The sequence below is a fragment of the Pezoporus flaviventris genome, unplaced genomic scaffold (assembly GCF_033815535.1).
Source record: "Pezoporus flaviventris isolate CSIRO_AGI_PZ_B2104156 unplaced genomic scaffold, CSIRO_AGI_Pfla_v1 ptg000016l, whole genome shotgun sequence".
Classification (NCBI taxonomy): domain Eukaryota; kingdom Metazoa; phylum Chordata; class Aves; order Psittaciformes; family Psittacidae; genus Pezoporus; species Pezoporus flaviventris.
Genome location: NW_026892564.1, coordinates 563,313 through 707,491, shown reverse-complemented (window position 1 = coordinate 707,491; position 144,179 = coordinate 563,313). Strand labels below are relative to the sequence as shown.

The 144,179-nt window shown below is 37.4% G+C and overlaps 2 long non-coding RNA genes across 2 annotated transcripts; both read left to right on the top strand.

Annotated features, from left to right (window-relative positions):
• Nucleotides 1-29,868: 29,868 nt before the first annotated feature.
• LOC133270001 (uncharacterized) lies at nucleotides 29,869-35,395 on the top strand. Its single transcript, XR_009743636.1, has 4 exons — nucleotides 29,869-30,003; nucleotides 32,028-32,164; nucleotides 33,416-33,545; nucleotides 34,385-35,395. It is a non-coding gene; the product is annotated as an uncharacterized LOC133270001 (long non-coding RNA).
• Nucleotides 35,396-64,493: 29,098 nt separating this feature from the next.
• Nucleotides 64,494-131,369, top strand: LOC133269874 (uncharacterized). The gene is made up of 8 exons (XR_009743582.1): nucleotides 64,494-64,878; nucleotides 82,302-82,438; nucleotides 108,472-108,675; nucleotides 110,940-111,125; nucleotides 126,592-126,688; nucleotides 127,144-127,235; nucleotides 129,956-130,115; nucleotides 130,206-131,369. It is a non-coding gene; the product is annotated as an uncharacterized LOC133269874 (long non-coding RNA).
• The last annotated feature ends 12,810 nt before the right edge of the window (nucleotides 131,370-144,179 follow it).

Genomic DNA, 144,179 nt, shown 5'->3' with positions numbered 1-144,179 from the left:
AGTAACATTAAATCATTTGCAATAAATCTTGTAGATAGCAGTGTAAGTCTGTATGAAGCGTCTTGTAAATCTAGGAGGTGATTTAAACGTCGTACCTGGAACTATTTCATTTTCCTTGTGAGTTTGAAGAAGCTTGTTTTTCTGAGTATAAAATACGCATATGAATTTTTTTAGAAGGTATTTGTTTGATAACTTGCCGTCTTTAACAGCAATACAATGATTGCTCTCTACAGGATTCTAAGAGCAGGAAAGTAATGATCAGAGGCTGAATGTTTTTTAAGGTACTTCAGATGGAGTTTTGTTGCAGATGGTAGATGCAGTGGGGTGTGGGGGGGAGGGGACCATCTTTGTCATTCAAAAAGTAGGGAAATTTTTCTGTGGCTTGCAATGAAATTTGATCTGTTTGCTAAGCTATGACCACTAAGGTGAAAATCTGTTCCTTTCCTGAAACTGCTTTTGCAGGCTGTCAATTTAGGAATATCCAGGTTGCCTTGGAAGTTCAGAAAACTTGTCCATACAATTAATCATATTAGGTGGTATAAGCACATGAGTTGGATCTGTTTCTTCTGAGAGGTTACAGCAGAATTACCCCTTCATGTATTCTAATTTAATCTTTTTTTTTTATTCTAATAGAAAAAGCAGTTCACTGAAACTTCTGTCTGAACATTTTTCCGTATTTAAAATTTCTCTTACATGACTTAGCAATAACTTATATCTTGAACTCATATTTTTAGACACGTAAAAATACTATTCTATGCAATCAAGTTACATGCACTGTTAGTGTGTAGAATGTCTGAAGTAATTTGTCCAAGTGCATTGACTTTGCACTAGAGGCTCAGCAAAGTGCATGTAGGAGCTTATAGTATCTCAGCTGGCTGTTAATAACCCGTTCAGGTATTCTGCATGATAGTGTTTCTTAACTCTTAATTCCTACCAGACTTCAATTACAGTTGAGATCCTATGCGTCTGTGTAATTTTTGTAAAAATAGAAGTTTGGCCTTTCAGTCACTGAAGCATTGTATAATTTTTTAAAGGAATGCTAATTAACCTACAAATCTTGGGGTTTATTCTGTTGCTCAGTGAACAATACATGTCATGGAACCCAGAGAAGGGATCCTAATACCGGTGTCTGCCAAATGGCAAGTTGGGTTGCACTAAGTAACCCTTGCTTAGCCCTTTAGTCCTCTTGACAAAAGTAATTTTCAGGTATGAATTTTGTGTGCCTTATTTATCTTGAGCTTCTGCTTGTACAATGAAACAATGAAAACTGCTGGTTTCGATTCCACTGGGGATCTCTGGGGCCTTTAGAGTCAGTACCAAACAAGAAAAATTGTTCAGAATTTGAAAGGCCTGAGGGAGCTGCAGCACCAGAGCATTGTTGTTGGAGAGACAATTGCTTGGAACAGTTTTGTTTTGATACACAGAAGTGCTCCAGTACTAATGATCTATCACTATCACAGATTGGTATGTGTTCCCCTATCTGTGGAAACTTTCAATATATTTAGTCAGTATGGCCTGTGATACTGAGTCATAAGAACAATAATCTATATTTAATATCCCTGACATTGTACAATATCCAGAAAGGCTTATTATGGTTTATGTTAGGAAAGAGCACTGTGATGCTTCAGTCCCTTCTGTGACCCCTGTGGGGCTCCCAGAGCATGCAGAAGCATCATTGAAATAAAGTTCAGGGCAAATCTGGATGAAATGATTTTTGTTTTTTGACTGACTACCCAAGCTACTGTGCAGATTTTGCTCTGCAAGAGCTCACCATTAAAAACGCATTTAGTAGGCTGGGACATATGGAAGCTATAATACATCTGGTCCCTCAAGCCAAATTGTGTATGAAGCACTATTGGTCTTTTTTTCATTCCTAAATGTTCTCTACTCTGATGGTAGATTAAATGGTTTGTAATGCTTCCCAATATGTTGACATTCATGTAAATCAACACATAATCTATCAGCATTGTATCCTTTTGCCTAGTGGTATTTCTCACTGTCTGAGAAGTGATTACCTTAGTTATACTACTCACGTAGTTTTGAAATGTGAGATCATTTTGATACATTTTATTTCTCGTTTAAAAACTCTGTCCCCCAGACAGCTGACAGTCATCCTAATGAAGAGTTAAGACTGAGGATATGAGTACTTGCAGAAGCATAAAAGGTAGTCAGTGATGTATTATAGTGTTCCCCAAGCAAAGCATTGCAAAGAAGTAAAAGGGAAACATAATGTAAAATATGTTAAAGAGAATCCACAGACTTAATATATGGATACATGCTTCCTTTCACCTGAGGCAATCTACCACATGTAACACCGAATAATTGTACTATTACTGTTCTCAAAAAATAGTAATAATTAGCTTAAATTTCAAAAACATATTTCCACCTCTTGACTAACTATAGAAAGCAGACTTGAGGCTGTTTGAAACTGCCAATGGTACATTCATCCTGCACAAGAGTACATGTCCGTATTTCTCCTTAGCTAACAGTAGCCACTTAGCTCTAGACCTAGAAGGTAGTGTAGCTACAGCAGGCGGAGGTAGTATGCAAGTTTTTATTTCCCATCAGGCATTCTGAGGGCTTCTGTTACAGTGATGTAAAATGTTTCTAAGACCTCACGGCACTGACAGATTCTGACCTTGTTAAGTATTTCTAGTGTTTGCCTACAGTGTCTACTGAAGAGCAGATGTAGCACATTAGGATCTGAGCTTGCCATGAGTCTGGTATCTTACTGACAACATGAGTTTCCATCTCTGAAAGAGTGCTATTTAATTCACTTGTTAATTAAATCAAGATTAATTAATTTAATGAAAAGATTGTGGTTTGATACTGTAAAATGTTCTGGCAGGATCAGATTGATGATGCTCCCTGATGCCCATTCCCACTGTCAACCATTCAGCTGTATTGACAGAAGCACTGGTATGATTAGTGCACTGACCAAATTAAGGGACTGACCCAGCTGAGAAACTGCCCAGTGAAATGAAACAAAGTGTTCTCCGTCTTTTACCATTTACACCCGGCAAGGCCAGCTCTCCAATCTTACGTGTCCACGTGGAAAGCTAAGGAATTATGAGAGTCTGAATAAAGCAGGAGGTGGAAGTCTTAGAGGAGAATTTTGTGATAACAGACCACAACTACAGATGGCAGGGACTGCAGAGCTTTATTCCTGGCCCTTCCATTGAATAGTTGAGTGACTTTGAATTTATCATTTTCCTGCTGTTTGTAATTCTTTTAATATTCCACTGAAAGCTGAAGGAAGTAAATTTTAATTGGAAAATGCTAGCTCAGAGAAGTGCAGATGTTTTAGTTTTAGTAGACTTTTGCTAGAGCATGTGCTTTGCTGTAGTGTATGGTTGACAACCTGTGCACTGTGGTCTCCCTTGACTTTGCTCAGTGCCTGAAGGTTATCGAATCATAGAATGGTTTGGGTTGGAATGGACCTTAGAGATCATCGGCACTTCATCTTACTTATGATCTCCCGATGCTCCCTGTGATGTATCAGGCAGCCTGAGAACCTTAGGAATTCCAGTTTTACCAAGAGGCTTTCAGAAGTTCTGTGACATTCCATCAGGAAGAAGCTATATTCATGGAAGTCAAGGCAGTATGGTTGTCTTGGCAGTCAGAGTAAATTTTTCTCTTAAATCAGAGGTTTCTAGTATTCAGATAACTAGAGAAGATTTTCTCCCCCAACCCGGCTCCTCCTCCCTCTTCCCCAAAATATGTGACTTCTGCTAACAGAAACTCAATGTTTTGATCATCCCAATTTACGCTTTGACTTGAGGCATCTATCTGTTTTAAGCATGCTTTTTGTTTGTTTCTTTATTTGTTTTTGGCACTGTCTCCTGGAGAATGTCATATAAAGATCAGTTCTTTCAGAGTACATTTGAGTAATCACTTTCTTCATCCTGTTAATTACAGTCCTTTCAGGTCATCACTGGAGTCCTTCCTTTACTTTAGCTGATGTTGATGTGCCTTGGGCTCAGTACAGTATATATATTTTGTAAAATTTTTTTTTTTCTTTCAGAATCATTGTAGGTTTCTGTGATATTCCTTCAGCTAAAGCTTTTTTCTTTCATTGGAGGATTATTTCATATTGTAAATAGATAACTGAAACTACATTTGACAGACCACAATTTGACAGAATATTCTGTATGTGGTATTAAAAAAAAATAAAATTGTTTGTTCAACATTTTTTTATTCTTCTCTCTAATTTAGTGCATCCACACACTGATTTAGTAAACTGCATGTGAAAGGAGGGATATGAGCACTGGCTGTGCTTATATGGAGATCTTGGGTCCTGTCATGTCTTGTATTGATTTGGGTGTCCCCAGAACATGCATATCCTGGAGCAGAGCAGTGGGGTGGAGGTAACAGAACAGGGACCTGATCTCATGGCTGAATAGACACTGTATGTCATTTAGGTCTAGTGTCTAGTGCTTGTTTCTTAGCTATGGCATCCCAGCTGAGTTGTAGCATTTGATTGTGAAGTTTCTGTGGTCTTCCTGTTGTGAATGGTTGCAAGGCAACACAAGCCCTAGCTGCAGCTGGGCTGTTAGGATATCTCTTGCAGTTCTCAGTCAGACTACAAATGCTAGTCTGTCCTGAGAGGTGGTTCAAAAAGCTGCTCTTCATCATTTCTCAACTGTTCCTTGACCTTCCAGCTGAGATGGGAGGTGGCATGGACCCGTGGTACACAATAACAGGTCAAGTGTAAACATAATTGATGCGATAGCAGTTTGCCACAGAGAAGGCTGAGTTAAACTATACGTTCCGGTAGACCTACAGAGAAATTTTCATGTTGGTTGGAGCTTGTTTTATTTGTCTAGTAAAGTGTTAATACTTTTCTTACAGGAACATTAGTGATTTTATATTTGAAAAGTCTTGTAGTAGGATTACTGCTTTTTTGTACTAAGGAATGGTAGTAATGACCGAATGCTGCGGTGATCCATACTTTATGTTACAGCTTAAACTTGAGGTTGATTTATTCCACTTGCAAACTGTAGTGTGTGGGAAGTTTCTGCACAGAATGGGCTGTGTGTACTCTATGGAAAGACACAGATTCTTTGTGGAAAATGTGAGGATAACTGCCCAGGCTGTTTTGTGCAGTGATTGAAGCAGTGGTAGTTTATCGCTCTGGGAAGAAAAAAACATAACTCAGAATTGATTTAGTATAAAAATGTCAAACTTTATAATCTTACTCTCATCAACACTACCTTGGCTATCCAGTATTAGACTGACCTTCCAATAATACATTCTGTGGGAGCAGTTGAGCTTGATTGATGATGTGTGGATTTTCAGTAGCAACTGGGACTAGTAGCTACATATAACTGGGCAAGAATTTGTTTAGTGATGAAAACAGTAATAAGAGGTGTATGCACAGTGTATATACACACTTTTCTGTGGACTGCTGATGCTGAATTTATTACTTGCGAGTTTATCACAGTTCCAGTTCAGTTTATGATATTGATATCACAAATAAATTTGATTTACCTTTTTATTATTTAGTATATTATTATTTAAGGTATCTGAATACACTCAGTTTTGTCTGGGTTTATTATTACTACTATAGATTTTGGGTTGAACGGGAAAATTAAGTTAGTAAATTTTCCTTTTCTCCTTGTCCCCATCAGTTGTCTCCACCTTTTCTGCCAGACTGTTCTCAGTATTCCCTTAATATGATTTTTTTTCCTGTTTTTTAATATTCGCTATTTGCCATCATCATGGTATAGCAAAGCTAGTTGCCTTATGTTTCTGCTGAATAGAAGCATGGCTTTCTGGTAGTCACATATATTTACAGAGAATGACATGACTTTGATTTTAAAAGTAATTCTACTTTGATATGCAATCCTGCAAAATACTTTATTCATCATTAAATGTGTTCATTTTGTGAAGTCATGATTGCATCTGGATACTTTAGTTCATTAAAGAAACCAAACCCAACATGCCCCTCCCCCCCAAAAACCCAAACCTCCCACCCAAAAAAATCAACCAACCAACAAAAAACCCCTAACCCAGCCCTACAAAGACAAGCAACAAAGTTTGTCCTACTAAGAATAATGAGGGAAAACTAAAAGCAAGTGAGCTGGATTTTGTTGGGTTTTGTTATGTCATTTATTGATATTATATACACAGCTGCAAGTTATCCCTGTGCAAAAATCTTTGTAGGCTCTTTGTAGAGAATACAGTTTGAAAATGATGAAATTATTAGACAGCTATGGCAGAACATTGTATTTAATGAGATGTGTTACCTTTTATTGCTAATGCTAATTAATGGTGCAAGAAAGAAACTGCCATTCTGCATAAGATCCTGAGATGAGCTGAAGGATCTTTGTGCTTAATTTCTAACAAACAGTGTATTTTCATTAAGAACTTACGGATCCTCAGGAGGCAGTAAACACAGAATCCCACCCCTGGTGCCAGTTTTTCATAATTCATATGCAAAGTGCATTTCAAGACATGGTACCACAAACAAAGTTGCACACCCAGTGAGATCTTTGCTGATATATCTTCCCTGACCTGTTGTTTAAGCCCTGAAAGCTGATCTTTGGCAGGATTCTTAACTCCATGAGATCTTACACTGTGATTGTTCTTGTTTTTAAAAGGTACGATATTTATTTATTTATTTTACTTGAGGCTTTGAGCTAGGTGGCCTGGTGATTCCTCTAAGCAGAACTGCTTCTAATGTAAAGACCATGATATTTGTGAAGCCTGAAACATACATCTTTTGAAGCAAGGTGTACAGCCAGTTTGTTTAGTCCTTTTGCTTTCTAAGCTGCTTTGTGGTTGGACCCCTGGTTTAGCAGACTCAGGGCTTCAAAACTTTCTGCTTCCTTTGGGTGAACAGGCTATATCAGTGGATTGAGGTAAAGTTACTCTTAGCTTTTTGTACAACTAGAATGGACTTCCAAGTTTAGCTTAGATCAGTTGTTTTTTTTTTGGCATCTCACAGACTGCTTTTCCTTTTTTTCTTTAACTTTCAAGCCAAGTTAGTAATATAGTTTCAGATCTTTCTCTGCTTCTGAACCCACTTGCTGCTTCTAAAGTTGTCAAATTAGTGCCTCTACTAAAGTGTCTCTGTAGTGCTTTTAAATTTGAGTGTTAGTCTGTAGCTATAAAAAAGCACTTTTGTGTCTGCTTATGCAAAAGATGGGCAAAATTAATGCTTCACTGTTGCTGTGAAAGTCTGGGTAAAAAGGTTCTATCAATTCTATTCCTTGACATTTCCACCTCTTCTCTGGCCACAGGTAACAACATAATCACTGATCCATTGGGCATAGGCTGAGATTACACAAAGTGACCGAAGTGATCTAATGGCTTGCTGCTGCTGAAAGTGGTTTTTCATCCTAGGTGTCTCACCAGGCATTGTGTCCTTGCTGGCACTGGCTCATCTGATCCTTGATGAATCATCCACTGTTAGAAAGGCTATGGAAAGAAGCCGGGGGGGGGGGGGGGGGGGGGGGGGGGGATGTGGTGAATTGCTTTCTCTTGATTTAACAGCATGAACCAGCTTACTTCAGAGGACTGGGCCAAGGAGAGATCCTAATTGCATTTCTGGGAGCTGAGGAGCACCAAGAAGGGACCAGCCCTGTCAGTGACTATGAGCTATTTGATCAGCATCAAAAGGAACCTGGTTATTCCTCAGCAGATGCTTAAGACAGCTGACATGTCAGTATGGGGCAGGGTGATGATAGCTATCAGGTACTCTGGTTTGGCACAGCACTTAAGAGTCTTTGCTACCTGCCTGATTTCCTGATTGCAGATAACCAGGCATACAGCTGTGATTTGAGCACACAAAATCGGTGTCTTCTCACACAGTGTGCTGGAGCCAAAAACTTTAAGCTATGCCTGTATAGTGAGAATATATTCTTTGGGTGCAAATGTGCTGTCTCTGAGAGAAGCCAATAAAAACTCGCAGTGGTCTGAACTGTACTAGGCAGTTTTTAAATGGTTTTCACCCCCCATGGTAAAAATACAGAGTTCAGTAATATGACAGTAACTATCATTTGCCATCTCACTAAATGAACAGTGGAATACTTCTTCCTACTGGGGAAGAAATTAAACCAGCAGTTGAAATCTTTAAGCCAAAAAAAATTAAGATCAGAAATGGTTTGCTTATTAATATTAGGTACCAATGCCACGATCCAGTCTAGAACTCTCCTTTGTTATTTTGTTCCTCAGAAATACAGATCAAAAGCACTTCCTTATTTTCTAATATTCCAGTGTTATAATCTAGGTTTAAGAATTTTATGTGGTTTTATCTTAACTGGCATCGGCTTTCCTTCTATCCTCCTCCCCTAATAGAGACCAAAGACCAGTTATTTTGTCATCTCTGTGTAATTCTACCTCTAAGTGCTCTGACAGTGTAACCTGCAGGCTGTCAACCAGATGACCATCACTTAAATCTTTAGCTTCTTTTACCACGGGCTCAGTCTAACGTATTTTGACATACTGCTGGTATTTAACTGCTGGAATTGCCCCTGTTCATTCTGTGGGTTGAAGCAGAGGTTTTTAGTTTCCTGTCTGCAGCTCTACAGTTCTGTTGTCTGCTTAGCATATGCTAGCACCATATGTGAAAAAGGGAGGTGTTAGCTTTTCCCTTCTCTCTGTGCATAACCTGGGAAGCTGTAGGTGATGCCTTGAGGAGTACCGACTGCAATCCACATGCGATCAGAGCAGGCTGAAGTTCTGTGCTGCAGTCTCACAGCCGTATAAACGGATAGTTGAGTCCTATCCTTCTGTCTTCTTCCTTGCTGAATGTTGTGTTTTGAAATAAGTCATACATGTAAGGGTGGGTTTTCTGCTTTTTCTTTTTTCCTTTTTTCCTTTTTGTTTTTTTTTAGTTCATTAAACTGTGTTTGGAACTACAGTCTTAATGTTAACTACACAGTGCTCACTTATTAATACAGAAGTGGCTGAAAAATCGATCTGTAATGATTAAAAAAATCATAATTCGGAGGGGTTTTTTGTCTTGTGAAATATCATATATGGATATATGGCAATAAAGGATGTTTAACTGAGATGGCAATGCAGAAGAGGGGGTGGGAAGCAGGGAAAGGATTTTGGAGGGGGATGAAGCTGCTTCAGCTGGCATTGCTGAAAGAACTGTCCCCTGCTCTGAGAGTCACTGAAGTAGATCATCCATTTGTTTAGCAGGTTGCTGGCTCTTAATGAAGAAAGTTCACAAAGGTGTGAAAGGGCCGTTACAGTGTCATTAGCAATGAATGGCTATCACTCACCTACTGGAGAAACCAAGGATTTGGCTTTTGAACTGGGTGTTGAAGTGTTGAAATTCTCCTCCATCCCAGCCTGATGCGACTGCTGGAGGAGCCTGGGGCTTTTTGGTTTTGACTATTTGGTTGTTCAGTTGTCAAACAACTTCAGATAGATTTATTTATTTGCTTGTTTGTTCGTTTATTTTCTTAAATAGAGGACCCTGTTTCTGAGGAGGCGTTCCTTATGCTACTTAGAAGCAGGTGGAAAATGAAAAGTATGGTTTCTGCAGAAGAGATCGAAATCTAGCAGGTCCTCATAGGGTGGAAGAGAACATTTAAGGGATGGGGATGTCATTCCTATGCATGTGTGCTTATTTCTTCCATTTGATTTTTGTGCAGGCTTTGAGATGTAATCATGTGCTACCTGTAAGAGGTTTTTTGCTATAGAGCTCACATTGAAGGCATTGAAGTTAATGATTGATAAACTTTGTTTGTTATACAGCTCTTAATTCCAAGTGCCGCATAGATGCACTGTGGTTACTTTTTGTAAAGTTTCAGTTAACTTGCAGGATCTAATAAGCAGACAGACTATCTCAAGTATTACTGTTTAAATGTTTTTTGTTTCCCTACACTACCAGGCTTAAGTGCAAATAAGGCTTGGAAAAGTATGTAGTAAAGCTTCTTTCAAATAGATCTCACAGATGATTTGACAAGAAAATCTCTCTCTCTGCACCATGGAAACTCTTGACTTCCAACAGGGAAAATTGTAAACTGATTATAATTATTTGGAACTTTTTTGGCTGTGCCAGAAGAGAATGACAGTGTCACCTCACTGGTAATTTTTTTTCAAGCTTATGGTGGGCTTTATAGACAAGAATATATTCTTACCATATGATGAGTGTAATGTAAATATGCATGTGCATGTATCCAACTATCCCTTCTAAATCCTGAAATTTGAAATAATTGAGAGATGCCTGTTTTATGTCTTGGCAAAAATGGCATATCTGTTCTCAAGGTAACTTAGATCCCAGTGAAAAGATTTTTATATTCTTAACAATCCCCTACATTGATAAAAGTAGAAGAAAACCTTAATAGAAATATTTTTGAGGGAGGGAACCATGATAAAAAAAAGACAGTTTTGATAGAAAAGATGATGTATGTCTTTCTATGAGAGCATAGGATTGGGAGAAGCTGTAAAAGTCTAGGAAGAACGCTCAATCACATCACAATGATTTTGTTTTATATATCTATTTTTTTGAGTGTTTTATATTTTTGAGTTTTGAGCAGGACCTAATCATGAAAGGACCTATCCCACAGTATAAATTCTAATAAATTCTTTAAATTACTGGTGTTTCTGAAATTGTTGAAAGTTATGTTTGCAGAGATTCTAACATGTTACACATTGAACTTGTATGTTCTCTGCTTCTCCCATTCAGTCTGAAGCTGGGGTGGGGGGCAGGTAATTATGTTAAACCAAAGCCATTGCTGATCTGTCTGTTATGAGCTATCTAAAAGTCTTTGAAGTTTAATGTATATTGTGGATTGGATGCCTTGTGATTTCTTCCCTTATTGGGTCATTTTATATCTTTTACGTAGTTAGTTTTCTTCAGTAATTTATTTCCTGGTTAATTCTGTTTATTACAGGGCCAATAATATACTGATGGCACTTAATGTATAGTAAAATGATAGGGTTTTTTTTCAGAATAGGTTGTTCTTCTATGCAGGTGTGTTGGAGTTCATAAAGATTTTGAAAATATGGTTTATTATGAGCCTTTGAACTATCAGGAGGGACTTTATGCACTTTTTCTATAATAGATTAAATTATTTATTAATAAATTGTAATACAACTGCAGTCTTTAGGCTATAAAAATGTTTGTCATCTGCTGGTTCTGGAAACTTTTAACTGTTGACTGTTTTCTGTTAGTGTTCTTCTACTGGAAGAAAAGGTTATATCTGTTAGCTAAAACTGTGAGTTACAACCAAAACTCAAAAGGAGAAAAAAAAAAAAAAAAGAAGGAAAACAAAGCTTGGTCAACTCTCTTGCTGGATCCAGGATGATCCCTATGAGAATGTCCCCATGACTCAATTGTAAAAATATTTCGGGCACCTTTTCTGCCTGCCCCCCTTTTCCCCATCACATGTGGGAGATGTGATGTTCATGTGTGGTTCCTATAGTGTATGATCATGATCTGATTATTTCCCTTTCTCATTTCTATTTTTTCCCCTCTACTTTGTGGTTTTTTTTAGTCATTTATCATTGTATCTTTTGGTGGTGTGTTCTTCTTCTCACTTTAGTTATTATTTCATTAATCTTCTGATAAAGAATGAAAAATTTGTCAGTTTGAAAGAATAGAAAGGGAAAAAAAAGTTCAATTTGGGGAGATACCCTGATGATCAAGGAGAGATGGGATCTGTGAACCATGGAAGATGAGAGCTCAGAAACCAGAAATTCATAACCCTGCTGTATGTAGAATGAGTAAGGTATCATTAGACACATCTACTTTCCAATTATAAACTAAAAGTACATCTTAGCAAATCATTATTCTGTAAGTAAAGGACAATTTAAAAAGGAATAATCTATTTGGTGATAAAGAGTTGAAAATATTTCTAAAACTAATACATTTTATGCATTATGAGTGGGTTCAAGTGTCACATTTGTGATTGCAGTAGTGAACATCAACGGTGTATCATCATTCATATAGCTTTAGTTATCAAATGAATTTCTTGCAGTTTAAAGCGTGTACCTCATGATTTGTATTTCTTTGCAAGCAACATGAAAAGCATCCTTTTGTAGATGTCAGTCTTCAACAAAGTGTTGTTTACACCACGGATCAAATATGCAACATTAAAATGCATTATAGCCGTATTACCGACTCTCATTATATGACAGAAGTGTGTCAGTGAAATTAACAGCAGCAAAAAAGGCAAAGATTTTCTTACCTCTTAGTTGGAAGGTAGCAGCTGTTTGAGTAATTCCACAGAGGGGTAACAATGACCGACTTCTACGTTTTAAAAGAAAAAATGATATCAGATCGTTTGAGGATGCCATATGTTCTGTGCTTTGAGGCAGGCTGCGTACGGTATCATAGCAATTAGGCAGACTGGAGAGTCTGCTAAAATTTTATCAAAAATGCCAGCAGAGAAGATTTTCTTGGGGCTTTTTAATGGTGAACATAAACATACCTGTGCTCCCATTATTTATTACAAAATAAGTCAAAGTGCAGTTCCCCCCCCCCCCCCCCAACCCTTTCCTATATATAAGCTATATATAAGTAAACTGGTTTGGTGGCTTGGTGTGTTGTTTTTGTTGTCGACCCTATCCCTCCCCCCTTTTATTTTTCTTTGAATTATGGCTGAATTTTTTGTTATTATTATGATTATTATCCTTTTGCTTACAGAGAGACTGCGAAATAATGTTGCTTAGAATAATGTTAACTCCTTTTGTCATTTGTGAAGGAGGTATGAAGGATGCTAAGTATGCTGTAACAGCCTTGGTAATTGCACTTTTGGACCATTGGTAATTGGACCATTCAGGTGATTACTGGATCCAGCTATTTGTTCTGTAGTTTGGTATTGAACTTCTGTAGTTTGATGTAACTTCTCCCGAGATCTATTCTGATTTGAGGAAGCCTGTATTGACTGCTGTCCTGTAATGGGCACATACAAATAATCTATGCTGATGTTTTGAAGATAAGTCACTTGCCAAGCTTCGGTTATCTAAAAGCAAGAGGCTTGTATCACAAAAGACATATTTGGGTCCATTAGGAAGCAGAAAGGCCTATTAGCTGAAACTGCTACAAAGATGTTTTCAGTCTGTGCAATACAGTCTCACGAGACTTGCCAGGACACATAACCCTCTGTTAACAAGCTGAGAGATGGTTTGTCTACGGACACACATATATACTCAGAACTACTATATCCATTCTGAAGCAAGGCCTTTTCTGCAGTGCAGGTCATATTATTTCTTTACGTAATAACTGACAGCGAGATCCACAGTGGCACTTGACTGTTTTTCCAGTGTCTTGGTTCTGTCTGGAAGTTCACAAAGAGCCTGTCTGACCCTCTAGGCATTTTGGCATTCAGCTTTTCTTTTATTTAAAGCACGTTCCTTGTACACGTGCAAAAAGGGTCCCCAGAGCTTTGTAATTCCTGCTTGTGGTGCTTTCTGATGTGGTATTGCTGTAGTAAGTACTGTGGTTCCCAGGTTCCCTTGTACCCCTTTCCTTCCTCCCACTGTCCCCCCTCGGGCCCTCATCCAAAAATGCATTGAATCCCCAAATTGATTGCTCAAGTCAATAGAATTATTTAGATTTACTGTCTTTTGATGAAGTTAAGGACTAGGAGAGCTGTATAACCGAAGGCTTGCTTAAGAGGCAGTGCAAAACTATACATGTGCAGTGTTGAAGGGTTTAAGGTCTGGGATTATGCGATCTGTTAGATCTAGTATCAGTAAGAGCAGAGAAAGGAGCGAAAGATCTTGTGCTTGTCTGTTATACAATGAAATACATAAAACCTTGAATCGATATTGACTATCCAAGCCTACAGGCAGTACAAAATGAAAAGTTATCTATTTATTAGAGAATAAAAAGAAAAAAGTCTTTCTGAAGGTTTTAGGGTTTGTTTTTATTTTGGGGGTGGGGTGGGGTGTGAGTGTCTTTTTTCCCCCAAAGTTGGAAGTTTTGAATCTTGCCATCACAAAACTAGTATCAATCAATATAAATTAGCATGTTAATCATAAGTAAAGAAGTCAGAGGTGAATACAGTTTTAAACATACTTAGGTTGTTTATTGTGCTTGCTTTGGTAAGTTGAGGTATATGTACCTCTTTACATACAGTTCAGAAGTTGAGTAAATAATGGTGTATTTATAAGAAGATATATACACAAATTCTGGTTTGTTATGAGGTTGTTTTTTTTAAGCATCAAGTAATGTTCATAATGTATGGTATGATAGTGTAATTTTCTACATGACCTCAGTGTTATATGCCTAGGCAATTACCTGATGTAGAGGGAGTTAAGGAAAGCTCCTTCCCTTTTTTATACTCTTCCAGCTTCAACATTTCTTTCCTGCTTCTCAGATGTTGTGATCATTGACATTTCTGGAAAAGCCACAGACTGAGAGAGTGGGGACACGTGATGCTCTCTGGATCTGTCTCCATGGTTGTGGTATCAATTCTTCAGGGCTCCTAACAGCCAGTCAGGGTGAATCAAGAAATCTGCTATTAATGGCTGTCCTTTGAAATGCCTTTGCTGCTGCTGCAGAAAAAAAGACAGTCCTCAAGCACTGGCATTGCTATTGCCTGCTTTAATGAGCCATGGCAACCACAAGGAGAGGATCCTTGGGCATCTCAGCTCTGAGGGTGCCATCTGCCACATCTCAGACAAAAAAGCCATTGTCTCCCCATGTCCAGAGGGAAGGTGGCATCAGGAGGTGTTTGCTTTTGAGGAAAAATGCAATTGTAGAGGGAAGGGGGGGCGGGGGTAATAAAGATCCTCACTAGGGTGAGGGCATTGCAAAATGAGGGGGTTGCTTAGCAAAGGGATTTCTTTCTCTTTAAGGAACGAGCATGGCTGTTTGCCTCAATAATGCTATGGTGGACTGTCTTTTTTACTTTTTACTTAAGGTGTTAAATGCTTTTGCATCCCCTGAAAATTTCATGCAGTCACTTCTTACTCCATGTCATAGACCCAGAGCATTGTAGGGCAATCTGGTAAAAAGGATTAAGTGTAGGTATTGTAATATCTTCTTTGTTACACTTGAGAGGTCTTTCCTGCTGAAATTAAATTTAATTGAAGTTGCTGCCTGGATACCTCACAAGCACTATGTGTCAGGCTGGGAGAAGCAAACTGCAGCACTCCTTTTAAAGGTGTTTTGACAGTGGGGTCAGTTCGGAGCCAGGATCTGGGAGTCATGATATTCTGGGAAAGAGATTTGTAAAGGGCTACTGGCTAACTCTGAAACCGGTATGTTCCTTGGCTTCAGCATTGTCTACAGTCATGCTTAGCTGTTGATTTGGAAAGCAAAAAATCACCCAGTGTCTTTAAAAGGTGACTGGTTGGCTGATCTTTGAGAAACTAAGCAAGTAAGCATGTAAAACAGAACACTTTCTCCCATTTTACCAGGCAATCTACACAGAAACAGGATTGTCTTATGATGTAGCTGGAAGGGACCCTCCATGACATGTCTAATAAACCTAAGGGAGAAGTAGATGGTTGCTGGTACAACAGGAGTTGTAGGAGTAGGGGACCGCATGCAACTGGGCATGTGCGCCGTGAAGTGTCATCTTGCTCAGCATGACACTTCAAACACAACTTTAAGGATTTTGGCCCTTTGTCAATAAAGTAAAATAAACCCTATAATGAATGAAATACAAAATTAATGTAAGTATGCAGAAAAAGCAGCAAATGAGTATGAGCTATAATTGTCAGTATGGAGAGTGCTGTACCTGTATGAATCTAGGTGGAGGTGAAAAGGAATAGGCATAGTGTATGTGTAATATTATTTAAAAAGTTGTGGTTTTCATAACAGGGTTAAGATGTGTAGATACATACAAGAAGATTGGAATTCAACACAGTAGATCTTGTGCATCTCTAAGATTCTTTGTTTCTTAGGATTTTCAACACCTTGCACTGTTTTACTGTTGCTGCTCTGTGCATCTGCTACTTTAATTTCTGCTGCAGTTTGTACTATATATAAATGCACTGTTTTTGCTGTTGACTTGCTATTGCAGTGTGTTTGCTACTGACTTCATATGTGCTTCTCCATGTAAAAAATATTTAGATTTCATAATGTATCAGTAGGAAACTCAGTTCAAAAACCAGACTGATTAATAAATGGCCCAGTGTTTCAGCATTTATAGATACAATTTCATTTTCTCACTGTGAATTGACAGGTTATGTCAAGCAATTGAGAACAGAATGCAGTTCAAGTTCTTTTGTCCTACTGAAATGTCTTTTAAGAGGAAAAATACTTTAATTAAAAAGACAGCTGATATTGTAGCTCTAATTTTCCTTGCTATAGCTCATTTTTAAGTTGCAGTCTTAACCATAACTATTCTTGTATTTATACTAGGTGTCTGTTTTACAAACCTGGGGTTTTTTTTTTGTTTGTTGGTTTGTGGTTTTTTGTTTTTGTTTTTCATAAAAGATATTATTTTGTTAATTTCCTTCTGGAGATTGTTTAGTTTACTGATCTTGGGAAGAAAAATATGTCAATACTAATTCCCTGACTGTCTGTTTCTTGTTTAAAATTTAAAATAGCTTAAATTAGGCTTAAAGCAAAAGCCTACCTCCAGACAGTCTGATCATAGATTAAGCATTACATTATTTGGGTATTGTAGCTGGACATGCCTGGTGTAAGAATTGAGCAACATTTTCTTAAAATTTTCATATAAGGTAGAAGGTTCATTAGGAGCTTGCTTTTTTGTTTTTTATTTTTCTTTTTTTGTTTTTAATAGGTAAAACTAATGAGTTTTTATCAGATAACCTGTACTTGAATTATTTCATGCATATTTGTGCTTCGCTGTCGTATGTGTATTTCCCTCAGAATAATTATTGTTGAACTGTTCTTCTGTTGCAGGACAGGTAGTCAGGGCACTTAGCACCTATAGATCATCCTATATATACATCACCCTATTTGTGTAATCTACAGACAACCATGTCGGGCCTCTTTTCTCTCAGTGTCTAGATTGATCCTTTCCTCAGGTCACCTGTCATCTCTCTCTCTATTTTTATGTCAGAGAAACAAAAGGAAGGCGGGTGGAAGGGATAACCAAACAAAAGAGGAGTAAAAGGCCAAAACTGAAGTGAGGGAGAAGGTGGAAGGGCAGAGTGGGTTTCTGACAAAGTCTGTCAAATGGGACTGTGAAAATGAGCTGGAATAATCAGTCAGGACACTTGAGTGCCAAAAAAGCAGAATCCAGGTTTTAGGGAGTCTGGTTTTCCAAAACACATTGTCTCCTTCCAAGCAGTGGGCTTCTTATCCTTGCAAGAGACCTGGACCGTGTGCTTAAGCTGCCCCCCTTATCTGGGCTTATGTCTGTCAGCAAATAAACAGTAATGACTGTTGGTTTCTAGTGTACATTTTTCCTTTAACAAGGATTGCTACTGGGTTTGTGGATGAAAGCCCAGCTACCCGCATTCTGTCTTTCGGCCAGCTCTTTGTGTTTATGGAGAGAACTGGTTCTGAAGAAGGCAGCTTAGACATCAGAAAAAAAATGACACTGGTGATAGAATTGCTTCAGCTGCATTGGAAAAGATCATTCTACCTTGTTTTGAAAGCTACAAGAACAAAGCACTGTTTCCCTCTAATAAGGCCTGTGGCTCCTGCATTCCTCTGCACATCATCACAGAAGGTCAGGCAAGAAAACGCAGTGGTTACTTCTCTGGGTCTTTGATAGTTCTGTCACCTTGATTTCTAGAAATTGATGAGTCTGGCAGCTCATTAATTTCTGGACACTTTAAAAGGCACTGAACATTTGTTTCAGTGCCCTGTACTTCAAAATCTGTGGTGACTTTTGAAGGTGATTACAAGGAAGATGAGTAGAGATGCTTCACACAGCAGAGTTTTTCAGCTGTTGCTTGCTTTAATAGCAAGAAGACAGTGTCTTTGTACATGAATTCTTTCCTTTTGCAATGAGAAGACAGTATAAAACTGCCAGCATCCAGTTTCTTGAATATTTGGAACTTCTATTTGGAGCTGATAAAAGTCTGTATGCCCAAGATACCCTCCCTGCTAGTAGTGCTGCAATTGAAAATAAGAGAGGTTAACATCTCAAAGCTTGCAGGGCTCTGCTTTTCATCCTGGAATTGCAGTGTGGGAGCTGTTTTGGTTTCAAATTCCCAAGGAACTCTCCATTGAGAATGGCCTGCAACTTTGTAAAGTAGCATAACTCCTCCCATTTTCTTGTAGTAAGGGACAGAGAAACTTCAGAGCTACGCTATTTTCCCTTTTCCCTGAGTGGTTGTTGTTGTTTGTATGTTTGCTTTTTTCAACCATTTTGGTAAAAATTTGCTCTGAACTAATACCCATCTTGTACCCTCCATTCTGTGCAGGTAACTTCTGCAACTGCTGCCAATGGGACTTCTGAAAGCTTTAGCTCTTGCTTGGCTCCCTGGAAGCATTTTTGGTTAATGGCCACAGTAAAATTGACGCAATCTAGAGGTTACTATTGCTGGATAGTTATGTGTGCAAAGGGAGGGTGTGAAGATGTTGTTACTGGACATCCTTTAATAAAAGGTTAGATAGCCTTTGGCTGCATAAAGGGCTGGTGTAAGTAACCCTGCCCTGGGGCAAGGGAAGGAACCTGTGTGCTCACAGGATGACTCCTTGTCATTAACATGATGTTCTGTGGTTTTGCTGTGTGATGTTTGGGATCAGGCAAGGGTTTCCTGGGCTGTTGGCTCTTCTGACAGCATAATTCAGTGTTATAGTAATGACCATTAAGGCTACATCTCTAACTTGTAAACTAAATGCTCTGAGGGCTCTTTATCAGTTTAAAGAGGGTAAAACTGTGGTGTGGACAGAAAAGGTGTGTATGTGAGAGAGAGGGAGGGGAAGACTAAGGGTGTATGTGTGTTAGAAAAAATGACTTCACAACTGTTCTGCTTCTGTGCTTCCTGATAGATGGCACCGTGTTGCTAACTCTCTGAACTGCTTGTCATGGGGAGGGAAGAGAGCAGACTATGACAAACAACTAGTGGAAAGTAATTTTTCTTTTTGTCAGTAAAACTGAATAATAAAGCAGCATACAGAAGCATAGCAGAAGCTCCTTTTGTAAGTGGTCAGTTTCTAATGCCTATTTGTCATTTTAATTGAGTAACACTTTTTTTCAGCATTAACGAAACCCCAAAGATTCTGACTGTGTCCAGGAGAGGCACAGGGAGAGACAAACTGATTAACCTTAATCTTGTCCAGTGTGAAAGATATTATAAGTAGTCACTATGATCTCTACTCTGACTTTTTAATCTGGACTGTTGGGAGCTGAATAGCAATTCTGACTGTGCCAGAATGCTTCTGCAAATCCACATTGGGGTATGTTTTGTAAAGGTTACCTTTGAGCCCCTTCCTGCCAGACCTTTGTAAATCTCTGACCTGCACAGTATCATCTCTGAGCTACATGCAGCAGATGCCAGCATTGTCTGCTTTTGTAATTGTGTAGTAAAAATGTAAGGAATGAGATTACGGATTCCCCTGATGGTGGAGGGCATATGTTCTGTTTCCCTGAGTTTTGTAGACCAGGTTAGGTCATTGTGGCTTTGTTGAGTTTTGGACTTTTTTTTGTTTGTTTGATTTGTTTTTTGTTTAGGTTTGGAAGAGGGAGGTTTGGCTTCCTGTGTGTTGATGTGTGAGTTGGTTTGGTTTTGGTGTTTGTTTTTTTTTGTGGTTTTTTTTTTTGTTTGCTTGTTTGTTTTGTTTTTGTTTTATTTGTTTTTTTGTTTTTGTTTTTGTTTTTAGTAATGAAGACTTGAATAGCAGCATGGAAATGGCTTCCTAGGACCTACGTGGTATCCTTATAAATAGTGTATAATTTATGTTGGTACATGTCAGAGATCTGTTTCATGTACACTCATTATCACCTGTTACATTAATGTTTAAGAAGCTTTACCAGATAGGATGGAAAGAGGAAAGAAAATATGTAATGTGTTTCTTGGTCTATTTTGCTGTCTATAGGGGCAACAGGGTCTTGGCTTTCATTTCATTTCCTCTGAATGGTAAAACCCATGTCTTGGTTTGATAGAGATAGTTAAGTTACATTAGTTTAGCTCTCCAGCTGAGTGCAGGGATACTTCTTCTCATAAAATACAGGAAAACAGTTTTGTTCTTTTCTGAACTCTACCCTAGCCAAAACTAGCACAGACAGAAAAGGGAGATACAAACATTAGAAAGCCTGTGAAACAGATGGTGATTTAACTTGTAAAGTTATTACAGATAGGATGGCAGTCATTCAGACAGAAGATGTGCAAATCATTATAGCTATTCAGGTGCACATGCATGATACGAGCTGTGTTACAGAGCAGGTCAAGCAATCAGTTCTACATTCATATCCTGAGCCTCAGTCATTTTTGTTAGATCACTCTCCTGTGAGCAGCTTATTTCGTCAAGGCGTGGAAATTTATTCTCAAATAAAGAACGTTTGTTTGGCAAAAGGGGCAGGAAATTCGAACTGGTTTGACCTATTTCTAGATGGCCAAGAAAAAATTAATTTTAGTCTGGTTGGGATATGGTGGTGACTTATTCTTTAAAATACAAATGTCATTTTTAACTTTAGGAAGGTAACAAAAATATTACAGGTATTTTGATGTGGAAAAGAATATCCCTTATATTTTCCCACTGTTTGTCCATGTTTATAAAGTTCTTTTCATTAGAAATATCCTAGTTCACTTTATAAGCTTTCATATATAGGTATGGACCTGCCCAATTTGTGTTTCTTTGTAGAATCTATTCATTAGCACAGAGTCCTGTAGATGAGTCTTAAAGTTCTTTGAATAAAGAAAGAAAAAGAACATTTCTAAATACTGAACCAGGTATAAATTGATGTACCATCATCTCCTTGAAAGTGCAGAAAGCCTGCGACAGGAACTTTGATCTTTTGCACCATTATTATTATCTCTTTGGAGTGTCAACACTCAAACTGTGTGATGAAAATGTCAGTGGCAATGTTACCCATTTTTGCGTTGATCACTTTCACAGAGGTATTCAGCAACTGAGCTTATTTCTCAATCCCAGGTCATTTTTGAAGCACTAAATCCTTCATCCCTTTTTTCTGTGCAACTGCCAAAATTTCCTCCTACTAAAATGACATTGATCATGCACTCTTAAAACAGAACGTACTTATTTAATACAAAATGTAAAGCAGGTGTGATTATGAATTTTAATATAAAGTTCTGCCTCATTTTAAAAACAGGAAGATTAGCAGTGCTGTCTGTGATGGAAGAAAAGTAAATTGAATTTAATATCAGGGAGTACTTTACTGACAATCTTAACAACTCACATATGGTTCAATAAAATTTGTCAGTGGCTCTGGAAGTACTTGCAATCTGGTGAAGTACCACAATAACAGAAGACTTTGACAAAAAACTACAGAACTGGCTGCACATTTTGGAGTAGGAACTATTTTGCCAAGTTTACGGTCAGAACTGATAGGTGGGAGCACTCTAGTTCCAATCTGTTTTTAAGTAGATGATGATCTGAAAAACCTTAGTAAGACTTAGGTGTGCGGGATGTTTGTGCATGCCTGTAACATGAATATATGCCTTTTCAAAAGCCAGTCTGTGTTACCGTTTGGTTAGTGCTTCTATATTTAACATATTGCAGATATGTGGAATAACATAACGAAGAATACCTTCTTGGTGTGTCTCCCGTTGAGTCACTTTTCCCATGCTATTTTGTCTTCTTATAGACTGTCTATTAAATTGTCAGCTCAGTCGCAGAGGAGCAACTTTGTGAACAGTTGTTATGTGAAGTGCCTTTGTCATTTTTCAGGGGGCTGAAAGAACTGAGCATTCAGGAGATATGGGAGTCTTGCTTGTGCCAAGAGTGTTTGTCTTGTGACTTGCTACACCAGTCATGAGCAGCAGCTTGAAGCAGTCACCAACCAGCAAATGTTCATCAGCCTAGGAGATGCTCTCTGTCTTTTAAAAGTCATCCATCTCAGCCTGGCCACCTCAGGGACATCTAACCTTACAGGGTCTCCAGGGTTGCCTGGGACTAAGCTTGCATGGCCAGAGCCCATGCCTGTAATATTCTGCTCCTCTTGACTTGTGATGACCACTGGTCCTTCTGGCAAGGAGAAGGGAAGCAGAGATAACCAAGTTTCTAGTGTTTTGTGTTGTTTTACGCATTACTGATTGCTCTTTCACAAGGCCAATAAGCATCCACAATATTCAATATCTACACAGCTATTTTGTAATAATTAATATATTTAGTTTGTCATGACCCTAACTGCAATAGCTAGGCTTGGTGTTGTAACAGATCCTTTCCTTTTGCCAATATGAACCTAACAGTTATGCACTGAGATACCTTAACTACTTTGCTTTACATGGAAATAAACCCAGTAGTGCAGAAATATGAGGAAAAAAGGGTAGGGAAAGTCTTTTGGGAGACTACCCTGTGTGTCTGTTGGTAGGAAGGAAGAATTACTCTGCAAATTAAGCTGGCTGCCATTAGATTTGACACAGTGCTAGATGGTTTGCAATGCAGGTTTGCACACCTCTGCAGCGCAAGCAGAACATTTTACCCATAGAATCAATTTGCAAGAGCAGATCCGAGAGAATTGGAGAGAAATGGTACAAAGGGGAAGCCGAGGGAAGGGTGGTGCAGATAAGGAGAGAGAAGGAATCAGAATATCAAAAAGACAGAAGGAAGAAAAGGATAAAGATAAGCAGGGATAAGAGATATGCAAAGAGGAGCTGAAAAAAAAGAGAAGAGGAAGGACAGGCAGACGGAGGTTGTGCTTGAATGCCTGTAGGAGTTACTGAGAAAAGACTCGTGCACAGCAGAAGCAGAGGAAGATGCACGATGGATGCATGTGCTGGGGGAAGGGGAGAGGCAGTGAATACACACAGCAGGAGGGGGAGAGAGATAGATGGCAAACATGCATATAGGAGTGGTGGGGAGGAATAGTGGATGTACACAGCAGGGAGAGAGCAAGTGAGAGAGACACAGCAGATGCACACAGCGGGGGAGAGAAATGCATAGAACAGGGAGGGGGGAGCAGCGCAGGGGAAGTATCAAGAAGCCTCAACAAAATTAAACAATAAAATAATAAAAAATCATAAAATTCATGATTTGAACATTTATCATTATTTAACACAGGAAATCAAGAGACTTTGAAGAGAATTTACATTAGTTAAAATTTTAAGCACTTCAAATGTTAATAATGTTTGGTTTGGAATAAGACTATGCTTGATTTAATGAATTCCTCTTTGCATTTGCAGTGAAGCAGATGTCTGCTTTCTGTGTCTGACGGGGACCCAATCCATTGCTTTTTGACATCAGTAGGACTGTGGCGTTTTCAAGGGCGTGTGTTTATCTTGTCAATGTGGTCTAACCACCCTGCCTCACTTCCCTGCTCTGGTCTTGCACAGGTGAGGAAAGTGGGTGGGAAGTGTCAACACCTAAGCTTAGTGAAATCTAACAGCTATCAGATGCTTCTCAAGCCTCTTACGCATGTTTGGGCACCAATCCCCATTAATCAGTGCAGCACACAGTTGAGGGGAGGTTGCTGTGATGTGCCTCTGTGTGTCACTTGTACAGGTATCTGGCACCAGCTCAATGGCACAGACAGGGTTAGACCACCTTGATGAGGAGTATAAAGCAGCATAAATAACAGCAGTCAAACCATAAGGGGTAGGAAACAGTTTATGAAGGGTTTTTGTTTTGTTTTTTTTTTTAAATTGGATTAGATGATATGTATCTTCCCAGTTTCTGTGGAAAATATACAAGAAAGCTCCAACAATTTTTATGAGCATAAATAAACCCCACTGGTATGCATATGGAGGGAACACTGCTATTGGAGAGATTTTGTTATTACAACTGTTCACAAAGTTGCTCCTCTGTGACAGCTGACAATTTAATAGACAGTCTGTAAGGGAGCAAAATATCATGAGAAAAGTGACTCAGTGGGAGACACTTCTCACAAGAGACAGTGTTGGTACAGCAAAGACATGAGAAACTGAAGGTTGCAGAAACTGAAGGTTGCAGGAGCTGTTTCTCAAAAAAGCAATGTTTCCTCAACAGGCCGGGGGGGGTGGGGGGGTGGGTGGGTGCTTCTACATGGAAGAAACAAGGTATTGTTGGAAAACTTGGCCTTTCATTCCTGCTTTTCTGCATGGAATCACAGGAATGTACTTAAGATGGACAGCAGTGTGGGCTGTTAGGGAAGTCTCTTCTGAAATTCATTATACCCCCTAAAAATTTTATTCCCATTGATGTGAGAAAGGCTCTACAGAGCACTGATTTCAGGCTTTTGAAAGGAAAGTTACCAGTATCCAAAATCATGGGACAAAGTAAGTACAGCCGATATACAGCTTTTGCAGCTTAAGTGAAAAGTACAATGACTGGATTGCTCTAAGCTGGAAACATGGTAGAACACATGCTCAAAAAGCACTAAGTGCTCTTATTCATATCACCATTTTCCTCCCTTCTGAATTCTTACTTCTTTTAAAAGATCAGAGAGAAAAGATTTATTTTCCTCAAGTTTCATTTAATCTCTGCAATATGTTCTGTGATTGCTGCTGTCCGCCTACAGTGTAAGGGGCTTCATGAAGAGCTGTGCTCTCTGGCCAAGCAGACTTAGCAAAAAGGAGAGAATGTGGGTGGAATATGTGGGTTTCAAGAGAGAAGACATATACGTCAAGGACTTCTGTTAAAATGGCAATACTATGGACCATCCTGAGAAAATAGGGAGTCACAGAAGATTCTGTTTGTCTCTTGTCCAGATTTGGAAGGACCTCACTGCCCATTACCTTTTGCCATAGTGAAGCCTGTGTGTGATTTGACAGGCAATATGGAAAAGTGGGGAGGCAGAGATTCCTGCCATGAGAACATAGCTTTTTGTATAAGTGGAACCAGAAATAAATACAGACAAAAGTGTTGTGACTAATGTATTCAATTAGATTTAATGCATCTGGAAGGGTAGTTCAGAGACGAGCTGGCCCTTCTACTTCTGTCTGCACTGGTACCTATTCTGGGGGTCCATTAGTGCTCTTACTGTAAGTGCCGTACGCGCTTATTGTCTATAAACATACTTTCCTCAGTCTCCTCCTATCTCACTGTCGTGAGTTTCCTCTCCTTTTTCTGAACTGAGTGGGTAGGAGGATTTTGCTTAGACACTGCTGAAGGTGGCAAGAGGTTTAGTTTGAACTGCTCTCATGGCCATCTCCATCCTCAGAGGCTCTGTTCACTGGTAACATCAGCCCAGGCTTTTCTCTTTCTGTGCCCTCATGATATTTTGAATGCAGCAGGACATTGCTGAGTCATTTGAGTGAACAAAACAAATGCTGATGGATGGGAGTACTCTTGCACATATGTGCAACTGTATTTTTGGAATGCTGCTGTGGTCAAGGCAGAAGAATGACCCTTTGCATCACTCCCATTGGCCCTGTGCAAAGCTGCCTGAAACTGATGGGGGGGATGTGTCCTCAAGCTTTTCAATTCTAAAAATAGTTAAGATACTCATATTGTCTCTTTCCATGTTGCTGTAATAAGTTTTGTCTCCCTTCTTAGATGCTTTAAATTCCTGCATGATGTTCAAAAGGAAAAATCCTTAGTCCAGGTGTTTGAATAGTACTTGGAAAAAATCTTCCTTGGCATTTCAATAATTCTGTTTTGCAACCAGTGTTGGCCTGGGAAAGCAGGGATTATCACGGGCAATTCAAGTGTGACAAGATGAACTGAATCTTATTATCAGAAAAAAACCCTAAACCTAAATTACAAGGGAATCAATAAATGTTGGTGATTTAAAAATCCAGTAGATGCAGCTTCAGAGGTCTGGTTGTAAAAGCAAAAGCTGAGCTGAGAGTTTCAGATGGGTAAGAAGTGCTAACTGTGTAAGGCAAACATTGCTGCTAAACAGAACCAGTGTATGACCGTTGTGGTGCCAGGAGCACCATTTGGTTTAGGTACCATGATTGATCTGTAATTCTCTGATGAAATCTTTGCTTTTCATTGTGTTGTTTTAATTTTTTTCTTAAGATATGCTTATATGTTAATAGCACAACCAGGTGTATTGTGAAATACATTCTACTGCGTATGTAAGTTACACCTCATTAAAAAAACATCTTGCTTATGAAGTGGCTGCTATGAAGATTTAATTCTGGAGGGACAAACTTTAGAAATACCTATAAAATAGTAAAACCTTTCTGGGTTTTATCAGCCACTCTATTGAAATTAATTTTATAGAATATAAAATTAGGTGCTGTTTGTTTAACTACTTGAACTATAGGGGTTACATGCCAGATAAAGAAAAGTGTTTTGAATATAAAATAGTTCAAAATTAAGTCATTTTAAAATGAGAATGAATAGTGTGAGAAAAGCTCAGTCTCCTTCAGCTCTGATTAGTGGCTGTGTGATACTTAAAGGGAAAGACTTGAATATTAATATGGTTGATGTGTCCTATCTTAAATCTATTCTATAAAAATTAGAGCATAAATTCTTTCATTTCATCACATATTCTGTTTCATTGTGGGGCTTTTCTTGTCATTTTTTGGTTTTGTTTTGAGGGTTGTGTGTTTTAGTGTAGGGTTTTTTTTTTCTTTTTTTTTTTTAACTTCAGCGTTAGCAGTGTTGTGATTTAAACTATACTTCATATTCAGAATGAAATTAGAGGACCTTATGTGGATGTTGATTGCAATTTTGCTGATTTTCGTTCAGGACCATGCAGTCTGCAGACACTATAGCCTCCTTTTCCTATCAACAAGCAGAAGTAATACTGAATTCTCAATGAAAGACTGGAGGGAAGAGACAGAATGGAAGAGAACAGAAAGTAAAATGGCAGGTAGGTGAAGAGAACAGTGAAATGCAGCTGAATTTCTGTGCATTTATGCAGCACAAACTGGGACTTACGCAGCAACGTGACAAAAATGTCAATTATGACCACATCACTGCAATGTAACTAAAAGGAAAGGCCTGTTTGGCTCCTATGTTTGTTGATATATAAGCTGAATTTAGGTAATGTTATAATTGCAAATATATTACAATGACAAAAAGAAAAAATCTATGTATGCTTTCAGACCTATCTCACTGTCCACATCTCACTTGACAATTGAAAGCAGTTAGAACAGACCATGCAATTTTTAGAGTTTTATAATATTAAATTCTTAGTAGGTTTTTTGGGTGTATATTCATATCAGTTAATGATGAAATATGCATAAAATATATCTTAGTGACCTTATTTTAAAATATTGCTTTGGATCTGTTCATTTTTTTCTCTCCCAGCCCCCTCCCCCCATATTAATATTGATTACAGGTTCTGGGACTTTTTCTCTATTCTGTTTTATTTTCTTCTCTATATATTCATTGTATTAAATCAGTAAGAACCATCCTTTTTGCCATCTTTGTGTCTAGAGGCTTGGCATAAGAGGACATGATGGCAGAATTCTTTCTTGCTTGCCCCCACCAACTTCTATCACTCCTCCCTCCCCCCCCCCCCCCCCCCCGGTTTATTTTAGAAAATTATTACAATGTTGACTTCCTGAAATACACTAAACATATTAAAAAAAAAAAAAATTAAGCTCTAAGAATTGCATGGTGTCTAGGTGATCCTCATTGTACTGCAGTATGATGATAGCAATCGACTGTAGTTAATATTCCTCATTTTATTACTTACACTATTAACGTATCAGATTCAGTTCTGATAAACTCAACTTTCCTTGTTTCCTAAATGTATTTCACTTTCTTAAATTAGTTGAAAATAAATATGACAGTTACAGATGAGATAAAATCTGACACTGGCATTCTTGAAAAACCACATTATAGTCTTCCAGAAGCCTTAGTTCATGATTATGTTGAACACCATGTTGACCACATTTCTAACTTCTCAGAGACAACATTCAAGTTAGAAATTTTGAGGAGCATTATGTAATAGGTTTTCTGAACAACCCTTTCTTTAAATTTTCTCCACACAGAAATCCATTTAAAATTGTAACCTTCCTTCTACAAATTGAGCCATATGAAACTGTAGTTGATCATAATATTGCTTCATTATTGATAAATTTATTTTCTCTGAGGAGACAAAATATGTTGGGTTTTTTTTTGCAGGTGAAGTATATTCATCTGCTAGAAGCTGCAAAATGGGTCAGCCCAACTGGAAAGAAGTAATGTACTGCTTTTTATCTTAAATTCCTTTTAATTATTAGGTTAAAAAAATGAAGTAACAGACATCGACCTTGAGCATACAGTGGCCAGTTAAAACCTATTTAAGAAACAACCCCCCACTCCCCAAAACCTCGTAATATAATCCAATTGCTTCATTCCCCCTTGGAAAGTCAAGGGCCTTGCTGTGTGACGTATTTCATAATCCATCAAGCCACTGCTTTGTCTTCAGTGTCCTGCTTTGGCTGTACTATGTTATTAATAGGAAAATAAAAGAAATATTTTATTGGATTACATTAATCTGTTGAAAGAAATTCTTCCTACCTGGTTAATGGATACCTACTTGGGTCCTCTCTTGAAAGATACTCTTGATAATCTGGGCCAAAAAGAACAGTCCCACTGAAGTTCATGGCTCCTATGGTATCCTGTGACATTCAGCTCTTTAAACTAGATTTTTGTAATAAAAGCAAGTGTTTCTTTTCAGGAGGCTAAAAATTCATTACTACATTAAAAAAAAAAAAAAGCTTTTTGTGTGTGTGGTGAGAAAAAATAGCCACTCGGAATTACTCTTTACTGTGTCTATTTGTTGATTTATTTACATTATTTTTACATAAGGAAACCCTAACTTAAGAGGCTCCTTATGAGCTGTGAGGTCTTGGGTAGAAAGAGGTAAAGCTGTAATGTCCTGTGTTCTGTGCAGTTTGCTTTTTGCCATTCTATATGCCTTCTGGTCAGGGCAGGTCAGTTTTCTAATTGTAGGGTGAGAAGTCATGAATGCAGCATAAGACATAAGGAGTGGGAATAAAGAAGTCAAAACCTGTTAGTATGCCTTTCTAAATCAGTGATTTCAAATTGGATTTGAAATGCTCAGTACATTATTTTATCAACTGGTCTCACACAAAAGTGTCGGAGAGAATACAGAAAAATCTGAGCATGAAAACATTTTTAGAAGGATAAATCAAAAAAGGCTGAAATTTCTTGTCTTCAAGAAAATGATTTTGATAGTTTTTGTAAGCCTTTTTTTTTCATAATAACAAAATACTTAATAAAACAGTAAGGTCATAAACAGAAAATACTTGAAAAAGTTCTTCCAGAGGGCTGCTGTGGTGTAGTATTGAAAAGAAATCAAATGAATAAAATGTGATGTAGTGGGGGATAGTTAACAGCTTTTCAACTTTTGAAGAGGGAAACATAGTTCTAATTTACTCTGAATTTCAGACTATTTTTTTGTCAAGTTCTTTATCAAATGGTCTTAAGAAAAAAGCAGAAAGTGTACCTAGATGACTTTATATACAAGGCTGAACAGAATGAAACTTTAAAGCATAGAAGAAGTACATATGTGGGAAGTGTTGTGGTAGAGGTGAATACAAAGATGATTGCTGCAGAGGGGATAAGTAGGGACTAGCTCTTCATCATCTTCCAAAGAACCAGGGGAATCTAGTGTAATTATGAGCCAGTAGGCTTAGATGGGGGAAGGAGAAGGGAGGAAACTTAAGTATTTTTGTTTTTCCCCTCAACTACAGAATTTAACTTGTGAAAGGCATCTCTACCAATTTCAGAAGGTCAAAAGTGCAAACTTATTTAAATAGAGACTCGGAAATCAACAACTGGCTAATGAGTAGCTCTCAGTGACAACGGTGTGGACGCAACCTGTGACTTGGGAGATATTATCATCATGTATTAACGGTGGGTATTTTGCACATTCTTCGATGCTAGCAGCTATTGAGATGGGCTACACATTAGATGCACTAATGTTCTGATCTGTGGTTGCATTTTCTCAATTTCTGATTTGTATATGGCTGTATCTACAGAAATCCTCACTTCAATCTGCTTTGCAGAGCTTAAGAAAAATCAAAATATCACTTGCTGTATCCCCAACAAGATACTCTGCATAAATTATAGGTTGATGTGTGGTTCATTGATACCTGTTTTCTACTTGATAAAGGTGCATTGCAACACCAAGACCAAAAGTTGGGTGGGTATAATAATATTAACAATCGTTCTTGCTCTGAAAAATACTTTAGGGTGATGAGGAGGAATGTTTTGGAAAGTTAGCTTTCTGTATCTTAAAGGGCACTTACATTAAAGTTTCTAGTGGTGATTACACTCCCATTACATTCTGCCTGACTAGTGTTGATTGCATTATTAAGTGATGATTGAACTTCTGGAATTGTTATAATGTATGTACTGTTGGTGCATGACGTGGTGGAAAGCAGTGTCCTTCTACCTCCCAGTTCAGGACTGAGCAAATAAATGCACTGTGCAGTTTTGAGTGAATACTTGCATTCTGTTCATGAATCTATGTCTCTGCAATTTATTTAAAGATAAACAACTCCGGTTGCTTCCAACACTTCGCCTCTTCTCTTCAAAATTATTTGGCAAAAGAATGCTTTCTCTTCTCTGGCAAGTGGTGCTCACCAACCTATACAACCTGTCATTTTCTGAGAGCCCAGCTGGGGAGCAGATAGGATGGAAGCCTGTCATTTAGGGGCCTCCTGGACATTTGGGCTACAAATGAAAGAAAGGTCCAGTTTCTTCACATTGTATTTTATTTTAAACTAACAATTTGTTGCCTTATTTAAATAAAATACTTATTAAATTATTTTAAAATGTATTTATTTAAATGTAAAATGTAAAAATGTTACTAAGGCAGTTCATACATAGATTCAAGTACAACAGTCTGAAAAAGTACATGTTATAAAGCGAAAGTATTATCTAGTGTAGAAACAGTAAATAAAAAATAATTCTTTGCATATGGATCTGACCCTTCAGTAAAATATACCCTATTGTAAAATGTTGTTGAATTTATACTTTTGAAGAATCTAAAAGCTTAAGGAGTCACCTTTTGGGTACACATAGCAAATAATACAGTTGTCTGCCACATATTACTTCAGTTTGGCAGCAAAGCCAAAGATTATGGGCTTGTCTACTTGTATCAGCAGAACACTAAGGCTAACACTGAATTTTAAGCCCATTCTTATATTTCATTGGCTTCTGAACTGAAAGTTTCACTTGAAACATATGCCTGTGTGGTTTGCTGAGTAGTGGTGAACCCAAGGATGCTTGAATGCTTTTGTGCTTTTAGGCCTAAATTGAGAAGTGTATCTGGAATGTAGGATGTTTCAAGCAGAGTCAAATATGTTGCTGGTTTGACAGATCTGAAATTCAACTTGTTTTTTAGCATAGCAGTGTGGTTTTGTTGGGGCGGTCTACTTTGACTTATAGAGTTTTATGCTTGCGTAAAGACTCTCTTTTATGCTTCTCCTTTTAAAAAGAAAAGCAAACAGATTTAAAGAAAACCCACACCCCAAAACTGAAAAAAGAAAGAACAGCTCTTGCATAACTCTTAATGGAAGCGCTGTGCTTTGTTCCAAGGTTTAAAAGGAAGATTGAAACAAAAGAAAGACCAGTTAATAGAATGTAGGATGTTTAGGTAAGATGAAGTCAATTTTCATCTATGATGAAAATACGCACTGTCTAGCAAGCATAGTCTGAAGAAGACATAATAACTAATAACTTATCTGCACCTGGGTTATTAGGATAAATCTGCAGATAGATACGTGTATAATGGAAGCTTCAAAAGCTGCAAATATGATGTGATAAATGATTCAAAGTACAACACATTAGCTTAGATTTTAATGTTTCTAGAATGAATGAAACAATACATCTATATGCCACAGCCATATTATCATAAATGTATTTGCCAAAATATAAGACGTAAATTGTACTTAAATTTAGTAACTTGTGATGGTATGCTTGAATGTATCTTTGTGATTAAATGTGAGCAATTGGTCCTTTAAGGTAAAGGTCTGTGTATGTCTGATTAATCAGATTGAAATGACAGGGCGGACAGCTCATGCCATGCCTAGTTATCAGAATGATTGATTTTAGTCGATGCTGCTGGATGAAAAAATATCTGTTAATAACTACAGCTGCAAAACTCCTGATGTCACTGATAGCACAAATCACTTCTCACGTTCTGTATTATCTGGCTCATTTGCAGATACGGAGCATACAAACTGATCCATTGGAATGCAAAATTATAACATACAGATTTATGCAAGAGGGATGACTGCAAAGTGCGTTGCGTGAGTAGTGTAAGAAGCTGAAAATTGCTGCTGTTGTAGCTGTCATAGACATGTTATTCTTTGGTATGTGTGGAGTTTTTGCTGTCAGGCTTTTATCCTGTAGATTGTTTGTGCTGTACTTCTCTTCCTGCTAAAAATAGAAAATCAGTCACTGAACCTGGATGCTATTAAGTATTCTTAGAATAGTTCTTAACTAACTTGGTTGATTTGCTCTTTCTGATGAGAGAACATTTAGTTGTTTACTACAGGCTCTGGACAAACATGTTGTTCCAAAATCAACAAATGAGATTATAAATTGCATTGCATCAACAGAATTGTTTACTGTAGGTATATTCCTTGCCATATAATATTTATCTGTTTAGGTGGTATATCTTTATTTTGAGAGATCTGGAGCTTATCTTCATCAAACATTGTGTCTTATCTGCATTTTGCAGTTATTAACAGGGAATGTGGGTGTCTTATGGACCTCAGAGGAGGAGGGGGACAACAAATAATCTTACGTGTTTGGTAGGATGTGCTTTTCTTGCATTCTGTCTGTTTACTACTGTGTGTAAGAGTCTGCCCTTCCCATTTGTATGGCTTTCTTTTCTCCCCCTTCCCATTTGTTCAAGGTGCTTAGCACCCAAAGGTAGAATAAGCCATTTTTTTATTATTATTAATTTTTTTCCTAGCCTCTCATATCCATAAATGGCAGAATAAACACAGGTCTGAGAGAAGTGCAAATCCTTTTACATCAGTGTTAACTGGTTCTTCCCCTTCCCCACTAATTCACCCTTTGTTGTTCTAAATCCAGCCTCTTACCCGGCCTTTCTCTCCTAGCCTTTTATCTGCCATTCCCCACTGGCCTAAACCAACATATTTCATATACCTCCAAACACAAAAATGCAGGTTCTTATAGTCCCCTGCCACTGCAAAATTCACAAATGCATCCATTTTCAGGAAGCACATACAGTGGTGATCTGAAATGCTGGGGTTCTTGCTTTCTTGGAATGATAAAATTGCCCTTTCCTCTTTCAAGCTTCTCCCTTCTGCTTTGTAGGCAAGTTCTTCAACTCAAAAATGTTTATCTAAAGAACCCCAGACTTGTTGAATACATATGTTAGTTCTTCATGCTGCTGTTTAGTTATGGCTGGTATTCTGCAGAAGACCCTAGTGTGGTCACAATGTGGTCACATAAGTCTCAACATCTTATGGATATAAATGATAAGGAAAAAAACATTAACTTACAAGAAAGCAGAAATGATTCTTGCTTAGTAGGTTATTAAAGCATTACTGTCATTATTATTTGTTCTTATTTCTCCAGAGGACCTCGGACTTGATTATGATTCCATTGTGGTAAGCGCCTCTATCAATCACAGGGAGATCAAGTCCTTGCCTAAAGATGTGCATATAAAGATACCCCATACAGCAGCATGCCCTGAAGGAGCTTAATGGTAATTTCATAGGTGCTAAATATATTGAGTTCAGGTAGACTGGTATGTTTCTGAAGTCTGATGTATTTCAAGATTAAAACTTCTATTTACTTATTTTACTTATTCCTGTTATTCTTCCAGGAATAGCTGTGATGTAGAAACGAGAGACTTGCCTGTCTTTCAGAGCTGCAACCTTCTGAACTTCAGATATTGCCCTTCTATATGTTGAGAAGGCATGTGTGAGAATTCTGTGTTAGATGCCTTCATACAAGAAATGGAAAACTGGGGATGAATCCTTGCCACTACTTTACTTTACTTAGGAATTTACAGATGAATCATCCCTTACTCTAAAAGTAATGACATAGTTAGATAATAAACTTTTGCTATTCAGAATGGACCCAGTTACCCTCTAAATGGGTAATTAGTTTGAAATGCTGCTGGCCACAGATACCTACAATTTACATTCCCTTGCTTTCCTTTCTTACAAATAATGAACATTTCACTAAACTGCAAACACGCTTTTGTCTTCTGTTCAAGCAAAAGAATAAGAGCTGAATTTAAGCATGCTCGTGTGTGAGGGGTGCTCCTGAGTTCAGCGTTTGATTTGTTTGCAGTGAGAACTAAGAAGATATGTTTAAAATACTGCTGGTTGTACTTATGTGTGAGAAGAATCCCAGCCATGAAAGAATCTGAAGGAGGAGGAGACAGGAGTTTTTTGCTTCACTCTTTTACTAACATCAGTAAGCTATTGATTTGGCCATAAGATTGAGTGAAGATGCACCACCTAAGGAATTTTAGATAGAAGGTCACAGTTTAACACTCAGTGCGGGGCATACTTATGCATCTGTTCCATTTCACAGGGCATCCGCTCCATTTCCAGGCAGAGCTGCAGGACTCTTCATGTATAAATAAATAACCTGGTGTAAGACAGATTATGTTCCTCGGATATCAATCACTGGTAAATATTGTGTTTCTACTCATGAAGTAAGAATAGTAAATGGAAACTCATGAAGATTTCAGGTTGCCATTATATTTACAGTCCTGGGCTCACTGCTGAGAATTATTGGATGTCTTTGCCTCTGAATATGGGCTGAAAGCTTCAGTGGGATACTCATTCCTTGCTTGCCTCTCAGACTTTCAAATCAACATTAATCTTGGTTCTTATAACCCTACTTCTGAATCACTGTAAATAATGCAAAAAGCTGCCAGATCTTTGCCAGTTAGGCTCAGTAAGAAACAAACCCCCAAACACAACCTTTCCTGATTCTTTATCTGGCAAATGGTTTGGGCCAAAGTGAGTATTGTGTGAGTATTGTGTGATTACAGGGACTGATTGCACTGGGGGAAAAAGGGAGAAAATATGACAAGAAAAGCTTTGGAGTGCCTTCTAGTAGATGCATGATGGAAGGACAATCGTTTCATTCCCCTTCCTTCTAGCTGGCCATTACCTCTTTTTCTGTCAGCAGTCAGACATCCCCTATTTTCAGCCGCAAGTAACACATCCCTGTATGTGCTGATATCAAGAGACAAGGTTGGTTCAACCCGGGATTATTGACATCTTTCTGTGGCAGTGACTCCAGTTTCTTCACAGTCTGTTTGTGTGCTTCCCTCACCAGCCCCTCTTTTCCACTGACTGAAACAGAGGTGAGAGATTGTTTACAACATTCAGGAACTCTGTATTGGAGACTGTTGGTATTTTGAAAGAAACCGCAGTTGGGTGTTCTGAGCCTAAACTCTGATATTTTCCAATATAGATACAGCTGCTGTTTCATTGCTTATGAATTTTGGCATATTAAAAAAAAATTCCAGTCATGTTTCAATCTTTTTTCTTATTATATTCCATTCTGTTTATTTTTAGAGGAGAAAAATATAGTCGGAATATATACATTCTTTGTTTTTCCTTGTTCAGTGTATCAACAGCTTAGACTGTGATCGTTTTTAATAAACGGTCAGAATAAGGAGGAACTCAAAGCTTGCTAAGTACTTGTTTATTTTTAATCATTGTGGTAATAGGGACGCATTTAGGTAGATAGGTGTGGATATTTGTTAACCTTTTCCTTCTTGACATAACTGCTCTTATTTTAGGGTTAGATCTTTTTGTTCTGTAGCATCCTCATTTAATAATGAAAAGACGCTCACAAACAAAAGTAGCCCAGCCATGGAATGGTATCAGCAGAGCCAAAACCATCTCAGCCAAAATGGCAGCCAAGGGGTATGCAGCACTTCATTAATCTGGTTTGGTCCAGGTACCCTGGAAGTAGGCCTAAGGAAAATCATTGCAACTTGGCATAGCTAGCTTTATCCTTCATGAGCTTTAATGTGGAACAGATGTATGTTAAGGGATGATTATTTTCGACTTGAGTACAAGGAATATGATATTTTTTAAGTCCTCCTTTTAATTCCATTTTGACTTACAGCCACCAAAAATTTGATTTCAGTTTGTCTCTTCCTGACAAGAATTTGTGTTTTCTGCAGTAATGTTCTACTCCATACAGCATCACAGTTAGCACACCACGGGCTTCATGATGGTAGGCCTCCTGAATATTCTGACAAGATTGCTTCAGGTGACACTATTAGTTCCTATTACAGAGTAAATTTCCAGATAAGGAGAGATTTGTCTTACCACAAAAATGTACAACATTTTCAAATGTAGAAATTGGAAGCTTATTTTTGCTACTTGTATGAAACAGTCACCTAGGAGAAAGCCATTTATGAACTGAGAAAGGGAGGTAGAGACTTTTTAGAGGTATTTTCAGCCAATTTTGATTCTCTTTAATTATCTTAGGTATTCTCAAGCATTTTTTTTCCAGTGGATTCATATTTCAGCCAGTATTTCTGACAATCTATTTTATGCTTCATTGACCACTAGGTTTGAAATTCTAGCCCATATTGGCACAGTAGTGCCAAGTTTGTAGTGATAAATGGATAACTTTTTTATTTTAAATAGGTATCTGTTATTTAATTTGTGGTCTCTAATTTTTTTTTTTTTTTCAGTTCATTAGTTCTGCTATTTTTCTGTCTAGGAAAAAGTGATCAAAAGAGACAGAGGGATCAAGGTGGAATATTGCTTTAGACTTGTTCATACAAAATAAAATCAGAAGAAATGGATTCTCCAAGGAAGTGTAAATGTAATCATATCATGTGTTCATTTTTCTCTAACAATGAATTTGCTGAATTTATTTATTTTTTTTTTATACTGAGAAATGAAAGATCATATTTTTCATGCTGATAGTTTTTTCTCTACCAAGATTGCTACTCTTCAGAACCTATTTAAAATGTGCAACCCGTAATTCATAATTGGGTAGTATGCTTGCTAATGCCATTTTCATAAATTTCTTGAATTTCAACAGAATGTTAGTTTTGCTAAATTATAACCTCCTCTACTAAAAGCGGTAACACCTCCTATCATTGTTTAAATGTGCTGTACTATGCAATTATAAAGAGGAGGAAGCTGAAGAGGAGATTAAACACTGAGGAAATGCTTCTATTTTAGTATATTCTCTGTTGTTCTTTATCCATTTTACAGTAAACCGCATTTTCTCATAAACAGGCCTTGAATCCAAAGAGTTAGTCAGACTTCTACAGAAGTTTACTTTTTATATTGCTCATGTAAGGTTTTCCTGTTCTTGGTTTTTAAAATCTTACAGAACCTTTTTTTTTTTTTTTTTTTTTTCATTTTCCTCACCCTAAACCTCTCCTCATATCCTCATTTCAAAACTGAAATATTTGAATAAATTCTAACAAACAAGCAAACAGAATCTTCTTACACTTTCCTGCAAAAAAAAAAGTCTTTCAGGCAGCAACTGAGTAACATCAATTCACTGTGTAAAATCTGTCTGGCTGATCAGTAGATACTTCAGGTGTATACTAAATCTTAGATAAGGAAATCTATATAGTCTATGCATACAAAGTGATGTCACTTCCTTGAATAGGAGTTTGAAGTCTTCCAAGGACAATTTTTAAAGAAAAAAAAATTAAAAAATGATGAGAAACTTGTTAGCTGACTGTCTTGTCATGTGGCTGCTTTAGCTACTATAGCCTGGATTTTTAAAATCTTCATATTACTGTAATTATATTTTATACCTAAATTATGATTCATATTATTATCTTTCTTCAGATTTTTTTGAAATATTCTTATGTTTTCCTATGCTGTAATAGCTGTGAGAGACTGCCTTCTATATAGGCTGCAATTAAATAAAGAGGACAGAATGAGATTACAGTATGTCAAGAGGACAAAGAAGGGAATTGCCTACCTGAGGCCAATGAATAGCTTGAGAACGCCGAACAGTATTATGTTATATCTAAAGGCAATGCAGAAAATTAGCCAATCCTTAAAGTAGCAATAAAGCGCTTTCTTCTGAAACTGATAAGTGACATTTTAAAGGCATAATGTGATGAGGAATAGGATTAATTTTGCTTTCTCTTATTTACTTGGGTCTGTGACTTGTATGCACTTGTGTGTCACATTCCCCTGTGTATATTTTGTGTTGTAAACTATTCAAGTTTTTGTGTGTATCAAGCCTACTTGTGTTTATTTTCACAAGGAAAAGCCATTTGGCTTGTGTTTTATTTTCAATTTTTCCAGGAGCCCATGGTAGTGAGTCACAGAATCATAGAATATCCTGAGTTGGAAGGGACTCAAGGATCATAGAGTCCAACTCCTCACACCTAAAACCTAAAAGTTAAAGTTTAACCATATATACATATTTAGATATAAAATATACTCTTTTATACATAAGAATATTTTAAATATAAGAATATTGTCCAAACACTTCTTGAACACTGATAGACCGGGGGCCATGACCACTTTCCTGGGGAGGTTGTTCAAGTGCTTGACCACCCTTTTAGTAAATAACATTTTCCTAATCAATCATAGAATCCCAGTTTGGAAGGGATCTCAAGGATCATGGTAGAAGCATGATCTAGATAAGATGTCACAGCATACTGTCCAGCTGAATCTTAGAAGTGTTAAGTACTGAGAATCCACCACTTACCAGGGGAGATTATTTCAGTGGGTGATTGTTCTTATTGTGAAAAACTTTCCTCTTGTGTCCAGTCTGAATCTCTCCAAGACTAAGTTTACCCCTTGTCTTTTCTGTGTGACTCCTTTAAAAAAAGTGCTCTTATTTTTTGGTTATATTTAAGATTCTTTTCACAGTGGTTTAAAAAATCTGATTATTTTTAGAAATGCTAAATTGTTACATATTGTAGTACAAACACATCTTTTGGTTAAGGAAAGATGAAATGTTTCAACTGGCACGTATTTATGCGCATATGTGCTTGTGTATACAATATGTATATATACGCATATTCATGTGTGCATGTATACAATATATGTATGCATTTAATATATAGCATGTATATATACATTCATATATGTAAAATGCAGCTTTATGCATATACTTACATAATGAATAAATTGTAATACTGTCATAATGACCTGTGATAATAAAAATATGCAAAAATTTGATTGAAGATTCCAGAATGCCCAGGTGAATTTTTGTCTGTAAAATTCTGGTGGGAAAGCTACCATTTTACTATTTTCTTTATTGTTACAATTTCAGTAAGGCAGTTTTCCATTAAAAGGAAAAGTAAGTGAAAAATAAAAGTAATTTAACACAAAACCTTCTCTTCAGGATTTTTTGATAGGGTTTACTGTTGGATTTCAGCAAGCCTGTGCATTTTAGGAGATGTTGGTTTGTATTGCGAGGTGGGCTCATTGTGCTTTCTAACGTAAGCTCTTGAAATCATAAAATACTTCTAATACTGTTTAGACTTATCATTATCCCACTCCTACTTTTGACTGAATTTGGCCAACAAATTAAAAATCCACTACACCTAGATAAAAAGTGTGATCTCAATAAGCCTAATTTCTTCAGAAATCAGGCCAAAGCAGTGTTAAAAGAAGACAAAAAGATAAAGTGCTCATAAATAAGGAAATGCAGAAATGTATTTAGTAATCAAATCAGTGGTTTTTAAAGAGAACTAAGGATTTTTCTTGGGCTGGGAGCAGGGATTGATTACTGGCTGATCTCATCTCTAATTTGTCAGTCTTAATTTATTTTGATACCTGTGATTTTGTAACATAAGCAATGACACTTTGAGACAAAATTCTCCTCCTCTTCCTCTTTTTCTTGCAGATGTTGTTTAAAGTGTGTTGAAAGAAAGGAGTTGGAAGGAAGGGAGATTGGCCAAATTTGTATCTGTTGTAAGAAAAGTCAGATTTGGGAGAGGAAGGGCAAGAAAGAACTTCCAATGTTTTAGCATGCACTAGAATATTAATAGACAATTATCACAATTAAATAACCTGGTTTCTGAGTAATGTGCTAGTTTTCAAAACCAAAGTATTCCTTGTTGTTTCTTACTTGAGAGATATAAACCAAATTACTAAAACAGGGAAATGCCAAAGCACATCTTTATTTATCATGCCATATCCATCCATTTCTCTTTTCTCTATTGAAAATGTAGTCTGGTTTGAGATTTTAAATTGTTAATTTTGTACTCTTTTTATTTGAATGTCCTTTATTTTCATGTGCAGTCAAAGAAGCAGGAGTATAAGCTTCCATGCTGTGCGTATAAATAACTCCTCTAGCAACTGGCAAGAATTAAAACATGACATTAGCTGCAATAGCTGCATTAGCTGGAATGGTTTACCCATGATACATTAGCTAATAAACTTGTATCTATTTAAGAAAGACCTAATTATGATACTTTTGTTACATAGACTAAACCCCATTGTTTGTTACAAGAATGCCTACATAAAAAATGAATAGAACATAATTTTTTATCATTTCATTCAAATGAGATGACTTAAAGGTAATTTCTACATTTTAGACATTTAGTTTCATGGCATTCCCGAGCAATTCCCTGACTATAATTGCTTGAATGTTTGCCATTATTAAGATTAGATCAGTTATAAATATTTTATTAGGAGAAAAGATATTCTTTCAGGTGCTTTTCAGTGTCTTTATGCCTGTAATTCTGTGCATCTGCATACAAATAAAAATGATGCTCAATTAGCATATTGCTCGCCTACCGCATCCTTCTGTTTTGGGTGAGTCTTAAAACACCCTGAAGATTGTTTCAATTTTGCTTCCAAAGTCAGCTAGGTAAATTTTAGAAGGACTCCCTTCCATCTCCCTGCCACTGCCATCTCAGCAGCCTTTGAAGCCAACTTACGGCTGTTCTTAGGCATCTGAAGGTCTGTCCTCTACCATTTGTATATGGTTTGTGTCTGGCAATGGGAGGGACAGGTCCTGCAACCCCTTTGTTTTATCAGGCAGCGACCTGGAGACCACTTTGATATACGTGCTGTGTTGGTTTCTTTTGTAATGAATACCTGGAGTGTTATGATGCCAAAATGATACTGTGGAATTTTGAGGGGCTGTGAGTTGGAGATGCTTTTGCTCAGCACCCTGAATCACCTTTAGAACTGTATCACTGTTGATAGCTTTGGTTTTCCTTCCTAAGGAGGACAAGGTTTGTACCATGTTAGTCCCATAGGAGAAAGGCAGATGAGTCTGCCTAGATCAAGCCAGTGAAGGGGAAAGCAGACAGAAAAAACCCAACCCAATTTCATTTTTTACAGACAGGTATGGCAGGATTGCTACAAACAAAAGTATTGTAATTTTTAGACACAGTTTAAGTTAGTTTAAGAAAAAGAAAATTGAACCTCCTGAAGAAATGAGACATATTCTGCGTGGGTTTTTTCCCCCTTCATCTTCTTTGCCTTGTGTAGTCAAGGAACTGTGTATCACCTGCTGCTGACGCATTAGATCCACATATGTGACTACTGCTATCATTTTTATGACTGGAGCAGAAGTTCCCAAAGTTTCCTTTTCAGGGGGCCATGACATGTATCTGGGCTGTGATTCACCTGCGGTTTGACTACCCAGTAGGTTAGTGACCCCATTTGTAAGTACACTCTGTCTTTCAGCACACGGACCTGAACTGAGGAACTGCTGATGTGAACCATGCACAGGAGATGGACATGAGTAGCAGCAGCCTGGTGTGAAGGTTCCTGGAGAATGGTTGCAGTTTTACAAAGAAATAGCACACCTCAAAAGTTATGCTTGGTGAGATTACTCTGCTGTGTGCTTTAGGGCTATTCTTCACTGTAGAAGTTTAATAAGCTCGAAGAAAGCATGATGTCTGCTCTGTAGCCTGCCTGCTCCATTTATTCTCTTGCTCCATATATTCTCTGTGTATAGATTCTGTTGTGATCATACATTAAGCAAATTTCTTTCAATGACTTAAAACAGAAATAACACTAGTAGCTAAAGAGAGGAGAATAGTATTTAACAGAACCATTTAAAACTGTTCAACAAAATGGAAATAAACATTTTTTTTAGAATATTGTTAGGTCTATCCTCTGTTTTCCACAAAGTTTTGTGAATCTATATATTCTTTCAAGTCTGTTTTTGTTGACAGGCAATATTGTTCTTCATTTGGAAGTTCGATTTGCTTTCTGTGAGAGTTTTTGATATATAGTGGAAATGCAGCTATAACTTAAGCTTGAAAAATCCCACCCTCTAAGCGCATGTAGGTGAAGATGCTGTAAATCACGGGGATATTCCTTTATATAAAGCTCTTTTCTTGCTTTGGAGAGAACCCATGCTGGTGGAAAAAGGAAAAACAAACAAACGTGAGAAGCTTTTTATTAGGTTGGATCGCTGAAATCTGCCTTGGAATTTGCAATTTTTCAATGACCACAAAACTGAGGCATAGAGATGTTAGCGTCCCTGAATGTTTCATTACCTCTGTGATAACCTTAAAAGCTGTGTGATGCACACACTACCCCATGGGTACTGGGGCAGCAGCATTTCTGTTAACAACTGAAATAATAAAGCCTAAAAATACTCCTTATGTAAAACATGGGATTCTTATGCTGTTGAAGTAGCTTTAGCTGTATATTTTGCAACAACCTGTTAAATTTTACTATCATGTGGAGTCCCTTTAGTCATCTATATTAAGGCAAGCAGTGGTCCCCATTCAATACATAGAAGGCTATTATTAAGTTGTATATGTACGAAGGGTGCCTTTGCTTTTTTCATTCTGGGTGTTTTATGGAAAGCAAGAATTGGAAGGAAAGAATAGGCTGGCAATCCTTTCTTGCTGTTTAATGAAAAACCATTGCAAAGTCAACAGTATGACAGAATTTATTTCCTTTCAGCATATACAAAAGAAATACGAAGTGGTTTACAATACCATAATTTTACTATTTACTTCCTTTTTTTTTCTCTGCATGATAAACACAGTATTTCTTAGGTAAGAAGACCATTTCTCTTCTTTGGGCACCCTGTAAAAATTATAAAAGCAATTAGTTCCTTGGGCACTGGTACTAATTAAATCTCTTCTACTGATTTGGTCTTGTGGTTAATTTTACTTTGCAGCCTTGGAAAGATGCAAACACTGATTGAAAGTTTTCATAGGCTTTGTGCCTGAGCTGTTTCCTGTGGTGTCTTCTCTGGTGCATGTGGTTGTGCCACAGCCTGTCCCTCTTTACACTGTGTGTTGGAGGTCTCTCCCTTTCACCAGAAGTCTCTTTTGACAATGGCTGTGGGAAGAGTGTGTTTAACCTCTCCACCCTCGAGTTAAATTTCAGCAAAACTAACAGTTCAGAAAGTGATTAATGAGGGTGGTGAGCAGGTTGACAGAGCAGATAGTATTGACTGCATAAACCTGGTTAGCTATGTTAAAAAATCCCATAAAAATTAAATGTAACCTCTAATGTTTCCTTATCATGTGGTATAGGAAGTGAAAATCACTTAAAGTAAGTTATAGTTCCAAGGAAAATGTTTGCCATTATAAGTGTGATATAAATACGTAGGTAGGCTGGCTTTACTGCTGCCTATTTCTAAGTCATTGTAGTGCCCTGGATTGTCTGTACTGTAATGATTCATAGACGATTTCTTGTAATAAATGAGCAAAATCCTGGTGGAAATTTAAATTGATAGTATAGATTGTTTTAAAAGGATTTATTTCTTTTAGTGGTACAGTGAAACTAAAGCAAAAACAGAAGTCTCCCCCTTTTCTCCTTCTAATTCTTTTGGAAAGAGCACTGTATTCAACTTTCTCATTTTAAATGGCATGATGATGCAGGTGTTTTCTCTCTGGTTGCAATCCCCATCTTAATTTTTAGAAAAACTGGGGAAATGTCTGGGTTTATATGTTGTTTGAGCTGGAAGTTGGAGGTTGGCAGTCTCATCTATGGTGTTGCTTTTCTGCATCATGGAAGAGAAACAAGTAAAATTGGGAGAGCTCATGACTTTTGAGATGGATTTACTAATAAAAATAATTATTTTTTTTACACTCTGAAGTCAGGAAATTAAAAGATGCATGTTCTTATGGCAACACTAGCTCAGTTGCTTAACAATAATAGATTATTTTTATTTTATATATATATATTATTTTTTTTTAGATTTCTAATGCTTATTGTATTACCATTTGGCTTTCTCTGCATGAAAGAAATTCCCTTTCTTGCAAGGTGTACTTTGCCTTCTGTACACTGTTGATAGCTAAATGGTACTAATGATTAAAGGATGGGATGTACAGCTTGGCTAAGTTCAATTAGTAGAAGTAGGCTATAATTTCCTGAGTCTTGATTGTTGATGATATTGATGTTACCTTAATTTTAACTGTGTATATATTTTGAAATGTAAATATAAACCAGTGTATCTGAAAAGACAATCAAGTGTGAGGGAAATGTGCTAGACTTTGTATCCCTCCAACACAAAATACAAAAAGCAGGGGAAGAAGCAGCTAAGTGATTTGATGTCCTGTGCTTCACTCAGGTCTGTATCTCAGTCTTACCTGCCTCCCTTCTGTCACACACAACTCACCTATCTTTAACCCTCTATGCAAGTCTTATCACTCAGAATTATTATTTGCCAACATAATCGAAATTGTAGAACTGAAGTTTGTAAGTTAGAACTGGCACATAGTTTAACTGTGTGTATTTCTGCTCATGAGCTGTGCTGGCTAGTGGAAGCCAGACAGTGAGATCTTTTAGCCAGGCTTTTTAAGGCGCTTCTCTGAATTTTTCTGCACTTCCGAGGACTGAAGAGGGATCCTCAGCATTGAGTGTGCTGCCCTCTGCTGCTGCGTCTCCTTCTCGTTGTAGCCTCTGTTCACGGCGAACATCCCTCGCCCGGGCCAGGAGCCCCTTTGCAAGGCCAGGGCTGGTGGAGATGAGGTCAAGCCAGGACCAGTGGCTGAGGATCTGCAAGGCACAGGTGTACCTACAGCACAGCACGGGAAAGGGCCAAGGGCTGGAGCTTAAACAGCTCCTGAGCTGAGGGGCAGAGGCAGGTTACTGGCAGCTCTTCTCCCAGCAGCTGATCCAAGGTTGGCAAGAAGCACCTTAGCTGGAGCTGGCCTTGAGCACAGGCAGCTAAAGCCCAGGACAGGTGGGGGGAAAGGCTGCAAAGTGCCCCTGGGTCTCCCTCAGGGCTCTGATATAATCTATCTCAATAGAGAAAGTGTATCTGTGTAAGTAGAGTTTAATGGCAGTCTTTGCCTTCCCTGCGGAGAAATGGTGTGAGAATGGGACCAGGATACATGGAATTGCCACAAGTGGGAAAAAGGTCCCAGAGCATTTGGACTCTATTGGCCACCTTTGAAATGTATACGGTGAGACTTTCTATCATCAGCAGAGCAAGCCTGGATGTAAGCATTGCAGATCTGATGGCAATTCTGATCTTAGTGACCAAGGCTGTCAGGGGAGAGGGAGGAGGTGATGCCTTGTGTGGGATACTAGAAGCTAGAGGTGAAAGAAAAACTGAGTTGGAGAAAAGTCAACTTCTGAGAATGCCTTAAGATTCTCATGTCTTGTAATAGACTTGTAACTCTAAAACTTCTGCTTGGATTTCAGAAGAAAGCCTTCCATCCAAGTTTTTGACCTTTTTGCTGCTCCCTGAAATAGTAAATTTTCCCTTCTTGTCATAGCTGTGAAGGCTAACAATAGCTAATCAATGAGGAAGAGATCTGCACTTGATGATTTTTGTTAAACGGTGCAAGAAAAAAAGGAACTGAAAGTCAGTTTCTCCTGTGTTTTCATTGGAAAAAGAATAGCAAATAGACTGTGATGTAACATTATTAATATTGCTTATGGAAGAGGATATATTTCAACAAAGTAATTCCAGAGAATCAAAGAATATCGGCTAATTGAAGGTCAAGCAGATAAAAAATGTACCCTCGGGACTCTTTTTGTCCCTTATGTTCATCAGGTGGATGGTTACTTTTGGTTTTTCTCAATACTATGAGGTGATGCCTTTTATTTCCTACAACTTAGTTAAAGACGGTGAATTTCCCTTTTTAGAGCTACTTTTTTCAGCAAGGAAACAGACAAATATTAGAAAAGGACAGGTCTTAGAACTGTTATTTGAGTATCTTTCAGGCTCTGAGGAGGACCCCTGCAGTGTTGTATTCAGAGACATTTATTCACTGTCTTTTTATTCTTTTCTCAGACCTAAATTTCAGTTGTCAAAACTTTCTCCTTTCAGATATAGCAATGGAAAATTTTAAAGCCAAGGGAATAACCTTTGGCTTAAATTTAAGTGCATGTCTCTAGGGATTATAAACTCAAATCGACTACTTTCTGACCCAACAGATTCTGCAGGTTATACAATATAATTTAGAAATTCTTTTCAGAGGCAGCCTTGTCCGATCTGCCACCACACACATGCTAAGTAAGGGGAAAGAAGAAACCTCAGTACTTCAGACAGAAAGTTGCAGCTCTGTGTGTTGACATTCCCTTGCATTAATACCTCTCTTTCACCCTACGTCAGTTTGCATGTCTGTTGCAACAGGTGCTCGTTTTCATCTTTCTTGTACGCTGAGTTACTTATAAATATCTTGGCTTCATGGTAAACACTTTAGCTACAATTTTCCTTCCTTTGCTTTGGCTGGTGTGCTTTAGATTTCTTAGTTTTCCATGTGAAAAGAGGAGGTCATGGTAAAAACAGAGACAAGTCATCCCAAACTGATGTTACATGACTATTTTGTTGGCTGTGAGTACTCTGAGGAGCTGTGATATTAGGGGTGTATGTTGTTTATATATCTTTGTACAATATAGGTATATGTATATAGTCCTGGTTGTGTCCTGCATGCACACACACACGCACCCATGATCTTATCTGGGGGGAGGCCTTCTTAATTCATTTGATGCAACTTTTCTCCCGCACAAGAGGTTTCTGAAACCATGGCCATTCATGAAGATCATTAAATACTAAGGAATGCAGAGACCAATGTCCTTCTAGGTATTTATCATAATTTTAGTTTTAACAATGTTGTGTATACATTGTATTCACCTCAGGAGAAGGACTTCTGTAGCATTGGCTGGTGTTGAATACCAGATGGAATGTGGCCTTCAGAGGTGGTGTGCTCCTGTTCCTCAGAAAGCTAGTGTTCTGGAAGAAGCTTTTCCCAGCCTTCAAGCTGCAGTGAGACAGCAGTCATGCAATACTTCCAAGGACTGGAATACTGTGAGGAGCACATGTTAAAATGCTTATGGGAATAACACATAAATGTCATTTGCTGAAAGCAGTTAATCAGTTCTTTTAACATATGCTGGAAAGGAGCAGGTAAAATAGCAGTTCAGCCCATCATGGACAACACAACAATGATTTACTATTTTAACAAACAAGAGAACTAATCCTATCCAAGTCTTCCCCTGCATCACACTGTGCAGTGTTGTTTGTTTTTGTTTTATTTTTATCCAGCATACACATTAAAAAGTAACAGAAACAAAAAAAAACCCAACACAAACCCTCAAGGTCAGTCAGTCCAAACAATGGCAAGCAATACAAGCACATTTTTATACCTAAACAGAAAAGGAGTGGGCAAGCTCTTTCTCATTGTGCCAAGTAGCAGTCTGGCTATAATTTAATGCATTTGAAATTAAGTCTGTCTCTTCAGCTGAACATTTTTACTAGATCTGCAGAACAGACTGACAGACAGTGTGAGCAGATGCTTCTGGTTGGGTTGGGCATAGGAGATAAGTTTCTTTTCACTGGCTTTTCAGTCCAAGATCAACCTTTTAATCTTTGCACAGGACAGCAGCAGCAGCAAGCTTTAGGTGATTTCTGAGTGAGGTGTTGGACCAAATGAATCTACTGGTGTATCCTTGTAGGGAGCCTGTAAAGGCAGCTTCTGTTTAAAGATCTCTGCTTACTGCAGAATTGAAGAACAATTACGACTCTATATGACTTTAATCCCTCTCTCTTTCTATCCATCTCTTCATAGCCCCTTAAAAATGTTTCAAGGATTCTTTTAAATTTTTCACCCAGTAAGACACATGGTCCTTTTGGGATTTACAGCATATGAAATCAATACCTTGTTTCATATGTAGTACAAAGGAAAAGAGATTGTGGTTTAATTTTGTTTGTTTGTTTGTTTCTTTGTTGTTTTTGGGGGGGGGGGGGGTTGGTTGGTTGGGGTTTTTTGGTTTTTTGGTTTTTTTTTCAGTAAAAGAAGTGGTAGTAGCCTTTTTTTGCCTCCTACAGCCTCATGTGTGGGTGTTTCCTGGACAGTTCTAGTGGTAGGAAGCTTAGTCAATAGTCAAGTCATAAAGTCCCAGATCCCTGTTCTGATCACACAAGCAAGCCCTGACTGTGACAATCTTTTCCTGAAGAATATGGAAAATATATCTTGCAACCAGCCATTTATGAACTGGCATCAATCTTACTTCAATATATACCAATAAACAAGCACCTCCAGAATCACGAGACACAGTACAACCAAAAATATGTTTGGAATTATAGCTAAGTGTCGTTGACTGAAAATATTAGAGATGTGATTTATTATTGTTGATGTGTATAGCTTACACTTAAATTTTCCTTTAAAACAGGAAATAATCTACAATCTCTGAAAAGTGATTATGCATACTTAAAATAAATTGAATTTGATGGAAAGGACCAAGGAGTTAAAGAAGAAACAAAAGTGTAGTTTAAAAATGTCCTTCTTGGTAGTTATCTATGTGAATGATTTTAATTTGTTCCTCTTTTTTTTTCCCTTTTTTTTTCTTCTTTTTTTTCTAGAAGTTTTGTCATCTGGATTTTTAGTTCTTCCTGCTTCTTTCATATCTCAGCTGCTTTTTCAGCAAGAGTTTATGGCCTGAGAGCCAATTGCCTTTTTCTGCAATTATGGAAGCTGAAGGCAACTTTGCTCTAAGTACTTAACTGAAGAAGGACCATGCATGCTTTTTTGTTCCTGCCTAGCCTGCCAAGAGTATGGTGCACTGCATAGAAGGGACAGCAGCTTCTTTGGTGATTTCATTTAACTAGCATCCTGGAGCAAGGGGGGAGCCAATAAGGAGATTATAGTACTCTGTCCCTTATTTAGGAAGGATTGTGATGGCCTAGTTTAGATTAAGAGGAGCACTCTTCAGTTTTCCTTTTACATTGACAAAAAAGATGGAGAGGTTTTGGTTGGTTTTGTTTCTTTTGTTTTGAGGTTTTGTTTTGTTTTGGTTTGTTGTTTTTTTTGTTTGTTTGTTTGTTTTTTTAAGAAGGATATTTAACATCTTCTGTATCACTTTTTCTGTTCCTTACAAAAAGGGGAAAGGATTTTTATTCACAAAGAAATCCCCTGTTTTCTACTCTTTCATCACTAAACGGTATTTTTCTCATTAATTTATTTTGAAAGAAATATATGTATGGTCACTGCAAGCTGATTGCTTGGCCTTTTGTATGCCATCTCTGTGAATCAGACAAAACATAGGTTTGAACAACAGTTACCGCTATTCAAATTCTAGTCTTTGTTTGTCCTTGTTTAATGTATTTGCCCAATGTGATATCTGAGTTACTGTTTTATAGAAGTTGTGTCTATAAATAAAATGATTAACTATGGTGATAAAATTTTTAAGCAGGGAAGTATGTTTGAATTGCTCTTACAGTATTTGTGCTAAAAAGACAATCAGACGCTGAAGTTCTACCCTGAGATACTTGCTAAAGTGGTAGTGGGATTGAGTCTGGCTCTGACTTTTCAGAACATGCAGATCTTATGATTGAGTCGTGAAGGGTGAACTGTCATCTATCAAAGCTTAATTATTGTATAAGTTTATCTTTCAACTGTTCTCCTCTGATCTTCCCATACCAAAAGTCAGATATGTCTTGTGATGCATTTTATTGTCCCAGGAACAAATCCAGTGACGCCAAAGGAAGCTGTTGTTGCAGTTTAGTGATAGAATACAAAAAAGGAATGTGGTGATTATGTTATGAATATTGGTTATAAATTATGTTGTCTCATGTAAGCACTTGGGGCTTGTGTTGTCTTTTTCTTCCTATTGCATCATTTTTTCACAATACTGGAAGCTTGGCCATGTGCAGAAATTTTCTTATCTAAGGATACCAGCTGTTTACTGGAGGTTGAAACTACTTATTCCTTTCTCAATCAATGTCTGTCACAAGGAGACGAAAATGTGTGTATGACTTGATTTGTTTTCGTAATGATGAATGTACTTTAGTTAGGAAATTGATTATAAAAATAGAAACAAGGCTTTGAAAAGCAATTTGAGGATACGGTGTAGATCTGTTATGATCATTTTAAGGCTAATGAGTATATTTCACATAGTTAATCTTTTCAGTGTTTAGCAACAATGTTAATGTGGGAAGCCAGTGTTGAGAGTAGGATGCATGCTTTGCTGATATACACCCAAATTATATGCTAACTCTTTAATGCATTATTTCCATGGAATGAGTACATAGAATGCAAATGTAAAGCCGAGACATTAATCTTTTTCAAAATACACAAATATCAGCATAGACGTGCGCTAATCTCATGCTGTCTTTGAACAACGTTGAGAGAAGATTTTGAATCGTTACTGGCTTAGAGGCATGAGCAACACTTTCAGAGTTGGGTTCTGTCAGGTTCAGGCTACCCTTGAACCATGTTTCAAATCCCAGCCTTGAAAGATCACAAAGTCTAAGCCAAAAGAAATGTTCCTTGTACCAAGGGAATGCTGCCTTAGACTGACTAAAATGGGGAATGGACTCTGTGTCATGCTATTCCTTCCAGTGGTCAGTGTTGCTCTGCATGAACTCTGGCCAAAATAAGGGGTTGTCCTCTGTGTAACTGTGAAAGAGCCTTCTACCTCCTGATAGCAATTATCTATTTGATGTTTGTTTTACAAACTCTATGAATATTGCCTAGGCAGGCCAGTTACTTCAAATTCCTTCAAGCCTTTGATTATGTTTTCAGTACCCTGCTGCCTTCTTTGATAGTCCTTCCACCAAATGAGGTAACAGAGCAGGTGTCATTAAAAAAAAAAAAAAAAAGTATATGGGAAAGTAAAATTATCTTGGTCTTAAGTGATGTTAATTTGCCTTTTAGCATGCTAGAATTTTAAACTTTTAAGTTCTCTTGGTTCAGTCTGGCTTTTATGCAATCTCATCTGTGGTTATTTTGCTCTCCTGATAAAATGTAAGAGGGAGGCAAGGGAGACAGTGACAGCAGCCCTGAGGAGGTGGCAAGTAAATCTTAGCATGATTCTTGCTTTCTGTGATTTGATTTAATCAAAATCAGTATGGAAATGCCTATATTTTCACTTTGAGCTTTATTACTAGCCCATGGAAAACTTTGCCATTTCATCTCTTTAGTTCACCTGGCATTTAATAAATGTGGCAACAACTCAACAAAGAAGGCATAATAAATGTGCCTTTCCATATCTTTAGTAGAAGATAGTGTAGATTATTAAAAGTTCAAATTTTCTTTAGAAGAAAACCCAGACAGCTGCTTCTTTATTCTAAATTCTAAGTATGTGCAAATATATACCACTTTACTTGGCTGAGAAGAACAATGAAATGTTGCTAGATTCTTTGCAGGTTAAGTCTATTTCCTTTCAAGAAGACCCCAGTGTAATCTCAACTTTCAGGGCACTGTTCTGAGATACTTGGATACATGCTGTGCAGCTTGGGCATGTAAGACCTGAGATGCCTTGAGGGTTTTTTTTGTTATATTGTTTGTTTCCAATTCTAGCAGGCCTGTTTTGACAGGCTGAGCGTAAGACTTCCTTGGTTGATGGGAAATGGGGGTGGCTGAAGATAATGTCAGGGGTGATGTGTTCATATTTTCTTACAAGTCTTATGTGTGATGTTGCCTCCAAAACATGTTGGAGAATTTAGATAATCTCACTATGTTTGCTTTTGCATGCAACTAGGGATCTGGTTATGTGTAAAAGAACTTAAACAGAGTTGTCATACTAACATGTAAATCATTTCTTTCCGGCGCAGCACCACTGTGGGTGTGTTTGTTATATAAATTGCCACAATGGAGTATATTTCAAATCCTTCAGCCCAAAGGCCATCTGTCATTGAAAGTGGCACATTCACCTGCTCATTTCTTCTGCATCAGTTTGTGCGCTGGACAGGGTACATCCAGATGAAGTTAACAACAGTAGCAACTCTTCATACAGCTGAGTTTGGAAAGACTTCGTAAATAAGTCACTCTTCAGTTGGGAGCAAGCACCACAAATAGATCGCTCTTTCTATCCAAGAGAGCACCAAGCACTTTCTTTTTTCTTCAGAAAAGAGCAAACTACTTCCCTAAGGGATATTTTTCTACTCGGTGGAATACAGCATCACCTCCATGGTCACTTCTCTACTGTGTCTGATCTGCAGGTAACCACAGAACTCTAATAATCAAATTGTCATCAAGTCCTTGGACAGATCTAGACAGAATTCAGTGTTTTTATAATTATCAATATTTATGTCTCCCGGTTTCCCTTCCACCTTTGTATTTCCTTGAACTCTAAGGAAGTGGAAGTAAGCAGGGCATGTCATTGACTTCTCTCAATGTTATTTGTCTGGAGTGGTTTTTGGCTTGAGAATATGTTCACATTTCTGTATTTGTCTAATTTTTCCTTGTTCTGTGTTTAATACAAACTGTTTAAGTTGTTGAAGGAGGAACTTGACAGTGTGGACGTGTGCTGACAGTTTGCTCAAAGAATTCCAGCTGTGGGTCAGAGATTTTTCTTTCTAATCAATGACAATGTACATAACCTTTCTGTCTACTCTAAATGTTCTTGTATGTAAAATGAGGTTTTACTTGCCTGCCTCACAGGCACGTTGAAGCTTAATTAGTGTGGGTAATAAATGCTAAGTATTATTTTAAAAGATCTAGTGTATCCTAAAATTATCAAGTTTTATCTTAATTCACAGCGTATGGGGTAAGGCTCAGTATTGATTGCCTTAGATTTTCACAAAGCTTCTCCTGAATGTAATAAGGGATTTAACAAAATAAAAACACTTATGATTTATCTTAAGAAAAAGCTAACTTGTACTTGGATAAAACTAGTAGAGCTTTACACATTATCAGTGTTCCTGATTAACATAGTCTTTGAAATGCAGATGTTGTACAGGTCTTCTCCTTCTGAAGAATATATGCTTGTTATTCTATTAACATATGTAAAATGTTTTTCTTCAGATATTTTCTTCAGTTATTTTTTTCAGGCTCCAGTATGAAGGCAAAATATCATTTAAAAACACACTCATTTGGCTTGCTTGCAACATTTCATAAGTAAAGACAAATTACACAGTAAAAATGCATTACATTTTTCTAGGGTGGGAGGACAGAGTAAAATGTTGGGGTTTTGGGGTGCCTGGTTTTATGCCTCATCATATTTAATCAGATGGGTATCAATCATGAAAGGCTCTATGTCTGAGATCCCTTTCTCAGCATTCCTTGGAAGGTGAGCACTGCATTTCTTTGTTTTGTCTTCTTTTTTCAGACCCATGGCAAATAGATCACATTTTTTAAAAATCAGAGGTACTGTTGGAAAATTCCATCAATAAAATGAAAAGATGCAGCATAGAAACAATGAGCAATGTGTTCTGCAAAGTTTACAGAACTCTATGAGGAGCTTTCTTGGCACCAGAAACTACAGATACTTCATCTATACTTACTGTAAAGTTAGCTCTGTGTGTATATGTGTTGAATGTGATTTTCCTTTTTTAAATGCTATTGTTCTTGTACTTCTTCTTGAGGCCACTTCTTGCTATTATGGTATATAATTAAAATTTACTTTAGTCAGGGATTCCAAGCAAGTTCCTCCCATGGATTCTTCCGATCTAAAGGTTGGTCCTAAGCTCCAAGATGATGTGGTTGAAAGTGTCATTCTTTTGCTGCAGTGTAAGCTTCTTTGGTAGTGTTAAAAATCTTTGTAGGTATCTTGTCAAGACTGTGATTTTCCCAGGAGCTAAGAATCGTCTTAAATCATAAATAAGCTCTGCTTTCACTGGTAAGAACATTTTTGCCCTTGTCTGTGTAAATACACAGCAATATATAAAAAAACAATAAAATAAAAGAAACCCCATTTTTCTTTATCTTAATCCTCCAGACATTCTTCTCAGCCATGAAAAAGGGCAGAGGACCAAATAACATCATAGGTGTGGATCATATTGCTGGATGACCTTTCAGAAAATTCTCAGGTATTAAGGCAAGGGTTTAATGTGTGTGTTCTTGCTGATGTGCCAAAGTTGGTTGTTGTTGGTTTTAATGTGTATATTGTAGTAACTACAGATAGTTGCATTCACAGCTGTAGCAGATGCATGTATCAAAGTTGTCATGCATAAGCACACTCCCATCTAATGTGCAAATAGATACTGATAACGTGTAGATAATGTGCAAATAGTTGTCTTCTAGCAAAAATTTGCTATGTCTGAAAACAGCCTTTTTACAAAGAATGGATAAAACGTGTTTGAGGATTTTCTGTGTACACAGTTATGTCTCCCCATGTATTTGAAGGGAAAAATCTCTGTGCAAATTTTCTACTGGGCTGGCATAGGCAGTTAGTTATCTCCTCAGTTAAGAGCTGGCACTCTTCTGGATGCATCTGATGCTTTCATTCATTAAGGAAGATTCCCAGCAAACAGTTTCATATCTGCATATTTTAGCAAGTTGGGATGTCACTGAAAACAAATCATCGAGGAACTTCTGTATTCTCTAACACTGGCCCAAGTAAAATTAGTGTTCAGCTGTCCTTTAGGAGCTTAGAACTAGCTCCCAGTGCACCTTCTGTTTTGGTAATTTCTTTTCTTGTTAGGAAGCAAGTGACTTCTTATATTCCACGTACTGTATAAGAGAAATATCTTTGTGATGTTAGAGATAGTCTAAAAAGCTGCCTTTTTTTTCCCCAAATACGTATATCAAGATCTCAGTGGAGACGTTTGTTTTTTCTGTCTCAGGAAATGCCTGATACCCTATATAGGGAAATCCTAATGCTGCATAAGTGCCTATCTTTGATACTGGCTGGTAGAAAATAGACTTCTGAATTCTAGCTCTGGTGGGTAAGTAAGTCAAGAGTTCATGACACAATGAAATGGGAGGAAGATGCATTGGGGGAAGTTCAGATTGCACATTAGGAAAAGGTTCTTCAATGAGAGGGTGGTTGATCACTGGAACAGCCTCCCCAGAGAAGTGGTCACAGCACTAAGCCTTAGTATTGTTAGAGTTCAAGGAGCATCTGCATGACACTGTTAGTCATATGGTTTAGTTACAGGTAGTCTAGTGAATTGGACTTGATGATCCTTATGGGTCCCTTCCAATCTGAGATATGCTGTCATGCAGTGATTTAAGAGAGCAGAGGTTTTGGCTGATGGAACTATGACTGTAATTTTTAAAACATTTTGTATGTCACATCTCAGGGTAGGTTGCAGATTTTCAGTCTTTGAAAAAGCACACTTGGTGTGGAGGACAGGACAGTCTTGGACAGTCTGAGAAAGTAGCAGGTTTTTTCCCAGGAAGCAAAAATTAAGAAAACATTAGGTGAAAGAAATAAAGGATGTTTCTTTTGTTTCTTAAAGTAGAATATGGTCCCTCACTATGTGTCCAGGAATGACACTGACAAAGTACTTTTCATTTCTTTTTGTGGGGTAGTTTGCAAGGTGATACAGGGAAACTCAGAATGATATATTCTGTTTCTTTGGTACCTAATCTGTTCCCCCCTTTCCTTACCTGCTAGTCTGGAGGATGAAGAGAAACAGTCTCCTTGCTGAAGAATTGTTGAGGAAGGAGAATTCTCTTTGGATTTTTTTTTTTTAAACTATTTATTTTAATGAATAACTGTGAGATCTAAAAGTATTAGCCTCTCTGCCTAAGCCGAAAGACAAACAGTGTCTGCGTGAGGTCTGCCTGCACAGTGTGTGTGTGGGAAGGACTGGCACACTCTGAGCTTGACCTGTTTTTCTTATTTGATGAAGAGAATGAGCGAATGTCCTGGATGCCCATCAGCTGCATGACTGAAGAATCATTTATACTGAAAGAGATTTAACTAAAAGCATATAGCAACAAATATTCACTTCCTTTAGTTAGCACATTCCTGCTGTATTGAAGAGTTTTCTCCAAGGAGAGTCTATGCAGAGCTGTGTGTAAAGGAGCATGAAGTTCTTTTTTAACTTAGACTGTTAGTCAACTCTTCATTTCAAATGCCCTGTTTAGTCTCTAATGGTAAAAAAAAAATACTTTGTTTGTGTTTTCTTTCTAGAAAAATAATTTCCCGAGGGTTCCTTGCTTAGAGAAAGGCAGTGGATAAATTCAACAGTTTTATGCAATCCCCAGAAAGTCAGTTGCCTTGTGAATCTCGCAGAAACCGTTAGAACATCTTGTATATGTAAAGTTTGGAAAGAAAGTCCTATGAGAACATCATTTAGTGTTTCTAGGTAGGATGAAACTGGCTTCAATGATTTTTGTATTGTAAAGGATTTCTCATCCTTACTCTTCTAAGACAAAACCTTTTCATATGTTTTTATTGATGAGTTATTTTTAGACAACCACAATGTTTTCTCCTTGTGGTGTAGAAATTCTTTTAAAGTAATTGAGGTTTTGTATGTGTGCATGCAGGTTTGTAAAATAACTATAATGTTTAAAAAAGGGAATGTGAAAAGTCATAACTCTATTGGAAAGTCAGGGTTCTAATCACTCATGTTTAGCATGGGTTATTATTTTTATTACCAGCGCATGAAAAATCTGCACAAAGAAAATATTTATCGTCATAAGTCAAATGACATTGACTACTTGAATGTAGTGCTTAACTGGCTGATTAAATGACCCTTGAGATTGTTGTGGTGGAAAACAGGTATGAAGAATAGGTCCAGATTCTGTCAGGTTTGCTACGACTGGTAGTTTGGTGGCTGCTTACCAAGGGGTAACAGGACCTTCAGGACCTTTGCTAGCCCACCCTCTTGTCCCAGGGAAGCATCAGCTGTACCTGCATCTTTCCCAAAACTGCGGCATCTGTCCTTATTTTGGCCAGGACCACTTGCGGAATATGTCAGCAATCAACGTAATCTTAAGAACTGTCTGCTTTTTATTTTCAATCTCTATTGGTAATTGATTTACATTTAGTTCTTCACTTAAACCATGCTGCAAGCTCTTTCTTTCAATAAACTTTATCAGCGGTAATATTAGCATACTTTATGCTCGCAGGCAGTGCCTGTTTAGTAGATGTGAATGCCTAACAATTGATTTTAATACCCCAACAGCAAAAGTCAGTTATATAATTCCCCTCACAAATAGATGACAATAAAATAGGAAGTTTGATAGTTTCCTGTAGACAATCTGTTTAGAAATAAAAAAAATTCATTGTTCTAAATACATCCAAAAGAATGTTGTCTGATTTTCTCTTTTTTTCTAAATTATCTGTTTAATTGTACTGTATTCTCTAGGTTTTAAAAATACTTGTCCTTGTGAATTTTGCATTAAGTTTGCCAATTTTTTATGAAAATAAGGAATCTTGTTATTTTTATAGTCACCTGGAAAACTTCCAGCTCGAAGATTTTTTTTATTTTATTTTTTTTTTTATACTTTTGTCACTACATGATATCAATTCAGTATTTTTAGTAAGTTAGACCATTTCTGACTTACAAGAATAGAAACTTTCATGAGACTGGAACAACTGGCTAGGGTTAACCATGCACCCACTTTCCCTTAGGCTGGATGAAAGAAGGATAAGGAAATACTGTGCTTGCAAGACTACATTTTTAAAGGCATGATTACTGAATAGAAGTGTTTACTTAGCTGAGTTCTGCTTTGTTAAGGATACAACTGTCTCATTTGTTTAGCAAAGGGTTAAATAGAAACTAATCCTTTAGGCTTACTTTGAAAGGTGGTTATCTTTCCAGCAGGAGAGAGCATTGTTTGTTTTGCCAGACACTGTAATTGTTCCTTAAGCCATCAGGCTCTCTAAAAGAATAAACTTATTAGAAAGAGGAAAAATATCATTGGCATAAGCATTGTCTTTAAAAGGTTCAAAAAAAAAAAAATAGAAGTGCTTTCATTTATGTCTAACTAGCATAGGCATTTTGCATGATGTAAGCTCTATTAAAGCTTTGTGTGTAACGAGTGTTCTAATAGAAGTATCATAGGTTATGGGAAACAGAACAGTAGTATGTTTGCCTCAAGTTAATTACATTTATTCAGATGAAATACTACTGTACTCTTCAGGACAAGCAGAGAGAATACCAAAACCTATTTTAGCCAGCATTTATCTGTTTCAATTATTTTTGACAGTGTGTGTTGCATGTGTGCTTTAGCTACAGTGCCTTTATATCGACAGTTGGTAGCACAAGCCTTTTAAAGCACAAAGGGTAGCAGTACTTCAGCCAATCTGTGATAAAAGGGAAAAAATGAAATCACTATGGAAACTGCAGGAAGAATCTAAAAGCTTTCTTTATAAAGTAAACGTCTGATGTTTGTGACTGCGGGGGCAAAAAATTCATAAATCTGTACGATGCTATCATTTCTGATTTGTTATCGCAGCAAATGCCAAGTCTAAGCAGTCTGACCTTAGCCTTATTAAGTGCTTTCTTTTCAGATACAGTTGTTATTTGACAATAGAGAGACTGTAGTGCTGCAAGGGGGAAAACTAATATATTTAAAATGCGTGTGTGTGTCTGTGCGCGCCTGTGTGTGTGTATATATATAACTATCCATCTTCTTTTCCCTGTGAAGCTTATGGAGTTGGGAGAACTGAATGTGGGAACTCAGGGACTACTATTCTGAGCACAATTGAGAAAACTATGTTTCGTCCCATTGCATGCGTCTGTCTTTGATCTCAAATTGAAAATCTCTGAGCCTCTTCCTCCAATCCAAAAGCAAATAAATACTGAGAGAAAGAAACCTCTCCTCTCAGCACATAGGGCCTCCGCGACTGAAAAATGAAGGTGGCTGTAGGAGCTCTCTGATGAACCTGTTTGGACAACAGACAGCAAAAAATACCTGCCTCAGCGGAGCAGTTTAAGAACACTGCAGAGATCCTCAGACAGTACAGAATATCTTGGCTCACACAGGCCACTCTCTTTATCTCAAAACAATACCAGCCAAGCTCCTCTGTACCTACAACTGAAGAGCTGCAGGAACAGGAAGACAGTAACTAATACAGCTTTTAAATTTCAATCTCCTTGTTTTATTAAAAAAAAACAAAACAAAAACTAAACAGAAAAAAAAAAAAAAACAGAAAAAAAACCTAACAAAACACCAAAAAGAAAAAAGACATGCGTTCTAAGCAAGATAAAGTATCTGGTAAGTATTCTTATTGCATTCGGTTGCTTTAGCTTGAAAATTATTTTTATTCATAACTCTCTGCTGTGAACAAGATTAGGGCTTGAATGAGAGTGTTTTTTTGTGAAGTTTTTTAGTTGTGGAAAAATGCAATACCTATTTTTGCACTTCCAATTTTGATAGCTTTTGGGTTTCTTTGTTTTGTTGTTGTGCTGTAGTTAGTGTATAAGCTTTGCAAGTCTGGTGTTCCAGCATGCTATAAAGAGCACTGTTTTTCTTAGACTTTTTGAATACAAACATGTCTGGTGATAATACATACTATTGTATACAAAATAACAGGCTTTTGTACAGCAGTTTTAAAATATACTGATAATGACCCAAACCAGGCAAGAACTTTCTAAGTGTTTCAAGCTCTCAAAACATTGTGAATATTTTAACTTTTATGGATCAAGTTTATGTATAAAGGTTTAATCTATGACAGTGACAGGATGAAATTATTTGTCTTTAAGTGTGAGAGATGAGAAGAGTTCTTGATTATATTCACATTTCATGGAGAATTCTACTATATTGTGTGCTTATGTTAGTAACAGTAAGGATTTCAGGTTAACTGTAGAAAAATACAGTTCTTGCAAAAGCAGGTCAGTCAGCAATAAATATAAATCCTAAAGAAGGTATAGTTTGACATATTGGCTTCATTGCAGTTATTTATATGTATAATGAAACCCAATTATCTGTGGAGAAAATTTGACTTTGTGGAATGGAATTAAATTGCTTTTTAAAGGCTTTTTCTTAAACAGCCCTAGCTGGAGGGAAGTCCAATAACATTTTTAGCTCTGAATTGTAATGACTTTGCACATTAATAAATCATGTTGTGTTCTGACTTCTATCAAAAGATTCCAAAGAAGAAAACTATCCATGGCAGGTTGAAGCTACAGGGGAAGTCCTGACTGGTTTTTCTTCATCCAGCTACTTACGGCTTTTTGAAACCAGCAATTCCTGTGGATCAGTGCTTAAAGAGGTAGGTCCAAATCCGTATAATCCTATGAAAACAATTGGTAAACATAAATTCATGCTAACAAGTGAATTGTCAAACTGGAATATCTGTAATGTAGTCTAGCTACTTAAACCAATGTTCTTAAAGAACCAAGGGGAAAAATTCTATTAATGTTCATCACATTTAGGGGGGTGGGGGTGTTGTTTTGAGGGGTTGGGATATTTTTGTGGGTTTCCTTTGTTTGCTTTAATAAGGAAATACCTTGTTCTCTTTATCCTATTTAACTCTTGTCTTGATATGGAACTGGGTACAAGATTAATTTAGGAAGTAAACTTTTTCAAAAGAGATGGTTTAATTTCTCAACAATGTGAGAATATGCCTGTTGCTGTAATTCATGTACTACCAGTACTACCAGCTAGCTAGGTAAGTTTCTGGGCTTAGTGTTGAATGGAGGGAGGTTTTGTACAGTATGTATTTGGGATTCAGAATCTGAAGTCTTACAAAAGAAAAGCGTTTATTTGAACACTGGTTTGTCTGCTGATGTTAGCGCTAAAGTAATCAGGGAAGGGGGAGAGTGGGAAAAGATACTGTCAACTTCTAATTTTTCCTAAAAGATCATGTATCAAAAGTATAATCTGTCAGAGGAACATGAACTGGTGAAATGTACCTCTGGTGCTGGTTTCCTATGTTATTATGGAGAGTGTTTGTAATTATCTTGCTGAGTTGTAATCCCTGACATTTGCTTTCACAAAGCATCTAGTGAAGAATGCAATACCCTAATTATCTTTCTGTGAAAGAGTTGTGGGGGAAGACAGGGAGGGGGAGGAATTGTGCTCTTTAGCACAGCTTTTTAAAGAAAAGCTATTTCATTAATAAAAATTTTGGGAAAACTAAGGATACCTTATCAACTGTAATTCCTTATTGGCTTACCTTACAGTGTACAAACGTAGTTGAGCATATGTTAGTTGTAAGTTCTTTTCTAAACTACATGCTGGACTTTCCTACATCCTAATCAAAACAGGCACTGGCTCCAGTCTAAATATTTTTATACCTTTAGCTTTGGTATCTTATGTTTTTCAGTATTTTCTGAGATACAGGAAGTCTAGTTATCACATTTTAAACAAATATATTCTGTTTGAAAGCAACAAAAAAAAAAAGCCCAGTGCTTTCTCATATGATGATTTACAGTAGCTTTTATATTAAGGAAATGAAGATCAAGAATAACAGTGAGTTAAAATTGAATTAGAGCTCATGAAGATCCCCTTATGTTATATTCTTTTATATGGGGAAGTAGCCATAAACAATGTGAAGTTTTAAAACTGATTTTTAATCACAGGAGAGCTCACTTTTTATGGATAGGTTTGTCCAAAAGCTGAGGCAAAAGGTTAATTGAGGTTGCATACTTGAATACATTATGTGCTTTTCACCTCTGTAACACAGTTGCTGGAACGCTGTGCTTTTCTTATATCCGAATAAGTTTTAAATACAAAGGTATTTACTAAGGAATCATTAAAATGGAATCTCCAAAGGAAACTGGATACACGATACCAGTATGTGGCTTTGTTCACCAAAGTGGGGCTGTGTGGGTTAGCTGAAAGAAATGATTCCAGCAGTCTGTTCTCAAGCATATTTCTCAGATGCAGGATTGTTCTACAGGACATACCTGGCTTTCTTTATGCTCTCCTTTTGGTAAATCAATTCAAACTGTTCAAATATCACATGGTACATGAGACTAGTTATCCAATGCTTTGCCCATAATGCCTGCTTTTATTAGATGAGCTGTACAATTTTCATATATTAAAAAAAAAGTAAAAAATCCTTGCTTTTCTTCCCCCTTAAGCAGCTCTGTTTTCCTTCTCTCTCTGTGCTTCTGTGTTTTTGTTGTTAACCCCCCCCAAACCAACCATTAGAACCAATAGACAAACATCACCCTTTACATAAATCCCATCATTTGTACTTTATAACAAGGCATCTTATTACCAGTGACTTGGGGTAGACTTGTCAGGGAAGAATGGCCATCTTCCTGCTCAAAGGTGACCTCCAGAGAGTGCAGAAAGTCTTTGGGCAGAATACTTCCCTCTTGTCTCAAAACTTGAAGAGAGTTGTTTCCCTCACAGACACAGCCTGGGTTTCTTTCTGTAAAAGCAAGGAGGGTGTTTGAGGCAGAGGTCATGCCTTCTTAGCAAGCGTTGACTTCTCTGACTTCCCACAAGCTGCCATGCTCTGACATGAGCTCGCCGCAGAAAGTTTTCCTTCCTTTTCATTCTTGCATAAACTGATGTTTTTTAATGCTGCGTTGTTTTTGAATGACGTGTGTGTTCATGTAGCTACCAAACCGGCAGCTGATGAAGATGTAGCAGGTGTTGGAAGATGTACGGGAGGCTCAGTTCAGGGTGAAATATCCCAGGGTATTACACTGAGGAAGGCCTAACCAGTCATTTTTGAAATCGAATATGACTGTGCTCAGGAACCTGTCACGTGGTCCTTGGTGGGACCTCAGACCATTCTTTTCACAGCACAGTATCCCTGGTCTCCATTTTGCAGTGGTATTTGTGTGCTGGGTAGGGTATACATTACCAGGCAGGAAAACGTGTACTCCACAGCCTTTTGGTGATACGGCTTCATGGCCACATTGTCATTTGCAAGGGGCAGGTACAGCTCTTTTTCACTCTACACTAACTCAGGGGATCTGCCTGGTATGTATTTCCCCAGCAATTTTTTACTCAGTTTAGTGACAACAGTTTGCTCAAAACAGAAGGGAACAGGTGCAGAATGCTTTAGATTTTGTAATAAATTATTTTTTTAATATATGAAAACTATTAATTGTAAATATATTTATGATTGAAAGTTGTTTGGGTTTTTTTCCCTACATGATGCCAGGCATTTACATAAGCTAAAAAGTACAGTCCTATGGATATCTCTGTCTTTAAGAGCTGGTATTCCATTTGACATGAATGAGATACTCTGGAATTAGACAGGACCAGTGCTGAATGCAGTGTCCTGGTTCTTTAAAACGCATTGGGTAGTCTAGAGGTATTCTGCCACACAGGATGAGTTACACTGAATAACCCTTATTTCCTTTCCTGCTTGTCTGCCTGTTTTCTTGTTGGACTGGAAGAATTTTGAAAGGCACTGGATGCTTGGCATTTTTTGTATGAGTGTAATTAAATTGTCAAACATGCAGAAAAGGTTGCTTTGAAACACTATAAAGTGACCATTGGCAAGTTTCAAAATAACTGACATGCGGAGTTTTTAACATGGCGTTTTGAAGTTGCTGATAAAGTGATTATTTATGGAATGGGTAGGGAGGCTTCTCTGAATTGATAGGTTCTGCCCGGTTAAAATACTGGTTTTGATGTTATGTCTCTGATTTAGCAGTCTGAACTGTTTTTAAAAACCCTACGTTTTATAAATCTAATTTTATTGCCATGTGAAATATTTTCTGGTAATCTTCAACCTTTACAGCTTAAAATTCCCTTGGAACAATCCAACCCACCCACCCTAAGGCAAGTATACCCATACACATACGCATCTTTCTGCAACCTGCTTGAGATGAAGTTAAGATTGGCTTAAATAGAAGGAGAAAAGTGTTTTAAAGCTGAAGTCTTACATATAGGCTGAGCTTATACAATACTTATACGAATGCAGAATCATTAGCTTTTCATATAATAATGCATTGCTTCCTGAAAGTCCAACAGAGTGTAAATGTGAGGATATTTTGTCAAACAGCTTCATTGACTGTGTCTTTCTGAATAAATTCTTAAGCTCCATGTCATAGAAAATAAAAACACCCACCTTTTTGTGCAAGTAAAATCTCCTCATTGAAATATAAAACTGCTGCAAGACTGAAATGAGTATCTGCTGCTTCTTATGCCAGATAATTGGCTATCTACTTGCTCTAGCACAATTTTCTGTTGGAGACACTAACTCCATTTCCAGTCACTGCTGAGAACTGATTTCTGATGGAAAAACTGCTGAAGCATTTGCACTAAATTGCTCTGTTTCTTAATACCTAGAATATTTGAGCAAAGATGCATGTTATATATTCAAACTGTTTTGTTTCTCCATGTATTACGAGAATTCAAAGGAAGGCAGAGCAAGAATTATTTACCTTAGAGAATTGGAATCCTGTTTTACTGCTGAAGTCTTATTGCTGTGTTGTCCAACAGCAGACTAGATGAGATTTCAAAATTAAAATCAATACTCCTAAATTTGCATAGGATTACTGCCTATGTATGTGAAACCTAAAACATTTTTCTCTAGCACAACCAGAACAATTTACTGATTTTTTTATTTTTTTTTTTTTCCCTGCCCTCCCTCTCCAGGGTGAAAGAAGATCTGTGTAAAAAGTAAAGTGCTAGCAGATAAAGAGTTAAACTGAAGGCAGGCTCACTGGTTTGTTGAGATCTGTCAGAGTCTGAGTGGCTGACTACATATCTGTCTCAGGAACAATAGCTACCTGTATTCTGCACGGACTGTTGGGCAGGCACTAGCAATATGGAGAAGGTCTGCCTCTCTTAGAGGCTTTTCAGTGGGAATCCCTAATGACAGCCCTACTTCTCATTGGGAGGGGGGAGGACTCTTGTCTACTTCGTTGATGAGGGACAGAGCTTTGATCATTTTCATTCAGCCTTGACTTGGCCTGAGGTTTAGGTTCCCAGTCCTGAAGTCAGCAGGCTCTCTTCTCACACATGCACGCACACACATTCACACACACCCCTTTGCTGGTCTGTGCAGGCAGATTAGTGTCACGGCTGTAACTGAGGCACAGAGCAATAAACATAGCAGAACCAATCTCCATGGTGGCAAGAGGGGGCACTGGAGGTGACAACAATGGAGAAGGATCTTTCTTCTGACAAGTTTTAGGTAAGAGAGAATATTTATACCCTCAGCCAAGTATTTTATAGCCTTCTAAATAAGTTGGAAATTGTTAGGTTGCAAACGTGCCTTGTTATAGAAATATTTGAGTTTACTGCTGTATCCAGGCTGTTACTAGCTTTTACAACCTGTAATTGCTGTGCTTTGTGTTATGAGAATGTTTGCAGAAAGCAGGCAGGGTTTTTCCATGGAAGTACTAGCTACTATAGTTACCTTCTTAAAAATACAATATTTCTAACATTTGCATTTTTAAAATTAACCATGAAGCTTCATTTTTGCCTATGTTAAAATTATGCTTAGGTATAGTAAATATCCATATCTGGTAAAATGTTGTGTAGCTGATAGCATACATGCAATATTAAAACAGTGCTCCCTCAACCCTAATTCGTAATTATTTTTACACCCTTAACTGCATTGGGGTCAGAGAGTTTTAAAAATTAATGAGGTTCCCTGCTGAGTTCAAATAGTATAATCTACATGAGTTGTTTCTGCAGAGGGCTGAAATTACTTCTGCGTATTTTTAATTAGGTTTAGAAATTTTGCTTAAATATATTGCTTTCAAACACTTTCTTTTAAATGTCAGTTTATGCAACCTGCAGTAAGAAAGGAACAACGATCCATTTATAATAATGACGAATTGAGTGAGAGAAATACAGGACATACAGTGACAATACAACACAAACATTTGCTGGATGCGTTTTTTGATTTCTTATGTTAGATCTGTGTTAGATTGCTGAAGCTGTGATCAGCTTCACCTGCTTACAAATAAATACTGCTCTAGGGAAAGGAAAAACAACAATACTTAATGCTTTGTGTAAGATTGGAGTAATAGGTTACCGATGTGTTTGGAACGTTAAGAAGAATTGGTGGAGCACTTGAAAATATATATAAAAAGAGAATAGCAGCAGTGTGAAAAGAGGCAGTAAAAATGAAATAACGTGCTATCCTTTTTCCTGGAAGCGCGAGACAGATAGTATCATCAGTGCTCCTGGAAAGTAGAATTTGCTGAATATCTCAAATGGAAGGACTAGGAAGAAAGGGGGAGGGAGATGTTTACTATGAGATTTCCATATTGAAATGATGACAAAGTTTCATATCAAAAGATTTAAAACATTGTTTATAATTTATTCTAATCTACAGTGCATTATGTTTAAATGGTAAGCGTTTTAAAGCTGAATGTAATGTAATCAGCAATAAGGACGCGCCTACCATTTGCAAGACGGACTCTGAGCTTCCTGTGATATATTGTTATGTAAATATGGTGCAGCAAGGAAAAGCAGCACTATGGAGATTCAATTTACTTTGAAAGTTGTTCATTATGGAAGGGATGAATGTTATTTATTGGATGTGAATCAAAGGCTAGAAATGACTTTTTCACTGTGAAGTCTATTGTGATGGGTGCAGCGTGATCTAATCTTTTTAATTTTGGCTTTCACACCAGTGGAGATGAAAAGAGATCTGAGCTCATTTATTGGTTGCTAAGTCTTACTGGAGGCCTAAGTACCATTCTTGGTTGCTATGGCCAATCTGACCTCAATCTATGAAGTTTTAGAGACTTAAGCAATCCCTTTTTTATTTAGGAGCATGTACCTTGATTTATGTCCAAAATTGTGCCCGAATGTCTTTGTCTACAAGTGATAAATGGTGGTGTACAATTCATCAGTTCTTACAAGTAAACACTGCTGTCCCACTAAAAATATGTTTTGTTCTGAGTTAATGGTATGGAACAAGCCAGTCTCCACAAACAGCTATCTTTTATTGTAGAGAGCCACTGAAACTTGGAGCAAAGTGAAGGAAATTGGCATTCATCTTCACTGCCATTAGCATTTCATTTGTGCTCTCTGGTGATGAGACTGTATGTCAATTGACAATGAAAGGCCAGCATTGTGTTTCCTTGCTTGAATATATAATCGATCAATTATGAATTTATTTATTCTGTAGAGATAGTAAAAAGTCAGGATTTCTTACGCAGTTTGCCTTCATTATTACTAACTGTAAAAGTATTTGCAGCCAAATAAACTGTGGCTTGGCTGTAGGAAATTCCCGGTTTCTCAGGCAAGTTCCTTGTATTCAAGTCATATCACATATTTTTTATTACCAGGCATGTACTACTTGTGTGGTTCTTAATGGTGCTTAGTCTCTCATGTATATTAGAATTTCATTCAGAAGGAGCTGTTCTAAGAGGTAATTGGGAATACAGAATGGTTTTTATAATATGAGCAGTAATAATTTTGTTGCATTGAAATTGCTGGGAGTCACTCAGGCTGTACCTACACCAAGCACATGTAATACTGAATACACAATAGCACAAGCAAAATCTTTTCCTGGTTTCTTTGCTGGTTTTGTTTTATTTTAGTTTTGTTTTGTTTTTAAATAGACTAATAATAAATAAAACTATATGGAGCTGGATGTTAATATGGCTTCTACTAAAGTGGCTAACATAGATTTACCAGTCCATAGAGGCAAAAGTCATCAATTGTTGATCTTAGGACTTGATAGTATAACAAACGTATTGTTTAAAAACCCAAATTCTTGCTTTTAAAAAAGGTAAGGAATAGGTTGCTGTAATAGAGTTCAGTACAGCTAAGCACATGCGGAGCAAAAATAATTCTTCATTGTATGCATGCTTAAGCTAGTGTCCTAGAAATAAAAGCAGTATTTCCTGAAGCCTGTTTTTTTCTTAGCTTATTTTTATTAATAGGCTATGGTGAGATATTTTAATTGAGCCCATTGAGACAATTTTTAGTCTACCTCAGGTGGATCTTTAAAATTTGATTCAATAGTGGTAACAGATTTTCCCAGTATACTCTGTAGATGGTAATTGCTACTGGAATAAATTCTCAAGGAGATGGAATTTACAAAGGTTTCTGGAACCACTGAGCTGCTTTTCAGCATCAGATTGATAGCAAAATTTGCAGAGGCAGTTCTTTGGGGTTACTTCACAATAGTGCGACTGTTTCAGGGCTTTTTATTAGTAGCTTTTGCTAAAACTGGTTTGAAATGCTACTTACAGAACTAACCTGAATGTTCTACTTGTGCAGGTGCTTTGTAATAGTCCATGCTCATCTACTGGCTGCTTTATACAATAAGAAACTGTTAAACCAGTTCTGCACACTTGGAAGCAGATCTTTTGATTTTCTCTCTTTTTTTTTTTTTTTAATTTAAGCACTACCAAAGAAAAATACCTTTTTTTTAAAAAAAAAAAAAAAGTTTATGAAAGAGAAATATCTTAGAAAAACTTGTAAAAATACTAATGAGTAGTAATTTGTTGTGAGTGTGATGGTATTTCAGTGTTAACTATTTGTTTCTACAAATGTAAGGAAAATAATAGCTAACTCTTTAATCTGATGAAAATTTTAATTGGGTAGCACAATGATTAAAGTTTTGTTGAAGGGTGTATTTCTTCTGTAGGTCTTTTTCACACCTGCATTTAAGTTAACTGGTTTCTGCATGCACAGACAGAAACTGCTTTAGGTGTAAGGGTTTATAGGAACAGGACACAAAGTATGCCCTTGTTCTTGTTATATTTTAGTCTTCTATAATGCAAGTGTGATAACTGACATTCCCACTTCAGAGCTCAGAAAGTGTACTTAAGAGAATGCAAATAGACTATCTCTGTAGTTCAGTAGTGCAACAGTGTTGATTAACTGGCAAAAATGTCACCAGCACCTAGGTGGAGTACCAAAGTGAGAAAGAAACATCACTGCATTTTTTGGGAGTCCCTTCAGCTTATTAATCAGGTTTCCTTCACTGATATTGCAATTTTAAGTTTTGTAGCAGACTTTATGAAACTTAATATTAGTGAGATCCATCAAATTGCACATTGTTGCAGCAAAATAGGAAGTATTTATAAGCTTATTTTAATCAGTGGTCATCTGTAAATAAAGTTAATCATTATTCTTTATTGTAAGCCGCTGCCTTATTGGCTAATTTATAGTCCAGGTTTTGAAATAAGGGTATAACAGTGGAGGAACCTGCACAGTTTTGCATGTAATCTTGCCAATAACGTGTACAGATTTTTTAATATATATTCACTGTGGAATCCTCTAACATTATTAACTAATAGTATCTTTTGGAAGAGAAGTGGAAGAATAGATGATATTATAATGTACCAATCAGTGCATAATCATAAATCTTAGAGGATTTTTTTTTTCTCCCCCTTGTGTTTTTCATGAGATGTTTGCATGTTCTCTTACATGTGTCCACCTGTGACATGTAAAACCAATTCCCTTAACTTTTTGAATTTTGGATGAAGCCAAAACTGCGTATGTATTTTTGGAAGGTACATTTAGTTTTGACTAAGGTCTTTGTTACACTGTACCAGGTTACAGCAGGTCATACACCAGTAAAACAGCATGGAGGAATTATAAACCAAAGAATTTGTTATTTGCCTTTGAGTTCTCTCGCAGCTTTGGCACAGATCACATGCTGGGGACACCAGAGATGAGATAGTTCCCAGATGAGATCTGGCTTACCCAGCTTACTCTTCCCTCTGGCTGGAAGTGGCAAGCAAGGTATGAGTGGTTCACTGGGGAAAAAGCCTGTGGCTCTTGTTCCTTTCACCTGGGACAGCTGAGTCACCCACCTGAGCACAGGCTGGGGCAATCTCTCCGTCTCTCACAAGTGAACACCATGTATTTGTCTCTACCAGTGTCACTGTCATCAGACATGCATTTATATTTACCTAAGTGATCTAAGGCTACTAATGTGTTCTTACGCTCAATTTCCTGGTATAATTTGCCATACCTCAGAGTCTGTCTGTGGGACTTTTCTTGTTCTCTCTCTTGAGATATCATTTTGACTAAAGTCTCATGGAGGGTGGAAGCAGGTGGTTTTTATTTTACCTGCAGAGGAAGACTTAAGTTTGATGCTGATCAGTAATAGCACAAACACTTTTAACATCTGATGATTGACCCAGGTATCATCAGTGTGCCATCACTCCTCTCAATTGGATGCCTTTCCATCTTTGATACTGTCTGTATATCACTCTACAGTCTAAAGATGCTTGAGAAAAGAGTAATTTGGATTAAATAACCTGTTACTCAGTAGCAGTCTTCCTGTACACTTAATGAGATAGGGGCCCTATCAAAAAGACAAAAAAGGTAGTTGTATGATTAAATGTAGCATCATGAGGTCCAATTCTGAACTCATCATGCAATTTTGATGCTTCTCCTGCTGTTTATTTGATAATTTTGCACCCTCTATCATAATCTTTAAGATTAATTTCTTTGTGTTTATGTGTATATAATTTGTGCATGGTCAGTTTACAGTTTGTGAGAAATACGGCTTTGAATAGCATCCATTTTGTTGAAGTGGCAACCAGAATACACCCTCAAGATTGTCTGAATTTTTTTCCCTGTATTGTTTTATTTGCTGTAAATCAATAGATTCTGCCAGAGCCCAGCTCAGCAAGAGCAATCTGCTTTGTCTCTCTCTATCAATTTCATCATCTTCAATCATCCTGATGATACTATTGACCAATTATATAAAATATTTTCATTCCCCAAACAGGGGGTGATGCATTGTTCTCTTTGCAAAATGCAAGGAAGAAGTAGTTACCATCCCTTCAGCTGGAGATCTTTTGGGGCAGCTGCTCGGTAACGATCTGCTTGACTCTGCTTGAATTGCGGGGTAAGCTGCCTTACACTAAACTAAATACCTCTCCAAAGGGTGTGTACACAGATGATTATGGTGGATCACTTGATGCATGGTCACCTGCTTAGCAGCATAGCGGTTGAGTGCATGAAGGAGCGAGTAAGAGCCTTTGAAGAGTTCAGGTGACCTGGGGCCCGCAATGCCACTGAAAGCGCCTGTCCTGCCTCCTCTTTGTTGTAGAAATGACTTCTAAAGCTTTACTGATCAACTGAAAACTAATCTTTCTTTTCTTCTCCTGGTAGGGTTAGTTTTCAGACAGATCAATCACCTGATCCAACTGTCTGCATGGCTGATCATGCCCTGGTGTCAGCACCAGACAGTGGCTGTAATGCAGTGTGAGGCTGGCGAGGGCCGGTCAGCCCTTTCAGCAGGGGCAGTCCTGAGGCTCCAGCAGGAGCTAAACCAGTGTTTGTGGAAAAGCAGCTCTGGCACACCATACCACCATCCCTCTCGATTTTTTTGCTTTCTGGAGAAAAGCCATGCACCTCAGTGATTTTGAGTCTCAAATAGCACTGTGATTAGGATGCTTTTCTTTGCTACACTTGATTCTTAAAAGGGATCTGGTACGGTGTTTCTTGCTCCAGACTGTCAGTGTCATTTCTTTCACAAAAACACATTTGAATCCATCTGTAGGTCACTCAATTTGACAAAGGTTTTACTCCCTTAAACCTGAATGAGAATGGAGATCCTCTTGAATTGCAGATACAATTCTCAATGCTCTCAGTGTGCCATCCTCTGATTAAACCGCAAGTGCACTACTAAACCTGAGAAGTTACATTTTCCAGAGGCGTCTCTTACCTCTGCAGGTTTTTCTCTAGCCATCAAGGTATTTCCTTTAGCTTCTTTTGCTTTTATTCAGTCTGTTGTTATTGATTACATGGCTTCTAGCCCTCTCGTTTAAAGAGGTAGGAGAAGTTTGCTCTTTCATTTCTTGCTAGTAATTCCTCGAGCACTTCTACAGCATTATCTTTATCTTCTATAGCAGCTGTCATCTTCCTCTGGCCCTGCGGCATCAGAAAATGGTGGCAGCGTATTCATTGCTGATGGCATTGACTTGAATGTGAAGAAATCCATTTTTGTAGTGTTATTCTCATATTTTGGCATTAAATTGTGATTTTTTTCTACATCAACTATACTATATAGGCAGCAGTATGATCTTTACAAATAACTTGTGTAGCAATCTTATTTTCATTGCTTATATTCTTAAAAATAGTAATTCCTGTTATTATGACAAGGCCTTTGCATCTGGGGATGGAGAACTGAGGCCTCCAAAACTTTTAGTTGCCCATCAGCTGGAAACTAGATTAGAAAAATTGACTCATTGTTGGAAACTGAACCGGTCTTCATTTTGCTGTTTAGCGCTGTAGCACTATCCTTGTTTTCTATCACTGATGAAATATGGCAAATTGAAAGAGAGTGAGTGTGATTGGAGAAATTATAAGTTTCTCTGTCAAGTGAAACGATCAGCTCAGCGTGTCTTAGTAGGGTTGTTGCATTGACCCTACCATCCTATAATAGGAATGTTGATTTGAGCAGACTCTGTTCTTCTTTCTATGATGAGAATCCAAATGCACACTTAACATCCAGTGAAATGCACACGGACATTAAAAAAAAAAAAAAAAATCCATAATACTGACTATTATTGCCCAATAAATTATACCTTTGAAAACTTTTATTGAAAAAGAAATTATTTACTAGTAGGTTAAAGTACACAATTTTAGAAAATTGCTTTCTGGAAAAAGGAACTATTAAGTGGTTTGGACACAAAATTTTGCCAACATAAATAAATGTGTACTGATATTGTAGAAAATAATAGTCTCCCTGAGAAGTAACTTGCGATCACTGCTGTGTTCAGCATGTTGCTTCAAAACTGTTGTTGCAAAAACCTGACATTTTTCCTTTCAGTTCATCGCCTTCTATGTCCATGAAATTCACTTAAAAACTAATAATTGTCCATATACATCCTTTATATTTAGAAATCCTTCATAACTCTAGATGTAATAAAAGCCAATTATGCAAATGTATTCTTGCACCGTGGTACATGTTTGGATTGTTGATTTGCTTTAGCATTTCATTAAAAACAATAAGAGTATAGTCACATATTCACGTGACTTGTATATTCACATATTCATGTGTTATTCATGTTTATAGTGTAATCTGTAGACCTACCAACACCCACCAAAACTCCAAATCTGTTGTGTAATGCGTGGTTTGATTTTTCAGTAAGTTCATGTTTCATGTAGAGGTTGAGGCTTCAATACATTGGAAAAATAATTTCTGTTGCTTCTGGATTGCCAAGATATCTGACACACAGTTGGAACATCTCTTGAACAGAAACTGTCTGCAGGGCCTAATAGGTACAAAGGGGAAAATAGTATTCAGGTATTATTGCAGTAGTTCTCAGACATGTAACGACAGTCCACCTTTCTTTGGATTTCCACAGGAAATAAAAAAGAGATTGACACTAGAAAGAGCATTCTCCTTCCTAAATGAACTAATTGAAGTAGACAAATACCATGGACAAAAGGCTTTCCAAGTGTGTCTTTCTACAGTAAAGTTGTTATTACAACGCACTTCTGAATATTCATACTGTCCGCTATGTTTTTCTAAGAAGCAGGGAAAAGGGAGTAAGAATTGGAAAAGTCCCCTGATTAGCAGCCAGGTAACTTTCATTGTGCTGATTACATAGATTGACATCCCTCCATTTCACTGATTTTCCAGCCCTTGTGGGTTTATGAAGACTGAGGTGTGTTCTTCATCCCTGTCCATGTATGCCTCTGTCCGGGAGTGGTGGAAGAAAGGGAAGCAGCTGGGATTTGGTTCAGCCGTTTGCCCAAGTCTGTGCGATATGGTAGAGATGACTTCTATGTTTCATATTATGTGGTTTGCACACAATGGGAGGCCAGCAACATGGACCTTAGCACTGAAGCAGTGCTGCCATTATCCTCTGCTGGCTTGTCTGGCCAGGTTTGGCATTGACTGAATCTGAAGACTTCAGGATAGTGAGGCAGGCGATGCTGCTGCGAGGTTTCCATGGATACCAAAGTGGGAGATGAGAAGCAACTAATAAGAGCTCAACTCAGCCAGCTCCTGGATGGTGATTTAAAAATACGGACTTTTAAAAATAACCCTTTACCTTATTTCCCCGCACCTAATCTTTGTTTCTGAAGAAAGGGATCAGAAAGGCAGTGTGATGCTAGCAGCAATGAATGAGAGCTCTCACTCACTGCTTTCACCTGTTGGCTGTCATGCAAGAGCTGTAAATAGCAGTTTACTAAAACTGGCTGCAGGCTTATAAAGTGTGTAGTAATTGCAATTTTGGACTAGAAGAAAATGTGAAATACATTTTAAAGGTGTACTTCCACTCTTGTTTTCATCCTTGTGAATGCAGTGACTTCAGGGATGGCACAAAGGCACTTTCCAAACCATAAACTTACACTAGATACTAACTCTAGTAGAATGTATGTGTATTTTACTGCATGCAACATACTGTTTGGTATTATGAAGAAGTTTATTATGTATCAGTGAAAAAGTGAATTCTTTGTCAGTCCTCTGTTAAATTGCTTCGATTTTTTTTTTTTTCCGAAAATTGTTTAGGAGCTAGAAAATGAGAATTGTATCATTTTCTTATATATACATATGTATATATATATATATATACACATATGTGTGTATATATATATACATGTGTGTATATATATATATATATACACATACATATATATATAAAACTGAAAAATGGTACCACAGGCCATTGTTTGTGTTAAGGCTGAATTTAGTGCATTCAGTCTCATGCTGAATTGATTTTTGCAGTTGTTATTTTAATATGACTCTTGGATGCTTGTATTAACCTTTAGAATACAGTCTTAAACTCCTGCACTTCACCCTCACTAAAGGAGTACTTCCAGAATTTTAAAGCAAGACAATCTGCTTGTGTAGATAAGTAGAGGCAAAGTGGCTAGTTAAGTAGAGAGAGAAAAGTTGCTTTGCTGGAAAAGGCCATGTGCACCAAGGAGGGGGGGGGCAGGGGAATGGGGGGAGAAGAAGAGCAGAGGAGGGGGGCATTTAAGCTATTTTCTCTGTGCAATTAGTAAACATTTTTTTCTAAAATTTCCCTTGGAAAATTCAGTTATCTTTAGAAAAAAATTACTAAAACTGAAGCTCCACTATAGTGCAAACCAAAGGAATTTTAATTCACCTCTGAATGCAAATCATTGAGGTTGTGCAAGTTTCTGTTACATAGCCATTTCAATTTTTCTCAGACTTTCTGAGGGAGCAGCGAGAGGAAAGGGAATAGGGAAGGACTATCTAAGGCTTATTTTAATTAATAGCCATTTAAGCATGAGCAATTTTCAGCATCTTAGTATTTTCTCCAGTAAAGAAGAAAGTGGTTACTATCTGCCATGAATTTTATTTTTCCCTTTGATGTGCTCTGCATTCCTCCTGGTGATTATAATATACTTAACAGTTGTGCTTGCAGAGTTGCAGATGTAACGCATGCTGATTTGTCCTCCCAGAGGCATGGTAGCTTTGACATGCAATTTTTGAAAAACTGTATTTGTCACTGTTGAAATGCTTCTAAGACTATAAACATCATTAGCTCTTAAAAAAAAACCCAAACCACATCAATTGCTATAGCTTGCTGTGTCTGTGCATATACACAGGTATATGTGTAGAATATTCGTAAAACATTGAGTGTTGCCGTGGTGTCGATACCATAATTTGTAAAAGCACATTTCAGTAGGTTTTTACTGCTGCAAAATAATCACTTTATTCACAATAGCTGTCTTCCTTAGCACTGTGCTGACAAGGACTTGCCTTTTTGAGTACATTAGAGATGCCAGGATAAAAGTAGGGTTATAGTGCTGGCAGTAATGGGAAGCAGGTCACTTTCCAGGGACAGTCAATGAAATTTAGTCTTGTAAGTATGGGAGATCCCCTTGGAACATGATCAAGGCACTTAAGCACTTATTAATTTTTACAGCAAATCATAAGCTTTCCTGGATTGCCTTTTAAATCTGCTACCAAGTGACAGCAGTGGAAATGCTGCCAGAAGGATTGGTAGACATACTATCCATTTGTGGAAAATAAGTGAGACTGTATGTAAGTCTGGGTGTTTTCAGGGTAGCACCCACCACCACAGGCTCTGAATATGATTTATTAAAATATTATTTTTTCTTCTTGTTAGCTAGCCCCGCTGGCACAATTTAAGCTTAAATATAATATTTAATGATGTTTAATAATATTTAGACTAGTCCAGCTGGCATGAGTCACACTAAGTTAAAAAAACGGTAACAGTTTTCATGTAACTTGCTTAGCTCCTAGTGCGATATGTCCTAACACGTCTGTAGAAATGGAATAGTGTTAACTTATGTTAGTACTATTGCAGGGCACTTTCAGGGTGTGGGGAGCAAATGTTACCATTTTCTCTAAATGTTTCTTTTGGAAGAAAGAGTTAGGAAAAAATTTACAGCCTTGGTTCTACTGCTGTCTAGCGTTGTTTTTTTTTAATCCCTCCTTATGAGGTTTCCCTCTATTGCTCTAACAATTTCATTGTTCTTCAGGAATGTTGCCTTCATGAGAGATAGTGCCCATGGGGGAGAGAAACAGAGAGAAAAGAGGGCTTTTAAGTAACTTGAGTTAATCCCATTCGTCCTTCAAATGATTGCTGTTTCAAAGGGGCTATCTACCCTGTGACTATATGGTAGCCACCTATAACCATCTGCAACTCTGTAGTTTGTTTCAGGCTGAGGTCAGGTTTGTACAGCTTTTATTAAAGAATCACTGGCACTACAGGTGGAACCTGTTAGAAGGTCTGTTTCTTTTTTTTTTTTTTTTACTATACGGAATTATGTCTTTAAATGTTTTTTTATCTTTTAGGTTTAAAACATAACTTGCAGTGACAGGGAGGATGGTTTCTTGCCTTAAGAAATGTCACTAACTGAAGCTGCTTTCTACTATTCAATCAATTTTTTCCCTTCTTAATGTCATCTCATTAAAACCATCGTATCTTCCATGTCTCACTAAGTGATTTACTGAATCTGGTGAAATACAGACAAATATGTTTCTTCGGCCATTGGTTCAGTCAAAGAAGTTTGGCTACCATCAGCTCTCTCTAAAGAAATTATGCCTTCTTTTCATCATCCCCTGTCAATTTCCTTTTCATTCATTTTATTCTTACTGGCAGGGCTCCTGGTAAATGAATTTCACCTTTGAGACGTTTTTTATGACTTCTGATCTAGACCCTGAGCCTCCAGCTTTCTTGGGCCTGTATCTGAAGTGGCAGTTTTGGGCAGATTAAGCATATGCTAAAATAAAGAAATCAGTAAGCAGGTTAGACAGCTTTCCATGGTTGTTTTAATGATCACAAATACTGTAGCTAATTTAGATACAGCCATTACTAGTTATAGCTGCCAGCTCAGGAAGAGAGGTACTGACCAAAATGACAGAGTTGACTGATGGAGCAGTCATGAGTCTCCTGGCAGGAGTGTGCCAGCGGAAGAGAGGGAATTTCTTTGAAGAGGAAATTTACTGCTGTGTTCACAACAGGCTGAACAGGTTGAAGTAAGAATTAAGGGAAGAAAAAAAGAGAAGTCTCTCTCTTATAGTACAACCAGTTCAGAGGTGGCTCTTTCCACCAGGATGTGTGAGGAGAAGGTGACCAGAGAATGGCTAATGAATGTCTCTTCTGGCTGCACAGGAAAAGCAAGTTTTACAACTCCAGTAGTGTGAAGCTGGGTTGTGGAACTCAGTGCCATAAGAAATTAAGGTGAACAAAGTTATAAATGAGTTAAAAATGGAATTAGAGAGGTTCATGGAAGAAGGTGAAGGTTTCCATGGCAGCTATTAAACATAACTGTCCAAGATGCAGTCTGCTCATTCAAATTAACTTTAAATCCGTGATTTAACAGAAAGTGGGAGGAGTGTGCCCTAGTTTTAGACTCTTCTTTAACTGCCTCTGAGCCATGGTCAAGGACAGCATTCAGGATAATGGCAGGACTATTCCTGCAAGTTGGGGACCTTGGATTGTTTTCTCCAGAAATAGGAGATACACATTTCAGTGCATATTTCTATAGTTTTTAAAAGTTGCACTGGATGTTGCTTCTTATATTATATTATTCAGGCTCCTGTCTGTTTTAGGTAAGGAGATAATTCACAGATGTTCATTAGGAACTCACAGTGATCAGGGAGGTTGGATCTTTTACTGGAGTCCTCTAGTCTTCGAGGAGCTGTGCAAGTCTTGGGTAGGAATTATGTATTTATTGTTGCACACTCAACTTACAGAATGGATCCAACTGATGCTTCAGTTTTGTATTTCTGGAAACTTCATGCTGCAGTGTTCTCTACTACTTTTCTGATGTCAAAATGATATCATAAGCAGCTTCATTATGTGTCAGACAAGACAGATTTTTGCGTCACACACATAACTGCGTATCAGACAAGATAGACTGAATAGATTCTTCCTCTCTCTCCTTGATAACGATGATGTTTGGGGGTTTTTTGTTGCATTCTTTTTTTTCTTTTTGATTTCATACTGGTACAGATAGAGGAATTTGGTTGAATACAGTCTTATTTAGATTTTGATTTCAGGTAATTAGGGAAGAAAAAAATACCAGAAACTACTTCTTACACAAATTCTTTTTATCTGTACCTTATTGATAAACGGCAGGCTCAGGCATTTTTTCGGAATCAGTATGTTGGCGTGTACTTGAGGCTTATATTCCAGGTTTATGTCAGTATGTTGATTATTTCTGAAAAAAATTTGGCTGGTACATAGTGAATTATACTGTTGAGTTCTTCAGGATTGAAACAAACATTTACAAATACATCACAGTCCTTTTTCCACTGTTCTTTCATTTTTCTATTCTCTGTTTCTGGAAGGAGTAGTAACATAAGACTGGGGAGCTGGTGTGGATGGGATGGAATTTCTGGGAGAGAGATTAATTTCAGTATTGAAAGCAGATAACTATTTGATTTTACTTTAGATTATTAAAATTCTACTTGGGTTTCAAATCCTAGTGTATTTAGTAAAGAAAAAAAGCTAATGTCATTAGCATTTTCATTTATGGATAATTCTGTTTTGCGTTGTCCTTTCCCATGAGTAGTTTTAATATTGGTGCTATCTATTCCAGGACAAGAGAAAGCAAAGATTGCTTTTGGGTTTAGGGTTGGGAATTTACTTAAGCATGAATCCCCGAAGAGCAGAACCACTTGAGTTCTGTTTAGCACTACCTTAATTGGTTGAAATGTTTCAGGAGATAGATATTGTATAAAATATCTTCCATCATTTAGAAATGCATGTGAGATTATTTTAAGAGTATGAATTGTAAGAATTACCTCAGTTACTAGTTCACAATTTTTGAACTGTGGAAAAAAAATGCATAAGTTTTGGGATGAACGTTAGTTCTCTTTATAACTAACTGCAGTATTTTGAGATATGTACATAATTATTACTATATCTATACAGCATAACAACGTTTCAGTGGAATTACCCTGGCTGTATACCTCTTTAGCAGGATATACGCCTTGATCCTGAACTCTTGGAAAATATTTTCTGGTTATATTAATAAGTACAGCAATACAGATTGTTAAAGCCCAGGGAAGCCTGTGTTTTACCTTTATTGCAAATCTGGTTTGCAAGTGAGTGCATATGATGACATGTACATCCTTTCCCTTCTAGACTTCCAGAAATCACCAAAAACTGTAATTAAATTTTGCTATTATAATCCACATTTTATATCTGTTTGAAGAGCAAAATCTAAATGAGTTAAGTCTACAGATTCATAAGGTATAGGCTTATATTTCAGATTTGGTTCCTGAAAATATGTGCTTTTCCTGGAATAAGTTCCGAGAGGGTGTGCATTGGTCAGAAATAGGCACAAGTTCCCAAGCTCTAAAGATCTTAGTATTTCATAGCTCTTCCCATCTGGATTTCAGCCTAATTTGACACATATATTGTAGTTGACCTCAGACAGAATAATTCAGATGTTTGAACCTCTTAGATGTGTAGCCAAAAGCGAATAGTCTTCTTGCATGTATTTTTAAACATCTGCAAGCTGAGCTGGGAAGTAAAATGCAAATTCTAGGACTTGAAGATACCTGTGAGGTTATGAAAATCCCTTTGGGACTGTGGGGAATCCTGGGGCTTACGAACATGCTTTTTTCAGGCATGCTGTATTTAGAAATTTAGTATTTGCTTTCATTTCTCTTAACTGAAGTACAAATGACAATAGAAGTAGTTCATCAATAATTTAATGGTAAAGATAATATCTTTTGTTGAACCTTTCAATGCATATTCCATGAGGGCTAGAGGAATCATTTCCTGCAGTTTGTATTTCTGCTGTGTTTGGATATAAGAATCATTTATTGTTCATGTATGCCCAAAAAGATTAATATTGTAGCCAGTTAATACCATCGGAACTGTTTCTGTCAGTAGCTCTCTTTTACTCAGGTAAGTGCCAATACATAGACAAATGAGGTTTCCAGTATATGCAGAGGAATTCCCATGCCTTTTAGTTAGGAATAGGAAGGGGCTAACTTCCCAGCTCATAATCATATGATCATGTGGGGTTTAGGTGGGGAGTTTTGAGTTAGCACTTTCAAACTGTTGGCTAATATAATGATGTGTTCATTGTTTTAGCTTGATTACATGTTGCATATATATGTAAATGCCCTACTTCAGTTATTCAGTAACTCTTGCTTGAGATAATACATTCTCTGACCATGTTTCTCTAAAAGCAGTGTGGGAAAGCCTGCATTTCAGTAGGATGCCATACATCCACCAGTTGACCTTTGAGGGAGAATGGTATTTAAGCATTGATTTTTGAAATACTTACATTGTCTGTAACCACGGGTTTGATTCCAAGAAGGGATTGTTTGGTCCTTCACCACTATAAAGCCTATAGCATGGGGTCTCCTGAGGTGGTGGTGTTTTTTTTTCTGTGGAGGTTGTTCTCTCAGCTACAAAAACACCATTGCTTTTTCTGTAATGGTAAGCTCTTTCTTTTAGCCAAACTCCTGTTTAGTCATAGGTTCATAATTTGGACCAACCCTCTTCTACCAGCCATCCTGAACAAAGCTGCTTTTCAGTGGTTGATGAAATGACTTGGTGCAGTGATGCACAAGCTACTCGCAAAGTCTTTGAAAAGTTGCAATCTGTTTTCAGGATCATTGTGAGCATTGACTAGAACAGTAAAAGATCTCTTGTGGTAAGGAAATGGGTGTGAGCCACAATGTTTTAGATGACTTTGCATCATGTGCTGTGATGCAACTAGAGTAGGTTCAAAACTTTCCTTACACTTGCTTAGCTCCAGTCTTGTAAAGTCCTTTGTTGTAAAAGCTGTTGTTTTGTGAAAGTGAACAAACCACACAGGCCCCTGCAAGTTTGTGAGTTGATATGGCATCCCCATACAGGATCTGCTGCCAGTACGAATCTGCAGACAAGACCAAACATCCTATCAGCTCTCCACAGCAGTCCCTTTTCTTCTGAAGATCTTGTTTTGAAAAATAGACAAATATGTTAGTCTGGGATATTAAGTTTTCTTGGCTTTGATTTTTATCAGGAGAGTGAAGTGCATTGCTTGAGGAAGCAGTAGAAATTTCCATGTTTTGTATAATATTGGGGTTGTGTTTGTCTCCTCATCCTCAGCAATGAGGCATGCAGGAACTACTTCTCTGAATAGTCCCCTCATTGATCTTATTTCACTAAACAATATCTCATATCCTGGCAGTGATAACTGAGTGTGGTATCTTTTTCAGTCAATGGATGTGAGGAGCTGTGGTTATGATCTATTTCCCATCTGTGCCATGGGAATTAGCGGTCTTTCTCCCATGTGCCTCAGTAAAATGTTGGCCTTGAGCTTCTCCACCTTGAGGTGGAGAAAAAACAGCGAAATAACTTAGCTCCATTCCATAAAGCAAAATACCCAGCAAAAAGATCCAGATGGGAACCTGAGCATTAAAACCACCGTGTTTAGGAGTGGTGATTTGGTACCTCAGCAACCAGGAGTAGGAAGTGGCCTTAGCTGGTGTAATTTCAACTGAAGATGATAAGACTGTAGTATTTTTCTGAACCAGAAGAAATGTGTTAGAGAACGCCCTCAAATCCTTTTTTTATTAATCTTTTAAAATCCTGGTTTGAAAGGTGCCAGTGACTTTCAGGGATGCATACTGTCTGGGAAAGCAAAGGTCCTCTGAGACTGGCAGTTTTGTGGTGATGAGCTGAGAAACAGCTGCCTGAGCAGTGTTTCAGGAGAATGAAAACAAGGAGGGAGATCTGCTACAGCTTCTTTGCAGAGAACATCAGTGTGCTGTGGTTTTCCGAGGTTTTCTTCCCTTGTAATTGTGACACTTTTGATTAACTCTGAAGTTTTCGGTGGTGTCTCATTGCGAGATAAACTGAAGTGTAGAGCCTGTTAAAGACCTACTTCAGCTATTAAGTGAAGCTTAATTTGTAATGAGCTTGAAAGGAAAACGTTTCTTGGAAAAAAAAAATATAATTAATCAGGGGCTATCAAGTCAAGCTTTTATGTGAGTCTAAGTGTATTTGGCAGTGTGGCTGTTTTTGTGAGTTTATTTCTGTCATGTCTTAAACACCACACTTGTCACAAAGCAGCTCCAACTGTGTCATTTCAAACTAGGATGTCACCTGTATTGTAGAAAACAACCTTTGTACTTCGTGCTTTTCAGGCCTTGCTGACAGAGCAGTAAAGCTACCACAAATCATCTTTCTCTCACCTTGTGCTTTCACTTCACAGATGCTGGGGGCTCGCTGAGCCGTCACTGACCCTCTGCAGCAAGACTGTGCCGAGCAGGAGGGCTGCAGTGAGCCTCTTCCTGCATCCTGCAGGAGCCTGGCACTGAGCGTGGCAAAACTCTCTGGGGGGTAACACAGGTGGGTGAAAAATGGGAGGGACATGTCTCCTTATTGATTTTGCATTAATGTTTGACACATAGAGTAGGGATAATATTCCAATTACCCTCAAGACACTCACCATTATACAAAATAAATGTCAGCGCTTGCCCTCCGTAGTGCACGCAGCCTTCTAACACACGCACTTAATTTGAAGATTTCAGAATTTTAGTTTGTCCATTCCTTTCTCTTGGCAAAGTACAATTAATTAGTATGTCCTGAAATAATAATTAAAATGTAACCTCAGGGCTTTTTTTTCTGCTCCTTGCTGTTTTTGGGAGCGTTAGAGCAAGAATAAATGTCCAGGCTTGTCAACAAGGTTAAATGCTTAGGTCGGATCCATCCTGTTTTCTCCTGTTCTCTGCTGCACTTCTCCTTGCATCTCTTAGCCTTTCTGTTGAGTTCTTAGTAAAGGACCAGTTTCGGAGAGTCAGTACTGGACAATGCTGATGCTGAGCATAGATTAATTATTGATAAATCATGAGTCAGTGATTGGACAAAACATGACTCTCAGGCCTCAGATTTGGAGATACATAGTTCTTATTTGTTTTTTTTTAAAACAATTCCTATATTTTTCTCAAATTTGTTTTCTAAGCTACTAAGATTGCACTTGGGTGCAAGCTTTTGTAATTTTATTGCCTGTGAATGGTGCAGGTTTCATAGCTAGAGACTGAAATCACTTTTTAGTCCAACAAAGGTGCACAAAAAAAAAGAGAGAAAGATACTTTCGCATTCTACTTTGTCAGAGTAGGAAGGTTGTAGTGTGGGAACTCTCTGAGATTTGCAGAGAAAAGTTTTGTTCTTTTTTTCAGTCTTCTGCTGAGAATGGTGACTGTAAATGTCATTGTGGAGAACACCATCCACTGATACATGGGGAGAAATAGCTAATTAACATATTTTTTTGCCTAGAGAAATAATCTGAATAATGTGAAATAATTTGATAGTGGCTATTCTGAACCCAAAGGGCAGGACTGGAAATGACCAGGGTGTGAGCTTTCTATGGTGATTGAAATCACCCAGACAAGCGGGACCTGTGCAACTCATGCATGTAGATAGTATCTTCTGGGATTAGAACTTGATTTTTCATTGTATATTTTCTGGAGCTGTTTCCGCCTTTCAGTGGTCTTTAATTTCTTATAGACTAAAAAAAATAAAAAATAAAAAATAAAGGTATAAATTATCTTAGGAAGAAACTGTAGAGATACCAAATCAGCTGCTTGAAATAAATAAATTCTTTTTAGGAAACACAGAAATACTCACTTGTTTACTTAAACAGCAGCTGCTTTGTGGTCTCTGTGCCTAGTCTTTGGCAGGTAATATATTCAAGGCTTAAAGAACAAAGAGGTATAAGCTTCATCTCTTCTCCTTTTATTCTTTTGAATTACTATACAGTAATGTATGTAAGTGGCTTCTTTTGCTCCCTTAATAACTACCTACTTTCCTTGCTGTGTTTTCTTGCATAGGATCACAGATGAGTACATATCTACTTCAGTGATATCAGAAATGGACTAGATAATGTTAGATTTCTATAATGAGATATCTCCAAAGTATGTAAAAAAAAGGGGGGGGGGGGGGGAGAAGAGAAAGATTACAATTTTTATGCTTGAAGAAATATAATACTGATTACAAACTAGGGCAGTGGAGAGGTATTGCTTAAAACTGTGTTAGTATTTCATATCTTAATTTTAAAATGGTACCACAACACATTGCACAAAAAAAAAAAAAAATAAAGGAAATAAAAATTGACTTTTTGCTGTGTACCATTTTCAGTGTTCTTTGATTCATAAATATTTTAATTTCTTCCCTAGTAATCTGCCAAATCTAGAAACACATTCCATTATTCACAGTAAGTTGCTGAGCTTGATTTTAACTGGATATTACATTTAAAGTATTATTTATTTTTTTACTGACAATATGCTGGTGTGAACTGTAAACCAAGTTAATTGAATTACATTTTTCTATTACTTACTCTGTCAAACACATAAACTTTTTTCAATAGGATAGAAAATGTATTTTAACTTTCAGTAAGAAAGACAGACTCTTGCCCATTTTTTACTTAATGACACTTTTTATTCAAATATTTTTTAAGAAAAGAAAATGAAGATTATTTAATGTTTTGGGGTTTTTTTTCACCAAGGATGACAACACTGAGAAGAGCAGAAACTTCATGAGGAGTACATTTCTCTATTCTTAGGAGATGCAAATACCGTTTGTTTTATCATGTTAACAAAGTTCTCATGTTGTGGAATATAGTCTGTTTATAGGTTCTGGTACAGAAAATTATTCTGAGATGCAGTTAAAGAAGTAAGCCTGTAATAGTTTATTATGTGAATTCCCATTGCTCGTTCCTATTGTGTGGCTAATGACTGGGGCCGAGAGTGAAGTGAAATTCCCCATTGGGTAGATATACACCCATTTATTACTGCTTCTCTGGGTACCGAGTTATAGACTATATAGACTATATATACTATAGATACTGAGAACCTCCATAAGTTCTTAGCCTTTGACTCTGGATGAGTGAGGTAATTACATGACATAAATTGCCTCCAAAGAAAATCTCCTCTTCAGAAAGAGTTGTTGAAAGACTGTGGCCACATTATTAATAAAAAGCAGAGGTAACACAGAATCCCTGATGTCTCAGGATGATGTGGTGAGACTTTGACTTGTCCCACAGGAAGCGGTTTTATTTTACTTATTTTCTTCCAACAAGTTTTGGATTTACTGTGTTACCACAGGCAGCTGCAATGCTTTCAGGTATTGAGTACAAAATGGAAATAGCAACTCTACAGTTGATAAGTTGTTGGAAATGTTTAGTGCCACAGCATGGCAAACCTACTTGGAATGTGTTATCTCTAACATACATTTCTATTTTGTAGTACATCTGCTCAGGCTTCCTGGGCAGCTTTAACTAGTAAGGAATAACGTGCAGGGATGCTCATGCTCTGGTAATGTCACAGTGCTGGCTATACGTTATGGGGAAATACTGAGGGCAAGTGTCAAATGAGGATAATATTGCTTCAGTGAAAAAAGTCACTGTTGCTAATCGCTAGTGACAGACTTTGAATTGGTGAAGGGTATATAGTCAGGGGCTCATTGTTTCATTAATGACCAATGACATAATTCAGTAATGTCATTTAAAATTCATACTTAATAAGAAATCACCTATTCTTAACACATAATAACATCCCTATTATTCCAATGATACAGATTCCATGGTCAGCATCCCAGCCTTGGGGACACTAGCTAGAAAGTTTGGCTGGTAATGTATAACAAGAGCCAGAGGAGCAAAGCCACCTAAACTGTGTGAGATATGAGGAGCAAGGGAATCCCTCTGATCTGTTAGATCCCTATTGCTCACAGTTCACTGTCACTGTCTCTTTCAAAAGGAACCACTAATCTTCATAATACATTGCACTTCTTTATATTTCTTTCTTAACGGACGTAAATTTTTTCAGGTGTATGAAAACATGATGTTTATTTTTGTGACCCCTGGTTTTGAATAGCAACTAAGAATGTTTATGTGAAATGTCCAACAACCTACTAAATACGTAGCTAATGAAACAATAATCTTTACAAACAATATGTATTGGATAGGTGATGAAATGATGTAAAGGTAAGTCACACCACAAAAAGTGCAAAATTTAAGTCAATGAGGCTTGGGGTCTTTTAATTTGTTCAAGCGGCTTTAAGTTAGGCAGATACATATTTTTTATTGCCCATTTGAGAGCTTTATTAGGAAAAACTGCTGAGGCACAGTTGTAGTTTAAAACCAGTAGCACTCAGCAAGTGTTAAGTGCAGCAGGCAAGTATATTTGTGTATTTTGGCAAAGAAGAGGATAACTTCCTTCTTCATTGTTAACTTATGGAAGTTAACAGTGTGTTTACAGTTGCATATCATACTTTAGTTAGTCTGTGGCTTTCATGCAAGTCCAAAGAAAGTCAACCAGGAGGATCAGCATTCCAGAAAAATGGAAAACAAAGACCACAATTTGCAAGAATTATTCTGTTGAAGAAAAGATATAAGGTTTAGAATCAAGTACATGAAAGGTTGCTGCAAAGAGGAAAATAATAAACTGTCCTCTTTGTCTGTGGGGAGCAGCACAAGAATAATAATGCACTTAAATTGTAGTGAGGGAGATTTAAATTAGACATTAGGGAAAACTTTATAAATGTAAGGTTGGTGAAGGACAGCAGGTGATTTATTAGAGATGCTGCAGCATCCCTGGTGTCAATTTTGGGAATGAGTTAGGGAAACATCTGGAAGACCCAGGTTATTGATCCTTGTTGGGAGCAGAGGGGTGGTGAGATGGCTCCTGACATCCCTGCCCTCCCTGCCTTGCCCAGCTTTTTTAATATGCAATGAGGTTAGAAGCTCTGAATTGCTTCTTTACCCTGGACTGTTTTATGATTCTATGACTTATTTTACCCTTGTTAGGGTATAAGATAAAGTTTTAATATACTTTTCACTGGCAAGTTTCCATAGCTTTCTTTTCCCAAGACAGATGTTGAGAGAATAGTCAAATCCAAACAAGATTTGGATGCAGTATGTCTATTTAACACTATTTAAACCCTGGTTTTCTGTAATTTGTCAGTAGTCTTTGTTCATAACTTGTAAACAAAGTATTTTTTTCTAATAATTTGAGACAAAATTCACATATTGTGTAAAATTGAACATCAGAAATTTATGGCTTAAGTTCTGTTTAAGGGAGATTTGCTGAAATTAACTTAAATGGTGATTGCAAAGTGTCCCTTTTTTATATGTATATAGAAGCATAAACAAAGTCCCTTTTATTCGGAGTCTACATGGCATTACATCCTTTTCCACATTGATTTAAACTTTTGTTCTCCAGAAAAGGTGTTATTTACAGTAAAATCCTACGGTATTCAAAGTAATATAATGTGTCTGGTCACAGCTGATGAAGACATTGTTTTCTAGAATAGATGGTAAAGTTCATTGGAGCATTAAAAGAGGGTATTCTTGGTATCTCATATGCAGATACAGTCTAGACACTTGAATAATCAGCAGTCATTAGAATGTCTGCCTGTAAGAATACCAGTGTTGATGGTGAGAAAATGCTCATCCTCTTTTTTCCCTGTTTTTCTTAGCATCTGACCTTTCATGCTTAGATACTAATTTGCCCTAGTTGTAGTTTGTCTTTTTATTTCTTCTTTTTGTTTCAGTTCAAGAGCTGTAACAGGAAAATAGTATTGAAGCCCTACTGATGTGTTTTCATTGAATAGTAACAGAAGTTAACTGACTGATATGCAGTCCTAATTAGTTTTATTTACAGCATTGGAGATTAGAAAAGCACTTTCTAAAATAAATCAAACCATTGTTTTCACAACTGCTTATTCCAGTGTGCTTTTAGATTTGGAAAAAGATCAATGCAAGTTCTATCAATATTTTTTAATTAGGAAAAAATTTAATTGTGATCTCAGACTTCAAATAGATACATGGTCTTTCTGACTACTAAAATGGTGGCATAGGTGGCTCCTGCTTCTCTTAAGTCTCCTCTTTGAAAAGCACAATTAAAAGTGTGTTTTTGTTGCTATGTCCACCACATATTAGTTCTGCAGGAGTTTTAAAGGGAGAATTTGCTTTCTGTCCAACAAGATGGGTCTGAAGTGCGACACATGAGAGAAAATATATTCTAGTGGGTTTTTAATAGATTTAGAAAAAAATACTGTTTGTCTTACAGAAACAAGTAAAGGGCCTCCTGTGACACATAAGATTTTGTAAGCACATTGAACTGGCAATCAGCTAATCTCTAGTGTCAGAACGATATCAGTAATTGGATCCCCTATGAAACAGCAGGAGTCAGTGGTGGGTGGATTGTTTCTTTGCAGTACAATGCAGGCAGCTGAGTTCTCTGTGCTCAGCTGTGAGGTTGTGGGAGCATGATTGCCACAGTACCAGGAGAATTGAGGCAGGTTTTTAATTACTGCTTTATTGAATTATTTGGTGTTATTTCTTGCAAGTGCACAGTGAAGCACCATGTGAGAATACTAATTTCTATTCAGTTAATCATGGGTGGTGTCACTTCCGCTGCATGCTTGTAGCCTGCTTGTGTCTTAGTTTTATATTATTCACGAGAGATACCACTTTTACATTTCTATGGTTAACATAGGTAAATTTTTGAATCAGAAATAACATTATTAATGTGCTTGTGATACTATGATTGAAAGTCACAGGAGAGATTTCAGCTTTACAGGGTACCTCCATGGGAATGCCTTGTTGTTTGAGAACAAAACCAACCCAAAATGTAGAAGGCAGAAATAAGAAAGGATTTTATTTTCTGTTGTTTGTAATACATAGACCTGTTTTGACTCAACTAATTATCAGAAGTCCTAGTTCTGCTGTGATTATTTTCACCAAGAGCAATAACTCCTACCAGACATATCCTGATATTTTGAAAGAGTGGTTTAAATATGTGTATGTATGGGGTTTTGCATCTATTGATGTTTAAGTTAATTTTGCAGACAGCCATAGATGTAAGATGCTCTTTCTCTTTTAACTGCCTCAGTCCATACTTCTGCAAAATAGTACAGCATATTTTTCAAGCCATTTAGGTCCCTAAAAGGCTAACTTTGTAATCACTAAAGTGCCAAATAAAGCCAAGCCTTTGAAATTGTATAAACAAATGGTTATTATCATATAATGTATTTAGCATGACTTGAACAATAATTTCAAGCTTTTGAAGTTGTTTTTTTTCTCCCCAGGTATGACATAATTTCCCCTCCCCCATCAACTGCAACTGTTATTGGTGCTTGAATGAGCCAAAATACTTGGAATCTGCTTTTCTATCTTATGCTAAGCATGGAAGACCTCAAAGTTAGTCCCTATTCCATTAAGCAGAATTGGAAATGGAGAATATCTCTGGGGGGAATATATATAGGTGGGAAATAGGGAATATATAGGCAGGGGAATACATAGAAGGAGCATTTTAAAATGGGTTTTACTTATAATTGATGCTTATGTGTTCTACATGCATACTCTTTTAATAACTTTTTAAGAAATTATTGTATTTTTAGTGTTTATCCTCATCCTCAGTGTCACTTGATTTGTTACTTTGCAGATCAGAACCAAGCAAATGGAGGGAGAACAGTGTTGTTCAGCCTTCTCAGCCATTTGCCATTGCTCTATGCACTGTAACTACAGTAAACTGCTGTTTCATGCAGTTAAAGCAGGATTAAAACTGGCTTTATAAAGAGATCAAGGAAGGATGGTTTAAAGCCAGTAAGTTTTAATAACATTTCAGAGAAAGAAAAACTTTGATCTAACTGGAAAAGCAGGGAGTTTCTTCAAGACATCATTGCAAAGAGGAATCACCAGTTTTTCTAGTACTTATTCAGCTACTCAGCCCTATTATTTGTCCTTCGTTTTGTAAAGTATATCTTTTATCTTTGAACTTACTTGCTTTTCTTCCAAGAACTGTTTCACAGAAGTTACTTCATTAAATGAAAGTATTTACTACTGGTGAGCTCAAATCAGTTTTGTCTTTTCTGCCCTAATCTAGCTAAATAATGATAATAATAATTATAATAATAATAAAAAAAAAAGGTGTATTGGCCTAATTTGATTGTCTAATGAATGCTACAGAGAAGTGAAGTCTCCTCTTGCAGAGTTCTTAAATGTCTGACCATGACTCTCCCCTAGGTTTCCTGGGGTGTTAGCCCTGGGGCATTCATTCAGAAATTGGTTTGGGGTTTTTCCTCTTTCTGTTCAAAGCTGCTGTTCTGGTCGACATGCACACTGTTATGTTTTGGGATTTTTTTTTACATTGTTTCCAAACCTCCACTTCCTGCCATAATTTCCCCAGTCTTAAAATTTTTTTCTCCCCTACGTTAAGCAAGTTTTCTGTGAGAAGGCATTATGTGCAGGATTTAGCTGCAGACACTTTTCACTACGCTAAATGAGTACTGCTTTTCCAGCTTATTTTGGCAGATAGAGCAAAGTGATAAGATCGCTACGTGGGAAAGTTGGGCAAATACATCAGTGCTGTACTTGGCACTGATATTTTTCCAAATGCCCCATTTTCTTAGTTATCTTTTTTATATTCCACATAGTCCCAGTCTTACAGTTTCAGAGTCTTAATGAGATCCCAGCTTGTTGGTTAGCACTTCTCTGTAGATATTTTTTCAACCACATTATACAAAGGGTAGTTTCCTTCTCTTTATTTTCTTTATGTGAGAAATGCCATATAGGTTTTACTTTACTTTGCCCAAATACACATCTTTTCACCTGCTGTTCCTGTGGCTTGGTGTGCAGTGAGACAGCTTCTTGGTTCTTAGTGCTGGGTTGCTCTGACAGGCTGTGTTGACTAATTGGTCTCTGCCATTTTCTTGATCTTTACCTCCTTTTTCTTGCTTTCCTAGTTAGAGCAGAGCCTCGCTGAGAACAACCCACAGGAAAGCGCTCTCCTTGAGCTTCTGACAACCACCTTGTCTCTTGCTTGGTGCTATTATTAACAAAACAAAAGCAAAAGTCCTCATGTGGGCTTCCTGAGAGTAGTGAGGAGTCAAACTGTGAATTAAACATCTTTTGCCTACATGTCAGCTAAGAAACAGCTGAGTGATGTTCGAGGCACAGATTGATAGGCTTTTTAAGGTCACCAGAAACTAACTTTTAAGGTTTTGATGCTGTTTCTTTTAAAGGAAATAATAATAAAAAAGGAGTAATATGATGTCATATTTAATAAGGTAATAGTTCTGACAACTGACTCACAAGGCAGGCATTTTAGAAGTACAGTACTCCATTCTCACACACTGTATATAATTTATAGAATCCTTCTTTTTTTCAGATTAAGTCCATATAGAAATGGATAGCATTATCTGTGTTCAGAAAAAATGAAAGAAATTAATGCTGTGATTGAATCTTGTATTTACCTGCTTCACTTGAATTTTAATTCAGTTCAGAAATTAAAGAGAAGCTTTCTATTCACAGTGTTGCATGTCATTATTTTAAAAACATTTTCTGGTGAATTGATGCCACTGTAGAGCAGAACAGGCAACTTTTTACTGTGAAATTCAAGTTGGGATTTTTCAACAGATGCAGAGAGATTGCTTTGTGCATTCAGATTTAAAGTTCCACTTTAAAAAAGTGTACTGAGGAGAATACAGGAATTTACAATGACAGCATCCAAACTGTCTTGATTCTGCCCAATCAAAATGCCCACAATATGACTGTGCTTTAAAGATTTCATTATTCATGATGCTAAAAAATAAATAGCAATTTAATTCTCTTTTTTTCTGCATATTTTCTTTTTCCTTAAGACAGACAAATGATCCAAAGTTAAAACTTAGCTAGTTGAACCAAGGCATCATATATGCAGCAAACAGACAACTTTTGGGACCCGTTGACTTCAAATCTCTTAGCTGAATAGACAACACCAAATGAGAAGTGTGAGCACACTTTGTGGGGGGAAACAAAGCAGAATTATGACAACTTGTTCTTTGCTAGAGCTTGCTGCCTTTAGTTGCTCATAGCTGTGGATACATGTGACCACCTTTTCTTTGCTATTATTGTGTAAGCAGCTTTAAGGTAATACTCCTCACAAAAAAAAAAGAACAGAACAGAAATGGATCCTAAATGAGGAAAGCCATTCAAAGAGTTTTCTCAAAACTAAATCATCTATGCAAACTACCTATCGTTGTTTTTGGAAACAAAGGTAAGATTTCTAGTGTGAGGTGTCCCTGCCCATGGCAGGGGGATTGGACTAGATGATCTTAAGGGCCTTTCCAACCCAAACCATTCTATGATACTATGATTTTGAGAAGGAATTAGAAGATTGCTTATATTTGGTATGGGTTTTTACTCAATACTGTATGAACCCTTGTTTGCTAGTTAGTTAGATTCATTTGCAAATACGAAGAGAGGGGAATGAGATGATTCAGAAGAAAAATCTGTATGGTTAAAACCTTCTATTACATAATAGGACTCAAAATCCAAACGCCACTAGTAGATATTCAGTAGTTAACAGTTATTATTTGGTCAATAGCAAAATGAGAACTCAAGATGACACTGACTTGGTATTTTTGAAAAACTCTTTTCAGTCTGAAGCAAAATGTGTTTCCTGATGCTAATGGACATTGTAGGTGCACGGGGAATGAAGCTGGAGGTGTTTTGTAAGTTGTCCCTTATTTCATGATCATGACTTGTACTTGAGCTAGATGAGGCCAGATGTTAGATGGAAAGTCCTCTGTTTTGCTAGCATTTTAATATTTTTTAGCCTTTCTTCCTGTGGTGTTTATGCTGGTGTGCAGTTTCTATTAATGTCAGTGGATGTAGGATCATGACATTATTTCATAATTTTACTGAGTTTTATTGGAAAATATGTTCATATAGACCCTAAAAATGCTTAATCTTTCAGAGGAGACAGACCACAATAAGATTTTGTTTTGAGAATGAGGAAGTAGAGTCAATCATAATTCCTATAGGTGGTACTTGCATTAATAGCAAGTGGTAGAGATGTTTTCATGGTTTAGTTCTCACATGATGACTAGGGAGAATAGTAAAGAAGGAAAGCACTTTTTTGTCAGTGCTTTTACTCATTAGTCTGTTCTGTAAGTACAACCGAATTTCTGGTTGGTCATATGGAAATTACTGAAAAATGTCTCTGAAATGAAGAAAAAAACTTTTGCAAATTTACCATCTTCAGTAATAGCTCATCTAATTTTAATATATGCTGTGGGTTCAAATTTATGTCCCTTTGTCAGTAAGCTAGTCCGAAAGAGTTTAATTGGGAAGTACCTTTTACCCTTTTTCTCAGTGGGATTGTGCTTTCAAACCTATTCAAATTCATCATCAGTCTTGTACAAATTATCTTAGAAAGCCCAAGAAAAAATCAATGGGAATATTTCCCTCAGGGTCCACCATACTGATTACAATATATCCATACTTAATACTAAGTTTATGCTTGTATCTTCAGAACTGATCATGAAATAGATTCAATGTGTACATTCATATGGAGCCAATGATTTTCCAAGTGCTTCCAGTGCTGATAAATTTGTAACGACTTGCGTTTACACTAAACTATGCTTTGCATTTCTGGCAAAAATACATATGTAAGTTCCAGGGCATACCATGAGTCTTCATTTTCTCACCACATGTGCAAATCTTGACAGTGTACATTGGAACATGTCCCATTTTGAACTAGCTCTGCTAACATTCTGTCAACTTCTGTAATAACCTTTTAACTTTCTTAGGGTGAATTACAAATGTTTGCACTCATGCAAAGCATAAATATTAATGTTGACATTGTCATGTAACAGTGACTTGTTGTTCCCACCGGCTGCATGATCCTGTAATGTACAATAGCAGCTGGAACTCAGCAGTGAAATGAAACCCATACAGTTGGCTTTTGGGGACCCCTGTGTTAGTGTTGACAAATTTCTATGGAGTGTGACATCCTGTTTGATGGTTTGGGTTCTGTCTTGTTTAAAAGAATGCAAAACTTGTACAAATAGTGTTTGTGTTTACCTTCTAGTAGGCTTTCAAAATTGTCAGTGCTAATGTTTTGATAGAAGTTTGTTTTCCTTTTATTGTTTAGCTTAACTTTTGCTATGGTGGAAACACAACCTGAATTCTGTCAGACTGAAGGCTAAATTCTTTTACAGGTGAGGACAAAACTGCATTAAGTTCCCTATTTTTGGAGAACTTCAGTAATGTTAATAATCCTTCACTTCCTACAGCAAATTTCTGATGGCTACGGAGTTCTTCAGTGTTAGCACCACTGCTGTCAGAAAGAAGGCATCTAAGTAGTGGCAGGGGAGACGTCTAATTTACTACTGGTATTTTTAAACCCATGACAGAATGGTAAAGGCAGTAGGAGGTACGGAGTTTCCGCAGTGTCCACCTTATCACAAACTTCTGTTGCCTGGTCTTATTTCAGTTTTACAGGCAAGGAGGTGTTAAATTTTGTCCCTTCTGTTCTGCTATGTATGAATATGGGCCTTTGACTGTTCAGAAGCTATGTAAAATTACTGACATCTTTAGCATCTCTTCCTTTTGCCCAAGAACGTTATTTTACATGTGATGAAAACACTGTTCCTCTTCCTCAAGCAACTATGACACACCAGCCTTGTTTGCTCAGACTCTGGAATTAGAGCATGATTGTTTTACCATGAGCAATCAGTAGCTGCCTTCTTAAGTGTTTTAAGACATGGTTGCTGCTTTTTGACCTGGTGGGTACTTTAGGTTAAAAAATTCATGCTGTCAGAACCTGCTGGGAGCCACAGGCAAGTCACTGAAAAGGGTGCCCCATTTATATCCTACCCAGAATTACAGGGATTTCTTAGGAAGAATGGAGTTTGGAAAGTGGTAGCCTTACAACAGAAGTCCAAAATTGGGTTCCCTGTGCTTCTTGGGCAAAAGGAAGGGATACTAAAGATGGCCAGCATAATGCATCTGCAGTCATAGTTGCTGGTGCTCTCCTGGAAGGATGGAAAGCTTCAGCTTGCTTGCTGTGGATGTGGGGTTTATCGAGCCCTGCAACCTAAAAGCATTGTTTATTAAACCAATCAAACAAGGGAATTAAACAGATTATAGGATTATCGTAGAGCAAATGAAAGACAGAAAGCACATAATTGGAAGGAGGAGTGTTTTGACAGCTTCTGCAGATGGCAGCAGACAGAAGGGAGGATTGCATTCCTGAAGTGTAACTTTTTATTAATAAGGTTCAAATAATTCTAGCAGCTCTTTTGAGAGAAGTTTATTTGTCATGAATAGTATGAATGGATTTCTTTCTAGATATTGGTTATGGCAGTTTTACTTGGTTTTTGTTTTTTGTTTTTTTTCTTTTCAGAACACTTTCTGAACAATGCCATTATGCAGATTGGGTACTAATTTTTGAAGCACAGCTCTGATTTGTTTTTGTAATGCTATGTGTTCTCCAGAAGGATCAGGAGCTCAGCATTGCCTCAGAGGCTAAGCACTATTTTATCACTCAGCAGTGTTTTCACATTCAGTGTCATGTTTGAAGCAAAATATTTAAATGGAATATTATTTCAGAATACTGATTTTTCCAAAAACATATATAAAGATAAAAATAATACAGTGAAGAATTTATTTTTTTACATGCTTTTGGCTTTTGCTTTTTAAAAACCAGAAGGATTTCCTTAGGGATTTGCTTGTCTAAATCTATTTTCTCTCCAGCATATGAAATGACAGGCTATACAAAATGCCCAAATATTAATTTTTGTGGCATGTCTGTATATTCATCTGTCAACCTTCAGTGAATTTTCTGGTTTTCTATTAGCTTGTCCCAAACTGCTGGCAAGCTAAATTTCTCTAACAGGCATCAATTCACTGCATTAAATGCCTGTTCTGCCCTGCAAGACGTATTGATTATTTTTTTTCTCAGCAAAGTGACAAATACCATTTTCATGACAATAATAGAGATTGATTACGATTTTATGGAACAGAGAAGGAGCCGATATTGCTGAAAGAACCTTGGGGCTCATAAAAAATTGAAAAAAAATCGTTTGAATTAATAAAGAAATTAATGAATTCATCTGTTGCTGATGAAGCTGAAGCATTTCTGATATAATGGAAAGTACAGTAAATGCATGATCATTGCTGAAGTGAGGCAAGTTTAAATGTATTTATAACATCTGGTGTCTGAAATTACTTGGAGGAATGATAGTAATCCATTTTGAAGAACTCGACTGAACTTTTTAAGTCTTTAAGATAAATTTCTCAATGGATTTAGGTATGCGTGATCACGTACTAGTGAGTATCTGCAGGGCTGACTTGATCAGTGGAAGCTGAATATGAAAGACTGAGGAAATATTGTTAGGTTTTGTGTAGGGGCATTTATTTTTAATCTGAAAGGAAATAAATTTCTTTAGGGGTTTTTTGTTAATTTTCATTTTCATCACGTTACATCTTTTGCTGTAGATACAAACTGTAGGTCAAACACCTTTATGTTTGTTCTCACACTTCGTTCACTCTTTAAATGAAGCTGGAAAGATAGTTAGATTTTGATACGAGACTGAATATTTGAATTTGAACACAAGGTTATGTAATTTATGACATTGTATCAAAGCAAATGATAACGACTGAATTCATGCTGTGTGCAATAGCATTTACAATTTGTATGGGTTTTTATATATTGTCTTATCCTGAAACAACACATAATCTGTTGATGGAGACTTTCATATAGGCAGGGGTTTGTGTGTGTGATATGGCTGTAAAATTCGCCTTTCTCATTCAGTTACTTTATATAATTTTTAATACTTTTTTAACTTAGAAAAATAGATTTTCCTGATTGATGTATGGTTGAAAAACGAAGGTTAGAGTATGATGATGTAAGACTTTCAAGCAAACTGGAAGGAAGGACAGCAAATTAAAAAGGTTACACTGATACCTATAGTCCCTGATGTGACACTATATTTTGTATTTATTCTCTGATACATTCTCTATCAAGAAATACGAAGAACAATATTTTTTAGTCTAGGAAAAGAAATCTGTCAAAAGAGACAAGCCAGAGTAGTACACAAAACCAATTTGTCTGTCGCACATGTGACATGTCAGTATGACTTTGAAAATTTTAGTCCTGCCTCCCTAAAAAAAACGTTGTAAATAATCACAGTTCTTATTCAGTGTCATGCCAAAAAAAAACAACCCCAAAACCACCACCACCAACAACAAGAAAAAAAAAACACAAAAACCCTCATAACTGGTTTGAGGGCAAATACAAAGAATAAATGTTTCAGAATTAGGTGTGAGGGCATTCTTTCTGTTTTGTTTAGCGTACTTACAAGTATGTTCAGATTTTTTTTTTCCCTTGAAATCGCAGGTGAACTATAAAGCTTAAAAAGAATTTTTGTTGTGATTTTTTTGCTTGAAAGAATGAGAGAATGTATTGTATTCTTTCCTCTGTATCTATGTGCATATATGCTGGAAAAAAAGTAGGACAACAGATAATGAGAGCTGAGGATGCAGTATTCAAATAAAAAGTGAAAGAAATAAAAAAACCCCACACATCCCACTGGAACTTGCTTAGAGCTTAATGGCTGAAGTAACAGCAGAGGCAATTTCTGCATTTGACTTATGAGCTTCTGAACTGTTCACATACTGCTCTAAAATTTTCTACTGTATACTTGGAGCGCAAAAGTTACTTCAAAAGTCTATCTAAAACCATCCAGCTGTATTGAAAGGAAAAGAAAGTAAAACAATGCCCTCGTTATAAAAAAAAAAGTAAGAGTGGTTATGACCTTTTAAATGACGTCTGTAGTAGCAAAAATACTGGGAAAACAGGTTGAAATGTTTCAAAGTGGTAGCTCTCTCAAGAAATGTACTTGAAATGTCGCTATGAAAATGGTTGTGATTTGATCTGAAGTCATTTGGATTTTCCCATGGGTACTAAAATTTTAGTAATAGTGTAGCTACCAGATTACTTGGAAGACCAGTTAGTTCAGTCTCTGCTTACATGTGTAATGTGAATTTTGCAGGATGTCCACCTGGGATTTACAGGAGTCCTGGTATCATTCACTATTGGCTGTAAGTTGTAAAATGTTGGTCTTCCTCTTGACTGATTTACAGTGTGCTAACAAGCATGTTTATGCCCCAAGAGGTCAAGTAATTGGCATTGTTAAAGATTTAGGAGCAATCCTAGTTCTCCATTAGGTTTTCCTCTTCCTGAAAAGAGAACTCCCTCCAGGTGGGATTGAGAGGCTGCAGTTAGACTTGTATGGAGCTGAGGAGCAACCTGCGCGTCCTTAGAGCAGCCATAGTGCTGCATGAGCATGCATGCTTTCCCACTAGTGTCTCCTTTGGTCCACAGGCAGGTGGAATAGCACTTGAGGGGCACCACCACCATTCAGCCCTTTAGGACCCAAATTAGTTTTATATAGAGGCAGTGGAGAAGTCTTAGGGCAGTGCACCCCAAAGGAGCTGCAGTGGGAAAGGACCAAGGACACCCCATGTCCTGCTGCATACCTCAAGCTTTGTTCTTAGACCGTGGTGAACATGGGCTGTATGTTGAACTCCCTGCAGTACTAACTGGGTGGCCTTCCGCTGTGTACTTTAGCATCTCATTTAGGCTACATCTATGGTGGAGCTGTCTGAAAGTGTGTAATATATTCAATAATGCGTTTCATTACTGTTTTCCAGTACAGAATGCTAAGTTCAGAGGAGTTCCATCAGCAATCAGTGTATTCATAACAGCGCTGTGCTTCTACACCATTTTGTGAAGCAGTAAAGTTCAGCGGCCATAAAATGGTGTCAGAAAATAAAAGTTAAAATGCGCTCTGTGAGTTTTTGCTGACACAGAAAATGAGCCTGTTTTGTTTATAGCAAAGTAATTCTATTTGACTGTGCAAGGCTAGGCAAATGTTTCAAAAAGTTATTTTAAATACTACCCACAGCTTGAATATATGCGATCAGGAAGCAATATATTACCAATGAAACAGCACATAAACTTCCTCATAGGAATACTTGCTGAATTTTGTTTTACTGTTCTCATTTTGGCTTGGCGCGCTGAAAGAAACACTGTGGAAATTCTGCTTAAAACTGTGTTATGCAAATTCATATTTGCAACTAATTTTGGAAATGTAATGAGAGATTTGAAAATGCTTGTTTCTTACTTTAATTTTCACTTCTAAATATAAATTAATTTTAAATCATTAAAATGGAATGTAATGCTAGCACATGATTGATGATTTAAATTATCATTGCATTTGCTAATTTTTTAATATCCTGTTTTCATAGTGAAATCTTTAAGTATTTAGCCAGATTAGGGGCTGTGGGATGAAGCCCTGCTTTCATGCAGTAGGTGAAGGACTCTTAAATCAGTCTCTGGAGTTATTTAACAGTTACCAATTACTGCTGCATTGTAAACAATCAAAGTGCTTGTATCTGCAGGCAGTAGATAACCTGAAAATCAAATATATCAGCTCTGCCTAGATCCTTGAAGAGATTGTCCTGTCAACTAAAACAAGAATAAAAGGTGTGATTGTAAATAACATTCATGGGACAAGCAGGTTAGGAACAATCATTTAAAAAATAAATAAAAAGCCACCTGTAGGAGGTGATTGACGTTAATTGAACATGTAGCAAAAAGCAAAGCCTTAAGAAATTTTCACACATGTATACGTTCAACTGGCTTTGCTCCCTGATTGTTTTAAGTTATGGTTTGCCATCCTCTGATGTGAGGGTTTTCTTTGTCTGTTCCTTGCAAGAAGGTGTAGCATAAAACACTGATCCTTTTGGAGGTTTTAGGAACCTCTGCAGTTTGGCTCCTTTCAGGAATGGAGTGACTGCTAGCACTACATTTTCCTTATGCAAGGGTTGTGTTTATGGCTAAGTGCAGACCTTATAGTATGAGAATTCATTGAATTAATTCAATTGAATAGTGTTTCTTACCTGTTATTCACGGGTTTTTTTCTAGTTTTGTTTCTCATTAACAATGATAATAAGAGAAAAGAAGCTAATCATTACCTATACTTTTTGATTGTTGAAATATCTCCATCTAATGAGTAGACGAGAAAAATGAAGATTTATGTATAACATTATATAAAATGCCACCAGTATTAGGAATAATATAAATTTTAGTGACTGTCAGACTTATTTAATCCTGCAGCACTGAAGTCGTTAGAGCTTTGACCATTTATCATAAATTCTGGATTACAAAGGGATTCCAAACCAGTAATACTGTGACAGATTTTCGTTTAGAATCCTAGGCTGACCCTGCTATATATGGATGATTGTGTCTATAATTTAAGTACGTGCTAAGCTTATTTTTTTTTTCTCAAAGGAAGGAGAATATGGCAATAACAGTTTCTTTATAGCCATTTCTGATGGCAATATTTGGTAAATAAACTAAATGGAAGGGCAAGAGCAAATCTGTTAGCTGCTGTTTTCTTGTATCGACTCTTTTCTTTTTTTCTCTTAAAGATAGCTATTTAGTCCATTAGTGGATTTCTTTCCCCTTCCAGGCTGGCTTCCTGTAGGTTTCAACTGTGGAGTAGCAGGTGTACAGTTCCAAAGTGTCTTTACAAGTGGCTCAGCAGGGCTTCCTGTGCCGTACATTCACTGGAGACAGCTCATCTGTTTAATCCTTATGTTTTAGTCAACCTTTCTTATTATGCGGACAGGGCTCCCATGCTCAGCTGGATTTTGACTCTCAGAACGAATTGATGGAGCTCTTTGATCTTTGCTGTGTATTGCATCTGTTTCATCTTTCATCTTAATGCATGATCTTCCTAACTCCTAGCTAGCACTTTATTTATTTTATTTTTCTTACTTGAATCCATCAATTTTACTTTGTTCTTTTTGTCATGCCTTTTTATGTGCAGTGAACTTGATTGCATAGCTTTTAAGATAATGATAATTAAGTAGGTACGGGTATTTAAAAACACAGGCAAAGACCCAGGGAGCTATGGTTGTATAGGGTGTGCATTTTGCATTTTAGAGCCTTGATCAGAATCCTTAAATGGGATTCGTGTGATTCTGTACAAACTTGCAGATTGTTACACCTGGTATTTGTGATAAATAGAAGAAATACCAAAGAATCATAGGATGTGACAGTATATACTTTTGGAGTAGCCTGCTACTGGCTGTTGACACCTGAACTACAGCAGCATTGAGCAGTATTCTGCAGAACTCGTATAATGCAATACTTATTTTGAGGTGTAGCACCTCAACGGCCTAACACATGACCATGTATTCAAGTTCATCCTTCTAAATTCCTGTTCAAAATTAAGCAGCTCTTTAGGAACCATTAAGCAGTTCTGTTTTCTCTTAACTGGGGGTTTTGATTTAAAGACATTATAAATTCCATGTTCTAGCTCAGTTAAATGGTGAGTTATGTTTAGGTTTTGGGTTTTCTGCACCCCTCCAAATTTAAATACGACAAAAAGCAAGGGGTTATTTTTCAAATGAAACCAGCAAAGGAACAATTTTGATTATACTTTTTAGTTTAAATTAGCATTATCAATAGAGCACTTTGTAATGTTGTATTTGATTCCTGCACTTACACAGTAGAGTTTAAATTCCCTTCTAAAAAAGACTTAAATCAGTGTTCAGTTTTAGGTGAGAGTAGCAATTTTTCCAGCGATCGTTAATGCTAGAGTAGCAAGAGCATTTTCAAATGAGCAAAGAGCTTTTGGTCTGCAACAGCTAAAATTTTAAGGAGTCTTGGCTCATAAGAGGTTTCATATATTTCACTGGAAGTCAGCATTTTACATACATGGCGTACTCATAGCTATTTCCTATTTTGCTCCATAAACTGGTTGTATTTTTGTCTTAGAAACACTTTGGAATACGCGATATCTGGGCATTGAAATTTTTGGTGTGTTTTTTTTGTTCTTTCTCAGGAGAGAGCTCCTTATGCAGAACTTCCACCTCCCTATTTGGTGTGATGAAGCCTGGGTCAGCTGACTGTTACATGATAGGGAACTGTCCATTTACAATTAGAGACAGGTTGTTCAGCAGTGCTTCATCAAATGCATATGATCCATGCAGTCACATTACATCAGACTCTTCTAATGTCTTTGTGCAAATACCACCTTTATAAAATAGAAAAAAAAATCCCATAAACCACTAATTTTTGGAAAACAGTAACTTTTTTTTTTTTTTGAACTTGATAGGTGTTATTTAGAAGGAACATAGCATGATGCAGAGCGCACTTGAAGATATGAATGATTTGAGTAGCCTTTGGCAGCTTTGAAAGCTTCAGTGGCATATAACACAGCTGTGTATTCCTAACTGCAAGACTTTGCAACAGGTGCATTTTGGAAGTGAGCTCGCAAAATTACTTATGTTAGGCTTGGTTTCACTGTGGCATAGGTAGATACTGCTGTTTCTAATAATTTATGTAATAAAAGAGTGAAAGGACCTCAGTCTTATAGGATACAATTATACCTGCTGCTGCTGGAAAAAAGAAAAACCCAAAAGGTTTGATTATTTTTGCATGGTACAATAAATCTTCCCTCAAAAAAAAAACCAAAAACAAATAAACAAATGAAAAAAAAAACACAACGCACCCAAACCTCCAAAGTGCTCTTCTGTTCCTGTTAGACTTTCTTTGTTTAGGTATTGCTTGACATGACTCTAAAAAAGCTTGCTGTCCTCTGATACTAAGAGGTAACAGCCATTGATGTAGAGTCCAGATTTAGAATATATAAGAAAGAACTTCAGATTCTGGTTTTAATTTGCCTTTGGAGCTATTGCCTTTTAACTGCTCTGAAATTAATCAGGTGTAAAGTATTATCTGTCAGGAAATTAACTAATTGTGTTGAAAGAAGCTCATTAAGTCAATCTAGAAAACTATTAAAATCCTGAATGCCTATGTTGGACAGTTTCACAGTTTGAGACCTACCCTTGGAGAATGCAGACCCAAAATGTAACTGCATTAACTCTTAATTTTTATTTTAAAATTAATTATAAACAGATTATTTTAGTGTTTTGAGTTGTTGGATCGTAATTTTCTGTCAGTTGGGTGTTTTAGCTTATGTCACTTTGATTGGATCATTGCAGATACCACAATTCTAATGGATAGTGTGCCAGAGTTTTTCTGACACATTATCAGTGTTTCCCAGGCTTTCATTCTGAAAATGGATTCTTTTAGTAGGCTACTTCAGCTGTAAGTGTATCTTTTGTTTTATGGGAAAAATATAAAATGATGCATTAAAATAAGTACCCTGCAATCTAAAGAGGTTGTTTTCCTCTAACACAGCAGTATGTTTTCTCAGTGTATTTTGTGTTTGTTGTCTCCAGAATAAGCATTTATTTAATTCAGTTGTTTCATTCTGTGTGTCTGTCTGCCAGTGTCAATTTAGTGCAGGTGGGAACTTTTGTATAGGAGAAGCCTTAAGGCTTTGTAAGGCTTTTCAATCACAAAATTGGGAATTAATTTCTGCCCATGAGTTTCTTGTAAAATAATGCAAACCCTGTCTTTAGGGAACAGCTACAGCCATCTCCTGGATCCATGGTGCTCAGATGTCTCACTTGACCTAGTGAGGTGCCCTCTCAGAAGGTGCTTTACATATGAAAATATCTTTTCATTAAGACAATGCAAGTTTTTTATTGTCTCATCTTTACCTAATGATACAACAAAACTTCCTAATACAGAAGTGTTAGTAGTCTGAGTGTGAATGGCCCTTGCCTTTTTTCTTTTTCTGAAATTAAATTAAAATATAATTATTTTTGTAGATTTCATCTCAGTCTTAGTGTCTTATTCATGTGAGCCTTCCTGTTTTACAGATACGTTCCCAGTTATTTAACTGTGCGCTCTTGGTACTGATTTTTGTTATTCTGCGACACAGGAGAACTGTACTGAAATCCTGTCTAATGTGTTGCATTAAGCCATCCTGTTATTTCATGTACTAAGTAAACTTTTATGAGAGGGCAGATGTTGGGAGCAAGGGACAAAATAGCTATAAATGAGTATACAAGGAAAAAAAAAATAGCTCTGTGCTTGCCCTTACATGTTTTTCCTGGACAGCTGCTACTGGACACTGTTAAAGGCAGGATGCTGGTATTTGAACCAGCATCATTTTAAAATGTGGTATGTCTGACTATTAGTGTAGGAGGCAGAATAACAAAATATTGGTGCAAGGAAAAGGGAGTGGCAAGGGAAAGAATTCAGTTTTCAGTCTCACCTGCAGCTAGTCATGGCAGTCCTTTAGTTCACATGTACTGATGTTATAGCAGGGTACGACTGGACCTCTTCATTTTGATGCAGGTGGAGGAATTGTCTGCTCCCTTTTTTCTTTCTTGGTCTGTTCCTAGAGTTATAAGCACAAGTGTTTTTCTTGCAGTGCATTAATATTTCACCTCTATTCATTCTGTGCTAATGATTAAAATAACACTGTGGCCTCTTCAAATCTTCCTTGTGGCTCTTCCCCCTCAAGAGTTACACGTGACCTTTGCAGGCGTGGTTTTGCGATATGAAACTTCATGGTTTCATAGCTATGCGTGCAGTTTATATACATGCAGTTTATGAGTCAGGTTAACTCTTGATTTGCACTACTAAAAAAATAAAATTAAAAAAGTAAAAGATCCGTGACTATTTTTGATGCATATGATGTGACAAAATGAGAAATTATACCATAAGCTCTCTGTAACTACATATGGTCTTTCTGGGAGTGTGGGGGGAATCAAAGAGTGAGAGGGTCAGTGTGTCACCGAGCCTTTGAAGCTCCTCATTTCAGTAACAGGTTCACTCCAGAAGGATGTTGCCTCTCAGACCCAGTCTCTGCCACATGTCTTCCCCTAAACCTGCCGACTGGCATATGTGAACCATCCTCCATTGGCTTCATGCCCTAGTGTTGCTCCTTTCCTTCCCCTAGTTTGTGTGTTGTAGCACAGTCAAACATGTAAGCTCCTTATTAATTGGCAGCCATTGAACATTAAAAGTTAATTTAAAAGCCCACTGGATTACATTGTGAACAGTATTCCTTTCATTACATTTCCCATTATTTAAAATGTATAATTTACATATATTACCACTTAATTTCACTTAATTTTTTGTAATGAGGTGCTGAATGGAAGATTTTCAGGATTTAGGAGAGTACAAATGAAAGGTTTATTAGACAGGCATTTTTAAGGTTAAGCCTATGAATAGGTATACATAACTAAAACTAAATATGTTTCTGTCAGTCTGGGGTTGTAAAATGGTATTGTGCAGCTGTATCTCTAAAACATGCAAAATGGTTTAGAATATTATTTTCTTTCTTGCTTTAGGTCATGGATCCTATTCTTTTCTGTGCTTCCTTCTAGGAAGTTATTGGAAGGTTTTATGGTGGCAATTTTCTGTGTTCTGAAAATGCAGTAAACACTGTGGAAATCCTGCAGTCGTCTTTACTAGAATAAACCTTTCCTTTGAGCCTAGACCAAAATTATTATGGTTGTACTTCTGGATTTTTTGTTTGTTTTTTGTTTGTTTAACTGCATGTGCTTTAGGTTAACCATGGCCTATCCTTCGCTTTACCTCCCTCCCCTTAAGGAAATTTTTCTTTTTCTTCACCCTGAGTCTGCTTTACCACTCACTTTCCTTTTCTCTTCCTATACCAACTGCATTGTCTAGTTGCTTCCATGGAGGTCTTTGTATACTATCCTTTTGTATTCCTTTTGATATGTTTCCTTTTCTCTGAACCTCTTGTTGTATATATGATTTGGTATTCTCATCTTTTTGTCTCAATGGAGGGGAAAAAAAGGTAAAAAATGACTGCATTTTCAACAGGTTTGAGGAAGGTGAGGGCCAAACTACTCAGGGAAGCTGTCCCGCCCTCCTGAAAGAATTACATATGTAATTCATGTAATTTGGATCATCTAATAACTTTTGCTGTTTATGTTGCTTTGCTTTAGTGAGTTCATAGATTAATAGAATAATTCAGGTTGACCTCAGAAGGTCACGTAGTCCAACCTCCTGCTCCAAGCAGGGTTAAAACTGAATTCCAACCAGTTTTGTAGCTTCCATGACAGCTAGTAGAGCAGTACACCCAGTGAACAAGTTGTTCCACCAGTGTCCAACTCTGGAAATGAGTATGACAATTCATTCTCAGCAGATCTCTGTCATGCTGTCCTTCATCCTAGTGATGACAAAGGAAAGCATAGATGACCCACCTAGTTCCTTTGTTTTTAATAGCTGAGGGTAGGATGAAATGAATTCCATGTTTTTCCACAGCAAACCCTGAAGTCATGAAGGAGTGTGAGTGAGAGAAAAACCCAATGTGTTTATTGAAAATGGGCAAATATAAGTGCTGCTGGGAGACCAAATTCGATCCCTCTTTCATGCTACTCTTAAGTAACTGTCAGTCTGGACCTGTCAGAGAAAATCCTGTTTGTTTTCCAGTTCCACTGGCTCAGATCTGTTCTGACAGCTTAGAAACCCAGTCATGTCTACGCTGGTGCCTGACTGGAGACATTGCTATGGATAGCCTTATATATCTGGTGTGTTTTGTACACCTTCCAGAAAAACAAATCCGTTGTTACGGCAGCCGTCTATGTTTATGTCCTTCCCAAGTCCCTCATTCATTCGCTACACTCAGTTATTTCCTCTTGCCTTAAAACTCTGTGCTAGGATCAAGACTACTTCTTCATATTTAAAGGCTGTCTATAGAAAGCAAGATCTGATTCAAGTACAGCAATAGAAATAAGAAGGAGTAATGCACAAAGGGCTTCTTTAACTTCTGATTAAAATGAAGTGAATTTGTCATTTTTGTTCGGTTAGGACTGAGCTTTCTAACAACATCTGTCGTTGCATTGGTGACAATGTGATGTGGAGGTATTTGAGCTAAACCTCAACTTGTTAACAAATTTGTGTACAGGTCGCAGTGCAGAACTGGCGCAGTCTTCAGTATCTGCCTGAGAAGCTGGGTGAATACTTCATCAGTCATCCAGAATGACTGGAGTGATGACATTACGTTTGAGCATGTAATTTATTTTCCTGCTCTCATCCTTTCCAACAAATACCAGAAAGCAATTAGTTGTGTTTCGACCAATACTGAACACCGTAACAATTCCTGTATTTGGCCTTGTAAACTTTCCAAATTAGATAGATATATAAAATAAAAGTTTGACTTCTGAAAGGGAAGGCTCTGGCAACACTGTTTTCAAGGGAATGAGGTCAGGGTATAATTGCTACTCCCACAAGCTTGTGTTTTCGAACTGTCACTGTTTTCTGTTTGTATTTCAAGAACATGTGAAAATTTTATCTGAATTGTATGTGGAAACTGGAGAAAAAAATTATTGATGTCAATGGATTTACTTAAGGATAATTTTATGCTGCAAAGTCCAGAACATCTTCTTGTTAGGCATTGAGAATGTATTGCTGGATACCACCTTTAATGTTAAGGTGAAATAAACAAGATCAGTCTGGTTTTGGAAAAGCAGCCTTCGGTCCAAGTGCCAGGGCATGCAGTGTACCATTAATCCGAAAGTGGTCATAACATCTTTTTTGCATGCCCTTATAAATTTGTGTTAGTTGACTAATGTACTGTGCTCTAATTAGTTAAATAGAATTCTCAGCAGGCACTTTGAAATGTACCAAACCGGGGGTTTTTGGTACCAGAAGGCATTATTGTGATGGCTTTTATTCTATTGTAACCTTTGTTTCTACTTTATATGAACTACCTTTCACTACTTTGGAATGTATTTGGTTTGTAAAAAAAAAGGTCTTACAGCAAGAACGCACTATAGTCTGATGCTGCTGTAAATGAAAAGCCCAAGCATATTATTGTTTTCTAAAGCAATGCTGAAGTTCAGTATCAGCTCAGATTTTGTTAGGATGCTTTTATATTTTGGGCTTCTAATGTATTTGCATGTTTAACCTTCTCAAAGTGTAGGCTTCACTACTGGGGATTTATAGACGATCAGACTAGTTGAGAGGAAGATGTATCCAAAGAAGCCTTTAATGGTAGCTAACTGCTTCTGTGGGCCCAATTAAGACTATCCAACTGTGAAACACAGTCCCCCGAGTAACGATGCATTCAGCTTGCCTGTTTTTTTTTGAGGTGGGGGGAAGGAGGCCTGGAATAAGGGAATATCTGGTGCAGCTGTGAAGGAAAAAATATTTTAGAGTTCTTTTAGGGAAAACAACACAAACAACAACAAAAAAAACACCCTTAATCCAAACTAAAACAAAAAAAAGAAAAAAAAAGAAGAAACCCTCAAACTTTTGGTATGTAGTATTAATAAAGGTTGAAGTCAACTTTACATATGCACCACATTCTAGACTTGATGCTGTAGTAGCTGTGCTTGAGATGTGGACATGTTGGTCCAAAATCAATCTTGTCACTCCTCAGAAGGCAACGAGAGATAATAAGTACTATTCACCTGATTGCTTTCCTGTTCTGAGACAGCTGGTGATGCTTGTCTTCCTGATAACCAGGAGTTTCAGATCTAAGGCAGGGATAAAGAAAAGCTGGGAGCTTGCTGAATCTAAATTTGACAGTCGATGGCTGTGTAGAGGGTCAGGAGGGATAGAATCTGTGACACGTATAAGAAAGGAACAAAATTTATCTGCTCTGGTTGCAATGATTAGATGTCTTTTTGTCTGGCTTCCTTACAGTGGATGATTGATTGTACCCGCCAGCTGGCTAATATCATAATTAACAAAGTTGCTACCATGTCTGAGAAGTTTAATCGAAAAAATTGCCGGCAGTATGATGCCATTGTCACAGAGATCACAAGCACTGCAGTGTCAACTTTTGTACTGATGGAGCCGCAGGACTATGTAGATGTGCTGAGAAGTCGTTCACTGGGATCACTAAAGGTATGTTTCTTTCCCCTTACATTTCTTCTCTGTTTGTTCTTTTGAAAAATACAGTAGATAGTCCTTTGATGGTACCTTTCATTTCAGGGTACCGTGTGAAGCTATTCTGTATTTTACAGCAGTTGCAATAGCAATCTAGGATATGTTTTATCAATGCATCAAAAGCTGAATAATCAAACCCATAGTTCAGTGCTACTCACCCTGTCTAAATGGTCTTTGCTTCCTTGCCAGATGCTTTTCGCAAAATATATGGACACAGTAGCTTTCATAGCTAATTTCCTCAGTTGGAGGAACTAAAAATGCTGTTGACAGTCTATATTCAAGGAACTCATAGTTCAGTTCAGGTTTATGTTTTGTGATCTTTTCGTTCATTAATTGAAGTTAGAATGTAATTTGAAAGGCAAAAAATCCCCCTGGGGAAATTCCCGTATTTTTGTGTTCATAATTCAGTGTTAAAATATCTTGCTAACATATTTGCTTTTGCATGTGCATATCTCTGTGTGTGTGTTTGTGTGTGTGAAAAGAGAGCAATGTCGGTGCCGTTAGCTGGAGAGCCACTTCGCAGCACCTTTGTAAAATGAGAATCTCGTTTATTCCTCTTGTACGTTTACGTAGTTTTCCAAGTTAAAAATTATTCTGCTGAGCTCTTCTTCTCTGCTATTGTATTTTTACATGTGTGCGTGTGTGTGCTGCGTGGTAGTTCAGTTATGCTCTGGAGTATGTGTTGAAAATGCCAGCCTGACATATTGCTAATGAGTGTGCATATTGACAGTGACGGGGGCGTGTGTCTGTCTGTGTGCCATATATTAAAACAAAAAGAGGGGAGAGACGGAGACAGAGAGAGACAGAGAGACAGAGAAGGAAATATTGGGATGGGAAAGAACAGTTTATTTACATTACGGTATGTCAAAATGTTATTATGGCTAAAAAATTAATTTTAAATAGACATGAGATGGAATATGACAGTTCCTTCTCACTCTCATAGGAGCTAATATAGCTATGGTAGGAGAATAAGGGAGACCCATTTATTTTGGTGGTACTATTATTTCTCTGCCCAAGTAATTTTGACTTTTTGGTGTCAGTTTCTAAAATTTGGGAAGTGAATTGTTTGCATTGTGTTTCAGTTCTGTAACGAGCTTTCCTGAGTTTTCTGTTGCTCCTCCGTATCTTTACAGGTAAAATAGTTCTGAGCATTCAGGTGGAATTGTTAGAGTAGACTTGTGAAGGAACGTATTGCTATATAACATAGGTGATTATTTCAAACCAACATATTTTGGGGATGAGCTATTTTCTGTTTTACAGTTTTCTGTTTAGAGTTAAATGATTTTCTAGTTTTGAGCTGATATTATTGCAATGGCAATTTGCAACTAATACTAACTTGATTTTTTCAGAGATATTTTGCGGTTCTCAGTCAATTTAGTGGCAGATAAATTTTTTCAATTACTAGACCAAGTTGGGAATGCCAACTAAAATAATTTTTCTTTATTTCTTTCTTTGTTTATGGTCTATGCCTCAAAAGAGATTTCTGGTTTGTGAGGAAATACTTTTTTCCAGGCCAGTAAGATATTCCTGTATCATGATTATTCCTATCATCAGAAATGGATTCTAGGTTTTAACTTATCCTTATAAATCTACTGCTTTTCAAGAGCTGCTAAGCAAAATTAAAAATCTATGTTTTGTTTTGAATAGAAAATGCTGTGAACAGTTGCAAAATAGATTAGTATTGTGATTACAGACAATGGGGAAGATTAAGTTACTAAAACAGTATATTGTTGTTCTAAACTAAACCCTGTAATATTTTGTGTAATTGAGACTTTGTGCATTGTTAGAACTCGGTTGGAGTATCAAACGGTTGTGAGGATTAGAGCAGACAACTAAAGCAATGTCACAGTAGATGTGGCTGGTTTTTAACAGGATTATCTTCTGAGATGTGTAGAAATGAGCTCTTATAATAGTTTCAGAGGAATTAATAATTTTAGTAAAATGTTAATAGCAAATGTGCTAATGTAAGGAGTTAGAAGATTAGTGATGCATTCTTTTGCATGGAAATAAGAATATAATAAATGTCCTGCAGGTGACTGAAGCTACTGCAATTTTATTGGAGATTAAAGTTTGATTGACCTTTGCTGAGGTGATTAACCCTTCTGAAATTAAAAGCCAGTGGTAAATTATTCTGTCCAATTTAAATGCAAACACAGAACAGTATGCTGTGTCATTCGAGTGTAAGGGGAAAAAAAATGTTTTAATTTTCCTTTTGCACTCAGCAAGATGTGATTGCAGACGGCGCACAACTGGGCTCTGGTAGAACTGGCCAGTAGCAACAGCCTTTGCTCTGCTCGTCACCACCGGAGCAGCTGTGCCATGGGAACACAGAATTTGGGAGCAGCTGCCTGCGATGAGTCCTCACATGCAGGAATGTCAGCAGGAATGCACGGAAGCCCATCAGCAAGGTAAGCAGTGAAAATCACTGTGAATGTGTTTTATCTGCTAGTGTGGACCTTGAGCCGGCTGATATGTGCATGAGTGGGCAGCGTAGCACAGGTGAGGATTCCTACCCAGCCTCGCAAGGCAGCTCGTCAGAGTGGGGTTGCTTACCTGCGCGCGCCATTGCAGAATGAGAAGTAAAGCTGCATGTATGTTGCTCTTTGTGTGTTTTTATCTTCTCCCTAACCCTTAAAAAGTCAGATTTACAAGCTTGCAGAACTGCACTTTCTGACGGAGCACTTCCTCAGGAGCAGGCTATGTGCAGGTGTGAAAATCACTGCTCTGCTTAAATGGTGTGATTCCAGCCCTTCCTACTAAATGTGCACAAATGGCTTCTTAGGTTGGAGCTGGTATGTTCTGCTGGATGGATAGGATCAGGACATGATCTTAGCAGTTGACTAAAGCTAGTGGGATTACTCACATGTGGAAAGTCACACAGATGGTCTGAGTCGCTGTGGCTACGCTAATGAATGGCCTTTGAACACCTAGAAAGTTAATTCCTCATAGATCTAATAATCCTGCTTCATGTTACAGTTGGTATCTGTGTGTGCAAACTTTATTACTTAATATTAAATTGAAAAGACCTCAGTGATAACGCTTGCTGCATTTTTTTTATGACTCTTTCATTAAAAGTTGAACACTTAGAAATTCCTCCCAGAGTGTCTGCCTTGCTCTGTATTTTTTTTTAGGAAACGAATGTCAAGGCAGTGGTTTGTTTTGTAATGAATTACACTTAATTTTCCCAGAGTAAGAGATCAGTGTGTTGCTATAAAACAGTGTACTGTCTAAAAGCAGTTCTGGAGGATTATAGTGACTTTCTGAGGGCTTAACTTTACACTGACTAGTAGAACCATTATAATTGGATCCATTTTAAATTCATGTGTTCTTGTTGCTTTGGATAAGAACTGTTTGAATGAGTTTGTTCAAAGTCTTGCACCAAAATAGTGGTAAATTAGAAGCAGTTTGATTACTTGAGATTGATTCAGTTTGCATAAACAAGCCCTTGAAGCATCAGTGCTTCATTTTTTTTTCCTCCCCTTCCTCTCCCTTAGTCCACACCTCTCTGACCACCTGAAAAGAGTTAAATTGGCTCTTTGAAGGCTTTTTCTTGTGTGCCAGCAGCAGTAGTGCTGGGAATTGGGCGGAAGGGCTACTGCAACTGTTTGGCCTCAAGTGGACTTTCTGCCTAGTAAAATTTCCTATTCTTTCCTGCAGCTGCAAAGCATTAAAATGATAATGAATGTGCTATCTGCATTCCATATTCAGTTTTGCTCCTCACTTTTCATCAAGGAAGACTTCATATTGCATCTGCCAAGGTAGGGAAGTCCAAGGAATTGCAGTTCAGAAATTAAGGACCCTGAGGTAGCAGCTCACTTCTGTCTCGTCTTTTCATTTACACTTTAAACAGCCTTCAGAGAGATGGGCTGCTGCTTCTGGGACCCAGTGAGGAAAGTGAGGAATAGATAAAAGCTAAAGTTGTCGTGGAGTGACCTAAATGGAACAGCTGGCAAAAGTATAGAGGAGATCCTCCAGGGTACTGAATTATACCTTCAGGCTTGGATTAGTAGGATGTTTAACAAAGAGATCCATTTGCCAAAAGGATCTCTGCCTGGCTTTTAATTATGGAACTAGCACTTCCTTCAACATTTGTAAATTACTGAGCTTTTTTTCCTCTTGTAAGGTGTAGGGTAGCGATTGCTGGCTTTGGGCTCTTGCTTCTGCTTTTCTCAAACAAAAATTTTTGCATGCTCTTGATTTAACCCTATGAAAACTGGGGACATGAAACATTTCAACTGTTATTATGTTATGAATATTGAGATATATGATCTATAGACAAAATACATAGTAACTTTACGTATCTGTTTCTTTGCTTATAATCCTGCTTTCTAGTATTTGAAGTAGGATGAAACTTTTCTTTAAATTGAGGAAAACAGTATTTATAGGATTTTTTTAGTCATATGTATCCACCGTATTTTAGTTAACAATAGTAGGTATGTAGCACCCAACTTTTTTAATTTTAGTAGCTAGATATCTCCATCCCTTTGCATAATTTACAGTAGAGAAATGCAGGAGAAGGAAAAGAGTGGGGCTGCATATGTGAGAAATTCTTTTTTGAACTAGCCAGATTTCATAGAATTTTTTTTTTTAGGTATCCATTATGTCTGTTTTCACCTAATGCTGCCATGCATTTATTAAACCTCGATACCAAAAAAAAAAAAAAAAAAAAAAATCCAAATTGCAGGAAATAGTGATGCTGCGGCATGATAGAAAGTTTTCAAATGAGTGGCACATCAGGACAATCCATGGTGAAGTAATAATGTATGCTGTATATGTGTTCAGTGAAGAGATGCTCCTAAATGTGTCTGTTTATATTTACCAGTGTAGTCAGGCAGAAGAGATGGAGCAACGTAGTAAAGTATTTCTGGAAAGTCTGTTGGAATACTTACTGTATTTGACTACTTGAAGCTAAAAAATACTAACAAACAGGTGGGTGGCAGGGGGGGAGGCTAGAATGTTGTCACAGTACTCACTTCCTACAGAGTATAACATCTAAAATAAACACTGTTAGTCATTACAACTTCTGTTTTGCTCTTTTGAAAAAGCATTTGCTAAACAGGGCAAGTTCTTTCAGAGATGGGCCACATAAGTTTGTTTTGATGATATTCACTGTTTATTGATGTTGATAACTCTTGAGAGACTGGACAGCTGCTTACTGATTTGTATGACGCATAGGTGAGTGTTTCTTTCTTGAAACATTAAAATGGAAAAAAGGTGAAGTTACAACATTGTTTCCCATTGCCCCCAGTGAGGATGGCATAGGGATCTGCATATAGTTTTAAGCTGGCCTGATAATTGTTTAGAAGTTATCTTGTTCAGCATTCTAACATTTTACTACATTAGCAGTTATCGTGATTATTGAAAACAATTCAAGATTTTATTCCTTCCACAATCTTTATTTTTCTTCTGAATGCTCTGTCAATATTCTCTACATGTTCTACTGTGCCAATAGCCAAATTAGACGTTAATAAACTTTTAACTGAAGTATATGTTAAGCATATTTCATAAAAGAACAAGTCACGCTTTTCTATATAGAGAAAACTTTCTGAATAGTGATACATGCATTGTACTGCATATGATTGCAAACCACACTGCAATTTTTATAGCTATATAGGGTTAGACCTTAAAGCTGTAAAGAATTTTTTTTTTCAAACTGAAGTTTTTAGCGAAAGCTACATATTCCATGGTGAGAATCTGCACATGATTAAAATGTGTTGTATATCCCTCCCCAAAATTTACTCTGCAATCAAGGCACAAGATGCATGCTGACTAGTCTGAGTAAATGTATTATAGTCTGAGTAAATGTATTATGGTCTGAATAAATGCATTATGCTACCATTATACTACTTCATTCATCTCTTTTTTTCCTGTTGGGGGGTGGAGGAAGGAGGAGGGAGAGGAGGGAGTTTAAAGCAGGCAAATATGACAGATTCATTTTAGGCTTCTGTTAAAAATCAGTAATTGCCTAGGCATTTTTTCTTTTTTTATCATAGAAGATTATCTGCAACTTGATAATTGCATTTTTTTGTCCATCAGACTTGTGTAGTTTTCTGAAAGAGTGCATAACAGAGAACTGAGTTTGAATAACTTGAATAGCTGCATATGAAAACTCTTGGAGTCTAATGTTACAATGACTACTCCTTTTCAACAGAAATGAAAATTCTGTTATGAATATACAGTTTCTTACACTGCTTTAATGTGGCTTTTGTAGTTTTTGGAGGGTTTCAAATTCTAGTTTGGGAGTGAGGGAAAGAGGAAGAAAGGATGTGAAACTTGTAGTTCTTCTGGTAAAACGTTGAAAGGCAAGGCAGAATGTTTTTGAAGTATTTACTACTTTACATTCTTGAAATGGGTGGTGGGAGAAATTTCTAGAAGCTTGTCTTTAAACTAAACTAAAATATGCCTTCTTTGAAGAAGTTAAATTGAAAATGAAGTGAAGGCATTTTCGTTTGAAATTGCATGACTGGAAATGAGAATGCGTTGGGCCATTATGTTCAACAGTTCAAAAATTGCTTGAGGAAACATTAACTTTTAAAGTCCTGTTTGAATAATCACTAAATCTTTGGTCAGAAATGAATCCAGTCTTCCATGCAGAAACACTGAGGAAAACATTTATATGAAAAAACATAGTCCAATTTCTGAAAATACAGACCAATTAGTGAGATTTAATTTAGATATTTGTCACTGAGTATGCATCACGTGCATCTTCGAACTGATTTACCATTATTTCCTTGTCTTATTTGGAAAAAGAGACTCCTACTTATTGAAATATTACTGAAGAATCTAGCTTTCCCCACAAATTACACACTTTTTGCATAAATGTGCCTAATTACCTGAATTCAGTTTTGATTAGCAGTGTTAATTGATGCAGCTGTGGATGGGCTCTGTTTACCTAAATTACCATGTGCAAACAGCAATACGTCTGAAAGTGAATATGCTAAACTGAAAATACTAATTAGCTAAGACAGATTGTTATTCAAGTCACATCTCAGAGCCTTTTAATGAAAGCCTGAATGTGTCAGGGCTTTATGATATTCAGACAGAAATGTCTATATTACATATGAATTCTAAATTTAATTCATGGGAACAGATGGGATGTCGGCCGGGGTTCTTCGCTATCGCTTCCAGTATTAATGTGAATATTTTACTCTTCTGGAGACATTTTTCTGTGTATGTGAGAGAGAGGAGGGAGGAACTAATTGTGTGCATTGACAATGTGCCAGCCAAGAACATCTAACTCTATTTTTGACCGACATATTTGCAAATTATAGCCACCTACTTTCCCAGACTGAAGATAAACTATTTTGCATATTTGATAAAGATAGTAAGTGTAATAAAACCAAATAAAAGTTAAACAGATCTCAGTAACAAAGATATCTTTTGTAACAACAGAGATTTTTCCTTTTGCAACAATAATAAAAATATGTCAGTTTTTGATATGAGAGGAGGATTGGGCTTCACATTTCAAATTGTTGTGGAAAAGCTTTTAATTACATTAAACTTTGTTGTGAAATACGAATGCAGATTATTTTCTCAATATTATTATTTTTCAATTTTATTAAGAACAGTACAGGTTTAGGTATTCAGATAATGCACTTAATCCCTCTTATTAATTCTGTTGGACACAGAACTGTAAATAAGTTTGAAAGTAGTATATAAGTCCATCCATTGACTTAAGTGTTCTTAATATAGATCAGCAGCTGTACTGCATATGCCCAGTCTTCAATCCATTTATTCTTAGTTTTGCTTCAGAGCCTGAATGTTCAGAGGTCAGCTCCCATGTGAAACTCAGTAATTCCATCAGAAGCTTTTCCCACAACGTCTTGTCAAAATGCAAAGTAAGGATTATAAGTACTATGCCTAACTATTTGTACCAATATAATAGTTACAGTCATAATGTTTTAATTTTCATACTTGGACAGTTCCAACATAAATGTTCTCAAGATATCTGTAATGTAGGTAGCTATGGCTATAGTTGTAATAAGTATCAGATCTTTTGACCTAATTTGGTCAGAATCTGTCTTCTTCTGTCTGTTGCAATGGGAAAACTGACTGTTATTCCACAGTTATGGTGAACATAGTGAAGAGAATTTTGCTTGGTTACTTAATTTTGGGAGCACTATGATCCCTTTTCAAAAGGTTCAATAGCTCTGTTTTTGTGTAAGCTGACACGTAGAGCTGATCATATTTTCTGCAAGTAATTATCTAAGCTCCCGAACTTTATACGTGAATCCTTGTCATGGCCTCTTGTACTTCATTGGTGTAGGCTTTACAGATGGAGCATATGCCTAAATAAATCAGCCACACATAACCACATTGTTCAGCTGGCAATTAACTCAGGCTAAAGAGGAGAACAGTAGTGGTGCGAGTCAGTTGTGGACCACACTGATAAAAGAATCACTTTGTTCTTATTACAGTTGAAATATATAAGTGATCCTCTATAATGAACTGTCTCTTCAGTCCAGACATCTGACCTAGAAAAGAGCTTTTATCCCAAATAAATCATATTTATCAGGAGTTCTGAGTCATAAAATGTGATACTAGACCATTTAATGACAAGTATTTCACCACTCTCAATAAAGCTTGACTTCCTTATGCAAGGTGCAGCTGAAAGAGTAAATGAGAAGCATTACCTTCTGGAGCGCAGAAAGGGGAAGAGGAGGACATATAAATCCAAACAAGTTTTGAGATGGAACTTGAAAAACTCCTGAAAAGTTCCATCTAATGATCACTTTAACCAGTAAAATATTGAAATAAATTAGACTGGTAGTCTAAAGGAAGAACAGATTATTTAAAAGGATCTACTGAGGACTTTTTTCCAAAGAAAGTAAGGTAGCAGCTTCCACATAAAGGTTTTGAGAAAGCCAACGCTTGATGCAGAAAATCTCTCCAAACTTTGACCTTTACTCAACCATCATTTGAGAGCAGAATCACTGAGAGTGCAGTATTTGCTTTGAGCCTTCAGAACAGGAGTTAAGGCCAGAATCTTAATGGCAGCAACTGCAGATAAACAATTTAAGAGAACATACAGAACCTAAATGATATTTCTACCTTTCTGTAACCTTTAATTCAGCTGGTTGATCAGCTGCTACTCAGGACATCTATATGATACAGCTGCAGAAGTTGACTTAGCATTACAATGGGATCTTGTTTCTGTCCAAGAAATTAAAGGTGTGTATGGTATCTTAGAATCACAGAATCATAGAATAATTAGGGTTGGAAAGGACCTTTAGATCATCTATTTCCAACACCCCTGCCATGGGGAGGGACACCTTACTAAATCATATCACACAAGGCCTCGTCCAACCTGGTCTTGAACACTGCCAGGGATGGAACATTCACAACCTCCCTGGGCAACCTATTCCAGTGCCTCACCACCCTAACAGGAAAGAATTTCCTTCTTATATCCAATCTAAACTTCCCCTGTTTAAGTTTTAACCCATTACCCCTTGTCCTATCACTACAGTTTCTAATGAAGAGTCCGTCTCCAGCATCCCTATAGGCCCCCTTCAGATACTGGAAGGCTGCTATGAGGTCTCCATGCAGCCTTCTCTTCTCCAGGCTGAACAGCCCCAACTTCCTCAGCCTGTCTTCAAACGGGAGGTGCTCCAGTCCCCTGATCATCCTCATGGCCCTTCTCTGGACTTGTTCCAACAGTTCCATGTCCTTTTTATGTTGAGGACACCAGAACTGCACACAGTACTCCAGGTGAGGTCTCACAAGAGCAGAGTAGAGGGGCAGGATCACCTCCTTCGACCTGCTGGTCACACTCCTTTTGATGCAGCCCAGGATATGGTTGGCTTTCTGGGCTGCAAGCGCATACACTGCCGGCTCATGTTCATTTTCTCATCAACCAACACCCCCAAGTCCTTCTCCACACGACTGCTCTGAATCTCTTCTCTGCCCAACCTGTAGCTGTGCCTGGGATTGCTCTGACCCAGGTGCAGGACCTTGCACTTGGCATGGTTAAACTTCATGAGGTTGGCATCAGCCCACCTCACAAGCGTGTCAAGGTCCCTCTGGATGGCATTCCTTCCCTCCAGGGTATCAACCGAACCACACAGCTTGGTGTCATTGGCAAACTTGCTGAGGGCACACTCAATCCCACTGTCTGTGTCAGCGATGAAGATGTTAAACAAGACCGGTCCCAACACCGATCCCTGAGGGACGCCACTCCTTACTGGTCTCCATGTGGACATTGAGCCATTGACCGCAACTGATCCCCTCTGTTGTGATGTTTCCACTGGATTCAAGGTTTCTGCTGTTGTGAACTCAGTGCACTGTTTCTGATCTTCAAAGCAATTAATGTGTCAGTATTGGCTCTATTGGCTACCTCTTCAACTTGCCAAGGTACTACTCAAAGCAAGGAGCATGCTATTGCTGTACTGGGAAATCTCTTTATAGACTGCAAATCAAAAAGCATCCTCTGCTTTTATAAATAATAATTGACATTTTTCATATCTATCTTAATTCAGTATGATGGAATTTTGAGGTCTGGTCTGCCTGTGTTCTGAAGTACTTTTTTTGTTATAAGTTTACAGGAACACCTTGCATTCACTTGCAGGAAAGCACGTACAATTCAGTTATTCACTTGATCTTTTTTTTTTTTTTTAAGTCACTTTTAGTCTACTTCTATTGTTCAATTTCTTGTGCTTCCATCACATCAAAACTGAGAACAAAACATTTCTTCTTTTTCTCATTACTGGTTTTTGCTGCGTCTACTTTTAAATTAAATTTCCTAAAGTTTTCTCTGTTCTTTAATACAGACAACATCATTCTGTGACATAATTTCTATGCATGAATTACAATAAAATCTTTTTATCTAAAATTACTTTCAACTGTATAAAATCACGTGAGATAGTAAGAGAAGTAAAACTGGGGTAAGTCAGTACAATATTCTCTGTCAGAGGAGATATATTCTGGTTTTTGTGTGGTGGTCCATGTCTGTGCAGGAGGAATGTTCAGAAAGGAAGACTCAGTTAGGTAAATAAATTTCCTTCTTAGTTTACTCTATTAGCTCCTTTGTCAATCACACTTGAAAGTTCTAGTCTTCTTTTAGTCTTTGCATAGCTCCACTCTGACTACATTCTCCTTCATTTTTATTATGTATTTCATAGTCCTTCATTTATTACTTTATTACATTTATTATTATTTCCTCCATCTGCACTGGACATTGAGGATTAAATCAATGCTGCTGGAATCTTCTCTTCTAGCAAATACTCTGTGTGTGTGTGCACGTGAGTATGCATGTGTATGAACCTATGATATACATACTTTGGGCCAGTTTGTATTTTAGACAGAACTGTCATGAAATGAATAAACCTCAACATGAGACAGTAAATTTTCTTATGTTAGATTGTCTATTAATGAACTATTTCAGGTGTCAATTTTCAGTTGTGCAATTTGAGAAGTAGAATAAGCAGTATCCATATTTGCATTTAGTTTGATTCTTTCCAGAGTGTGTATGTGCTGACTGATGCCTCTGTGGTAGTTTTGAACCAGTCTGCGTGTGGCATTTTTATGTTGCCCTAAACATAGGACATTTCATTTGGGTGTTATAAGTTACATGACTTTTGAATAATGCCTTTTCTAAGCCTGCAAACTCTCAGAAGGAAAATTACATGAGCAGATAAAAATATGCCTAAGTGCATTTAGACTAGTGAATAAGCCTGCGTAAAAAGTTGTGTTTTGCATAGTATAGTGAGTGTGTTTCTATTTGCATTTGGTATATTCATGTGTGTGCAGGTACACATGCACAGTCCATCAAAATGTCTGCAAAGATCACATGGAGATTTTTAAGATCTCATCACCTCACTCTTCTTTTTCTTGCCAATTCCACTTTGAGTCACCGTCATTCCAAAATTTGGAGCATTTTTTCAACATTTCCCATTTTCTTTTTCCACATATCCTGCAAAAAAAAAGTTATTTTTCTTTTAGATGAAAATTTTCTGTATGCTTCTTAGTCTCTAGAGTAGTATCAGACTATTTTTATATTAATTTTGGTTTTGAGTGTGAGAACTGTACTTTTGGAAAGAAGGAAGGAGGCTCAGCCAAATTCCCAGTAGAACAAAATATTTCCTTTCAAGCACATGAGTTCTCGGATATGAAAAAGAAAATTTTGATACCATCATTACCTTTTTTCTGTTAGATTGTATAGTTTTAATTTTTTTTTGCCATGATTATCCTTTTCCTTTTGGATCTGCACAGCTTGAGTCTGCCTTCAACCATGTCAGTGTGTTGTAAGATGTTATGCATGATCTTAATTATTTCCCCATTTCCTCATAGTACAAACTTTGATTCCTTACTTGAACAATATATATCTCTGTAAGTGCTCTTTCATCTCTTTTTAAAAAAAAGATGTGTCTCCATGCATGTGTGGAGGAGGGATAAAAAGAAGTTTTTAGGAAAGTCACTTGGTTTCTCTTTCATTTCCAACTTCTGTTTCATCTGGATCAGCTGTGAGGCCTCTGAGAGACCAAAGTGAAGAATGTGATGGGTTCTAGTCTGTATTGTGGTGTTGTTCTCCTAGCTGCGGGCTCCTGGTACAACTTCGATACAAATAATAAAATATAACAGTGCTTTTGTACAAGCTACATGTCATGGAGGAGAACCATAAATATCAACAGTACCATTTTAATGGTTGTGCTTGTGTGTCAGTGCCGTACACTGTAAAGTGAACAAATAATGGAATGTCATTGTCATGGGCAGCTAAAATATAATCAAAAATGATAGTTTTTAAGTTTTTCAGGGCAACAGTTATATCGACTGTTGCTTGTACAGTACAAAGACCATTCATTCTGGGCCTTACTTGTCATATAAATATTAAATATTTATAGATGTATACATATTTATATACGCATATTACATAACTGAAAGGTTGGTTTTGCTTGACAAAAAAGGGAATCCAACAAAAAGAAAATGCATACTACTCCTTTCTAGCTTTGGTGTGGCTGGGGAGGGGTCAGTGTTCTGTCACATCAGAAAGTGAAAAGTGGTTCACCAAACCTATGTTAAACAAATGATTGAACTCCTGAATTAACAGTATAGACATTAAGGAAAGCCTGACCTTAAAAAGAGATTTTCTTACCGTGGCTACTATGTCTAAATTATTTTAAAACTGAACTTTTGCAGTAGAACCCACAGAGAGTGAACTTCACTCAGACTGAAGTCAGAGGCCTAAAAAAGACACACATCTTTTCGCAAAACAAATTTGAAAAAGAAATCTGTGGTGTTTGTACTGCATTATATAAACTTTACTTTGTTTGATGAGATGATGAACAGCATGAGGAGAACTTGGCTGCATCTCCATTATACTTTTGTAGGGCAGCCAAGCATTTCACTCACCCATATGTTCTGGGTTCCAAAATAAGTTATCACAGAATCATAGAACAATTAGGGTTGGAAAGGACCTTAAGATCATCTCGTTCCAACCCCCCTGCCATGGGGAGGGGCACCTCATACTAAACCATGTCACTCAAGACTCTGTCCAATCTGGCCTTGAACACTGCCAGGGATGGAGCATTCACAACCTCCCTGGGCAACCTATTCCAGTGCCTCACCACTCTCACACTGAAGAACTTCTTCCTTATATCCAATCTAAAATTTCCCTGTTTAAGTTTTAACCTGTTACACCTTGTCCTATCACTACAGTCTCTGATGAAGAGTCCCTCTCTGGAATCCTTGCAGGCCCCTTCAGATACTGGAAGGCTGCTATGAGGTCTCCACGCAGCCTTCTCTTCTCCAGGCTGAACAGCCCCAACTTTCTCAGCCTGTCTTCATACGGGAGGTGCTCCAGTCCCCTGATCATCCTCGTGGCCTCCTCTGGGCTTGTTCCAACAGTTCCATGTCCTTTTTATGTTGAGGACACCAGAACTGTACACAATACTCCAAGTGAGGTCTCATGAGAGCAGAGTAGAGGTTGGCTTTCTGGGCTGTGAGCACGCACTAAAGCTGGCTTATGTTGTTTTTCATTGACCAGCACCCCTAAATCCTCCACAGGGCTGCTCTGAATCTCTTCTCCACCCAACCTGTAGCTGTGCTTGGGATTGCCCTGACCCAGATGTAGGACCATGCAGTTGGCTTGGTTGAACTTCATAAGGTTGGCATCAGCCCACCTCACAAGCGTGTTGAGGTCCGTCTCGATGGCATTCCTTCCCTCCAGCGTATCAACTGAACCACACAGCTTGGTGTCATTGGCACATTTGCTGAGGGTGCACTCAATCCCACTGTCCATGTCACCAACAAAGATGTTGAACAGTATCGGTCCCAGCATCGAACCCTGAGGGACACCACTCCTTACTGGTCTCCATGTGGACATTGAGCCATTGACCACAACTGTTTGTGTGCGGCCATCCAGCCAATTCCTCATCCACTAAGTGGTCCATCCACTAAATTGCAGTCTCTCCAGTTTATAGACAAGGATGTCATGCAGGACAGTGCAAGCTTTGCACAAGTTCAGGTAGATGATGTCAGCTGCTTTGCCCCTACTCATCAGTTATGCAGCCCCATCATAGAAGGCCACCAAATTGGTCAGGCAGGATTTGCCCTTACTGAAGCCATGCTGGCTGTCGCCAACTGCCTTGTTTTTCATGTTCCTTAGCATGCCTTCCAGGAGAATCTGCTCCAAGATTTTGCCAGGCACAGAGGTGAGACTGACTGGTCTGTAATTCCCCGGGTCATCCATTTTCCCCTTCTTGAAAATGGGTGTTATATTTCCCTTTTTCCACTCATTGGGAACTTCATCTGACTGCCATGTTTTTTCAAATATGCTGGGCAGTGTTCTAGCAATTTCATTCACCATTTTCTTTGGGATACACAGATGGATTTCATCATGTCCCATGGACTTGTGCACATTCAGGTTCCTAAGATGGCCTTGAACCTGATCCTCTCCTACAATGAGCCGAAGGGCTTCCTTCTCACAGTCCTTGCATCGGCCTTCCAAGACTTGAGTGGCATGGCTAGACCTCTGAAGTTCTAATAACAAAAAACTAATGTGCAAAAACAAGGATTCTATTTTGTTATGTAATTATTTGTTGTGTGTACAACTTGGAGAACATTCAACAGTTCACCAAAGAAAGATTCTTTCTGGCCACTGAAAATGACTGCCGATTAGAATGATATATTCACTTTTTTTCTCAGAAAGACAGAAAAATTCATGTGTTAGCAGCTGTTGATGATGCAAATATTCAGGTTCGCATTCTCCATGTGATCAATCAACATTGAATTACTGGTTGAAATGCTGAGAGAAAAAATTGGTTATAAATTCTTTCTGTACCTATACATGGTTTTAGACATCCTTCATTAGAGACTTTAATTACAAGAAAAGATTTTCTCTTTCTGCCCACTAAACATGCATAAAATCTTATCAGTTTCTGCTGCAGCACATACAGTATTTTAATTGCATTTCATTGTTCCCAAACCTAATTTGTTGGAAGTTAATTTTAATGATACTGGAGCTGGGAGCTGAATCTGTGTTTGCATGAGAGAATTTGGTAAGATGGATTTTTATGCATAGTAAATCCACAAGTTGGGTCTTATGTCTTTAAGAAGGTGTAATTTATTTTAAGAATGAGTGGGTATTTATTTAAGACATAAACATTATATCTAGTAAGTGTACTACAGCCTTTTTTGAGTGCTTTAATTCTTCTGTATAACACAAAATTGGCAGGCTGAAATTATGCACATGAGAGAGTGGCTTTTAAGACAGAGCAAATTGTTAGTAAATATTTAACTGACACAGAATCATAGAATCATTTAGGTTGGAAAAGACCTTTAAGGAAACTGAACAGATCTATTCTGTAGAATGCAAAATGGGCTTAGTTGCCTCAGTGTGATGTAGGAAGCTGGAATGTTTTCTGTGCTTTCTTCCTATATTAAGCTTTAAAAAAAAATAAAATCTTGAAGACACTCTTTCAATTTTTTAAGTAGTCTTTGAATCCTGGCTGATTTGAGAGAAGGGACAAAATAAGTGAGGGTCTCACAAAGATAGAATTAGGTGGCATCACATTACTGTGTTGCAAACGACATCAAAATATGTTGGAGGAATATCCATTGGAAATTGAGCCTCTGAAAAGAATTTTTTTTTTTTTTTTCCTTGACCGTTCCCTATTTTAATGATGAATAAGGGTTTGTGGTTTTTTTGGTAAAAAGCCTCACAGGGTTCATGAGGGGGATGACAGAACTTAATTTCTCTATCACTCCTGTTGTTAAAAAGTTAGAGGAGTAAAAATCACAATATTGTCATGTTGCTGCAGAAACCAGAAAGTTCCTCTGTAGTTACACATCTGTGATCTTAAAAAGTCTAAATTCCTATTCTGTTTCAGCATCATCCTGAAGCTGACAGTGAGAGCGTGATAAAAAGAAAGAGTAGTAGAGGCTAAATCATTATAAATCTAGTATGGGATTACCTCTCCCCAGTCCCCTTTCCATATTTCTGTATAAATAGGTGCACATGTCCTTTTTCAAAAGCTTCCTAAATTGTTGAAGAAAGTATTGCATTTAAATGGTCCATGTGTCTTTTCTATTCGAGAACAGCCCCATTTCAATTTAAAGTATTAGCTTCCATTAGAGGAACAGTTCCCATGCTTTTTGTTCCTCACTGCAGCTAAGCCGTTTTGATTTCCTTTCAGAGTTACAAAGTTCTGGAGGAGTGAATATATATGTGACTCTTCCACTGCAATTTCTTGTTACTCTAGGAATATATAGAGCTTTGAGGGAGGGAACATGACCATATGGAAATGGCTTTCTTATCCAAGTGGAAACAGTTTAGTCAGCTTTCAGGTGGGCTCCGTAAACATAATACAGTAGAGGAGCTTATAGAGCTGTACTTTAATGACCATTAAAATTGCATTTGCAGTGAATTCAGAGTGAATACTGATGATTTGTATTACGAATGGAAGACAAATGTCTTCTGAGCAAAAGAAAATCTAATGTTAATTAAACTTTTGTAGGGGTTGGGGTGGGTAATTCTGCTTTTGTGTTGTTAAATCTCCTTTGATTTTAATTGCATGACAGAAAAATTGACTGTAAGTGTAATGTTAGCAAATGTTCATATTTGATTATGAGCATCTGTGTATGCTATGTCAACGAATTTAATGCTTTTAATTGGGGTGGCTTTGCCTTTTTTTTTTTTTCTTCTTTTTTTCCCTCCAGTTCAGCCACACTGATAACAAAGGTTGTACTATCAGTGTGTTCAAGGTCATTCTTATAATCTGTTCAGTGAGAGCTGCTCCCCTTTAGGTGAAAAGAAAAATCAACTGAGCTTACCTAAAATTGACTAGGAAATCCTATTACACTTACTGAATTTCAGTTATATATTTCAGATTCACATGGAATTCGATGAACGCTCAGATTAAATATGAAAAACTGTAGCAAGTTTCCAATGATATGCACAGGTTCTTTTCCCCCTTTTGTGGCTGATTTAGAGAAACAAGGCACATTCTTTTCAGAGATGGCAAAGGATAAACTCAAATGATTAATATTAAAACATACCTAACACTGTGGTATGTTTAGAACTGGAAACAAAGGTAGGATATGTCTTATCCATCTGTCTTGCCTCCCTGTGCATCTCTCTGTCTCTCTAGAGCAAGTCAATAAAAATTATTAGAGCTGGCATCTCACAAACGTGCACCCTTAAACCATGAAGCAATAATACTGTGAGGGAAATTTTTTTCTGACCTTTTCAAATTACATCCAACTGTCTAGGGAATTTCTCAGTGACTAGGGGTAATAAGGTTCAATCCATTTTGCTGGTTGGCTTCAAATTTAGCTCCTCAGAAGCCCTAACTTATCTATTCTTTTTATCTTGGCCTTGGCGTCTATTCAGTACAGTAATCCATGCATCTAATCTTTTTTTCTTTTTTTCTCCCTTCTCAGGTTTAGCTTGGGGATCACATTGTGAAATGTGCAGCCATGAAAGGCCTTCCATTTACTGCACCCTTCAAAACGAAATATTAGCATGGGAGCTAAGCTGGTATGTTGCCTTTGAGAGGCTCTTGTTGAATTTAATTAGCTTTTACATTTCATCTCCATCTCGCATCTCGGCTTTCACTATTGTATGTGATTTAGGCTTCAGTGACTTTCATTATTTAAAAGTTTTCCAACTTAGCTGTGCCACCTTAGAATACCAAGGGGGAAATAAAGTTTCAAGTTCATTGTCTTAAATTGACTTCTGTTTAGTTTTTGTGATGCGAGCTCAGAAACAATAGAGACACAACCTTCCAGCAAGTTAGTGAATCATTCGAGTGAGAAAGGCAAACAAGTATTTATGCATGGCTTGTTTCTTGCTGTACTCCATGAAGTAAAACTGGAAATGAATAAAGGATATTTTTAGCAAAATATTTACTAGAGTATTTTGATGGCAAATATTTTATATCTAGGAGAAAGTGATTTCTTTTCAACTCATTTGGATATTTGTTTTCATTTTAGTGACTTGCGCAGGGTATGTTGGAGTAGTGACTTCAAGTTACGGTTCACAAGTAACTTCAGGACAGCATGAGGAGCGCTGTCAATAAGAAATGGTAAGCTCTTGGCTTTTAACTTATTCCCCATGTGGTTAGGACCTAGAGATTTGTTTCATTTCAGGTAAGGGAAGGTCACAAAATTGGCTTTTGCTGCTGTTTCTTCCCCCGAGTTTTAAGTCTGTGTTTAGTTATATCTGATATGCTGTTGAATGACCTGCAGAATATTGAAAGTGAACGCATATCAAAAAGCACCTGTAAAACATTTGCTTTTAATCATGCAAGAAATATAGTTGAAGACATATGCAGCTAGCTTACGTATAATCACATGACAAAGCAGTAGCTACAAAGAGATTTGGTAAGGACAGGTGGTGGGTTTTTTTCATTTTTGTTTCGATTCTCCCCTCCAAAGTGTAGGGGAACATGGTCAGATGGATTAAGCACAGAACTGGGAGTTTATAGATATTGTCCCTGTATGTAAATGGACCCCTAGTAGGCCTATAATGTTTGTTGAGTTTCTTAATCATTTTCCATCATAACCTTGGCTTCAGCAAAAAACTGTCCTCAGAAGAGGATGACCACAGGGTGCAGTCTATTTCATTGTCTTAAACTGATTCAGCTGAAATAAAATAGGTTCATTTTAAGTCATAATGTACCAATATCATTGATATTAGCCGTGTTAAAAGTGGGATACTCAGTAATCTCAAAGCCAGTCATATGTTGAGTATATCTTTAATTCTGAAATTAATTTAAGGAAAAGAGAATCCCACATTGGCAAGCCTTCTTGTTGTTTCTTTAGTGTCCTTACTGTCACATCATGAAAAGAAGTGTTGCTAAATGGACTGCTCCAGATATATTTTTAGGCAAGCAGGAATAAGCATTTCAAAATTATTTTATGAGTTTAGTACAAAAGATAACTATATTGGCAGTGGGCTAGATGTTGTTGGAGATAATATGAAAGGATGTATACAAACACACAACTTGTCACTAAATTATAGTCAATTAAATGAATATTTGTGCAGATATGTTGATTTACTTTCAAATTGTGGAAGCTCAACTGATATATGTAGAAGTTATTCCTTAGAAGAACAGTTTTGCTGCTCTTAATTCTACATGAATTAGTCTTCTCCTGGCACTCCAGCATTCAGGTTGGCCTCCAGATGTGGAGACCAGCAACCCAAAAGGGTCCATAGTTTGCCAGGTGTATCAGAGGACTAAAATGCCTCATGGAAGAAGCCAGTTTTAGCATCTGAAAGCAATGACTCTGGTTTTGACTGTATGTATATTTCTTCTTACAGTAGGTGCTTGAAAAATGTATAATAAATACACCTCATAATATTTCAGGCAGAAATACATAGGGATGGGATTATTTTGAATTAAGATGGTGGCAGTGTGAGGTTTTTTCCACTGGGCAAGTTCTTGTTTCCAGGACTCTTTCTAATTTGTAATCCTGAATGCTGGACAGAAGCAGTTCCATCGACAGTTCTTTCTACCATACTGATGATTTTCAGCTCATAAGTGTGGAAAGCAAATTTGAAATGAGAAGGAGAAAGGATTTTTTTTTCCTTCCTATTTATTTACATTCTGTTTATCACAGTATATGTTGCATAAAAGGAACTCTGTGGTGATATCTGTGTTTACATTTCATTTATTGAAGTGGTTGTTTACCAGTAGTTACAAGCTGTGGACAACAATTGAGCTAAATCTGTTGTCCCCTTGGAATGTAGTTGAATAGTTTTTCCTTTGCCAAAGCCAAGCTTCCTGGATCACTGAAGATCCTGAAACCTCAGAACTCTATTCTGGTTTTTGGTATTACTGGAGAAGATCAATCTCTTCTTTGCAAACTAAGCAATTCTTGAAAGTAATGGATTTAAAAAAATTAATAATAAAAATTAAATGCAACTATTTTTCAAATAAAACATACTACATTATGTTTTATAGTAGGAAAAGTAACAATAGAAGTCCTTATGTCTGTGGTTTAATGTCTGGTTTTATAGCTTTGTTTTCTATTCTGTCATTTATGATCTTTATTAATTGAAAGTCCATCAAAAGGAAAACAAAATGGGTGCCAGGGATAGGTAAATGAAAAACTGTGTTTCAGCTTTGCTCTTTTTCCTCAGTTCTTAAAAAATACCTAGTTTAACAAATCTTGATGAGAGGAACGTTCTGTTGATTGAGTCAAAGTAACTTCTGTCCATGCATTAGTGGTGTTAAAATGGGAGATTGCATTGTGCACATCAAAGGGATTGTGTGAATGCTATTGATACACCATTCTTTATTGTTCTGTGTTATTTATATTTTCATCATTAATCTATAAAGCCTTAATAATTAGCTCTCTAATTTCCCAGGAAAAGTACGTTAATTTATTGAACTGACTGAAGGAAAAAAAAACAAAAAAACCAACAACAACAAAAAAAAGAAGCTGATCAATCTGGCATTGTAAGTTAATAGAATAGAACAAAGCGAGGTCGTAATTAGTTGAGAAAAGGACTTTCCTTGTTCATTCCAGTTTATAATAAAAAGTCCCTTGCTAAAGTGACTTAGAAAATAATGCATTCAGACTGAGCAGAATTACTGCCTAGCAGATTCTATTTATCTGTAGCTTAAAAAGCAGCTGCGTTTTTGTAAAAAGCAATGAATGTGGCAGTCCTACTTAAAGGTAGAAGAAAAAGAACACCCCTTGTTTTGTAATAAGGGGATTTTCAATTTAAAAAAGAGAGAGAAAGCCTGTTGTGTGAAGTATGGTTATTACATTCACTGTATTCTATCTCACCCACCAGGAGGCTAATAACGAAGGAGTCAGTGAAGGAGACCAATGCCATGAGGGTTATCTCGCAGCCCCAGATGCTGGATAAGTTGAAGGAGGCAGAATCACTTTTGGATGACATTCAGGAAGGCCTTGAATGATTATTTGGCAAAGAAAAGACTATTCTTTCCAAGGTAAACAGCCCATTTCATGTCTGCTGTCGGTGTTGGTTTAAAATACATTTATATAAGTACTTCTAAAGTTAATTTTTTATCATTTTTCAGGATTTTTCTCTGGATGCAACAGCGATCTCTCAGGAATCCTTTCTGAGATAAAGGATCCACTCCAAGTCCAACCACACCTAAGGAAATGCTTTGAAGGAATTGCCAAGCTCACTTTTAATCACGAGAAAGAAATTACCCACATGGAGTCAGCAGAAAATGAAAAAGTAGAGCTCGTGCTGCGAATAATTCCAGCAAGTGCCAAGGGGCTAGTTGAGAAATGGCTTCATGAGGTGAATATCTTTAGCTCTTACTTAGGGTTTAGTTACTGTATAATCATTTTCTCTTTTAGGAGCAATGAATATCATAAGCGTATTTCCTAACTAAATGGCTCTGTGAATATTTGTCAAGATGTTGACAGATTTCAGCCTTATTGTTGTTATTTATTGCAACTAATTTAGCATCTGCAAACCTGCAGAAATTAATTCTAATAAAAAGCTCTTAGAATCAGGTTGTCAACAGAAGTGGGTCTGTGTCTGAAACCATATATGTGAATATATGTTTGAGTCTACATGTATGTGTTTTTGTGCTTTTATGGTGTAATGTCTGCAGTTCAGGAGGATAACATTTAAAAAATCAGAGAAATGTAAAATTTTAAATGCCTCCCACCCTGCTGAAAGTGTGTCCCATTGTCCTGGAGGGGTTTAATTTCCCATCATTTTAACAAAAGGGAAGAGAAATTATGTCACTGATACCACCCTAACCTTTCCCCTTTGGGTCTCTCATCCGAATTCATTGGTTTCAGTATGAAATTAGTTTGGTGACCTTCTTTTTGTTTGCTTTGTTTAACCTTCCTCTGCCAGTAGATGGGAAAGGGCCCTTCCCTACTTTATTTTTCTGGGCCAAACCCCTATTTCCCTTCCCATGTGCTTCCTTTTCTCCTGAGGCAGGATCAGCCCCAGGAGCACCGCTTCCCCTTCGTCTGCTGCTGTGGGTGCTGGTTGTGTTCTCAGCGGCTTGTCCCTGGGTGCCCCCTGCACAAAGGCAAGTGGCAGGGATCAGCACACAGCTCTAGTGGGAGAGGGAAGGGGGAGCTGGGAACCGCTATTTTATACCCAGCCAATTCAGCAGAAGCTGGGAGGAGTCCCTGGGCAGCAAAACCCAGAGCAGGTGGTGGGTCAAAAGGGTTTGCCCCGGTATGTATTGTGTTTCTCCTGGCTGGGTGAGCAAAGCCCTCTCGTGAATCCCTTTCCCACCTAACAGGGCTGCATGGCAGCAACGTGCATGGCAGCTTCAGACTGAGCCTTTTAAGAATGGACTGCATGCAGTTTAAAATGGTCCATCTGCAGCATCATTCAGGGTAGGAAAGGGAAGAAAACAGGGCAGGGTTTAGGAGAGGCCAAACACTCCTGGCCTGTTCTTCATGTCAAGACGCTAGCTTGGTTATTGGACTAATTTCCAGTGCAAAGTTGTCTTCCTAGCCAGACCAAACCAACCCCCCAAAAAACCACACAACCAAGGAGCTGCAGTGGGTAAGTGGCAGTCCTGAGGAGCACAGAAAAAGCACAAATTCTCAGTACACCAAGCCTGCAATATACTTTTTAGTTTGTCTTTTTCCCACAAATGAAGCAGGGCTGGGGAAATTGAGCAGCTGTGTTTATTTTAATGCATCTCATTTAACCCTCTCCTGAAAACAAATTGGAAGGTTTGGGAGTGCATTAATCTGGACCCAATTAGTGTCTCTTTCACCCTCAAAAGTGCAACCTGAGATTAATGAATATAAACTAGAGTTTCATATGCAGTCTTTAAATCATTTGCATGTTTTATGCATGATAATTGAATTTATTTATGCACTTCCTCTCATTTAATGATTTTTTGCTCTTTTCTCTGCTATCAACATTATAGTATGCAAGAAATAGGATTTGGTAGGCAAGAAAGAATAGCAGTATATAAATCAAACCTGAGTTAATTTTTAGTTCTAGTGTCAAAAGAGTAGATTGGAATTAATATTGGTACTGTTACAGTGGGGTTATATGGCTGGGAAAATGTAAAATACTTCTGGTAAAACGGAGACTTTAAGAGTCATTTCTGGTGCAGCTAAGTTTGCTTGCAAGTGTGCAAGCAAAATTATTTTCTAATGGCAGTTAAATTTATTATATTGGCTTTTCAATGACCCTAGAGACTTGTGTTTCAACTTGGCCAATTAGTAGTAATAAGATGAATAGTAATTACATTAATAAATAACTGTTTTCAGACCAGGACCTCAGTATTATAGTCTGGCTTAGAAAATAAGGATATATTATCATTTGTCTCATTTGGTCTTTCATCATGAGAAATATGGACTTTGGAGCTATAGTAAATTTATTGTAGCCAAGAAGGTAGAAGTCCCAGTAATGAGTGAGTTGTGATAGCTAGCAGCTCTGTGGAAGTAGCTGTTTCAGTGCCATAAGCAGGGAATTTTGCTTTGTTTCTCTAATTAAGTTCAGATGCCTTAAAGACGTCCTAGGGATGGAGTCTAAATTTTTTAGAATGCATGCAAGGAGGCTACTAAGGAAAATAGGTTTAAAAAGATGCTGGTAGTGGTGCTTTCATAGCTTTAATCTATACCAGTTTCTTTTGTGTCTCGTCTTTCCTTATGTGTTGAAAGATGTATGTGGAAGTGATATTTTTATGTGGTGTCCTGTCTTTTATCAGTGGATTAAATGGTTGTCTTGTGATTGTTTCTTGATTCTCGTAGGTAGGAATGTGTTTAAAGGCTAAAGCTCTGTTAATTTGTGATGTAACCATTTCAGTGTCTTTCTTGTCATTGAAATGTAGTTTAAAATGTTCAGTAATGTAGCATGAAATCATTAGTTAGTTTTGGAATGGTGGTGAAATCATGTGAAGAAAATAAGTATTGCATCTGATCAAGATAAATTCACTCTAGTGTTTTATGGCTTTTTATTCCTATGTGATAGTAATAAAGTCTCATGTAGGGATGGAAGCCATGAAATACATTGTGAAAAATCATCAACTCAGATGGGGCCATCAGGATAGCATGCTGTAGTTGTAGAGTTATTGAGAATGATTGGAAGATGATTTAGTATGCCACTACGTTGACTACCATGGTTTTGCGTTTTGTTTCTTCATCTTTCACCCATGTAGTTTGATGAGAGGAAATCAGTTTGTAACAAGCCGATCCATCCCTACATCAGTGTTCAGTGTTTAAATTGTCCATGCATCTTTCATTTTCTGCCAAAGATAACACTGTATATGAAACACTAAGCTAAGAATTTGATATAGCTAATAAACACATGCCGAAATGAATACAAAGAAAAGCCAATGAATTTCTAAATGTTTGAAAATTAAGAAGGAATCAAAACAAGGTCTACACTGTTAGCAAGTGTTCCAGGTTCTGTATTTCCATGTTCAAGAGCATCTGAGAGATGATCTGAGGATTTAAAAAATAATTATTTTCCCTGCTTACATGTCTTCCTGAAAGTGCATGATATTTTCTCTCTCTGGAACTGAGATAAAGGCTGACATTGTTGTGAGCAGAACACAGTTCCTGACAAGTTCCTTACAGTGCTGCCATTTCCCATATTGCCTTACTGCTCCATCTGGTTTGCTCTGGGGTACCGCTTTATTTTGGGAATATTTTGGGGAATGTTATTTATTATGTATTCCTTCTCTGAAGCATATGTTAATAAAACATTATTGATTTTTTTCTTTTGGTACTTTGACTCTGTTTTTATTTCTCTCAGGTGTGAAATTTTCTCTGCTAAAAAGTACTTTCTCATAATTGTAACTAAGGACATCTTCTGGTGAAAAACCCCAACAATAATTAGGCAGGAAGTATATTTCATATTTTATTATAAATTAAAATTTCTGGTTAAATCAAATAGCACACAGAGAATGTAACCTTGATTAAATTTACAGTTGCCGCGTGGCAGTTATTTCACTCTTACTTGGGCTTACAAAGATCATAGATGCCAGTTTGCTCCAATGCTGCCATGTGAAGAAAAATTTATAAAAAACTGTAAAACAAGTTTACCTTCAGACTCCTATTAAAGGCGAAATATTTCTTCCTTATGTTTTAACAGAGTTGCTTCAGAGAGTATCCAGTGTGTACTGTCAAGAGAATGAACTGGGCTTACTTTTCAACTGTGTATTCAGCTAAGATAAAAATTGTCTTCATGTTTTCAATATATACTTTGGTGATTACTATTCAGAGACCTGGAACAAAGTTCTTTTAATAGTTTCACATGGGCTTCTGTACTCTTTTTCTCAATTTCTCCCAGTTTAATGATCACTTGCAGTCAAAATATATTGTTGTCACTCCTAAATAATATGCAATTAATCTTTACTGCAGACTACACTTTGAAAAGTAATCTACAAGTCCCACCTGTACAGTGTATTTTCAGTACTGTATTTATCTCCAAATTAATTTCAGAGCCAAATATTCTCCAAGTTGATGTACTTCTTTTAAATGTCAAGCCAAATGGTTGAATATGGAATCTTAAAGGAAAGTGGAGCTTTTTTCCTGTATGTCAGTATCAAGTTGGAAGGGTTCTACTGACCAAAACTTAAGTTCTCTGAGCAGTACCAACCCATTAATCTTTCTAGATTACTTCCTTTACATTGCATTGTTTTCAGTAAATTTACACAACTGTGACTGGCACTTGTTAAATAACTTAATTGGTAATAGTTGAGGAGAATCAAGCTCATTCTCCTGTAGTAGTTCTGGTTCTGCAGTGGCCAAGGGAAGCTTAGAAGTACCGTGCATTTTAGCAGAAACTACTCTGAAAATACAATGTGCATTTTCTGAATTTGATGATGCTGGTTTTAAACCTGGTATAAATGGGTTGAGGCACTTTGCTTTATTAGCATGGCATAAACTTCACTGTGCAAATGATTGCTTCCACCTTGGCTAGTGGTTAGGATTAAAGGAAGGAATTCAAAATTAAGTTTCAAAGGGTAGGCTCTATCACTGAGGCCACTGTCACACCTGCATTTTTTGTGTGGGACATCTAATATTACAAACCAGTGTAGTATGTTCACTTAGGGAGATACGTACTTTCTATGATCCTAATGAGATTTGGCCAGTAAAGGAAAATTTATCCCACCCCTCACTCCCATTAAGTTATATGGAGTGCCTACTTTACCTTTTGGTCATTGGCATGGGCTTACTCTGCCTGTGTTTCTAGGGTGAGGTGCTGAAAGGGCAAAATTTGGCTACACTGCTTTGTGTCCACTGAGAGCAAACCTTTTTCCTTGGAGCATGAGCAGGATGAGTTCATGTCTGCCATAACAAAGCCTGTCAGCATACCTATAGGAGCTTTCATCTTGCCAACTTTATTTCTCCTGTTTGCTTAATGAAATATAGGATACAAGTAAAGATTTCAGCATGGGGTTTGGAAACTGCCTAAATCTGGTTTTCCAAATAAAAGTTCCAAAGCTGTTCTCTGAAGTGTATGGAGAGAAATGCCAGCCAGGGAAGTTAGAATCCTCTGAAATAACACTGGAGGTAAACACAACCTTTTAATGGAGGCATTGGAATGGCCTAACAGCACTGTTGCACTTTGATACCTTATTCATGTGTGTCTGCTGATGTAACTGCACTGACTTCACTTCATAAGCTACTCCAAGTGCCATGAGTGTTCGACCCAGGAGTTAGTAAACAATGACCTGTCCTGGGGTGGTCACACCTTAAACACATTTTTGATTTTCTGATGTGTTTTTTCTTTTCTTATTGGAGAAGAAAATATCACTATGGGATTATTTTTTTTTGTTGTTGTTTTCTAGTAGTATTTTCCATAGAGGTTATAGACACCTTCTTTAGTCTGTTCTTTCCTGAAAAAGTCGTCATTTCTACCCTATTATTTTTCTTTCCCTCTGCTCCCAGGGTGGTGCTGATCTGTTTATTTCCTTTTTTCTCTGAGCAAGGAATATGCTTTCTTATAAATCCTGCAACATGACATCAGAAATACCTCTTTGAATTATGTGTTATAAGAACATGACAATCAAGTTTTAAGTGACACCTTGCTGTGATGGCAAAGAAAGTACTTTTCTTGTCAGTGTCAATTTGAGTAAAAGGTGTGTGCATGTATTTTCGAAACATAGTCACTTATCAGAAAAAAACCAAGGTCTTGTCACAGAGATGAAATGTTAAAGTTACCACTTCGCTTAACATTTTGTAAATGTCCATATTGTATGTGTTCTTTATTTATTAACAGCCTGAGTCATGAGCAAGACGATATGCTACTTATGCCTTCAAAATACTGTCTTAGGTACTGTACATACCAGCATTCAGGAGATGAAATCTCAGATCCAAGCAAGTCTCTCTAGGACAATGCAAACAGCTTGAGTGTCACATGTGAAAGGGTACAAATGTCTTAAAACAAGCATAATGTGTTTTCCAAGGCCAGGAATATAAAATCAAGGGCAGGTGTTTTCCGCTAGAGCTAGTGCTTTAAAGCAGTCTTCAAGAGTAGCATCATGGAGAATAAATTACAGCAATTCAATCTGGATGTAAGAATGGCTTTGTTAACTGTTGGGAGGGGCACACTACGGGAGGAAGAAGAAAGGTTTGTAAGAGCTGTATAAATATACAATTGGAAAGGCTGTTTCTGGAAACTGGCACTAATCTATACTCCTAGCACTATCATTGTCTTGCTGATGTGAGCGTCAGCTGATTTTTCATCCGCACCCCTGTGCCTGGGTTTTGAAAAATATATACAGTGTTATGAGACTAAGAAGTTGAGGTGCTATTTCAGTTTGTGGTGTTAGGGATGGAAGGATCTATTCAGAAAGACTGAAGATTTTCCGATAAAGTTTCTCAATGTTTGAATTCCTCAGATTGGTTTAACAGTTGCCTTGTCAACCTAGTGCTTTACTACCCTTTACAATATTTGATATATGTTCTAATTGTTGTGTTTGGGGTTTTTATTTCATTATACATTCTACAATGAGGAAGATGTCTCCTTGGTTCTTTTTCCCTGGGAGCACTTGTGTTTCTGAAGGACTTTGGAAGAGGAGGTGTGAAGAGGTGCCCTGGTTTGACAAAATACGGAGACTAGCAGCGCTCAGAGTCGATACAAATTTGGTGCTTACTCTTTGGCCAAAATTCTTGAATTTTCTGCAGAATTTTCCGTGAATGCAGCTCCGAGTCATGCTGAAGAACTCTTCACTTACAGCCCATTTTAGTACATTTCTGTAAGATACTTTTACTATCTTCATTTTAGCCTTTGTTCATAGGAAATGAGACTATACCAGGAAACAAGACATGGGGAGCAGGGAGAGGTATGTAGGCAGTGGAGATGGGGAGCCAAAGAAAGGATCAGTGGGTTAGGGAAAGCTGCATGACTCTGGATTCATTCCAGCTCTCCTTTGCACAGAAGCTTTTGTGAAACTCACTGTGGCTTCTGAAAGGAAGGTCCCTATTCATTTGGCCACTGAAGGAGATCATGCTAATAGGCTCCAGGATCACAAAGACACTCACCACCTGCTGTCGTGAGTGCAGGTCAGGCTTTGTTTGCTGTGCTGAATGCTTTATTTCTTTAAAAACAGAAGTGTAGGTATATATTTTATAGATTTTATGATTCTTTCATATCAGCATTTCAATTTTTGAAACATAAGAATAACAGATATCATCCATATTTTACAAGTAGACAGACGTGTCTCTTGCCACTGACACAAGGTAGAATTCAGAAGAAATTCCTTAAAATCTGTATGCAAATGTGTAGATAATAAACCCAAATCCAAAATAGTTTGATTTAAAATTAAGGCTTCTTAAATTTAAGCTGAACTTCATCATTTTTCTTGAACAGTAATGAATTATTTTGGCAGACAATACTAGTTTTCTCAAGTTTTCTGAACTAACATATTGCAGCTAAACACCCATTGAACTTTTTACTTTAATAAAAAGATTATATTTAACTTCACATTAACAAAATGGATCTGTAATTTTATTTGGCTTGTTAGAAGGAAAAATCTTTTCTAAAGAGTCTGTCAAATTCGTGCTTTGAGAGAGATATAGTCTGTAATGTAAAAAAAGTTCAGTGTAGACTGTTTCACTTTTCCAGAATTTAATTCTTGATAATCCAGGATTCTCAAGAGTGTTAAACTCTGTCCTGAAATAAATCACCAATTTGAAATGTAAACATCGTAAAGAATCTGTATTTTAAATTACGGGAGTTTTGCTATTGGTGTCAGAGGCATGTAATGAGTCTTGTATATGAATCAACAGATAATGTCTTCCTTTTCCTAACCCATTTTAAGAAATCTATTTCTTAGTGTGTTGAGATAATAGAAACTTCTTGGAGGATATAGTGTGATAAAAATTAAATTAAAGCAGTGCTTGAAGCAACAAATGTAAACATCTCCTGACGGATTGCATGCTGTATCCCAATAAAAGCACAGCTGCAAATAATTTGAAAACTAAATTGTATTTTTATATCAACATGGTTAGACAAATATGACTTATTAAGTAATTGATATTGTGACATAAGCTTTATGCAGTAGCTGAGTTACTTGGCACAGATAAAACTTCAAACTACCTTGGGAATTTACCACATTCTTTAATTTTCTGATTGATTAAATGGATTATTTGACATTTTGGCAGAGCTTTGAAATCATGGCATAACAAAGACTCCTTTCATTGCTCATTATTTGCTCTCTTCAGGCTTAGCACAGATTCTTTGAAATGAAAGGTTTAAGGTGCTTCTTTCCTTGGTAATTTTTGTTCCAGTTCACGTTTTCACTAGCAGTGTCACATTTCCAACTTAAATTCCCCTACTGTTTAAATGCAGTTCCTTATAATGACAGTATAACCTATGGAGATATTTAATCCTGAAAAACACTTTTACATGCCTCACAACACTGTGACTGAAGAATTCAGCATGACTAGTTTGGTATCAGAGAATCTCTTAACCCTTACACCACTGGCATTGTCTGGAGTGCAGGAAGCTGGGCAAAATGGATTGTGTCTTTGTTCCTTTTGTGATGATGTTCAGTTTTCTGCTGCCTGGGTGGAAGCAGACAACATCATGCAGGAATTTTGGGGCACAGTTCAGAGATAGCCAGGTAGGTTGGAGGTCATTTTCCATCATCAGCTTGACACCAGTGAGCACATGCATTGCCTGCCTGCGCTTTAATTATTAATGAGCTGTAGCTGGGCAAAAAAATCCTACTTTCAATGTAACTGCATAGCCCTTTCTTGAAAAACAGCACATGAGGGTACCTAGAGGTATTATAACCTGTTCGGTATCACTCTGCTTCTCAAACACAGATTTGGTGGAGTTAGGTAGAAATAGACAGATGAAGTGAGACCTTCAGTGTTTTGTACTCATACATTTTAATATCAGAAATCCTTGGCAGTGCTGGGTAAGAGACTTCTGATTTCAAACCCATGTCTTTTCTAGTACTATGAATAAAATTCAGTCAAATTGCTCTGGCAGTTGCTCTCAGCAATACTATGTGTTCTCCTTCACAGCTGTGAACAGCAGTCTCAGGCTACACAAGCATGAAGACATGGTTGCAACAATTCCATCGCTGTGGCAAGATTTCTATTCCAAAAAATCCCTTCCATGTGCTCCATCAGTAATTGAGCATAGCTCTCTGGGCTGCATAGAGTAAAATACTTACATGGCCTTCTGTGAACTGCAGACATGCTTTCTGAGCCATGGTGTATTCATGAGCAGTTGGGAATCTACAGTCTACTTGATATTCTCTAAATAAAACTTTCCTTGCAAGTCACCGCTTGCTATGTTCCATCTCTTGTGCTGTTCAATACAAATAACTTTGACTAGGGAAAACTGTGGGGTCCAAGCTTTACAAAGGTGAAGATGTGATTCTTTCATTTTCTCATTTCCAAGAGAAGAGGAAATGCTATGGTCCTGTTCAGCTTCCAGGCATCTACAAATGTGTATCAAAGGTATTAAGTTCTGCTATGTGTCTAAGAATCCAAGCTGGTTTCAAGTCATTATGACTGGTTCAGAGGTGATGCTCTTCCCTGTCACACTTCTCTTCCTGAGAGTGGGAGCAGGATCGTGGTAATTGGCAAGCTTTTTCTGAGGTTAAAGATCAAATTGAAAATTGTATGGTAGCCAAGTCTGTCCTGACATTGACAATTTTTGTAACTGAAGAAAAGCCAGTGTTTCTGATCCTCCTTTATTACAACTCAGTTTGGATGCTAAGGATGAAAAGCACTGCATTAGCCTATATATGATTATGGTTTTATTCATCTGAAGTAGTGATTCTTGAAGCCAAAGCTGTGCAGTGCCTTATATTATAATATATTGCTTTTAATTGCAACTGTCTTGTTCAGGCTGCAAAAGAAGTTTCAGCATTGTCGTGCTAATTTGAGGTGAGGATATAACCTTTCCAACACTATTAATGAGCTATGTTTGGCTCATGTGATAGAATTTGTGGTTTAAAAACTTAGGAAGTAACAGGCACAAAGTCAAAGAAGAAAGCGAAGCTTCCCAATTCTGTGTTTAGGAATGTAAGAGCGCATAGATCTCAAAAGAAGGGAGATGCAAACTTTCACATGCATTTTGACAAAGTCTTCAGTTACACATTAATTGTATGTCCCTGTCTTCATAACAAACCTGGTGGAAACTGACACTCAGATCCTCATCTAAAAAGACAGTTATTGTTTCACCTGAAGTGGAACTTCAGTTGGAAATACTGAGGAATTCTCACTCCAGATATACTGCCTCAGATATCTCATGAGAGTTAAGGGCTCTTAGGCAAAGTCTTGAGTATCCCATTAACTCATCAGCTGGATAAGAAAATATAAACACCACCAGTTTCACCTCTGAGGTGTGATGTTTTGAGAAGTCAGAAGGGTTTAGGTTATCTAGAGTACTTTTAACAGTTGTGCAGCTGAGGTTGGAACATATCCGAAGGAAACAGCTAGTGCATGAAATTTAGGATCTGGTAGGTTCCCAGGGCCAGAAAAATAATGGTATATCTGTGTCTGATTGCTGACAAGCTATGTAAACATGAAGTGAGATTTGTGGGTTAAAAATGTGATTGTGCAACTTATAAATGACAAGGGAGCCTGTGGATAAAATATTGAGTATAACTTCATGTGCTCTGATGGTTGAGGTTTTAGACATGCTTGAATATGGCTGAGGTAGTGGCAGAGGGGATGTTTGTAGTGTTCTAATTGTCCATGTGTATGCTTTTAGTCTGCTGCATATGGGAGGAAGTATGACTTTGCACTTAAACCCCATCCCATCTTAATCACTTTAGTTTGCATTTGCTGAGGGCTGGCAGCAGTTACAGCAGCTCAGCTGATGTGTGGGGCTGAACCTGGGGCCACAGTAATCAAGTGCATGCATGAATATTGCATATGCAGCAGGTTCCAGCTGTGACAAAGTCATTACTGACTTAATTTAAAATGAAAGATACCAACCCTCCTTGAAGGTTTTACATTTTACCTATAACGAGAAGATACAGCAGTTGTATTTAGTGTAAGGCTATTTAAACCATGGCTCTAGCGCTAAAATCATCCCATTTAGGTCACATCTGCATCTGAGGTGCCTCAACTCTAGGAAGAGCAAAACCCTAAGGTTTCATTGCTGTCAGACCAGTGTCATGTGTATGGTCAACCACCTGTGCAAACCCCTTCCTAAAGCACCAGTCCAAGGTAACGCCACCTTGTTGTTAGTTTTACTTCCCACTTTATTCTCTTATCACTGTATTAGCATAAAGTTGTCTACCACCATGCACATGGATTATAGTAGCATGTAAAGTTGCTGAAGAAAGGCTCTGATTTTAAACCCATATATCTGTGCTGGTATGAAATCTTGTTTGAATGTGCCATGGGTCAATTTTCTTCAGTTGCAACCCTGTGTTTTAGGCCTAAGATTTACCTTGACTGGTTTGGTAAAAATTTCAGTTCTTTTTGTATACTTTATATTGCAGTGTCTATCTCTAGTCAGCTGAGTGTAGAAATGCATCCTATGTAACAAAAGTACAGCCTCAGAATGAACTGACCTCAGCATTCTATTTTAAATAAAAGCTCAGATTTTCTTTTGAAATGGCTTTAGCTTTTGCTTTTTATTTTGCATTGTGGATATATTTAAGTGTAAAAGCTTGATGGGTTAGTTCTACCCAGTGTAAGTGGCAGTTAATGAAACCTTTTATTAGTAAAGTTTAGATAATTACCTGGGTAATTGTAGAGACAAATAATTCAGTAATTTGAAATGATTTATTATGTGTATAACGATACTTTACTCTCTTTAAGTGCAGCTTAATATGTTAATTACAGACATTGAGGGGACTTGCAAAAAGTTGTTTTAGTGATCATGTACTGTTAATTCTCCTGGGACACTGCTTTTTTTGGAACAGCACCTGCAGACAGATTCAAATGTCAAGCCAACAAGCAACACTGGATTTAAAGATTAAAAAAAAACAAAAACCAAAAAACCAAAAAACCAAGAAACCAAACCCACCCCCAACATTCTTGGTGTTGGGATGTTATTTTGGTTTGCTTTTTTTTTTTTTTTCATTCTTGTAATGTTGAGGGCATTTCATTTCTTCTGAGAGTGATTCTCTACTTGGAATCAGGGTAGAAACTTTCTAGAGCACTTGTCAGGACTTTGTCATGCTGGTATGAAGGTACACCAAGCCATTTGATCCTATCTTTTCCTGTGACAGTTGCTGTAAGCTGCTATTTTTCAGGTCCTCCTCTCTATAGCTACCTACCAAAGGTAACAGATCTCTTAATTTTGAAGGTCAATAATGTTAATATGTACCGCTGCTTTAGTTTCTGATAGCATCTTTTTCATTGATACCTGAGGTGATGCCTTTTGCAAATGCAGAATACAGCAGTCTTGCAAGGACTTGTCCACTGAGAGTGATATTGTACATATGATCCTGGGCTAAGTGTCAGAACGCTGTCCGCTGTGACATTGAATAGTGCTGTCTGACAAAAATATTGAGCTGTTGGAATGAAGAGGTTTGGTGGGTTTTCTGGTTTGGTTTTGTTTGTTTATCTGTTCATTTGTTTTGTTTCTTTTGGGTTGTTTTTTTTTTTGTGTTCTGGGGGAACGCTGGTGATTTGGTAGATTTGGTTTTAGGTTGGTTTTTTGTTTTGTTTTGTTTTGCTTGTGGGTTGTTTGTGGGTTTGTAGGGTGGGGTTTTGTGTTTTTATCTTTTTTTGACAAATCTCCTATTAACAAAAGGCAAAATTTCCTGAAAACTTGACTCATTCCTGATGTCCTGCTGGAAATGGCACAGTTAGGTTTGTCATCTCTTGGGAGCTTGGCTGTACTGCAGCTGCTATGGTCCTTGTTGTCATGTGGTGGTTGAGTACGAGCTTCATGTGAGGGCACTAAGAGCTCCATGTCATCCCAGGATCTCAGGATCTCAAACCTTTTCTGTGAACTTGGGAGTGGGGCTGTCTGGCCACGCTGTTGTAGACACCTCTGAGACCTCCCTTGGGGCTTGATGGTGAGTTGTTACTGGACAAGGGGAAGTAAGTCTTGAAGTGTGTGTGAACTTATACTCTAAGTGTGGTTCTATTCCATGCAAATGTGAAACAGAATAATGCCAAAACAATGACAGTTAGTATTCATCATTTGAGCAACCTGTGTTCCAGACAATTCTCCTGAAGAGTTATTTGTCAACAGTGGTGTGTCCTGCCATGTCGTATTTTCACCCACATGTACTGTGTAAGTTTGAATGGAGGCAGAGGGAGGAAATAGTGCAATGATATTGAAGCTGCAGTAACATATTCACATATTGAAGCTGCAGTCACGCACACCAGAAGTTCAGCTGTTGAGATTGCCACTGAAGTCCTGTTGTCTCTGCAAATCCCACTGATCTCTTTTTAGAGCAACTTTAAAGCAGTAGTTTAGATTGCCCGTATGCCCACCTGACCTTAAATTTGGTAGGAGAATAGGTGCATTTGAGTTGAGTAGGCATCTTCTTTCTTTTACACACAAATTCCTTTTTGCATTCAGTATATGCAGACCTATTATGTAGCTGGCTGGAAGACATGGAGGCATTCATCCCACTTGAGAAAACATGCTTTTTCCTTTATCG